We start from the raw sequence: 144,179 nt of genomic DNA on the forward strand, positions 1-144,179 counted from the left end.
CCATGAACATATCACCATGAAGAGATAGGTATGCATGGAACCAAATGTCAACCTTCCTTTAAGAATCTTACCTACTTTATGGCCTCATGTGACATTGCTTCAAATATTGATAATGTAAGCTTAATGATTTTTAAAAGGATATAAAAACATTTTCCCAAATGGTTTCAATGAAATGATTAAAGTGTAAGATAGCCCTTTATCCAAGCAAACAACTTACAATAAATGGGAGTACTCAAAAAGGTTGATTTATTCAACATATCAAAAAATACACATATCAGTATCTGCCTTTGTCAAATCTTCAAGTATAAAAGTAAAATATGCATGGTGATGTCAATATAAATAAATATAGATTAAAAACGGTTATTTCAAATACTGGTGCATCTCCTATGGTGTAGTTATTAATTAGAAAAAAATAATACATCATATATTTCTCAACTGGTTGTGTTAGACTTGAGAAATGCACATCTGCAGCTTTGCTCATTGTATTTTAAGGAATGAAGAACAATGCACAGCGTAATAAAACATCAAACATTAGTCATTATGTTTATTCTTAGACTGTAAAACTGTCATCTTAGTGAGACATGACAATCTGCACCTTGTTGTTGAGATATAAAATAAAAATATATTTTACAATATCATATTAATTCTTAAACTTTATACCAAATTAACTTTCAAAGTAATGGCTACCAATTAGAACTGTTCTAAAATTTGACAGATCAATTAGAAGGCCAGATTCCTCTGCCCAATTCCCGATTGCAAGAGATATAGATAGCACCTCCTTGATCAGATTGCTGTAACAGAAATCTTCTAAACTCATTAATTAATCTGTAATTTGACAGAATGCAATTTTTCTGTTAGCAAAATGCCTCCTGAATTGCTTGATAATTACACCCATGGGACAAGGGAAATTTCTCTTGTTACTGACACAAAAGAAATAATTTGTTTGTTATATACTGCTGTATAGTACAGTGTATATAATGAAGAATGTGTAGTTTCTTGAATTAACATTTTTTAATATGGTTATTGCAATACTATTTCATCTGTTCAGATTTACACAAATGCCCAATCTGCAGCTTTGTTCATTGTATATCTTTTTTCTGAACAATGCCACAGCCATAACAAAACATCAAAATACTAATCATTAAAGTAGGCCTTTATACATATTGCAACCATTTGTTGTCTTAGTGAGAAATGATACTCTGCATATAGGTTGTTGAGAAAAAAAATTAAAAATTATATAGTACAATGTCAAATTAATTTTGAAAATAAAGACTAACCACAACAAACAAATTCACTTTCACAAATAATTTCTGGTATATCTGCAATTAAGAGGCTAAGATCTCTCTGCCCAATTCCCTAGAGATAAAGATAACACCTGCTTGATCATGTTGATCAGAGATGCTCTACACAAAACTCATTAATTAGTCTTGTCAAAATGCCCTTTGCATGCTACTCCCATGGGACAAGTGGAATTTCTCATGTTATTGTTAGAAACAAAGGAAACATTACATAGGCTAAAAAAAAGCTGTACAGTATATCATAAAAAAAATATGTGTTTTCTTGATGTAACATTTTTGAATGAGGTTTTCTACAAAACTCTTATATGAGTAGGGATTGTACCAATTATAACATACTTTTTTCAAAAAATCATTTCAACTTAATGTCACAGTGACCTTAAAGTACAGTGTGACACACCTTCTACCTAAGATGCATAAGATGACCAAGTTTCATGATTCTAGATCAAATAGTTTTCAAGTTATGAGCCGGACAGGGTTTTACCATATTTGGCCATATCTTCTTAATTAAAAGTCACAGCGACCTGGTTTTAATGTGCGACACACCTTCTACCCAAGATGTATCAACTGACAAAGTTTGATTATTCTAGGCCTTATAGTATTTAAGCTATGAGCCGGACACGAAAAAGCTAACAGACGGACGGACAGACGGACAGACAGACAGACGGACAGACGGACATGAAGGCCATAACATAATACGGCCCGTCTTAAGACGGGCGTATAAAAATGTGTAACGTAAATGTCATTATGATCTATTTAAATTATCTTTTTAGAAAGTTGACAAACCACTTGTGCCAGCAGTTCCTTGATCCTAGTGTCTGGTTGGGATATTCCTCTCAGTGTGCTGAGAGCATCCTGTGTTCTGTTCAGACGATATTCACAGTACGCCTTCTCAAATGCTACATAACTGTAAAAGCAAAAATAACTGTTAGATTAAACAACAAACACGTAACATTATCATAAAAAATGAAGAAATGCAAATATCTCATCAATTAAAAACTGTAACACATTTGTTTGCATATTCCTTCTTGATTGTACCTTGACAATTCCTTGGATTTATGAATATGGGTCAGAGCCTCATCAAATTTGTCCAGTTTAATTAAACAAATTATCTTGCACTGAAAGGCTGTGGAATTCTTTCCATTTTCATGCACAACTGAAATGAAAGCAGTACAAGCTTAGCCAACCACATTAATACAGGTACGATATATCTGTGTACTACATTATTGATAATCATTATGAAAGTTATGTCATAGGTACTGTTTTTAGAATAAGACCACCAGAAATTTGTTACTATGTGTATAATTATATTAATGTAGTTATACTTATTTCAAACTGGAATAACTGGGAAATGTAAGATAAAATGTTGAACATTTTCATAAAGAAAAATACACAGACACCATATATCACCGTACTAGACAGAGAATTCCATAATATTTTGTCATTTGAATCAAGGTTTTTTGAGGTGTGTGGGAGTGAGGGTTCTTCTGCTAAATAAGAGATGACCTCATAATTGAGTGTTTATAGCGAGCGCTGGCTCGTACTGCGAGCTCTAATGACTAATTCAAAAGCGCGCGAAATAATCCGAGCTAAATCTAAACCTTACACAAGAATTTTTTTTATGCCAATCCCAGAAGTCTCTTAATTGTCAAAAATGAAGATGATCTCGCAAAGTCACACCTTGGACTGTAATTGTGAACTTACGTGGATTATCATCCTAATATTGTGGTCTCCTAGCTCAAAATTCAGTGCACCATTAGGTGAAATGTTTAACGAAGTGCAATGTTGATGAAAGGCAGGGTAAGATGATGTGTGATATCATGTCTACGTTTTGGCGTACATCATAATAAGACTGACAGTGGCGTATCTAAATACTTGTTCTTTCCATTTGTAAAAGTCATGCTACCGGGACAATTGTTAAACTATGCAAGAGTGCACAGGTTCTGAATTTGACAAATCTGACCAATATAAAGCATCAATCGCAAGATGAACTTTCAATGAAAAAAACCTATGCACATCCAACACAAAGACTTTTCTTTCAAATAATGGGATTCGTATGCTTTTAAAAGTTTTTCTGTCAAACTATGAAGCTATTCTATATTATCATACAATTAGTCTAAGAACAGGTTTATATGACATGGACTTTGTAAGCATACATGTTAACTTCCTCCTTTTCCAATATTTTAAAATAAATATAATCCATCGGTTCAATATTGATGCATTTATGACAATAATTAACTCAAGTAAAGCATATCCAAACTCCATTGATTTAAGCTATTCAATCCTTTGGCTGGATAGAAAACATCCATTATTGAGATTATTAAAATAAATGTGATGGAGTTAGAATTAGTGTTGAATAATCGGAAAAATTTCATAACTGATCATAATCGGAAGAACTGTATCGATCAATGATCGACATAATCGTTATTTACATGTATTTGATAAATGTTTATGCCTCGTTCACACGGATGCGCATTAAATTTTACTTCACATCAAATTTGATGCGAAGTAAAATAATGCGCATTAAATTAATTCGAATTAAATAGCGTTCACACGGCGGTAATATTTAATGCGAAGTAAACTAATGCGCATTAAATTCGTATGCATCTCTATTAAAGGGTGCGCGAAATAAATCAAAGAATAGACTATGTTATTGAAAATTATTTTTATAGATATTTTAATGAATATTGTGTAGATCTATACAGAATTCTTTGTTCAAAACGCTATTTAGGCCTACATGTAGTATACTACATGTTTACAATTTAGGCCTACATACATAATTCTGATCTACACATAAGGAGTTTTTTGTCGTGTTTATTTATATGTTCCCAAGAAATTACTTGTTATTTCCTCCGACAACCAGCATTCAATCTAGACAATCTATTGCTTGTTCATGGGCCCAATTTTAAAACTTCGGAACGTCTTTTTCACCATTCCGCTGACTACTGTTATGACGCAATTTTTAATTACTAATACGTATTATAAGTCTACTGTGACGTCATATGGTATAAAAATTAACAATGAGCGGCATATGTTTTAAAAAAGAAAATCATATTATCACTATTTTAAAACATTGTTGTCATATTTAAAAACAATTCCTTCCACATGTATTACTCAGTATGCCTATGCAGAGCACAGATTTACGTCTGACATTATCTAATGACATGCTGTTTGTACATGTTTTTAGTGATTATTATCATTGTGCTTAGTTTTTCGTACAAAACTAACATTAATATATATAGCTGACCATGGGTATGATGCATGTGACCCAAATTGGCCATTACGCATGCGTCTACATTTAATTCGAATTAGCTTCGCTTAGCGTTCACACGGAGCTAATGCGAAGTAAATTTAATTCGCATTAAATCGCGACGTCAATTTTAATTCGAAGTAAACTAATGCGCATTAAAATCTCCGTGTGAACGCGGTTCAGATTTAATTCGCATTAACTTACGTTTAATGCGAATTAAATTCTTCGTGTGAACGAGGCATTACTATTGTTGGGGTTATTTCATTTTAGTTTTATACCCGGATATGTGCATCATACACACATCTAGATATTAGCCTACTAGGCCTAACGAGGAATGAAATGTGTTTTTTCTAGCCACAAATCCAGATTATTAACAATAGAATGTCAATATGTTAATTTAAACTGTTTCCATACATGCCATCCAGTAGACATTGCCGTTTATAACAGACGTATAAAAGAACTGTATGTACATGAAAGTACTAGCTGGTTGTTGAGTTTATTGTTTAGCATGAAATGTACTTAATTACGAGGTATATCGAAATGTCATTAAAATTGGTTTTACTTTCAAGAAAAAAAAATCCAGACATGTATATATATATATATATACAATTGGAATTGTCAAATTTTCGGGACAACCTGTCCCTTCGTCAGGACGTGAAAGGATTACATTATGGAGAAAACTCCATAATGTAATCCTTTCATGTCCTGACGAAGGGACAGGTTGTCCCGAAAATTTGACAATTCCAATTGTTCATGTCGTTGGTCATTCTAGTGCTTTATATAATTATTTTCCCTGACCATTGTATCTATTTAATATAGATCCGACAGTTTTGGATACTGAATGTTGTTGGTTCTTTAGTGCTTTATATATATATATATATATATATATATATATATATATATATATATATATCTATCAAGTCATCAACTAATCCAAAATTCCTCTGACTGTTAACCCCCCGTTTTTATATCGAGACATTTGCGTGGGAGATTCAGAGCGGACTCCATGTTGAAAAGTGGGAATTCAGCTAATGTCGCTGCTTTGCCTACCTTTTAAAACTTTATTTCATGGATCTTGATAGGGTTCAGTTATCGGATGAGTATTCTTCCAAGTTAATCATGACTACTTTGACGCCGATTGAAAATTTGTGTGCTGACGTCATGCGCAAAGAGCTCGAATGGCGAGGAAGCACCCTAAGTCAAAGTGATGCTTCATTTGTCAGTGTTAAAGCTTTTTATATGGAGATATCATCGTATTAGTCATGATTAACTTGTAGAATAAGCATCTGATAACTGAATCCATGCGTCTTGGAAAGTAAACCTGTGAAATAAAGCTGTAAAAGGTAGGTAAAGCAGCGACAATAGCTGGCGTCGCTGAATCCCCACTTTTCAATATGGAGTCCACGCTGACTCTCCCCCACACGTCACAATATAAAAAACAAGGTTTACAGTCAGAAGAATCTCGAATTAGTTATCAGCTAGTGTATGGGCGACAATCAATTATGAAAAATAAAATCAATAATCGGAATCGAAGAGCCAAAAATGATCGACAATCGATTGTCGACGACAATCATTTCCTCACTAGTTAGATTGATTCAATATAAAACTCTGGGAGAAAACTAAAATAAGCTGTTTCTCCTGCATAATTTCATTCATGTACTGAATATTTGGCAAATAGATATTGTTTAAATTGAACCTGATCAAAGCATGAACATTACAAAATATACATTGTACTTGTAGCTGCACTCGCTCAAACGGTAGCACTGCCAACATATTAGTACACAGTATTTTAGTCAGTGTATCACGTTTTCACAGTGTTACACAAAAGTTAAACTTTTTAAAGTCTACAGTACAGACATGTATACATGCAAGTATCACATGGGTTACAGAGAAAATTCGATCTACAATAACTGTCCGGTCCCCTGTAACACACAGCATGTAAAGATCAGACTTACTTCTATTAGCTACTTTTAGAGCCTTTGTGTACTCTTGATTCTGTGCGAATTTGTTCAACTCAGCGAATCGCGCAGATAAAGAGGGAGCATCTTTTTCTGACTTTTGTGCCATATTGCACAGAATTTTACCGGAAATTGATGGCGATTTGTGAGGCAGCCGGTAAATCTAGTACTGCCGACTCCCTATTTTTATGGCATGTCAAACGTTGCAATATTTGATCTTTTCCATTTGTATTGTATAATTTTCCATTTGTATTCTATATTTTCATTTGCATTGTATAATTTTTCATTTGCATTGTATAATTTTTCATTTGCATTGTATAATTTCCATTTGTATTGTATAATTTTCCATTTGTATTCTATATTTTCCATTTGTATTATATGATTTTCCATTTGTATTCTATATTTTCCATTTGCATTGTATAATTTTTCATTTGTATTGTATCCAGGGAATGTTTATTTTGATTTGTTACGAAGGATTTCATTAGTTAACGTCACTGATGTACCACATCTGTAGACGTGCTTAGCACACAGGGCCGTAGCAATGACTGTTCTTTATCGTGCCAACGCCTGTGCAGCGACACGGGATATCTGTTTTTAAGGTCATTACGGAAAGACTCGCGATTCCCACTTTTAAACGCCGAGTGTATGGCAAAGGAGCAATCACTGTCTTTGTTTATGTCTTAGGTTTGATGCGGCAATGACAGTAACGGTTCTCGAACTCACGACCTCTCGCCCACAAACCAAGCGATAAATTACTGAGGTACCGGGATCAGGTTCATGCAGGACTAGTTATTTTTGAAAATACGTAGCTAGCTCTAGTAATGGCGAATCCCCCACCCCCTGATCCTTTTTTTAAATAGAACTCTCCAGAAAAGCATGCACATTTTTATTTAGCCATGATTTTAACAAACTTGAATCTGCACTATGTCAGGAAGCTTTCATGTAAATCTCAGCTTTTCTGGCTCAGTGGTACTTGAGAAAAATCTTTTAAAAGATTTTCTTATATATTTGTATGTAAAACTTTGATCCCTTATTGTGGCCCCATCCAACCCCCGCGGGCCATGATTTAAACAAACTTGAATCTGCACTATATCAGGAAGCTTTCATATAAATCTCAGCTTTACTGGCTCAGTGATTCTTGAGAAGAAGATTTTTAAAGATTTTTCCTATATACATGTATTTGCATGCCAATCTAATTAAAATTAAATGTTAGATCCGCTCACATACTAACATCTAATTTTAATTAGATTGTTTGCATGCAAAACTTTGATCCCCTATTGTGGCCCCATCATACCCCCAGGGGCCATGATTTGAACAAACTTGAATCTGCACTATGTCAGGAAGCTTTCATGTAAATTGCAGCTCTTCTGGCCCAGTGGTTCTTGAGAAGAATTTTTGTGATTATCTCCCCTTTGAAAAAACATGGCCCTTCATTTGAACAAACTTGAAAGCCCTTTGCCCGAGGATGCTTTTGGCCAAGTTTGGTTGAAATTGGCCCAGTGGTTCTGGAGAAGAATTCGAAAATGTAAAAAGTTTACAGCCGGACGGACGGACGGACAGACGACGGACAACAGGCGATCAGAAAATCTCACTTGAGCTTTCAGCTCAGGTGAGCTAAAAAAACAATGATAATAAGCATAAATTCTTCAAAATTCGCCTACTCAAAAGCGGTAAATCTAGTACTGTGTTGTAAATACAAAAACCGAAAACGGACACCGATACCGGTACGGTTAACAAACATCTAGGAGGGTTGAGAGATATAACACAATATGAGCCAAAGAAAAATACTATTAAAATGGAAAGAAATCATTTTTCAAAATTAATAAAATTTACCATTATTAGGCATTCTTTGTGGTTCCAAATTATGGCAGAATTCTAAGCCACAAAAATTATGTATTTCCCCGATTCTACGACGTGGACGTAGTTCTACCGCAAAATCCTCATTACAGTTAATTTATCTATAAGTCATTGATCGCAATCCAGGACCATCGGGAGTCGGCAGTACATTATATGTGTATATTTTGGAATTATTAAAACTATTCAACATCGTGGGTTTTTTTAAAAACAAGCTAGAGGCCCACAGGCCTTATCGGTCACCTGAGTACTAGTGAAAAGTATCACTACTTCCATGAGCTATGAAATCTAGAAAAAAAAATCCCTGTTCTGAATATCTAAGCTAAATTCTAATGTTCAGAAAAAGTATAAAACAAGATGTGTTCTTAAAACTTCACTGTCCTCAAAAGTGCATACACTGATGAAAGGCTTTAAATAATAGGTATACATGTATTAACATTAAAACACCAAAAGATATGACTAATTTGGACTCATCCTAAAGTCATAACCCTGGGTTATGAAATTCACCATTTTAGTACACCCTTTTCTGCTATTCCTAAGTATGCATTTAGATTTTATACAGTATCAGCAAACTTACACATAAATACTACATACTAAGAAGTAAGTTTGGGTCAAAACCCTTGTAACTCTGGGGATCATCAAATTTATAATTTTGGTAAAAGACTACCTGCTCTATCCATCTAGTTTCAATTTAGTATAAATAGCACAAAAGAAGATGTTATTCAAGTGTTTTACAAATAAACACTATATAACAAGTTCGGCCCCACCCTGGGGTCAGAACTCATGAAGTTTACAACTTTGGAAGAGGCTTTCCTGCTCTACATAACTATATGCATTTAGCTTTTCTTACTGTACATGTGCGGTTCTTGAGAATAAGATTTTTGAAAATTGGTCAATTTTGGGCAGTTTTTGCCTCGGTCTTAAGGCCCCAGGGGTGAAGGAGTCCTGAAATTTACAATTTATGTTCTCCTTGTTCCAAGTATGTTTCATACCAAATTTGAAAAGAATTGGAGTCATAGTTATCAAGAAGTTAACCCCACCCTGATACCAAAAAACGCCTACCCCTGGGATCATCAAATTTACATTTTTGGTAAAGGACTACCTGTTCTTTCTAAATATGTGTATCTATTTACTTTCAATTTAGTATCAATAGCACTAAAGAAGATTTACACATAAACACTATATAACAAGTTTGGCCCCGCCTGGGGTCAGAACCCCTACCCCAGGGATCATGAAACTTACAATTTTGGCAGAGGCATTCCTGCTCTACATCATTATGCATTTAGTTTTTTTCTTTTACGTGTGTGGCTCTTGAGAAGAAGATTTTTGAAAATTTGTCCATTTTGGGCTGTTTTTGCCCCGCCCCTAGGCCCCCAGGAGTCCTGAAATTTACAATTTATGCCCCCCTTGTCCCAATGATGCTTCCTACCGAATATGAAAAGAATTGGAATGGTAGTTATCAAGAAGAAGTTAAAAATGTTCAATTGTTAACGCACGGCGGACGACGACGGACGACAACCGATTGCAATAGGTCACCTGAGTTTACTCAGGTGATCTAAAAGGTATCTTTATAAAATCATACATTCAATTAAAAATGTCCGTTTTCGGTTTTTTGTATTTACAACACAAGTATTAGATTTGCCGCTTTTGGGTAGGCGACATTAAGAATTTATACTTATTATCATATTTTTTAATTGTGTGAATCAATTTAGACACTTTTTTTTCATCGTACAAACGACATTTTAAATCGTACAAACGACGTTTTAAATCGTACAAACGGTTTCCTAAATCGTACAAACGTTTTTTTAAAAATCGTTTCTACGATTTAATAAATCGTACAAACGATTTATTTTTATTTTTTTTAAAAGGTTAAATTGGCACGAATACGCCGTCGTAACAAAGACTGTTCCCGAGAAGTATGAAGTTATTATCTTCGCCGGTTTTAATATTGTCTATAAAACATCGCAATCCGGGATCATCGGGAGTCTTGAGTACTAGATTTACCGCCTGCCCATATTGGATCAACGGTAGATCGTTCCACGAATGGTTTTGAACCAGTTTCAAAATAGTATTAAAGAAAATGTTCCGTTTTTCTATCTAGATAAGTGTTGATTAAAGTCTTAAATAACTCCTTTTCAAATAACACAAAACAATGTGTATCAAAGGCATAAGCTAAGGATAATTAAACAAGAGGCCCAGAGGCCTTAATCTGTCACCTGGGCTGCGTTCAAGATCGTAGCGGCTAGCCTAGATGCTAGTCTAGCTATCTAGGTATATTGAAGGCACTGTATGAATTAACGCTTGTTACCCCTACGTAGGACTAACCTAGCACATCGTTTGTTTTGGCACTGCTCTGGAGTCAGAACCTCTACCCCGGGGATCATGAAATTCACGATTTTGGTAGAGGCCTTCCTGCTCGACATGATTATTCATTTAATTTTTCTTGATGCTGGATGTATATATAGGGCCTACATGTATATGACTATGCATGATCATGACAGACCTATGTTTCCCGGCAATTTCAGTAGTGCTAAATTCCACTCTTTGTCGGGAGGGGGGGGGGGGGGGCTTATATAGAAGAAAGCAATTTGTAAGTTGTAAAATTTAATATATGTTTCTGATATCGATCCTCTTCATTATATCAATTAAATATGTTTAGGCCTAATCAAACTCTTCGAACAAGGCCCAACCTACAAGCCCCCCCCCCCCCCCCCCCCCCGATCCCTTATCAATTTCATGTTCATATCCCTATAGTCTGACTATGTAGAAGATGAATTCCATTTTGTATTTGACTGTATAGAATACCAACACCTAAGAAAACCATTCAAAGAGTCCATGAACATTTTGTGCAAGAATTTTAAAAACCTGCATGATGTGTAATAGAGAAAAAAATATCTGGCTTAGGCCTAAATGAGCCAGGCAACGTAAATTTTATTTCTTTATAGATCTATCTTTTGGATAATCACTATAAATATGATTTATGTATTGGAAATAAATTACTTAAAATTAGGCTTAGGCCTACTTACTGTCTATCCCTAAATAATAATGATAATAAATAAATAAACGAATAAAGAAAAAAATAGATAGAAAAAGCGAAATAACAAAACGTTTTGTTCTATATTTCGTTCCTCTACATTTTGAAATAAAAGGGATACCCCCTTGGTTACCTCTTGACGAGTTCGTTCGAGTTGAATATCAGTCTCGTCCTCTGTGCGCTTCATTCTAAGGTGGGAAACGCTGTAGGAGGGAAAGTGTATAACTGAGTCAGACAACCAAGTGACAGGTTCTTGTAAATATTTAGGCTTTGTTACAATGTAAGTTTTATCGGATTTTTCACCTTTTAAAGATTATATTGTGCATCATGTCTGACTCAGAAGACGAAGCACCAGATAAGCAGCTGAAAATCATCATTATGGGAGATGGCGCTTCAGGAAAGGTGAGAAAAAGTTCTATGTTGGACAGTATCCAACGAGAATCTGCTGATCTCCTTGTCACGATCTCTTGATCGATCCAATTATGTAGAGGTTATCGTTATTTTCATGTTATTCAATTAGCTGAGTGTTTACTAGAGATTGTGATGTCTGTTTGACGTGAAGGAATGTTACAAAATTTTCATTATAATCTGTTATAAGCCTATATATATTAATAGCCATAAGCCAAATGCTGCTAATTTTTTTTTTAGATATTGAATGTATTTAAAAAAAAAAAAAAAAAAAGGAACAGCTGGCTAGCACGTATTTTGTATGTAGTCCAGATATGGTATATCTATATAGCACAATGTTACCACAAGATATATATTTTTTCATAATAGGCATTTTGAAAATTTGATACTAGGCTAGCATAGTTCTGTATGGTGTATACATGATTTCGCTGCTGAGCACTGATAATTCAAGATTTGAATTTTGATGGATCGATCAGACTTGTTTTAAGTGTCTTCATTTATAAATATTTTTAAAACACATGTAAAATAATATTTTAAGCTTAGAATATCAGATTATTTCTCTTCATTAAATTTCAAAGCCAAGAATACCCAGTTTATGATGCATATACATTTCTTAAAAGACAGGTTTTTATCACATATTGAATACATCATCAATAAATCAGTATTTATATGTGAAAGTAAAGTTCTTAATATGCCATATGAAATTGAAAATAAGATGTCATTATGTCTTCTGTTCTATGTGAACTTCCTCTTCATTGTGGTTCAGTGTTTTAATGTCGTTTTGAATCATTGTCATAGTGGTAAATAACCAATCTGTTAAACATTAATTGTGTATATGGAATAGAAATGGCATGGGTATTTTAAGCTTAATAAAATCTTTACGAGCCTGTTGCCCAAGGCTACCATGAAAAATGTTCTGGGTGAGACAGAAAATGTCAAAGAGGAAGCCAGATCAGGTAGTTAAACATTTTATGAAAGTGATACATTGATCAGGATGTCATGTGAATAAGAGAAGAAAAAAAGAATTCTGCACAATTAGGGTCACCTAGAAGATGCTTGAATCATATATAGTAATCACTAGGGTTTATCTGTTCCTTAATATTAAGATTTATCACACATTTGAAAACTTTTCACTCCAATTTATATCTGAAGGAGGACTGAAACATTATCCATTATCATTATTTATCTAGATATATAATATATACCATTATTTATACAGAACAAGATAGCCCTTTGAGGTCATTCATGTTTGAGAATAATAAACTGAATTTTTAAAATTACTTTAATTGAGCCTTAATTTGCCCCTACCTCTAAAATTTCTTTTAACATATTATTTAAGAGATCATTGAAGAAACTTTTTTTGGATTTCAAACCTTTGTAGGTAGTTTATATTATAGCATATTTAAAAGTTGCATTGATATTGAAAAATGACCCCTTTTGTTCAATATAACATATTAAAAGTTATTACCTGCAACTTAATTTAAAATTGTTATTAAAATGTTTCTTTGTGTACTCTTGAATAAAGTTTGAGAATATCCTACCGACCACCCAAATTTTGACTTTATGTTGCGAGAAGGAGAACAATTTATATTTTTTGGCTTGATTGAAGTTATGTATTTGTACATGAATCATGATGGTGTCTTGTAGAAGCTCTTCAAGATGATTGGGTCCGTAGAGGGCATATACACTAGATTGCTAAAAGTAATGCTCTATTTGCACTATTGGAACACTGCTCCATTTCCTTTCTAGAAGTCTCAAAATAGAAAAGAATTTCAAAGGGGATTGTGTTGAACATGTTTCGTTCCTAATGGGTAATAGTAATCTCAACTTTTAAAACATTACTTACTGTTTATTACAAATAAACATTTAAAATATCTGAAATCGATTTTGATAAATTGTCATTATTTATGATGGCTTAATCCAATTTAGACATCCCTGGCAACTCGCTATTCCCAGGAGCAGTTTGGTCGGAATTACAAGCAGACCATTGGTCTGGATTTCTTCCTGAAGAGGATTGTTTTACCTGGTTTGTCATAAATTTAATTTTTTTTTATCTTGAGCTAGAGGTTATCGATATAAAACATTCAGGAATTCAGAATAGAGTATTACAGGTATCATATCTTGACTATATTTTAAAAATTAATCTGACAGTTTGATTCTGCATTCAATGATAATAAATCTGTCTTAAAACCCATGTAAATATTTTGAAATTGATTTCCAGACAAGACCTGCAATTGATATTTTAAGAGTTTAAAAAAGTGTGTATATAAGTGCTTTGATCTTGTGTAGTAAAGCAGTAGATTATTAAGGTAATTCCACCCCTCTAGAAATATAGGTTCAATCTTAACCTTGATTGTTGATTCTTCAAATAATATATCTTAGTAACAAATAAAAATGATGTGCAGCATTATCAAAATTTCACAAAAACTGGTTGAAACGATATGATAGTATTCATAACAATTTCATGAAACTGTTTCTTTAAAAAATATACAAAATGTTTGTGAAAAATAAAGGAAATCTAACATATACAGTAATGGATTTGATAAATAATTTAATGAAAACAGTGTTATTGCCCTTGGAAAGGTTGGATTCAATATTTTGAAACATTATAATTGATTATTCATATATAACTTAGACTTTTGAAATATTTATGGTTAACAAGATTTTTTTCACAATAACTATTGGAAAAGACTCCAACAAAATTTATGTTCCTGTCATGTGTAAATCTTATTAAATAAATAATTGACTTTGCGAAATCTTATGTCGTCACAAGAGGGTGGAACTACGTTAATCTCTGATCAATGATGTACATGGTACATGTTATTTGTTAGAATATAATGATCTGTGTATATATCATAGGAAATATTCACGTGGCACTACAAGTATGGGATATTGGTGGACAAACACTGGGAGGAAAGATGCTGGAAACCTACGTGTTTGGATCAAATGTATGGGTTGTCTTCTCATGTTAGAAATTATGGGACAAATGGTCAGAGATTATATCCAAGGACATAATTTTCTACTTTCAAATTGGTTTTGAAAAGCTCAGGTGACATCTTGATATGAACGACAATTCTCAAATGGGACCTAAAACAATTAACAAGCCATTAAAACCTAACACTACACAGCTTTAACAATAGATGTAATTCTATAAAGATGACCATGTCTGTAATTTTTGCGGTACATAGTCATATTTGATAGTTCAGTATACTGTATTCAGGGTTGGGGGTCGCTGATAATTTGTGTGATATTTTGTACAGGGAATATTGCTTGTGTATGACATTACCAACCTCGCTAGCTTTGAGAATGTTGAAGACTGGTATAACTGTGCAAAAAAAGTATTTGGGAAGGACACCAAGATGCCTCATTTAGCCTTAGTAGGCAATAAAAGTAAGTGCATTATCAGATGGTATTTCTGGGAACCAAAGCAGGCAGTTATTGACCAGTCAGATTTGACTAAGTAATAAAAGAATGTGCATTAAGATACATGCATTCTGATCTTGAGCGACCTGTGAAATGCATTGATTTTTATCTTTTATTGATCCGCATTTAGTGGTTGTTATGAAATGGAAATGTAGTTTGATTATACGAACATATTTTTATGCTTTTCATTTTGTAAAGAAATACTTTGTAGAGAAATAAGAAAATTGATTTTCATGGAAGTTTTAAGCTGTAGGAAATATATTTGTATCTATATGTCTGTATTTTAGTTGATCTGGAGCACATGAGGACAGTGAAAATGGACAAACATCAAAAGTTTGCTCAGGAAAGAGGCATGTCTAGTCATTTTGTATCAGCAAAGACTGGGGACAATGTATGTAAAATATAAATATATTTGTTTTTTTTGTAAAACCTTTTAAACACATTTTAAACAGATTCAAATTGAAAAACAAAATTTGGGGGGGGAATCGTGAATCAGTCCCATTAAGTCATTACAGTGAGAAGGAGAGAAAATGTTGATACTTGACAAATATATAGTTCATTAGTTGATTTATTTAAAATGATACATGTATTACAGTACTTTATAAGCTAGTGATGTTCCAATCATCGATTATAATCGAAAATCAGTCGATTGTTGGCAAATTCTAAACGCTCGATTATGAAAATTTTATTCCAATTAATCAGTTTTTAGATCTTCTTTTCTCAACGGCTGTAGTTTTTCACGAATATTCCTGCCGTGACCTATTTATTAACCTAATTTACCGTAATGGCGGCGCACATGAAAGTGAAAGTATCCATACCCAGGGAATAATGCATGTTTGCATGGTCAGATAGACGTACTTTGATTCAGGCATATAAACGAAGTGACCATCCATCAAAGAGATTCTTGATGTGAGCAAAGACATGTGTGAATTACGTAGATTAAACCGCTTTCGAAGGTTACTGTTACTCGATCTGCACGTGTGTAACGTGTTTTCGATCTGATTTGGTTTTTTTTTTGGGGGGATAAAATATTCTTTCCTTTTTTTTCTTTGCTGAATTTTAATTACATGTATGCCGGATTACCGTAAATTAATGACTTGAAACTTTGATATACGGGGATATTAATAATTTATAACCGAAGCAAACGATATTCATGTTTGGCGCATAAACCCTTCTAAAAATCCTATTGACTTTTATATATGTAATTATAGGATACTAAGATAGTAGAAGAATAACAAACACACACAGAAAATACTCATTTACACTCTCTCAGCAATAGAAACAACAAATACAAATATAGAAAATATTTATTTACACTTTTTCAGTAGATAACTGACTATTATAGAATTTCTCTATGTCTGATTATAATCGATAATTAGTTAGTTACAGTAAACCAATCATAGATTATGAAATTCTCGCCAATTCCCATCACTATTATAAGCACATGTAAGTATACACATATCTTTAATGTACTTTTAAAGTATAAAAAAAACCCACATGGCATGAAAGCAATCTGATTAGAATCATATTCTTTGATCCACTCACATAGATCGCTATTATAGTGAGTGGATTAAAAGATCTGATTCTAATCAGACTGGTATGAAAAAAATTCAGTTCATTTTATGATTTCAAACATGTAAATCACATCATTTTTTCCACAGGTCAGTTTATGTTTTCAAAGAGTAGCAGCAGAAATTCTGGGGATCAGATTGACGAAACCTGAAGTAGAACAACATCAGCGTGTTGTCAAGGCTGAAATTATTGACTCAAAATACGAAGCAGCTGCCAAACCTGTTCCCATGACACCGAAGAGCTCGCTATGCAGTATACAATAGTGTGTCAGACTAAGACAGGGGCAGTAACTCTTATATTCCCCTCTTATCAGAATCTCTTACAATGAACTATGGGGTCTTCCTCTATCTCAGTGAATGGAATGAAGAAAAGCACCATTTTCTGGTTTTTGATACAGTATTTCATATCTTAACATTGTTTTTATGTTATTTGGTTGGTAACTATCTTGTACTTGACAGAGGTGAAAAATACTCTGATCATTCTTGGTAAGGTACATGTATGTTAATTAAAGCAATATTAGCTGTCATTTTGGTGTTGGAAATTTTCATTTTAAAATTGTGATTTACTATTTAAATACAGAAAAAATAATAGTAAAGGTTTTTTAACTTTTTTTTTTTATCAATGTTTATGTTAGAAATCCTATTCAGAGGCTGTAATTGAAGCAAAATTACATTAATGTCTTCCCAAACAAAATTGATTTTTCTGTAATATATATATTTTATAGAACTTTAATCTTTATTTTGATAAAATCTTAGTCAGACTTTAAATTTTATTAATGATTATGGTTAAAGTTACATACAAAACCATCATAATACACTGTAACACATTTTTACAACAAAATAAATTTCAGATTTAGAGCTAATATTGCTTTATAGAAATAGAAGTTACAAATGTTAGATATGATATTATGAGAAGATACGAAAATTAGTCATGAAATTTTAGATTATGGGCTATTGATTTGGGGGGGGGGGGGGGGGGGGGGGAGGGAGTATGTGTATTTCCTTCTCTTTTTTCTTTTTTTTTTAAAAAGTCATTGCTCTAAAGTTATTACAGCTGTTTATCTTGATAGAAACATTCAGTTTATTTTATTTTTAAACATTGATTTTATACTTTATAGCATAATACAATACAATGAATTATGCTGATCTAATATAAGGGGAGTGAAACAGTGTTAGATAGTAGTTTAATGAATTCTACCAAAACATTTTCGGCAGGATGATAGTTAAAACTTTGAGAGAAAAAAAAAAAGTATGTGGCAAATGAATGTAGCAATTGTCTACTGATGTCAAAATAGTTAAACTATTCATATTGCAGGTTGTTTAGGTTCTGGACCTATGTGTCAGTGATTGAAGTTGTGATTTTCCCATGTAATGAAATAGATCATTTCATGCATTTGTACTTGTTCTTAGTCTATCAAAGTCATAATCTACGATAGTGTTCTCATCAGTAAGTATGAAATGGTGAATGAAAACTTTGAATATTTACCAAATTACCTTATAATGTTTTAATTTTGTTTAAAGAAATGCCAAGTATCTCTTTTGTTGGATTATAGAAATTGGTCGTGTGCACTTCTTCCTTGGAAGATAGGGCTATACCTACATATTATCATAAATTGTAGATTTTCTTTTTTATTGGGTCATATTAGAAGGTGAAATGAATTCAGTGTGAAACAGGTACATGTACATGACAAAACAATATTTGTTGGTGTACGAAGAAAACATTTTAAATCATGACAAGATGTGGAGCTTGTTAAGTAAATGAAGGCTATACAGACACTTAAATTTGCTTGAGAGAAGATACTTTCACTTGTATGTTATTTTAAATGGCCTGATGCTAAGTGCTTTGATCTGAAGAATTCTTCATCAGTAGATACACTGTAACACATATGTATGTATAATGTTATTGTACCAAAACTGAGATGCACCTGTGTTTGAATGTACAAAGTTTTAAAAATTGATGTGTTTTGATATACATGATTGTTAAACGTTAGTAACAGGCTATGAGGCTGGAGTATTTTTCTTGAAAAAAAGAAAGAATATTGTTATACAATTGACTGTCATTCTGTTTTGGGGGTTGTTATTAATACCATTATATATTCATATGTATATTTTACGTGGTTGAATTTTGAATCCAATTTCAATTATACATATGTACATGTATATGTTTCATGAATGTTTGGCTTCATTGACTTATATGTTCATTTTTGTCAGGGCTGCAAAGTGATTGTTACTTATGAAATTGCAATGTCTCTTTGTCTTGAATTCTGTGTGTTATAACTTATATTTTGGACAGTTCAGTTTCTGTGGATATCACATACAGATTTCAACAGTTTACAAAAGTAGATGTCAAAAATAGGGAGTGTGAACTCCTGTGAGCTTTAGATAGCTGACCTTAAGACAGGAAAGTAGGATTTGAGCTTTAGATAGCTGACCTTAAGACAAGGAAGTAGGATTTGAGCTTTAGTTAGCTGACCTTAAGACAGGGAAGTAGGATTTGAGCTTTAGATAGCTGACCTTAAGACAGGGAAGGAGGATTTGATCTTTAGATAGCTGACCGTAAGACAGGGAAGTAGGATTTGATGTTTAGTTTCTGTCTAATTTTGCAATAGACAGTGGCAGACTGATTCCTGTAAGAGCTAATTGTATTTATGTAATGCACCTCTTCCGCATGACTTTGAACTTTAACCTTTAGACATGAATTTAGTACTGAGTAGTATTGATTGCTCAATGGTAAATTCAAGTTGTGTATAAAGTGCTTTACCCCTCTATAAAGTTTCTTAACCAGCTTCAGATATGATTGTGCAGTTGCATGTATACAAAGATTGCACAGATGAGCTGCTGATGTTGAAACGCTATTTCTTTGCAATCTGTTTATACGATATGTACCTCCAATCATTCATGGCTTTTTAATTCTATGATTTATCAGATGTGCATTTTACAGGACAATGTATAGATTTAAAAACATATACATGTATATATACAGTGGGATAGCAATATGATTTGCTGCATGACTGTAGAGAAATTGAGATATCGAGTGCATATCATTGAATTAAAGGGTACGCGGATAACAGTATTCAACTTTTCTCAATCAACATTTTTAGGGAGGCTGATCTTGCTCATTGATATCCATTATTCTACCAGATCATCCATGTTTAATCAGTACTTTACATATTTTTAAACTGAATTGAAGATTTAATAGCAATACACACACATGTAGCAGTGTTTATCACGACACTTCAGTTCAGTATGCTGTTTGTATGCATTTATGTTGGATTACCTCTTTTATTTTATTGCATATCTTTTGTTGTATCCAGCTGTTGATTTTTTTCATTCTCTAGTTTAGTGAATTTCTGTACAGATTATTACGTGCCTTCATTTCAGTTTGTAAGGACTGAGCACACACTTTCAAAACAGGTTAAAAAGGTTAGGTAGACTTCAAAAATCAGTACGGTACATATAAGATGGATCCTCTGCACTCTGTCAGAGAGGTCCTTCTCTTGGTGGTGCCTGTCATTCGGATTCAGCACCACCCATCCATCATTATGAAGTGTTTCACCTTAAAGAAAATACACACAGATACCCCCAATGGTGAAAATACACACAGAGATATCCCTAATGGTGAAAATACACACAGAGATACCCCTAATGGTGAAAATACACACAGAAATACCCCTAATGGTGAAAATACACACAGAGATACCCCTAATGGTGAAAATTTTTAAGAAAAAACTGTTAATGAATTGGTTGTGAGTAGTTTTACTTTACATTCGTTTTATTTTTTTTTACATTGGGTTTATTTTAGTTGCTTTTTATATATTGATTTTTTTTTCTGTGAATTGGAGGCACTTTCTAATTACCTCAGTTTGTGGGCACGTTGGATGTGCACATTGAATGTGCAGATGCATTAATCTTGTAAGTATCCAGCCATAATTTCTATATACTGGGTTTTTTTTTTGGTTGGAATTCAATGTTAATTTGATTTAAATTATGGAGACTGGTACACATACTATGGGGGCATTTTTAACATTCGGTTTCTGTACTGAAATTTTGCAATGAAGTGTTAAGATGTTTTTATTTAAGTCTCACCTTGTTAGAGATTTTTGAAATTACAAGCAGGTTATGTAAAAATTGCTCTGTTTTCTGGAGATATTAAATCAAGCACTATGCCAGGTGAATGTTGTACTCAAATAAAATGTTGAATTTTGTTTTGTGTCTGTATTGTGTTAATATACAATATACTATTTTAGGATGATGTGCATTGTAAGAGACACTGTTTTAAAAGAAGTAAAATGTACATTCCTCCTTTCATCGTGAATGGTAAATTATGCTTTCACCAACTGGAATAAATTTGACCTTGACAGGCTTTAAGATAGGACTTTCACTTGTGCAGATATATGACATTTATGATGAAAAATTGCAAAGTTTTGGCCATGATGCATCACCTTTTGCTGATGGTCAAGGTCATAAATACATAAGAGTAATAATAATTATATGTAGAGTTCAACACTATTAGTAGACAGGTGGTCCAGAGTTGGCATCTGACCAAACAGTCTATGATTTAACCTTGAGATCAAGGTCATAGGTATAATATAAACAAATTATTACCACAAATTGCTAGGGTAGAAGTCGGCTAGTATAGGTCACAAATTTTAGTGACTTTGGAGTCGTTTCCCAAAATCAATGATTCACAGTCGGAAAAGGATATTGTAAAAGTTCTGGAAATTTTTCACAGATGCATGAATAAAATTTGTTTAACAAGATTGTGGTATTGTATGACTTGTCAAAATACAATGCATCAGTTTGCTAAAATCTATACATGAAATATAAAGTTAGATCTTTTAAAGTGAATACAAATACATGTATGTGCTCAAAATATAACACTTGGACCTCAGTGTTTGATAGTGTGTTGTGGTTATACTCTGCATTCCAAATAAGATATAATTAAAATGTAATTTAAAAATAAATGAGCAAATTGAGTTAAACATTCATATGTGCAAAGATTATTTGATTAAGGTCAAGGTCATAGGTAGATCATGATAGTATGCACCATATCATCTAATAGCAATATACATGTATTGATAAACTAGACATTTTACTCATTAGTCAAGATAAAAACACTGGCCATTGGCAACAGCTTGCCTGTACAGTTGAATTTTTACATCCCCCCCCCCTGTAAAATACTAAATCCCATTTACAGCTTTCCCTGACCACTCGGAGCGAGGTGTGGACACTTATATCTTACTGTGAAATCCTTTACCCTGACCATTCGGAGCGAGGTGTGGACACATCTCTATGAAATCCTTTACCCTGACACTTATATCTTGCTATGAAATCCTTTACCCTCACCACTCAGACTGAGGTGTGGACACTTGTATCTTACTATGAAATCCTTTACCCTGACCACTCGGAGCGAGGTGTGGACACTTGTATCTTACTATGAAATCCCATACCCTTATGGTAGTTGAGGGTTTTTTTAATACATATTCCAATATATGGAAGACATTGCCCCTCCCCTCCCCCAACTGTGTGACTCCACCTTAAGAAGTTAAGAAAACATGATTTTACACTACATGAGAATATACTTGCATACCGGTATTATTTTGACTAATTGTACCTTTGTGGTTCTTGAGACTAAAAGTTTTGAAGAATTTTCCGATAGAAACCCATATAAAATTATGACCCCCACATAGATCTGGTGGGTGATGTGTACAAACTTGAATGCTGTTGATTCCTCGTTTTAAGTGAATACATGATATAACTCGTATATGTCAAATTGTGTGAAAATGAATCTATGCGTCATCAGTTAATCAAGAGTTCTTGCATGTATTTCAGCAACAGAAAATCAAAAGCCAGTAATATTATTTTGCGAGTGATGCCTCTCACGAAATATTATGCACTAATATATTCCTCTTGTATATTTAGGAATCCACAGTAGTGATTTGACACATTGTACCAATGTGAATCTTGAAAGGATTTTCGATGAATTTTTCAGGATATTCAATACCCATTTAAACGTTTTAAACCCCCTTCTGTGTCTTAATATCCTATATCTATTGGTGTACAGAAAAAAGAAAAAAATTCAAAGAGTTCCAACCTGTACCAGGTAACTGACAAAATATAAAAGTCCATGATTTGCGTAAAAATTTTATTTTTGAATTACAGAATTTTAAAAAATGGTTGTCATTCATGTTAATGTACAATACCTATTTCCCAATTTGAACAAACAAACAAAATGTCACCACTTCATAATGACTAACATTAAATTACATCTACAACATTATACTCTCACATACACACTCACTTAACAATATTTAATTTAAACATGACATTTGTTCAAAATGCACTATGATCAAGGTTCATAAAACATAATATCACAGTTAACACTGAAGAAACAATATCCTGTGTTGGGTGTATTTTTGTTTTGTCTGTTATACGTATCACTAGGACTGAAATTTTAAGCTATCACGAAGATATACAGCAAAACACATCATTAGCAAAGTGCTGGGGACAAACCATTTTTATTCATTAATTCGTTATATCCAAAAAATTAACAATATGTTTTAAAAAACCACAAGGAAGGATAATCACTTCGCTGTAAGTGTGACTTCATTATAAGTTATGTTCACTGTAACCATGTTTTACTGTACATGCATACTGTGTAGAATGATTGAGTCACCTTACATTGCTTCCAAACATAACACCTGGTTAATACAAGAATTCTACAATATGTGTGACTACAAGCCAATTAAGAAACAGTTTTAAATTTTCTCTACCAAACAGCTGTGCAGAGACCGCCTTCAGTTTACATGGATTGCTACACTCCTCTCTATTGAGGTCCAGTCAAGAAATTCAGATCTTTAATTTCATCTTGTGTTCAGACTATTCTGTATTTATTGCTTTTCTTTGGATTAGACATATTTCTTTTTATGAAGACACCGGTGTCCTCATCATCAGGCTTACGGCGGGACAATTTCTTTCCAGATTTCTTTCCACTTTTCTTTGCTCTTGCTAAAGCTGATTCAATTTCGTCATCAGTCTGAGACAGAAAAAATGGTTCAAAGATAAATCAATCGTTTATAAAATAACCTTTCTGCTATTTTATGAAATCCTAGCAAAAGCGATTGTTAATGTATCAATAAAAAGAGTATGCCATATAAGGCAATTAAATGTTTACAAGCACGCCATCTCTTGTGGTAACACTAATTAAAGATTTTGACCTCTAAATTTGCAAAATTCAACGTATGTTAAAATTTTCACAAGAGAATTTTATAGATCTGCAAAATTTAATATTTTGTACACAAATACTTGTTAAATCCATCCATTAAAATTATTCAAAGTGGAGCTTTTCGTTTGCTATTGTATTCAAGTAGTCTAGAACGCATTTTAAGGGAGACAACTCTTTCAAAAGCTGAAAAGATATTAGGCTGTTTACTTACAGTTTCTTCTCCATAAACCCTGGACTGTAGCTGGTACTTCATCTCCGATATTTCTCTTCTGTATTCATCTAGCTGAGCCTCAAGCTTCTCTCTCCTGAGTCTCTCATAGTCAAGCTGTGCTTCCAGCTCAGTGATTGTCCTGCGTACACAGAAATAATTCATCACTCAAAAGACATCTTATAATGTTGTGATGACACTTTGTGAATAGGGAAAAAAATGTTGATTCTACAATAATCCCAATGTTATTAATTACAATTGTTTTAATTAAACAAAAATAAAGCTGAATGAGAATTTACACATCAATAAATCCGAAAACACGATGTATTCATACGTGCCTGAAAACAAGTACCGTAATGTAATGAAACTCAGGGAGGAAAGTATTCAAATTTTTGATACAGGGAACAAATTGGAATTATAAGAATCAAACATTCTATTTGAAAAATTTAGTGTTGTTCAAACCCCTGACAATTTACTCACAAACTTAACATAAATGTTTGGAGTTTACACATTGATAAATTCTTAAAAGAATGTTTAATCCGATACTGTGATAACTGATTACTTTTACTCCATATGACACCGGTGCTTGTATGACGAATGAAGAGAGTTGGACCTACTTGTCTTTGTCCCTGATCTGCTGCATGCGTTTCTTGTCCTCAGCCAGCCTCCCTCCTAACTGAGTGTAGTTCTTTTTGGATATCTCTAGCATCCTCTCCAGCTCACCCACTCTCTTCTTGGCCCGTGCTGTAAACAGGAAGTATAATGCATTTCACAGTTATTTGATAATTTAGACTAGTGCTATTAAATCTGTGTATTAATTTCAATAGATTTCATCTTAAGCAACATACTATTTTAATTTCACGACTAGAACTGTTCAAATGGGACAATAACCCCTTGCTAAGGCCATTTAATAGTCAAAAGTATTTTGACTTAAAGTCCTAATTTTTTAAGTCTGACCTTCTGACCCAGAATCAATAGTGGTCATCATTTAGCTATGCATGATCAAAGCATTGCTTTTGACCTGGAAAAATCCTTTTCCTCACAGATGGACAGATGAATGTTGAGATATCATAAACTTTGTTGGTTGGGAAAAGGGGGAGGGTATGAAAAATTGTCACAGTATTATGCAATATCAAATACAGTTGAACTTCGTTATCTTGAACACTAATGTCTCGAGTACCATGGATATGTCAGTGATTCGGAAGTCCCAACCACTAATTCTGTGAGTATTTTACCCTCGATATCTCAAATCCTAGGATATCTCAAAAGTTTTTTCTTGGGAATGGTCCCATCGAGTTTGAGATAATGAGGTTTGACTGTATGTACTTCCAGAGTGAGTTAAGAGCATGTGTAACATAATAGCATGCTTACATCTTGCCTCCTGTTTCTGCCTCTCTGTCTGGGCCACCCCTCGCCCCTCTGTGCTGGCCTCTACATCCTCTTCCCCATCCTCCTCATCCTCCTGCCCCACCACTACTGATGTTTCCTCCTCTGTCATTATCAAAGGAATTCATTAGAAGCCAGGCAATGCACTTAAAGGATCACTGAAGTATTCAGCTTTTATTTTACAACAGATGAGACTTTAATCAATTTTGTTTATTTGGATCTCATGTACCTGGATCTCCCCCCAGAAGCTTGACACAAGCTAGCTGACCAAATCTCCTGGCCACGTCTCGTGGGGTTTCCCCAGCCTGGTTTGTGATAGTCATATTGGCTCCCATTTCCACTAACCACTGAAGAACATGGAGATGACCATTTCCAGCAGCTAAAATAGAAAGATATATTTTTGGTTTCTTTTAGAATAAATTTGATTATCATTTTATTCCAAGGTTAAGTGATAGGAGCATTTCTCCTCAATTCGTGTTTTACAAAAGAACTTACGACTTTCGACTTTACATACTAGAATTTTCCAGTTTACTGTAAGATCATTCACTTAAAATTCAAATTAAATATTTATTTTCAAAACTGTTGAAAATTAAGCCTCAGAAAAGTTTTACTTCATTTGCTCAAAATAATAACAGCGTCATACAATTTGATAGAATTGCAACTTTGTCGTAAGTTGTTTTGTAAAACAGGCCCCAGGTGTTTATTATAAGAAGTATAAAAAAACAGTTAGTATTGTGGGAAAACCTTGGTTACATTTCTTCCAATCCTTTCTTAAGAAACTTTAAATTGATACCTTTGTGGGTTGGAGTTGATCCTATAGAAACTTTAAATTGATACCTTTGTGGGTTGGAGTTGATCCTATAGAGACTTTAGATTGATACCTTTGTGGGTTGGAGTTGATCCTATAGAGACTTTAGATTGATACCTTTGTGAGCTGGAGTTGATCCTATAGAGACTTTGGATTGATACCTTTGTGGGTTGGAGTTGATCCTATAGAGACTTTAGATTGATACCTTTGTAAGTTGGAGTTGATCCTATAGAGACTTTAGATTGATAACTTTGTGGGTTGGAGTTGATCCTATAGAGACTTTAGATTGATACCTTTGTGAGCTGGAGTTGATCCTATAGATACTTTAGATTGATAACTTTGTGGGCTGGAGTTGATCCTATAGAGACTTTAGATTGATACCTTTGTGGGCTGGAGTTGATCCTATAGAGACTTTAGATTGATACCTTTGTGAGCTGGAGTTGATCCTATAGAGACTTTAGATTGATAACTTTGTGGGCTGGAGTTGATCCTATAGAGACTTTAGATTGATACCTTGTGAGCTGGAGTTGATCCTATAGAGACTTTAGATTGATACCTTTGTGAGCTGGAGTTGATCCTATAGAAACTTTAGATTGATACCTTTGTGAGCTGGAGTTGATCCTATAGAGACTTTAGATTGATACCTTTGTAAGTTGGAGTTGATCCTATAGAGACTTTAGATTGATACCTTTGTGGGTTGGAGTTGATCCTATAGAGACTTTAGATTGATACCTTTGTGGGTTGGAGTTGATCCTATAGATACTTTAGATTGATACCTTTGTGGGTTGGAGTTGATCCTATAGAGACTTTAGATTGATACCTTTGTGGGTTGGAGTTGATCCTATAGAGACTTTAGATTGATACCTTTGTGGGCTGGAGTTGATCCTATAGAGACTTTAGATTGATACCTTTGTGGGTTGGAGTTGATCCTATAGAGACTTTAGATTGATACCTTTGTGGGTTGGAGTTGATCCTATAGAGACTTTAGATTGATACCTTTGTGAGCTGGAGTTGATCCTATAGAAACTTTAGATTGATACCTTTGTGAGCTGGAGTTGATCCTATAGAGACTTTAGATTGATACCTTTGTAAGTTGGAGTTGATCCTATAGAGACTTTAGATTGATACCTTTGTGGGTTGGAGTTGATCCTATAGAGACTTTAGATTGATACCTTTGTGAGCTGGAGTTGATCCTATAGAGACTTTAGATTGATACCTTTGTAAGTTGGAGTTGATCCTATAGAGACTTTAGATTGATACCTTTGTGAGCTGGAGTTGATCCTATAGAGACTTTAGATTGATACCTTTGTGAGCTGGAGTTGATCCTATAGAGACTTTAGATTGATGCCTTTGTGGGCTGGAGTTGATCCTATAGAAACTTTAGATTGATACCTTTGTGAGCTGGAGTTGATCCTATAGAGACTTTAGATTGATACCTTTGTAAGTTGGAGTTGATCCTATAGAGACTTTAGATTGATACCTTTGTGAGCTGGAGTTGATCCTATAGAGACTTTAGATTGATACCTTTGTGAGCTGGAGTTGATCCTTTGTCGTCCCTCTCATTAATGTTGATGACACCATTTTCCACTAACATGCGTAGATGATCTAGGTCCCCGGAGTAGGCTGCAACATGAGCTGGGAAGGCTAGGTCTAAACAAAGACAAATATACAAATGTACATATATCATTTGAACCTATTTTTTAATTCTTCAAAGTCAGTTTTCCCATGCCAACTTGCTTTTACTCTAAATTCATGAAAAGTATGTGGTGTTGCAGAGGAGATTTACAATTCAAGTCAATTGCAAATATCTTTGTTGAAAGCACTATGTAGCACATTCATTTTAAAATCTTTATCATTCACAAATGAAATAAACATTTGACCTGTGTAACTGACAAGGTATGCAGTAGGCATGTATTAGTCTTCTGATGAGAACATCCTTTACTGTTTGATGATTAATAACTTACTCTCAGCTTCTTCTGGGTGGTCTCTTTCCCACTCTATTCCATTAATGTATTCCACAACATGGTCCTTGTAAAACTGCTGGGCTAAGTCTTTTGCGGTCTCCCCCTGGTCATTCCTGGCACCAAGGACATGCATAGGGTTCACACCTGTACTGACTAGATACTTCAGGCAGGGCAGCTGCCCCTCACCACCAGCCAGGTGAGCTAAAGCCATAGAATAGAAATGAACTAATGATACTGCTATCAAATGACATCAACAAACTATCTCAATGTTCACACAATAAAGATGTAATGTTCATGTTTCAAACACATCAATTTATATGAAATAATAATATCATAATCTTAATAAATCTGCTTCTGTTTCTTACATTTTTAGAAAAGATGTTTTTATGTAATAATTTTCATGAAATATACCCTTTTCCATAACAACACCCCCCCCCCCCCCCCCCCCATATCAACCCTTGACCAATATTGGCCCTCAGAATGATATTGGATGTGACACGGAACTGGGTAAGTATCTTTCTCCAGTCGAGGTCTGTAGTCACATATTGAAACACAGGCTTCAGATTGTACCTGGTGTGTTGCCAGCCTTGTCCACTTCATCTATATTTGCACCCCATTTGATCAACAACTGTAGACAGCCTAGACGTCCATGATATGCTGCAGAATGAACCAAACTCCATCCAAAGTTGTCTGTCACGTTCACATCCTGTAGAAATTAATAGAATCCTTCATTATTACGAGTGTGGGATAGGGAAATTCCATCAAGGGGACAAGATTCGTAGTCTAGGACGAGGCTTTGCTGAGTCCTAGACAGCGAATCTTGTTTTAGAGGTGGATTTTCTCCATCCCACATGAGTAAATAATGAAGGATTATTTTTTTCACATTTTACCCACAGTGTAGCGCATAGATTTAGGAACTTTGAGAAAATTTTAGATTATCAAACTCTCATTTGAACCTCGATGCAAAGCTAATTAGATAGGCAGAAAGAGCATACCCAAAAATGGTTTACAAGTGTAAACTAATGCCTCGTTCACATGAAGAATTTGATTTGCATTACAGAGGTTTTAATGCGCATTAGTTTACTTCGAATTAAACTTTACGTCACGATTTAATGCGAAATAAATTTACTTCGCATTAGCTCTGTGTGAACGCAAAACGGAGCTAATTCGCATTAAATATACACGCATGCGTAATGGCAAACATGCATCATACCCGTGGTCAGCTATATATATATCAATGTTAGATTTGTGCGAAAAACTAATCAAAATGATAATAATCACTTAAAAAACCATGTACAAACAGCATGTCATAATAGATAATGTTAAGACGTAAATCTGTGCTCTGCATAGGCATACTGAGTAATATATATGGGAGGAAATTATTTATAAATACGACAAAAATGTTTTAAAATGGTGATAATATGATTTTCTTTTTTTCCATTTTAACAAATATGCCGCTCATTGTTAAATTCTTTTTATACTATATGGCATCATAGTAGACTTATAATACATATTAGTTATTAAAAATTATGTCACAACAATAGTTAGCATAATGGTGAAAAAGACGTTCCGAGGTTTTTTAAACTGGGCTCATGAAGAGGCAATATATTGTTTAGAATGAATGCTGGTCATCAGAGAAAATATCAAGTAATTTCTTGGGAACATATAAAAACAAACACGACAAAACTCCTGGTGTGTAGATCAGTTACATGTTGATTCTACATTGTAAACATGTACTCTATATACATTGTATAGGCCTAGTGTTTTGAACAATGAATTCTGTAGATCTACCTAATATTCATTAAAATATCTATAAAAATAATTTTTAATAATATAGTCTATCCTTTAATTCATTTCTCGCACCCTTTAATTTAGAGATGCATACGAATTTAATGCGCATTAGTTTACCTCGCATTAAATATTACCACCGTACATGTGAACGCTATTTAATTTGAATTAATTTAATGCACATTATTTCACTTTGCATCAAATTTAATGCGAAGTAAAATTTAATGCGTATCTGTGTGAACGAGGCATAAAAAACCCAAGGTTGTTCACCAGAAAGGTATACTACAATGTACATTAGAATTAAAAACAAAACAAAGCAAAATATTTTTACTTCACCATGTAATGTAAATCTTCACTGTGTAACGTAAATCTTCACCGTACGTGTAACGTAAATCATAGAAAATATATACATGTAATGTCACAATCAAATGACGCTGCAGAGTGTGAGACAGAAAAATCTCACATGGGTAAAGTCGATCTCAAACTGGTGATAATGTGAGAATAAAAACATTTTCAATCATCATTCCGTATCAGTAATACTGCCTTTCTTTTTATTTCAATATACTAGTAGTTTTGGTAAGTATTTTTCACCAGGGATGAATACACATGTATACTCACAATTCCAGCTCTTAAGATAGTGTTGAGTGTGAAAGAGTTTCCATGAGCAGCTGCAAGGTGGGCAGGAGTGCTTCCCCTTGAATCTTTTGAGGACATGCTGACCCCATTGTTTACAAGTGCCTTTAAAATAAATAGAGTACAGGTTACTGTATATTCTTGTGTACACAGAAATTGTGAAAACATTCATCAGATGATCTGAGACGGCACTCTTGACCTGTGTCACAGAGAACTGCTGTATCAGATGTGATGTACTAAATTGATAAGTAGAGATTTTCATATTTTAGTGCAACCATAAATTAGCACTCTTGTTTTACTGCTACGTGTACTTAAATATGAATCCACCTAAGATAGATATACATACATTATCTCATTGTCATCTTGAATTTTGAGCACAAAATGTACAGGTGCGTGTGTCAAATTCTAATCTGACACCTTCCTTGTACATATCAAACATTAAGTCTGCAGAATGAAAAGTTCAGAAGAGGAGATATTGTGTCTTAAAAATATTGATAAACATGATTGATTGACAGACAGATAAACAGAGAGGCAGACAGTGGACTGATTGACTGACAGATTGATTGACAAACAAATGAACAAATAGATTGACAAACAAATGAACAAATAGATTGACAAACAAATAAACAAATAGATCGACAAACAAATAAACAAATAGATCAACAAACAAATGAACAAATAGATTGACAGACAAATAAACAAATAGATTGACAGACAAATGAACAAATAGATTGACAAACAAATAAACAAATAGATCACAAACAAATGAACAATAGATTGACAAACAAATGAACAATAGATTGACAAACAAATGAACAAATAGATTGACAGACAAGTGAACAAATAGATTGACAAACAAATGAACAAATAGATTGACAGACAAATGAACAAATAGATTGACAGACAAGTGAACAAATAGATTGACAAACAAATGAACAAATAGATTGACAGACAAATAAACAAATAGATTGACAGACAAGTGAACAAATAGATTGACAAACAAATGAACAAATAGATTGACGAACAAATGAACAAAAGATTGATGAACAAATAAACAAATAGATTGACAGACAAATGAACAATAGATTGACAGACAAATGAACAATAGATTGACAGACAAATGGACTAAGTTATCACCATTGGACTCTAATATTTTCAATACAGAACTATACATTTAAGATATCTTAATTTTAAAAATACCTGCATGCAGGCATCCTGTCCTCTGATTGCTGAAATGTGGGCTGGTGTCCATCCTTTTGTTGTGGCTACTGTGGCATCAGCACCATGCCAAAGCAACCAATGAACACACTGAAAGATAAAAAAAAAACATGCTAAAGCAACCAATGAACACACTGAAAGATAAACAAAACATGCTAAAGCAACAATGAACACACTGGAAGATAAAAAACCATGCCAAAGCAACCAATGAACACACTGAAAGATACTCTTTGCCTGTACATGTGTCAAAAAATGGTGGATGATTTTTTCCCCTCTTAAATATGCATGTACAATAATCAGGGATTTCTATTTATGTATATAATGTATCCTATGTAGAGTAAGCATTCTGAGTCCTTAACAGGATCGCACATCAAAGTGAAGGACTGTCCTGTACTTCACATAAATCCAAGCATGAACTCGTCAATGAAGGTACAATTAAAGTGAACACATTTTTACATCATTTTGCACAGATTGAGTAACACAAGTATCAACCCTATATATCTCAAGACACCCACTGCAGTGAGTGAATTTGCTATGCCTTTAGTGCCCCAGAATTACAGGATTACAGGTAGTGTGTAATTGGTGAATTTGTTCTTAGTGCCCCAGAATTACAGGCAGTGTGTAATTGGTGAATTTGTTGTACCTCTTAAGTGTCCCAGAATTACAGGCAGTGTGTAATTAGTGAATTTGTTGTACCTCTAGTTCCCCAGAATTACAGGCAGTGTGTAATGGGGTGAATTTGTTGTACCTCTAGTGCCCCAGAATTACAGGCAGTGTGCAATGGGGTGAATTTGTTGTACCTCTAGTGTCTCAGAATTACAGGCAGTGTGTAATTAGTGAATTTGTTGTACCTCTAGTGTCTCAGAATTACAGGCAGTGTGTAATTAGTGAATTTGTTGTACCTCTAGTGCCCCAGAATTACAGGCAGTGTGTAATTGGTGGATTTGTTCTTAGTGCTCCAGAATTATAGGCAGTGTGTAATGGGATGAATTTGTTGTACCTCTAATGCCCCAGAATTACTGGCAGTGTGTAATTTGTGGATTTGTTTTTAGTGCCCCAGAATTACAGGCAGTGTGTAATTAGCGAATTTGTTGTACGTCTAGTGCCCCAGAATTACAGGCAGTGTGTAATTGGTGAATTTGTTGTACCTCTAGTGTCCCAGAATTACAGGCAGTGTGCAATTGGTGGATTTGTTCTTAGTGCCCCAGAATTACAGGCAGTGTGTAATTAGCGAATTTGTTGTACCTCTAGTGTCCCAGAATTACAGGCAGTGTGCAATGGGGTGAATTTGTTGTACCTCTAGTGCCCCAGAATTACAGGCAGTGTGTAATTAGTGAATTTGTTGTACGTCTAGTGCCCCAGAATTACAGGCAGTGTGTAATTGGTGAATTTATTGTACCTCTAATGCCCCAGAATTACAGGCAGTGTGTAATTAGTGAATTTGTTGTACGTCTAGTGCCCCAGAATTACAGGCAGTGTGTAAATGGTGAATTCGTTGTACCTCTAGTGCCGACAGAATTACAGGCAGTGTGTAATTGGTGAATTTGTTGTACCTCTAATGCCCCAGAATTACAGGCAGTGTGCAATGGGGTGAATTTATCTGAATCCTCCACTTCATTTATACTGGCACCATTCTTCACCATGGACTCCAGCTCCAATACATCACCATGCCTGACAGCATCATGGATTCCAGCGTATCTCTTTTGGGCTGTTGATATTTATGAACATAATCATTAAATTAATTTGTTACAGATACAGCTGTATTTAATTCAAGCTACAAATGTATATACCCAGTATGCCAAATCAACTGAATATTATAATAGGAATAAATGTATGTGGTTTTTTTTTATCAGCCTACATATATATAATGCCTCGTTTATAAAGATGCAAATTAAATTTTATTCCTTAATTCAATGCGAAGTAAATTAATGTGCATTATTAAAATTCATTCGAATTAAATAGCGTTCACACAGCAGTAATATTCAATGTGAAGTAAATTGATGCACATTAAATTCATATGCATTTCTAAATTAACGGGTGTGCGAAATAGATAAAAGAATAGACTATATCATTGAAAATTATTTTTATAGATATTTTAATGAACATCGTGTAGAAATACCTTAACACTATACATATAGGCCTATATAGTGTACTACATGTACATGTTTGCAATGTACATATATAAGTTGAAATTGATCAACACAAAAGACTTTCATTGTGTTTGTTTCTAAATGTATATGTTCCCAAGAAATTACTTGTCATTTACTCTGATAACCAGCATTCAATCAGGACAAATTGTTTCTTCATGAGGCCAGTTAACACCTTCATCATTCCACTGACTAATGTTGTGACGTAAGTTTTAATTACGAATAAGTTTTACAAGTCTACTCGACATATGGTATGAAATTCAAACAATGAGTGGCATATTAATTTTGTTTTTATAAAAAATGTAAATTTAAAAAAAAATCATCACATCACTGTTTTAAAACATTTTTATCGTATTTAAAAGCAATTCCTTCCATATGTATATTCATAGACATATAGCAGGTATACTGTATTACTCAATATTATGAATATATATGCAGAGCACAGATTTATGTCTGACATTATCTAATGGCATGCTGCTTGTACATGTTTTTTGGTAATTACTATCATTCTGGTTAGTTTTTTGCTCAAAAATGACATTATTGACCCTGGGTATGATGCATGTGACCCAAATTTGCCATTACGCATGCATATATCTACATTTAATACGCATTTAAGCTTCGCTTAACATTCAAACAGAGCTAATGCGAAGTATATTTGATTTGCATTAAATCGTGACATAAATTTTAATTCTAAGTAAAAGTAATGCACATTAAATTCTACGTGTGAACACAGTTCAGATTTAATTCACATTAACTTACGTTTAATGCGAATTAAATTCTTTGTGTGAATGAGGCATTATAAGTTAAACACTTTATGCATGCAAATTACACATTTCACTCGAATGGATTAAAAAGTAATCATTGACAAGTAAATTTTCAATTTATATATATTATTTATCTTCTCTCCGAGTCAGATGAGATCATGAATAAACACCCCATTTATGATCATGTGACATCGCACACTGAACGACGAAAGTAAACAACAATATGGCAGTATGAAAATGTGGATGGCTTGCAGACTGTTGGTGGGTCATGAAGACAGGGAACAGGGTAGGTAGAGCCATTTTGAATGTGTGAAGGGGAGTTTTAAAAATTTCCAAACCAGTCCAATTTCTGTCAGTGGGTCAGTGGCCCAATTTGACCGAATTGAAAGTTCTTTCATTGTTCCCAAGATGCCTCAGAGTAATTTTAAAAATTACCCCAAGACTAAGAATAATATATCAACATGCTTGAGATGTTTCATTCTGTCAGTGTCAACACAAAGATCTATATGTATTGATTGATATTTGTGAAACTGGATTCCGAAAGAAAATTTAAAAAGACCACGAGTACGAATTATAAAACATAAAATGTGTAAATACAGAGGACTATTTTGTAAGTTGTTACTTCAAATTAAAAATACTCTTACCTGGCATTCTGGTTGCCAACAAACTGTTTCACCGGAAATGTAAACTAATAGTTTCGCAGTGAATACAACCAGCTGTTATTTTTTTAGAAACTTAAAATTTCAAACGATAATGAAACACTGCTTTTAAGAATGTATTTTTTTTTTTGCTTAAACGTGATAAATATTATCATTTATATAGAGAACGAACTGTATTTCATGTCCGAAACCGGAAATAGCAAGTGCTCGCTGTAGTCCCGAGGTTACGTATAAATACACGTGAGATGTAAAGGGAATCAAAACATTTCAGATTTCTCTATCCTTATTCCTTATCCTCAAAGGTAATGTCATGTACACTGTGCAATATGTGTGTACAGTAGTATATCTGGTTTATTTGTTGACGAGAATATTTGACGTTTCTCTTTCTTGTCATTAACGAATACTTGTGTAAAACAGTCCTGCACTGCACTACATTCTACACACACTTGATGTAATCTCGGCTGAGATTCGACCTGGCTGAATATTTGTACTGTCGTACGCCTTCACTGTCAGTCCAAGTATTCAGCCAAGCCGAATCTCAGCCGAGATTACACTTGATGATGGGAAGAAGGAGCTATTAAGTATTCTCTTAGGGAAGTGAGCAGGCATGGTTGTAGTTATTCTCTTTAATAGAGAAGTCGAGAGGCAGAGCCTTCGTCGATTAAGGCTATGCCTCTCGACTTCTCTAAAGAGAATAGGTTGTAGTATTCCTGGCTACTTCTCTAGAGATCGAGATCACAGGAACCTGAAGTGTGGATAGCTTGTACAGATATTATATACACATACCCCCTTCTCTCTCCAGAATGATTTTTTTTTTTATACAGAACCAATAATTTATGTATCCAAAATGTATTATTTCCCCACCGATCACCCCTAAAGTTCTGCTTATGTCTTTCATCCAAATCCCATGCCATCTGTCTTATTTGTTTTATTCTGCCATTTATTTCATCGTACCTGACCTTTTACGTTCATTGAGAGCCTTGAAGGAATCCGTCTCGAAGCAGATAGCCCCCTGTTTGTTTACATGATTTGTTGCACACCTTTACATATAATAGTATCTCACAAGTGGTCATCTCAAAAGCTTACAGAAAATAGAAACTGACTATTCAGAACAACTTATGTTGGTGATTCAATGGTGGGGAAATAACATATTTTGGATAAATCATTGGTTCTGTATAAAAATAATTTCACTCTAGAAGGGGGGGTGGGTGTTATGTACATAATATCTATACAAGCTATCCACACTTAAGGTGATGGAGATGGGAGCTAGTGTGTCCATTAAAATTTCTATATTTAGCTATTATTATAAATATCATGTTTAATGGTGTGACCATATTTTTGAGGGCAAAGCAAAAAGTATTCAGGACAGTATTATTATTTATACCCATAACAGGGTTGCTTTCAAGATCTAGTTGCTAGGCTAGATATCTAGGTCTATTGAATGCACTATGAATTAATGATTGTTATCCCTATGTAAGGCTAGCCTAGATGTTCGTTTAATTTCAAAGCACTATCTAGCACTACAGAGATTTTGAACTGGATAAAAAAATTCTGAACTTATCCAGATGCACACGGATATAGCTATCAAAGCATCTTAACATCTTGTGACACAACTTCAGACATTTTATTTGCCTATTCATTGAACGCGGGAAATTTGATACAATTGATGTTAAAAAGTGCATTGTGAAGTCATATTTAGTGTTGTTGTTTAGCAAATTTACAAACATTGACAGCGATTTTTTTCTACCCATTGGTACTGGTACCGGTACCCATTCAATTGGGAAAAATAGCGTCAAATCAAAGAAATTGGGAATTTTCTACCAATGTATCGGCAAATGATTTCAACTAAAGAAAAGAAAAAAGAGTTCTACAAAACAAGAAGTAGTAAATTGGGAATTTTTAGTCTCAAAATTGGGAAAAAATTAATGGTTTTTGGCATTGGGAATGGTACCGTTTATCGGTACCAGTTATATAAGGAAAAAAATCGCTGATTGAAGACCTCCAGTACAACCAAGGATTGATTATATGATTGAAAAAAAATATGATTTAATACATGCTTTTACAGATTTTGTATAACATCTCAGAATGACACGAACCTGGGTAGATGAGATTCAAAATGGTGAATTACTTGTCTTCACTCTTGCATTCTACACCATTTTGACCAAAAATTTTTGAAGTTCCATAGTCCATTATATTTTCCTTTTATGCATGTATATGTGTTACCTATAGGGAGAGTTCTGCCCTCATGGCTCTATGGGTTGTTAGAGTTCGTTTCTATATATAGTTCTATAAAGCTCTTTAAAATAGCTTGATTTAGCTATTTGGAATCGAACCTTTTATTAAATCAATTTTTATAAGCATAAATTAACAATCAAATTTCATTGAGTTAAAAAAAAATTTCATTCATGTACACCTTAAAATACATTCTAAAAAAACAACTTTGTAAACTATGTTCATCAGGAAGAATTTTCATTCAAAATTGTCAAATGTTTAGGATTATTAATCTTCAGCATTGAATAAAAGTTGATAAGGTTCAACAGGTTACACATTGTAAAGTCATCGTATTAATCTATGCCTCAACACACACAGGTTAACAATATTAAGAAAATGATCTTTATATGAATATTCTTATTAATAAAACAATGTAATGTTACTATGATTTCTAATGAGATCAGTATAAACATGTTGGCACCTAAGAAATTCAATTTAATTTAAGCTGAGCTAGCTTAATCAAGCTATTTGAAATAGGTAAGGTTTATAAAGCTATAATAGCTTATTAAAGCTTTAAAGCAAAGTACAGAGTTTATTTGATCTATATATATGGATGATTTAAGACAACCAAGAAGTTTAAACAGTAACAATTAAGCATTATGTATATTGTAAAACATTGATATTTTTTCAGAATGAACAATACTGGAGGGAAAATGCCAGGGTTTGTAAGATTTGCAGGACCTTCTGGATTTCAAAATATCTCTCCAAGGTTTCACCAAAGAGCTCCACCTCCAAATCAGAATTTCTACTCTCCGCCTCCTCTACCAAGACACCAAGTACCATCACCAAGACACCAAGTATCATACTCAGATATGAATGTCTTCAACAGTGGGCCGAGAAGACCACAGGCAAATTTTGGCAAAAACGTTTTTCACTCTCCGCCAAACTTTCATGCACCTTCTCGACAACAGATTTCTTATGCAGAGTCGGACATGTTTACACCAAATTCTGAACCACAGCATAATGTTTTATCCCATCAGCAGTTTCATCCCATGCAAAACCCTCCACCAAGATTTCATTCAATGCCACATCAACAAAATGGAGTTCATATGCAGAATAAAAGAAATCAAAATGGCCAATGGGATAATGCTTTCCCGAGTAGAAATCAGGGGAATTTCTATGGGAATTTCACAGAGAATAATGCAGGTGGTATCAACCAGAGTGGAAATCAGAGGAAGCCCTGGAACAACAGTGTGTGGAACAATCTACCAAAAGGCACCAACAGACACCAGGAGTACACCCATAACAAGGTCTGAGACTTACACCGATATTTCAATAGGTTAATTTCCATTAGGTCATGAAATAAATAGGAACTTTCGATATGAAACCATATACCGATTTGTCAAACATTAAGTGGGAAGAAATGAAATATACAGCATTCATAATTTTCATCCGTTACAGTCCAAAACATTTAATTCGATGCTAAAAAATGTTCCTGCATGTCCATGCGGCGATAAATCTTTTCAATCTGCACTGAGTTAGTATCTACCCATTGCTTTGTGATGTCAAATGTTTTGACAGTAACAGATGAAAATCAGGAATGCTGTACATTTTATTTCTTGCGATTTGATGTTTGTCGGTCTTATGGGTAAACATGTACAATGTTTATTATGTATTGCATATAATAAAATAATGTAACAGTAAAGGTGATTATCATTTATTAACACCGAACGAAGCTTGGACAGGCCAGAGACTCGTCCGCGAAGCAAGGCTCTAAAGGTAACGTGTATAAGAAAAAAATGAGAAAATCAGCAAAGGAATAGAGATAATCTCTACATACGTTCACGGAAAATTTTGTGATCCATATGGGCCCCGCCATATTGTTTTGTTCGTTAGTTGCTTCTATGGTTATTCGTGTTTTAATTTGGAATGCCAAAAATACAAGACTGACGTGCAATTTGTAATTCAAACACTTAGTTTGTTAAAAATGAATGGGATAATTATTACTGTTACAGTTTTTAACCAATCATCAAATAGGAAAAAAGTAATACAACTAAATAGATGAACGAGTTCACGAGTTTCTTTAAATAAAGATATATGATATATTTTTGCTTATGTTTTTACCACTTTGAATTTGTTGGTTAGTGTTATTTAGTTTTTTAAAAACTGCTTTTTAAATTGCAAACGAGATGTATTGTTGTTTAAAATTGTTTGATTTGAAAGAGAGAGAAAAAAGCCGAGATGTGACGTCACAATGCACGCTTTACGTTGCCTGGTTGTGTATTCCCCGCATTAAATGAATAGGCGGATCCTTCATCTATCCTCATATGCCCCCCTTTCATATTTAGATGTTACTGGGCATTTAGCGCAAGGGGAAGTTCATAAATAAAATATATTTTTAAATGAATTATGAATTATGATTTATCGTAGAATTATGATTCTTACTTGGGACACCCTATTTCATGCTTCGCTCGGTCCAACGGTCACGCCGTATACATGTACATACTATGTTTATAGGAATCAATGGGAACTGTTATAAGTTTTTCATTAGTACAAAATCATTTGACTTTCTTATTGAATGTAACAAAGTTTGATAAAGGAAGCAATTTCAATTGTATCCCAAAAGTTTGCTAGATATGACTACAGCTGGAAGATGTATGGCATATAGTATAATTTAATTTGGAAAACACATTATACTTGATTCACATTGTTTGTTGTGATGTTGATGACATACCGTCATGTTTCATTTAATAGCATATTGCAGCCTATGTTGATGTGATTGGATTATCTTAATTTTGGTCTGATGCAGTCCTCTCTATATTGCACACTGATACCACTAGATATGTATAATTAGATATGCATAATTAGATATGTATAATTAGATATGTATAATTAGATATGCATAATTAGATATGTATAATTAGATATGTATAATTAGATATGCATAATTAGATATGCATAATTAGATATGCATAATTAGATATGTATAGTTAGATATGCATAATTAGATATGCATAATTAGATATGTATAATTAGATATGTATAATGTACTGACATTGGTATTTACAGAAGAAGAAGAAGCCCAAACCTGACAAAAGAGATCTGGCAGAAAACAATGTTTATTTCTGTGATACGTGTGACAGAGGATATAAAGTCCAGGAGAAATATCAGGAGCATATTGAGAGTCATGTCAAGGTCAGTTAGCTTTTATCATATTTATTTTTACACTGTTTTAATCACTGGTTTGCAGTCATCATTTTACTTCTCTTAATCTTCTGACAAAGACTGTTTATCCTCCTTGTTCTGAGGAAATGTAGTGATTATCTCCCTCGTTCCGAAGTAAAATGAGTTATATTTTGTAGTAATTATCCCCCTTGTACTGAGGTAACATGACTTATTTTGTAGTGCCGACATGATGGATGTCTGTACACAGCTCACCCTAAACTGGTGCGACTGCATGACAGAACAGTGAGTAGAAGTGTTTACACTGTTCCTATATATACGTGATCCAGTTCTATCCAGAATGAATGTTTTCCCCAATATAACAACATACAACAAAGTTGTGTCACTATTGTATGGATATATATATGGGGTTCAAGAGTTCACAGTTATGCAACTCAGCTGGGTGATATAATCGTTAACCTTTGACATTTTGGAAAATGACATTTCTGTATGATGTACTAAAATTCAGCTTCTAAAAGCAAGATATTGTTTGATATTGGTCAAAAATATAAGAAATAAAGCATCACTTTTTAAGCATCAGTTATGCAATATAAAATATACAGTTAGCACAAGGTCATATCTACACCTTATCAGGTATGGATAGTATAACTATAAGATAAGTTTATTCCAGTGCCCATAGGGCATAACAGCAAGACAGCTTATCAAGAAGGAAATTTCAAAAAAGAAAGTTTACAACATTTAGTTATTTATAACATTTCTTGTTTAAACATTTTAAATTGACAGAATTTATGTTCACTTTCTATAGATATTATGGCTAGCTTACAATAACTGAAATTTGAATTCAGTGGTGACGGTATACAGTAGAAATTTAGAACTTTTAACCCGCAGTGAGAGTATGAGTGTATTAAAGTTATTGTAACATATATTTAGTGCACTCATTATACAGTGTACTAGATACTGAACATAAAAAAGGATAGCATTGTCTTTGCTCTCCAACAACTGATATGATACATGTACAGGTGATATATATTGTAATTTTGATACATGTACAGGTGATATATATTGTAATTTTGATACCTGTACAGGTGTTGATGTATATTGTAATTTTGATACCTGTAGAGGTGTTGATGTATATTGTAATTTTGATACCTGTACAGGTGTTGATGTATATTGTAATTTTGATACATGTACAGGTGTTGATGTATATTGTAATTTTGATACCTGTAGAGGTGTTGATGTATATTGTAATTTTGATACCTGTACAGGTGTTGATGTATATTGTAATTTTGATACCTGTAGAGGTGTTGATGTATATTGTAATTTTGATACCTGTACAGATGTTGATGTATATTGTAATTTTGATACCTGTACAGGTGTTGATGTATATTGTAATTTTGATACATGTACAGGTGTTGATGTATATTGTAATTTTGATACCTGTAGAGGTGTTGATGTAATTTTGATACCTGTACAGGTGTTGATGTATATTGTAATTTTGATACCTGTACAGGTGTTGATGTATATTGTAATTTTGATACCTGTAGAGGTGTTGATGTATATTGTAATTTTGATACCTGTAGAGGTGTTGATGTATATTGTAATTTTGATACCTGTACAGGTGTTGATGTAATTTTGATACCTGTACAGGTGTTGATGTATATTGTAATTTTGATACCTGTACAGGTGTTGATGTATATTGTAACTTTGATACCTGTACGGGTGTTGATGTACATTGTAATTTTGAAACCTGTAGAGGTGTTGATGTATATTGTAATTTTGATACCTGTACAGGTGTTGATGTATATTGTAATTTTGATACCTGTACAGGTGTTGATGTGTATTGTAATTTTGATACCTGTACAGGTGTTGATGTATATTGTAATTTTGATACCTGTACAGGTGTTGATGTATATTGTAATTTTGATACCTGTACAGGTGTTGATGTATATTGTAATTTTGATACCTGTACAGGTGTTGATGTATATTGTAATTTTCATTTTAGCAACATTCTAGTGGACTTGCATCCAAAATATGGAAGCTTGAATCTCCTGAGGAGATAAACAAGTGGAGAGAAGAAAGGAAAAGGTATAATCAGTTCACAGAATTTATCCACAAAATCCTGAAAATGAAAGTCTCTCCCTGAAAATACGCCATTACTGGAAAACAACCATCTTCGCTAAGCCAAGGACGACGCTCCATGGTGAATCATATGAAAAGACAAATACTGTGGAGTATCACCCTTGGCTAGCAAAGATGGAAAACATTCTCACATGAAAATATGCCAACTGTGGCAAATAGTTGCAGCATTATTATGTCAGGGGGAGACATATTGTTTTTGTACTTTCTGTCCGTCCATCACAAAATCTTGTGTGAACACTTCTTCTCCTATATGGCTTATTGGATTGACTTGAAACTTTGTACAATGCTCTACTACCATTTGTAGATGTGCATATTGGTTGGACAGGAGGATCCAATTATTTTGCTAAAAGTTATAGTGGATCTAAGAGGGATAGAGGATGTTAAAATAGCTTGTGAACGCTTCTCTTCCAGTATGGCTTAGATTATCTGATAGACTTGAAATTTTGTACAATACTTCAATGCCATTTGCTGATGTGCATATTAGGAGACAGGAGGATCCAACTATTATCCTTAAAGTTATAGTGGATCTGAGGGGTGGAGGGTGTAAAATAGTTTGTGAACACTTCTATGTGGCTTATCAGAGTTCATAATGTGTATGTTCCTGCTCATGCTTTCTCCTCCATACTATGTAGTACGTTAAGGGGAGGAGGTTTCATTTGGAACACTTCCAATTTGGGTAGCTGGGGAGACATTTGTTTTTCATAAAAACAATCACTAGTATTAATTAGTAACATTACTTGCCTTTTTTCTCTGAAGAAAAAAATGTTGAACAGTACCAGTATATCCATTTTTTTTCATTTATGTTTCAGAAATTTTCCAACAGCTGAAAATATGAAGAGGAAGAAAGTGATATTGGAGGAAAAAATAGCACGGGGTGAAGTCATTGAGACCAAAACATTTGGGTAAGTGAAAGAGTAATGAACATGTAAGTAGCAGTATAGCTAGGTATGAGTAGCAGTATAGCTAGGTATGAGTAGTAGTATAGCTAGGTACGAGTAGCAGTATAGCTATAGGTACGAGTAGCAGTATAGCTAGGTACAAGTATCAGTATAGCTAGGTACGAGTATCAGTATAGTTAGGTACGAGTAGCAGTATAGCTAGGTACGAGTAGCAATATAGCTAGATACAAGTAGCAGTATAGCTAGGTATGAGTAGCAATATAGCTGGATACAAGTAGCAGTATAGCTAGGTACGAGTATCAATATAGCTAGATACAAGTAGTATAGCTAGATACAAGTAGCAGTATAGCTAGGTATGAGTAGCAATATAGCTAGATACAAGTAGCAGTATAGCTAGGTATGAGTAGCAATATAGCTAGGTACGAGTATCAGTATAGCTAGGTACGAGTAGCAGTATAGCTAGGTATGAGTAGCAATATAGCTAGATACAAGTAGCAGTATAGCTAGGTATGAGTAGCAATATAGCTGGATACAAGTAGCAGTATAGCTAGGTACGAGTAGCAATATAGCTGGATACAAGTAGCAGTATAGCTAGGTACGAGTAGCAATATAGCTAGATACAAGTAGCAGTATAGCTATAGCTAGGTACGAGTAGCAGTATAGCTAGGTATGAGTAGCAATATAGCTAGATACAAGTAGCAGTATAGCTAGGTATGAGTAGCAATATAGCTGGATACAAGTAGCAGTATAGCTAGGTACGAGTAGCAATATAGCTAGATACAAGTAGCAGTATAGCTAGGTACGAGTAGCAATATAGCTAGATACAAGTAGCAGTATAGCTAGGTATGAGTAGCAATATAGCTAGGTACGAGTATCAGTATAACTAGGTATGAGTAGCAGTATAGCTAGGTACGAGTAGCAATATAGCTAGATACAAGTAGCAGTATAGCTAGGTACGAGTAGCAATATAGCTGGATACAAGTAGCAGTGTAGCTAGGTACGAGTAGCAATATAGCTAGATACAAGTAGCAGTATAGCTAGGTACAAGTAGCAATATAGCTAGATACAAGTAGCAGTATAGCTAGGTATGAGTAGCAATATAGCTAGATACAAGTAGCAGTATAGCTAGGTATGAGTAGCAATATAGCTAGGTACGAGTAGCAGTATAGCTAGGGATGAGTCACAGTATAGCTAAGTAGGAGTAGCAATCCAGCTTGGAATCACTTGCAATCCATCAAAGAATCATCGGCAATCTAATTAGGAATGAATAGCATTTCAGCTACAATGTAAGGCTCAGTAGTGGCCCAGCTAGGAATCGATAGCAATCCAACTAAGGATCAGTAGAATTAACAGTCCAGGTAGGAATCGGTAGAATTAGTAACAATCCAGCTACGGACAAGGGACAGTCCAGATAGGAATCAGTAGAAATCCAGTTGCAATATGAAAAGTGATTTATAAATGTTTTATACATTGTAGTTCTATAATTATGATAATTTTTTACAATACAGTAAAGTTTTGTAGAAATGTTTTGTTGATGTGCAAGGACCTTACTACAAACCACAGTTTGAGCACATTTATTTCTTTGGTTTCTTATTGGATCATATTTATTGGATCATATCATGGGTTCAGGGTGAGGTCCTAATAACTATGCAAGTTTTTCCTCAAAACTTGTCTTATGAACAAGTGGGCAGTTTATTCCAGTAAAGTGATAGGATCTCTTGCTTTGCAGAGACCACGATTCATTCATTCTATGTAATCAATTGTATTGAGCCAATAACTCATTTTTGTCTTTAACAGTTATTCATATGTAATGGGTGCATTTGATAACTATGACATAAAAAGTCACAATTTCATTGCAGGAAAATGAGAAATAGAGGTGGAAAGAGAGATAAATTTGGAAAAGGGAAGAACAGGCGACAGAACAATGGGAATGACCAGAAAAGTACAAGGGACACACCAAACAGCAGTCTTGTTAAATCAGGAGTCACAAAGGTATACCAAACAGTAGTCCTGTTAAATCAGGAGTCACTGTCACAAAGGTAAACCAAACAGTAGTCACTGTCACAAAGGTATACCAAACAGTAGTCCTGCTAAATCAGGAGTCACTGTCACAAAGGTATACCAAACAGTAGTCACTGTCACAAAGGTATACCAAACAGTAGTCTTGTTAAATCAGGAGTCACAAAGGTATACCAAACAGTAGTCCTGCTAAATCAGGAGTCACTGTCACAAAGGTAAACCAAACAGTAGTCACTGTCACAAAGGTATACCAAACAGTAGTCACTGTCACAAAGGTATACCAAACAGTAGTCCTGTTAAATCAGGAGTCGCTGTCACAAAGGTATACCAAACAGTAGTCACTGTCACAAAGGTATACCAAACAGTAGTCCTGCTAAATCAGGAGTCACAAAGGTATACCAAACAGTAGTCCTGTTAAATCAGGAGTCACTGTCACAAAGGTAAACCAAACAGTAGTCACTGTCACAAAGGTATACCAAACAGTAGTCCTGTTATATCAGGAGTCACAAAGGTATACCAAACAGTAGTCCTGTTATATCAGGAGTCACAAAGGTATACCAAACAGTAGTCCTGTTAAATCAGGAGTCACTGTCACAAAGGTATACCAAACAGTAGTCACTGTCACAAAGGTATACCAAACAGTAGTCCTGGTAAATCAGGAGTCACTGTCACAAAGGTAGCTATGTATTGTGTAATTAAAAAGCCTAATTTGACCCTGGAAAAAGGGGAAAATTTATGTGAAATCTTCATGACTTGAAAATGTTCTCTCAAACTTTGTCTGTCAAAAGCACCAACAACACCACTTATAATCCTTACTTTTATTTCAACTACACCAGATACAGTAAATAATTATTGATTGATATATATAAACAATATAAATTATGTTCTCCATTCTGCTGTATGTTTGTGGAAAGGAAAATGGTCCAAAATCGTGCACTTTTTCATCAAGAGCTAAAATATCCAGGAAAAGTCATACATTTATGATGTCATTATATTGAAAATGATCACCAGCTTCTATTGGTAAACATATGCCAGAAAGCTGTGAATACACTCGCCACCAAAACTGACCTCTAGAAAATTGAAAGTCATTTACCGAGCCAAATTAGGCCTATGCCTACCGGGTAACTGCAAATATGTGGTCCTCCTTGGATTTTAACAATCTGACATTTCTGAGGTCTACATTATTTCAGCAAGCTCAACTCAGACATAGTTCTTTCTTATACCATGTGAAAATACAAATTATATGTAAATAGTTACCAATGACAATATCTTTATTTTCTTAAACTGGATATAGAGATTATAAAGTATGGAGAATTAAATAGAATGAACATGATATAGATGTAGGTGGTGGGTAAAGGTTCAATTTGGGGAAAAAAAACCCAAAAAACAATGATATTTTGTTGTCCATGGATGGATCGATTAACCTGGAGAACATACTCTCTCAGAAATGTTAACATGCTGTCAATAACTGCAAATAGAAACTGACCATCACCAGTTATAAAGGACGGCAACCAATTTACATGTATCTTTTCACTGGTCACTCCTTGATAATTTACTATATCTACTTAGTACTATAAACACTGTCATGAAGCAAGATTGGGAAGTTTAAAAACGTGAGTAGTGGCATACAATGAGGGTAATTATATATTTTTTAAGGAAAAACTTTCCTAACAGAATACTGGTCTGACAATAAAGTACTGGTATGAGGATGAACTGAGAGGATATCATTCAAAATGTGACTTCTTTTTTTTTTGGCAACAGACGAACATTAAATTGAAAATTGCATGTATTTCATGTTCTTTACAGTTAATCTGTGTGTCTTGTCTTGTCTGGTAGGAAAACGCTAATACTACAAAGGAAGATGTGAAGAGTTTTAATGGTGACCCGCTGTCAATGCTGGAGGGATTAGAAGAAAGCGCTCCCAATTCTGTCAATACTGTGACTACGTTTGGAGGACTAGCCACGCTGATGGCTGTGTACAGTGATAGTGATGATGGAAAACAAACACAGACAGACAGACAGGCAGGTTAGTGTGTAAATGCAGGCTGTACAAACAATAAGGAAAAAATGTGAATCCAAGAATCTATATTATCACAAACTCATGTAAGTGTGCATATGAAAAGAAAACTCAGGTAATAGTGTAGAAGGTGTACACGTTTGTTGCCATTGATTTTGAAACAGATTCCTCACACATTTATCCTCTCGTGATGATTTTCAGATGTTATTGAAGATGCTGAAAATAAAGAGCCAAGTACTTCTTGTCCACCGAAGAACAAGAAAATACGGAAGAGAAAGAGACAAAGGAGAAATGGTCATGATGATGACAGCAGTCGAGCCAAAATCAAGAGGAAGTCTACTTTGTTGGAAAAGGTATAAGCATTTTGTGTGTTGGAAAAGGTATAAGCATTTTGTGGACTTTGTTATTACAGTTTCTTCCCTATTTATTACCTGCATTACTGACAAATATAGGTAGACATATAGCATGTCTTAACAAATTTGTGCAAAGGGAATTTGTGTATTTTGTAAATTCTAATTGTTAAGTTTTGCAGCATTGCAGGACTTAGATTTATGCATCATAAGACAAAGTCATTCAGTTTTAGGCCAAATGTGTGTTTCGTTAGAATACAGTACATTCACTCAAGACATTTTTTGTTTTCATAAATAACGAAATGATTTGAAAATATGTGGCTGGAATTTGACTTGTAGACCTTTATAACATCCTTAGCCCTGTGATCTACCACTTAGCCTTTCAAGCTGATAGCTACAGTCCATTATAATGCCATGTAAATTGAGACCTGACTAATATCCTAATTATCTAAATACCAAGGCTGCTAAGTATGATAGATACATCTTTATCAATTATTTATATTTATTATTGATTCCCACTTCTGTTTATTTATATCATTGATTCTCCCTTCTGTTTATTTATATCATTGATTCCCACTTATTTATATCATTGATTCCCACTTCTGTTTATTTATATCATTAATTCCCACTTCTGTTTATTTATATCATTGATTCCCGCTTCTGTTTTTTTTATATCATTGATTCCCGCTTCTGTTTATTTATATCATTAATTCCAACTTCTGTTTTCAGCTCTTGGCTCCCAACATAAGACGAGAGAGGAACCTAATCCTACAGTGTGTTCACCACATTGTGAAGGAAAACTTCTTTGGAGTGGGCAGTTGCAAAGAGTTGAATTCAACATCCAATGATAAGAATGAAAGTTGTTTTACGAACACTGAGATAAATGAGACAACTAATGTTGAATATGTAGAAGACTGTAGAACAAAGCATAAGTTAGAAACGCCAATGAACAAGTCAGGTGTTCAAGGAGTGGAACCCGGAGATGATCAAAACAGTGGCCAGGATACTCAAGAAGAATTGACTGAAAATCTGGTCACTGAGTTTAATATTGATGATCATGCCTGGGAATGAACTGTTGATTGTCTGAATGAAATATAAAACTGTTATGTCTGTACACAGTGTTGGTTTATTTCACAAAAAAGAAATCTCTAATGATGAGGTTCTAGAGAAATCAATGAATGCAAGGAAGTGTTTTAAGTAAATGTGTATTAATACGACTTTAATGAGATTATTAAGGCAAGGACTTTCCCCCCACCATGTTTCAAGATGATGTTGGTTTAGTATCCTTGTAGATATAAATACACTGTAAATGCATACTAGAAGCAAGTTAGTAAGAATATTTTGTAGATCCTTGACATTAGTATCATTATTTTTCTCTACCCATGACTGACCTTTACTAATTAACCTTGGTCATTGTTAATTAATTAACCTTGATCATAATACACTCTTCTATTTTAAACCGTCAGTCATTGTGCGTGATTGAGCGTCTCACTAGTTTTATTCCAGTTTTCTGACCAGACAAAGTTTGTGATGGACTGCCACACAGAATGATTAATATGCATGTACACCCAATACAAAGTGAGGTGAATTTGAAACCAACATGAAGTTAGATAAGCATTTCATAACATCGGGGATCTATGAATTATTGTAAATACCTGATATGTTGAATAATCCCCTGGCATGGGCATCTTGTTTGAATATCATATTTTGGGAGAATACTCATTATATGATGTTATTTGCTAATCATAACTTCATTATGTGTCAGATATATTAGGTAGTAGTTTTGGGAGCCCACCTGCAACATCCTCTTCGGGACAGCATGTACCCCAGTCCCCAGGTACAGAAAAACTTACCACATTCTAATGCTAAACAGCAGCACAGAAAGAACGGAGCTCTAGTGTTTCTTTTGTCCGCTCCTGAAAAGGTGTCAATAGCAAATGGTCAGATATCAGATCTTGTGCTGTCTGGCTTGTCATAAATGAAAGTACTGTAAGGAACAAGAGTGCACCAATGCTGGGACTGGATATAAGACATATTAGCTGTGCAGATTCACATCCCTTTAAAGGATTTGTTGATGGACAGTGCATTGGTTTTTATGACCATGATGGAATTGGCATGTATTCACCGAAATGTGAGTTTAAGAACTGGACACTTTCGAATAACGGTTAACCTTTGCACTTTCCTATACTTAATTAAGTATAGATCAATGACCCTCCTGTATAAAAATTGCACTCACCTTGAGCCATCAGCTTTTACCATCACAGCTCCAAGACCTTCATTACAGTAGGTATTTTTTGCCAATTGACTTTATCAAGATGTAGACTATTGTGTGGCTTGATCAGGATGGACTTTGTCATTGCTGTCAAGATTCCCTTTTGGATTCAACTTGAAACTTCATCAGTGTCTTAATCAGGTGTATGCACCACATAATACATTAATCATCTAGCTACGTCGGGTATTTTTAGTAGATTTTCCATCACATAATTTTTATCAAAGAAGATAATTTTTCCAATTTCAACTGCAAAAAGATGAGCTTCTAATCATTTACTAGTCATGTGAATTTCATCTAGTAATCTGAGTGACGAGAAAACACAGGAATCGGTAATTTTATATGTAATGATAGTTGTAATGGTCTATACCATACCACACATAATAAAAACACAGCTATTTCACTTTCATCATAAACACACTGTTTTACATTTGATAATTGCATACCCTAGCTTGTAAAGTTAATAAATGTTAACAGTTTTAGTTTGCATTTTTACAATATAATTACCCCCAATCATTTGTAACAGAAAAATTAGATTTAAACTCTAAAGCAAATTATTAAGGCTTTAACATACTATATTCACATGTAATTTTGGGCAGGATTCAAATTAAATTCTTTTGGGATTCTATTTTTAAAAATCAGGTATTTTTTCCATAGATTGTATTTTCATATCTACAATTTTAAAATAACATAATGAAATAATTAAAGTTTAAAGAGAGAGGGAGATAAAGATGCATGTCCAGATAGAGTATTTGAGAAAGATATCCAAAGTTTCACGAAACGTACTTCGTACCACCTACTTGTCTCTTGCAATATCAAGCGTCTGTGAGACACTGATTGAAACGGGAAATGCGAGAAAATTCAGGATAAGAACACCAAATGATGGTAAAGCGAAAACTTCCAGAAAAGGGGTATACACTATACTACAGTCTGAAATCTAAATGTGTCATTATTTTAAGAGAAAGTTGAGGGAGTAAAGCATGAACGTCAAGAAAAGGGGAATTTGATATAGGCCTTTAGTCGCAGACAAAAAATGTAATACTATTTAGTATTTTGGCAAAAAAAAATTTGCGCTTTTTCCCCCCTATCTTTTTTTATCTTGATATTTTAATGGGTTATAAGTTAGCTTTCGCAGGACTTTCTTAGTACCGATGTATGTGACAGTCAAAGTATCATAACCAAGCCGAACCTCGCCGATATCATATTTGATAGCTGGAATGGAGAGTTGATTCATCTAGTTGATCCGCACTAGTTTCGTTAAGGAGGTACTCTACATCGTCATGATGGCCGATTTCCTTTTAAAACGTGGATGAAAACATAAATATCAGCAATATTTGCTTATTCTTTTCAAAAACCATCACCTAGCTGAGTAGCTTAGGTTAACACATTGACTACTGAACTATAGATTACGAGTTCGAGTTCAGCAGGGTTTTTAATTTGGGTAATTTCTGGGTGCTATTGCATCATCTCCACAGGTGCTTTTTTGTAGGAGTTGTCATATTCATTCTCTTTATTTTAAAGACTTTACAAGAATGAGTTTGACAACTTTTGTGAAACACATGCCTGTAATAATCGCCCCCACTCCATAGGAATTGAGATTCCCTCATACATTTCTTTTGTTTTTACTGGGCTGCTGTATCTCACTAGCTATAGTGTACATTTTGTGATAAGAAGATGAAAAGGATTGTAGCTCCACTTGTACCATGAGCACATCTAATGTAAAGTATAAAATCAGGTGCTCCATTGCTAAATGCTCAGCAATATTGGAAGGGACAGTCAGGAATCTTTAGGGTGAGAGCTTGGAAATTTAGGTCATGTTTCATGGCAAACATTGGCATTGTGAAAAAAAACACTCGCTGCTACAACAATGAACACCATGCGTAGGTCAAATTTTTGGTGTGTGGCTTACTATTTCATTGAAAATTTGCAGCTACCTTTTCCCTGCACATAACTTTCAAGGCTTTATGTGGATTGATCATGTGCAGAGTTTTCTGACACCCCAGTATTTTAGTAATTTTACCAACCTGAACATTGAAATATACCATCATCAATTTTTGGTCAAAATCTTTGGACTGGTAAATTTTTTTGAAATCATGTTACCAACCTTTATCATGTTTATCTAGATTCCAATGATAATTATGATGCTTAAAATGATTCTTTATTTCTTGAATATTTCCCTGGCTGTTCACAACTACAAAGATATTGCCATTTGAATGAATCAGTCATGAAGAGTATTACAACCTCCTTTTTTTCTAGACTAGTAACAGAGCTGTGGAAATTATTTTTCAGAAGCCTGTCATTCGGACAGACATGTTTAACAACTTTGCCTGTCCGTACAGATTTAAGCCTGTCCGAATATTAAGAGTTTAGATTAACATAATTTATAAAACTGAAGTAACACACAGATCACAGTTTTTATAAGTTTATTAGAACATGTCTTACACTAGTTTTCAAACTCAATTTCTAATTCTCTCACAACCTCTCTCACCATTCTTTCATTCTCATCAAAATCTTGCTCACACTCTGATTCACACTCACTCTCTTCATCATCCATTCTCTCACCTACTCTTCCATCCCTAACACTCTTCTTTTTCTTTTTGATGCTTGGCCTGGTTTTGATCCCGGTGTAAATTTGATCGGCCACGACACCATACTTTCGCACGGTTTAGTTTGCCTGGTTCCCTGTCCCTACTATGCGTTGTTGTTAGTGAGCCAGGGAACCAGACAAAAGTTTCATTTGGAGATCCTCGAGTGGCTTCCACCTCACACATTGTATAGGCCTAAAGCATTGCATAGTGAAGTCATCCGAGGATTACTGATGCATAAGAAACAACAACTCTGGATAAAGACTGTTTACGCGCTGGCATTTTGTGTTTTTGTTAATGTGGGCGGTGCAAACAACATCGGTCATGTGGTCCGACATTTAACCAACTTATGTCAGTCACAGCCAAATTAAGCCAGTCTTGCCGGCATGACCGGCAGTTTTCCACAGCTCTGCTACTAGTAATTAAACGCATGGTGCTGCAGTTGTTGGGCCAAGGTCATGACTAGAAAATTTGTCAATTTTAAAATGTTATATGGAAGAAAAAATATCCAAGGACAAATTCAGCTTTTACAGCTGATCATTTTAACATGCTGATCCACAGTAATCATGAATAGTTACTGCAGGTCCTGTATTGAATTTGACTGTCCTTCTGGAGACGAAAGATGACTTGTAAATTGTATTATGTAACTTAATATCAAAATATATTAAAATGCAAATTTTGTTAATTGATTTTGATTTATTCAGAAATATCAGACAGTGGTAAGTCAAGAGTCATTATCCTTAATTGCTTTCTCTAAATTTACTGTACAACACAACATTGATAAAAACATACTTTTCATCTTAAACATCATCAGGTACAAGATGGGTAACTAGTGGTGAAGTCCTCCTAACTTGTTTGTAAACAATTTTCTAATGAACCTTACACAATTTTTTTATGCCAGCATATAGAACAGACAATATTTTGAATTCATCGATCCTTCTGATTATTTTTCAGTCTTGGACAGGTGTTAAGGTCAAACACTGGATACATGTATTGTTATAAAATTTCAGTACTAAATTGTAAATCTACTTCAGAGGTCTCATTGTTATGTGTTACATGCTGATGTCATATTACCTGCACATTGCTGTGCCTTACTCTCAAAACTGGATTTAAGCATATCCAAGCATATGCATTTATTCTGCAGGGAAACCAGATTTATACAAAATTATTTTAATTCACTGATGTTAAAGATGTGATACATTTGTACTTTTATGAATTTGGGCAGTAAAGAGATGTCTTTATGACAAGAGCTATCCCATATAGGTCAGGGTTCAAAATTAACATATATGCCCGTCAGTCTGTGACTGGTTAAAAGTCTGGCGGCCGGACTGACTGACATTTCTTTTAGTCAGTCCGATGGGACTGGTTAATTTTCTACGGCATCATTTTGGAAAATATACTTAATATGAAATTTTATACACACATTTGGCATGCTTCGATCTGTAGATATCATTTAATAACATTAACGAAATATGTTTCATTATTTCTGGAAAACTCTGTTGGACTGGTATATTTTTCTGCAAACTGGTTGAAATTATACCCCATCAGTCCAGCTGGACTGGTGACATAAAAAGTTAGCTTCAAGTCCTATAGGTAGTACATGTAACTATACTGTAAACAAACTAGTATTTGCAATTTAGCAGCAAAGAACATGTCCACAACTATTATGATTTGTGATGGAAAGAAATTTTGAATACAAACTAGCATGTAATGTTTCATGGTGAGAATTATTCAAGTTTGAGAAAGGGCTGCAAATCTTTCTAGTAACCAAATAAAAACCTGTTTTATTATACGGAGCAAATTTTAAAACCCAACAAAAAATCTGGTAAGGGAATATCTCGAAAGACTAAGAAATCAAACAATTCCTATGTGATTATGATGTTATATATTCTGAGCATATTTGTGTGTGAGAAAGGCTAGACTGACCATATTTAATCCCTGTCTTTAACATCTTTGTTGCTGTGTATCAATCACAGGCTATACAATATTTACTAGTGGAATTTCATGATGCTAAATTACTTTCAATCCATCTTCTCTAGGTTACAGTCAATCACAAAGTTCTTCAAATCGTCAGAGAGCCAGCAAGGTAAGTGAAAAAACTGTTGTAAGTGAGCAAAAGTAAGTTATTGTGCACTCTGTTCAAAACTTGGGCATCACTTTTGGTGAAACCGGTTTGTAGTTTTGTTTGTTTCCTAATGAAGTTTGTCCATGGTCTAGTTATCTGTTTGTTACTGTTAGTTTTCTGCATTTTCTTCTCAAGAACCATATGGTCAATTTATGGATATGGAAAAACTTGAAGAAATTTTTAACTTTTAATCCTTTAGTTCTGTATTTTGTTCTGTGATTGAAAGACTGAAAACATGTTATTCTCTTGTGAAGTGTAAGAATTCTGACTTCTTGATTAAAAAATTTTCTTCAAAATTGAAATCCACAAACCGAAACTATAAAATGAAATAAGAATAGTTGAATATACCAGTAGTCATGAAACTTCCCATATCATGTTGATGTTATGCATTGTCAGGCACTCTTGTAAATGATAGGTAGTGGAACTGTGTACCAGGAAATGTTTGTCGTCATTTTATTTTCACCCATTCCACCATCATCTTGAGTGGGCGATTTACTAATCATAACTTTTAAGTAGGTACGGATGGCTTTGGGAGAATTTAGAACAGAATGAAATAGCTTTTTCACTGCATGTAGGCAAAAATAAAACAGAGCAAAGTTTTCTGCTATGTGGATTTCATGCATTAAGAACAAGCAAGCTTTATAAAGTTTATGCATGGCCAGAAGTGCTGGGTATATGTAGTTGTGTATAGATGGTACAGTAGTATTGTAGACGGCATTCATGCATCACTGGTTATCGTGTCTTAACATCAGTTTTAAATAGCTTTTATAATTTCTCTTTTAGATTCAAGATATTGAACTTTATGGATGCATTTCAGACTTATCTTGCTCAACATTTCAAACTTCTTATAAAGTTTTTTCTTGCTTAAATGAGACACCCAAAACATGAAATGAGGTTTTTGTGTACAATTGATTTTTCTGTTTAAGCAGTGCATGATGAAGGTAAAACTGATATACTTGTAAGAATCGAACAATCTGTGAGATTTAGATGTTGCGTAGTACTAGCACAGACTACGTAGGGATATAAATTGCAATGCATTGTTTTATGCCCTTGACTTTCTTTAAGATGAGAAAGTATTTATGTATATATTTTGTCCTTTTAAATTTCGTTACGTGTCTGGTTAGCTCACTGGATTAATGAGTTAGGCTGTCAATTTCTAGATAGTGCATTCAAATTCTGCAGGGTTTTAATTTATGTTGTTAATGATTTTACACTTGAATTGCAAGTTTTAGTTACATGAGGCAGAATTTTAAAGTTCTAAAACCACAGCATCATTGCACATATCATACCTATAGTTTTCATTCATGACAATTTTGATATATTTGTCAGATCCCTTTAAAATTTCATTCCTTTCGAACATTGAAAATAAAGAATGAAAAATGGTCTTTGGTTAGCCTATGGATGCTTCTTTGCTGAAATGGTTCACCATTTTTTGCAGATGAGTTTATTTATGTTCAAGGATAATTTTAATGCATGTGGTTTTGTGGTGTGTACAGTTTTTGCTTAATAGATTTTATTTACTCTATTTTATTTTTATTTATTTTTATTTGAATTCTTTAGTTCATTGATCTGTATACTGTAGTTGAGAAGCATGAACCCCTACCAACATAGCTATTTCTCGAGAGATGGAGAATATTACGCAGAGGTCCGCAGAGAATATGACAGAGAGTACTATGATCACTCTGACACAAGAGACTGGAATTCATCTCGAAACTTTCCCCCTGAACTTTACCCGTCACACCGGGAATCTGTGTATTATGACAGTAGTTATAGAGGGAGGGGTTACAGTAGAGAATACAACGATAGAGGGGACTATCCATACAGAAATAGACCAACTGCACCAGAATACCACCAAGCACAAAGGGATTCAGTGTATTATGATGACGATCGAAGACAAGGATCGGGACAGTGGAATTTTTACCATGAAAGGCGTTATGACGACAGAGATTCAGAGAGAGGCTACGGAAACCCCTGGAGATCAGAAGGAGGCAGGAATTCGGAGGGACGCTATGGAATTCCAGAAAAGGGCAGTAGTAATTATATGGTTCCTGAAAATGTGAGGGGTAGAGAAAAAAATGATTACTACAATGGAGAAAAACCCAGGGTACCTTACTGGAAAGCAAGTGCTGAAAGAGAGCCAGATTACAATATGTTGGACACAAGAAGTGGACATAAGCATCAAATGAAAGAGGGACAGACTGCCAGAGTTCCCAAGAAAAAGCAATTAAATACTGAACCACACCAGAGTTCTATGAAAGGTTCATGTGATAACAGACAGCCAAAAGAAAAGGGACCGAGGTCTTCAGAGGTGAAAGTTTTGTGTGAACAGGAAATGCCAAGGATAAAAAATGTCAAGGAAACCACAAACACTGCAAGGTCAGGAAACAAAGGAGAAGACCATGAAAGGAAAAATAAGAAGATCACAGGAAACGTACAAAACTTGTCATCAAGTGAAAATACTCCGAGTAATTTCTCTAACACTTTACAAATCAACTGTTCTAGTAAAGTGAAAGGTGATTCAGGGAAGTTAATTTCGTGTCACAGGAAGGACTCCCGTGGCCCCAGCCTTCCTCTTAAAGAACAGAAGCAATCATCAGAATCAACTCAAAGAAACAGCACCAGAGAGAAAGAGGGAGTGAAGTGTACAAAAACTAAGAATACTAATCCAAATGATACACGTCCCAGCAAACCTGGCGGGAAAAAGGGTGATAACAACAAAATTTCAGAGAATGTAAGAAGCAAATCTTTTACAACAGATGGATCAGAGGTAGAAATGGAGCATTTGAAAAGACTCTCTGCTCTGACCTTAGCTTCAAATGATGAACAAGGTTAGTGAGCAGTAATTCTGAGCTCTTTTTGCCTTTAAATCATACAGTGTGTACATTCTCATATAAGTATGTGTACTGTGATTAAAATCTGTCAGTCTGAAGTATTATATATCTCTGAAATGTCATACATGTATACCTTCACGGAAAAACATGTATGTGATAAGTAGTTGTCATTTATCATTACATTTAAAAATCGGTGCTTAGCCTTGAGATGTTGCAAAGGGATGTAGGAATACGATATTATGATCAAAACATATACTGCAGATTTCTTATTCATTAAATCAGTAAGGAGTACCACTCACAAAATAAAATTACTTATCGAGTAGTCTTATTTTTGTGTTGCTGAACTACATGTAAAAACTCTTGATCAACAGTCCACTCGCAAATTCATGTTCTTGCAATTCGATGTCTACAAGTCATTTTACGATATTACTGTAAATTCCTAATTATACGTGAGGAATTCATTATCTCATAATTTTACAAGAGTTGTCACTCGCGAAATAAAATTACTCACTTTTAATTTTCTGTTGATTAAATGCACGTAAGAAGTCTTGATTTAACAAGACGACACGCGGATTCGTGTTCACGCTATTTGACATTAATTTTACTGGTCATTTCGCCATATTAAGTACTCGTGTAAAATAAGGAGTCCACAGTAGTAGAAATTCTGACAGTTCTGAAGTTTATGCTGAAAATTGTTGACATATACATGTATGATGCATTTTTTCAAAGGCAACATGTTTTGTCAGATTCAAACTGTTGCCTGAGGCTGTCATGTTGACGGCAAGTGTTGGGTCAAAGGTTGCAGCAAGACAAACACCCAGAGACGTATCTTTTATTATTCATATTGATGCGTCATTGCACTGCTTTGCATAATGCAGGCATCATGTCAATCTCGTCACACGAAGCATTAAGCGAGTATAGCAATGAAAATCTTATGCTGAGCAGGTATATATATTTATTATATAGCTAATAAATAGTCTATTATAAAATCTGCGTAAAATCTAGAGTATGTTAACGTTCAATATCCTGAGAATTTATTGAACGCTAACTTTGCATTGCGTAAATCGTGTGCGCCCGAAACATTCCGAGTATGAGCATTCAATATTGACCTTACCGTAACGACGTAAACAAGCCAAAATGACAGACGACGGTCCTCCGAATCTGACAGAGCCGGTATTTGATATTTACTTAAAGAAAATGTTTTACTGTACATAAATTATGATGTTCCCATTCACAAAATCAGTTTATTTCATGCATCAATGACAAGTTTAATATTGAACAGTTAAGAAATGCATGCTGATTATTGCACACTTTCACCTTACATATAGATGCCAATATTGAGGAATTCTTGTCTATTTTGGAGTATTTTGAGTGAAAAGGGATATAATTTAACAACTGAATACTTTAGCTATATAATAAAAGGGTTATTGAACTTATATTGGTGAATATTGGCACTCGTTCGCTGTCAAAATGCACTTGCAAGCTCATGCATATTTACAGCCAACTTGTGCCAATATTCACCAATATAAGTTCAATAACCCTATAATATTATTACTACAGTAACTTGATCCGAAGAGTCGGAGTACTTCGAGTTGATAGGTGCGGATCATCAGATCTGATGATCCGCGCCTATCAACTCGACGTGATCTAACTCTTCGGATCAAGTTACTCTAGTAATGAAGAATCTATCATATACCTCCTTACGTATTTTTAAATCTACGTTTATAAGATGATCATTGTAATCCAAATCATCAAAAAATACAGACATAAAGTGAAATTATATTTCGTGTAAGCAATTCTGTTTGTGACGCAGTCGATATTTTTCACAAAAAATGTTGTGTTGATGCAATGTGACATCATCAGTTTCAGAGGATACTGAAATGGAATAAGGAAAGCACAGGGTGGTGATCCGGAAAATCAGAACACGCTCTGTGAAAATTGATGAGTTTATAATAAGAATGCTTATAAGATACGACATCAATCAATCAAAGCTATTTGACCAGTAAATATTTTCAGTTTCTAATACAGGTGACTATTGATGACAAAATGTATGTTTACCGGTCTCTGAGCACAATTTGTTTTATGGAACACAAAAGATTAAACAGTAAAGTTTGGTCTATAGCCTGAAGAAAACATTGTGATCCAACAAAATGTGTTGTCACATACCAAGATTTTGTAAGATTTTAACTGTTCGTTATAGTATTGATTTTCATTATGCTGCATATAGATTAAGAGCTTTGCTTGCGCTTCTTCATTGGATCTTATCACACTGCTAATGTATGGTTGGCAAGGCATGGCTTTCATTTTAATGTATGCATGTTCTACATAAAACCTGGGAAATTTTGTATTTTTTTTTTTTATATAGGTGCAGTATTCCCTGAAAATAGAGTTAACTTTGAATCCAATATCTTTTACATCTGTACATGAGTTACCACATACAGTGTACACATCGCTTTATTCAGCTTTATCTTCATCAGAGCAAACTTTAGATAAACTTGATTGAATACAGTGCAGCAGCAATTCATAATAAAGCTTATAGTTTAGATCACATTTCATATTCCAGGGAAAGACAATGTGCTCAAACTAAAACATCACTTTCTATTTTTAGAATTTTAGGGGTAATGATGTTAGATTCTGGAAAAATACCCCCCCCCCCCCCCCCCCCCCTGGATGGAATTGATGTAGTTTAGATTTCCTCTATATGATGTCATTTATGCAAGCCTTCTTGTTAATCATGGTCATATATATATATATATATATATATATATATTTTATGCTTCACTGACATCAATATCAATAAACCTTTTGCATTGAAAAATATTTAAATTTTCAATGGTTCTTGACTAATCATAAATATGATTATAGCCATGAAGATGCTGCAGATGTAAACAATTGATACATGTATGAATCTTGGTAAATATAGTATGTCTGTTTTAATAGCAGGGAATTCAGACAAAAATGAAAGTAGAATGTAAATATAAGATATAAATTTCATATTTGAAAATACATTCATGTTGGTCTGAAGCATCACAGTTCATACCCTTGTGTATAAGAATTGTCACATATTTGCATTGATTTTCTTTTGATGTTCAGGAATTGTATCTGGTTATCATCAATAGGGTTTTGTTATCGCATATGTGATAATACGAGCTCCTCCCATCTTGTTATCACATGGGTGGTACTAACATCAGAATTACACAATAGAAACAAGACAGGGATAATCGGTTTTCGTGAAGTTACTTTTGCTATTTCATGGGTAATACCGTAAAGCATGTGCCAATTAATTTCTGGGCCGTTGAAGCAGACAGGAAGTGTTATGTAACAGATATACACATACAGTCCCTGAAACGTTCTATTTTCCCACTTGAACAGTGAACGCACGGTGAGCGAACGGTGAATGTACAGTGAGCAAACGGTGAACGCACGCAGAGCGAACGGTGAACGCAATTTGTTGAACGGTGAGCGCACGGTGAACGCAAAATGGTCTATTCATTCGGTATATTTCGGATTTTTCCCTCGGATTGTACTTACTTTATAATCAGGTAGAGAATAATTATGTATATGAATACATCTGTTTGTTTATTTTTGTACAAATACTGGATGTATGCTTCTCATAAAAATGATCGTAAATTTCACATCAATGCACGTAACAATGATGGACAAACAAATTTTATATGTTCATTGTTTACAGTATTGCATATTCTGTACAGATACATGTATACATGAAAACTAGAAACATATGTTTTATAATATTTAGAACTCTTGACGTTTTCATAAATCATGAATATCTCGGTATGCTACATGTAATTATATATTTTGACTTAAGATGCATAGTATTATATTTCTTAATACAAGAGTATAAATGATGCATGTGAATTAAAGATAGTCTAGTAATTAACACCAAGAATTTACAGATGCCCATGCATGACTTCAAAATTTATGAGCGCGGTCATTTGGATTACACACAATAAAAAAAACATCCCCGAAAGGAGTAGAGATAAATGCATTGAACAACCAGCACGGATAGAACAGGTACATCATGTACCTCGTGTTGACACCTGAACGCTTCTAAATAGTATAAAAGGTTTATTCCCACGTAGATTTTGCGTAATTCACTTTACTGTAAATATAGATATACATGTAGTACATCGAACTGAGGAAATGATATCCCAGAATTAATGTACGTACATACAAAATAAATATTGTGACCATGAATTTACGTTTAGATTGTGCAATATTTGTATATTTTTGATGCGTATAAAACTGTTTTTTGCACTGAACTATACGCATATCATATGTGGGGCAGAAATATACGGGAAATATTTCCTCTTTATATTAGAGACAAACGGTTCAAAACTTTAAATTTGGGGAAAGGAGTAAATATATCTATTGACAATGTCTCTCATAAAGATAGGCCTAAAATAATCAGAAATATTTGTCAAATCAATTTGATATTTGAGCACAAATATGCATTGAAACGTAGTGTAGCATAGTTTTTGTAAGTAAGAGAAAGAGAGGGGGGAGGGGGTTAAGAAAAATGATAAACTTATATATAGAATTCTTGTCGAGTGAGGCAAAATAAAATATAATAAATTGTGCTTTTGTCCATACTTGAAAATATTAAAATGATAATTCGGGTGGGGGCGATGTATTTATTAACTGAAACTGCCTCATTTTCGTACACGTACCAGCGATCGTTGCTCTTCTTCGCTATATGCACATGTATAAGGGTTAAATTCATAACTGATGGCTCGTGCATTTTTCCCTCATTCAGAACTTCTCCCACTTTTTACTCAAACAATACTTGTGTTTTGTAATGATAATAACAATGATTTATTCTATTCTTTGATATTGATGAGTGATCCGCAGTTTTCCTTGAATTTTCCCAGTTGATAATCCCAATATTTGTACTTTATAAATTAAATTTCTGATATGATAAGAAGTTTACTTTCACTCTTATGCACAAGTTCCTTTTTATACGCCTGTCGAAGACGGGACATATTATGGTATGGCGTCGTCTGTCTGTCGTCTGTCTGTCCGTCTGTCTGTCTGGACCTTGTGGGCAGGATACAGACTGAACCATAAGCCCTAGGACTTTACAACTTGGTACATTTGATCACCATGATGAGAGGAAGATGCCTATTGTTTTTCAAGGTCAGAGGTAAAAGGTCAAGGTCATAGTATCACTTATTAGGAAAACCTTGTGGGCAGGATACAAACCGAACCGTAAGCTCCAGGATATTATAACTTGGTATATTTGATCATCATGATGAGAGGAAGATGCCTATTGTTTTTCAAGGTCAAAGGTCAAGGTCGTAGTATCACTTATTAGGAAAACCTTGTGGGCAGGATACAAACTGAACCGTTAGCATATTTATGAAGTAGCGCTTTCTAAGGCTATCCCTTTTTATATCTTGATATCCATTTCTACAAGCATAATAATGAATTAGCTCACAGAGGACAGTGCTAACTTCACTAAAATATGAATCCCACTAAAATATGTTTTCCTTGAGCAAAATCTACGGGCATATTATGCCACGTTGGCTTTGCTCTTGTTCCTTTTTGCCTTGCTATGAAAATCGATCCTTTGACTTTGGTGTTCCAAATGACAGTGAACGGTGAACGCACAGTGAGCGCAAAACTGTAAACGGAGAGCAAACAGTGAACGCATGGAGAGTGAACGCATGGTGAGCGAACGGAAAAATGGTAAAGTAGAACGTTTCAGGGACTGTACCTGTGACCGTTTTTTTTCCAGTCATGCAGTAAGTAATGGTTATCTTGTAGCAATCGAGTAATATTCACATTATCAAAGAGATGGGCGGTCCTTCTGTCATGAGTGAGAGAAGGACCGCCCATCTCTTTTTTGATGTGAATTTTACGAAAATGCTAAAAGATGACTAACTTGATACTGACAGGGATAATCAGTTTTCCTGAAGTTACTTTTGCTGTTTTACGGGTAAAGCGTATTTATATGCACATGCATCTTCTGATGATGGTATATGGCAATCTACCCTTATATTGAATGTATGGTTCAATAAAGGTAGAATGAGAAGCTTTCGTAATATGTGACAAGTCGGTTATCTTCTAGCATCCTCGTAAAATTCACATTATCAAAGAGATGGGCGGTCCTTCTCTCACTCTTGCGTTCTGCGCACTCGGGACAGAAGGACCGCCCATCTCTTTGATAATGCCAGTATTACTCGGATGCTAGAAGATAACCATTACTTCTATTGGTCAGAAACAGTAACAATAGAAGAGTATTCTGGAAGTTTTCTTTGTGTGATATGAATGGACTGACCTCAAAAAATAGATTGACAAACAGATGAATGGAACATGTGGACACTTTGTGAGATGTCTACTGAAAATTTTTTAAGTGAATTAATATTAGTAAATTTCAATTTAATCAATAATTAAAAAAAAGTGTATTTGAGTGAGAGAGAGAGGAGAGAGAGAGAGAGAGAGAGAGAGAGAGAGAGAGAGAGAGAGAGAGAATGCACCCTTTTCTTTACTAAAGTATTTAAGGTAATTCCCCATACCACATCTTAGTATTGAAAAACCTACAGATTTCTATCAAAATTTGCATGTATTTTGTTGAGGATGTGTATTGATAAAATTCCCAAAGAAAAATATGTTTAGCAGCCTTTCCCAGAGTACAGCCACTTCTATAAATAGAACACATCACTTTAAAACAAGCAGTGTTAATATACATACATTTTAAGGCACCGTCTTTATTTAAACGATAGAAATATGTTTCTTTCATATGATTTGAAGAAAATGTATTGCATTTGACTGTTTTCAATAATTTTTCATCTACTGAACCATGTTCTTGGTTTCAAGGTGATGAAATGCACGTATAGTAGTCAAATTTTGACTAATCTTAGCCTACCATATCCGGAAAATTGTGTTTTCAAAAACCTTCAGATTTTTTAAACATTTCAATATGTTTTACCTTTACACTCCAGCAATCATTTGACATAAGAAGTAGATAGGGTATCAGATAATTTGAGAGCCCAATGACCCCCCTCTATGTTAAAAACCTTGAAAAAACGCATATTGGAAAATGGTGTCTAAAATTCCTATCTCTGCAAACATGTTGCATTCATCATTTACATCACTAAATTACCATTTTAAGAAATATTGCAAGGTGGTTTTTGAAAAACAGTTTAAAACATTAAAGCTTCAAATAGCTAAAAACCACTTTCATTGATTGCAGTAAGCTTTAGGGATCGGACTTGAAGTTAGAAAAATCCTAACTTTACTATGGAGCTTACTTAAAATCCATAGCCTACGTCACATGAACACTGTCATGACGTCACAATAGATGAAAAAATAAAATTATGTCGCCAGATCTAGTTGGAACAAAGTAATGTAGATCAGAATGATTTTTACATTTTAACGCTCATTCAGAGAATGCTAACCTATGCTCAAGTTACAAATTTTGGGAAATTCGAATATTTTAAAACACCCAAATTCTGCATTCCCCGCCCCCTTAGTAATATTTAGTTCCTGGTAGTTTTTAACAATATGATACAGCCATGCGATACGAGTCTGAATGACATGTAACTACCGCGTACATTCTGAGTTGTTTAAATCAAAATATCAGTAAAGGTCATGTCCAGCCAGAAAAGTGTTTTAGATAAAAGAAAATTACATTACAACACCCATGATCCATACTGTAGTACAAGAACACAAACATACGACACCTAGGCCTACCGTATATACTCGCCTATAAGTCGGATTTTTGGGAGTCAATTTTTGGTCCAAAACTCTATGTCCAACTTATAGGCGCGTCCTAAGAAGATTGGTATTTTTCTAGGTTTTTAAACAACTCTGACGATTATCATGTACTACCACACAAATGATTATTGTTCACAAATATCTAGATATATGGTATTGTTTATGTATTTGAAAATTATGTATAAAGTACAAGTATTTACATATTTTTATATTTTTACATATTTTTATCTAGTTAGAAATTATTTACATATGCCGGTTAACTAATCTATCGTTTATCGGTAAAATTGAATTACGAACCCGATTCAATATTGAAATATTCATATGTATACCGGCTGAAATATATTTCATAAAAGATTGAATATTGTTAACAGATAATTTAGATCATCATTCTTGACTCTTAAAAACTCTATTGTTGATACAATGAATTATACCGGAATCCCACAATAACAGTTTTCGCGAGGCGCGTGCCACTAAGTAAACACGGTGTCAGGAACTGGTAATTAGGAGACCATACTTGCTTAGGTAAACAAGGGATCATTGTCCATAATAGATTAAGGGTTGCGTTTAAACACCAAACAGATATGGCTTGGATATTGCGCACCTCATAATTATTAACTTCTCAAAATATTTTTTGAAACATAGGTAAAAACACTAGAGCATTGACTTGAAATTGTCAACCGATTCTGACAAAAATTTGTACCGACTTATAAGCGAGTCAATGGCAAATTCCTACAAAATAACCTTAAAAAATACAACCGACTTATAGGCGAGTATATACGGTAGTCTAGATGGGGCCTAAATATGTGACAAATCTGTCAGCTTATGATCTAAATTGAACACCCTGAAATCATTAGACACAACAGAGATATACACATACATTGAACATGTATATGCACATTCATTATGAATTCGGAGGGCCTCGAAAGCGATTTTTGTCGTGTAAATAAATATAAAAACTATGATTTGCAAGGGGGGTTACAATGTCAGTATAGCTTTAGATTATGCATATATTTTATTAAGATCATGACAACATTGATCATATTCTTTCAGGTTTAAATAAATTATAGGGAAAACTGTCAGTATATGTAGCACACACAAATTTGCATTTTGTTGAATAGGAGATTCGATATTTCTACCCATCATTAATGATCAGAAATCACACAAAACAAATGGCCTACAATAGATACATTGAAAGTTGGCAACACAATTTTACATCATAATCTGTAATATTTGCAGAAATCTCACGAGAATTACTGAATGACTGTGTGTCATAACGCAATGTGTATGGAGAGTTTAAGACTTCGCGATGTATATAACTATATTAAGCATTTTCTCTCCTGAGCGTTGTCTTGTATAAAACCGGCTTGTTTGTATAATTGCGATTCGTATGTTGTTGTTTTTTTATTCTAAATTTTTGTTGTTTGCTTTCAAACAATCAGTCTTAATATGGTCTACAAAATTCACCAAAAGGCCATCGGGTTCGTTGAATGTGTGATAACGTTCGTGACGCGTGAATAACGTTTAACGTTATTTGACGTGGTCTGGGGAATTACCTTAAATCAAAAGTTGTTTTTTTTTATCTAGAAACACCTGAAATAATGTTTCAAATTTGAGAGAGAGAGAATCTTTTTTTTTTTACTTCAACATGTTAAAGTAATAAAATGTATATTTGAGAGAGAAATATATATAATCAAATTTGACTTTAAAAAAAAACTAGGGAAATAGCTGCAAAAGACACTGAAATCAACTCAGATTTACCTGTAAAAGCAATATACGCTTGAGTAACTTTGTGACCTAAATTCAAACCAAATGTGATTCTTGGCTGACCAAATTGTAAAGTCTATTGATCAATCCAGCAGGCAATTGAAAACTCTACAGGTCTTTTGTAATTCACTGTAACTTGGCTGTCACTTCCTGGATATTACATAAGGGTTAATGAACGAGTATCGCTCCATTGCTTTTAAGGAATGGAGTGATACGACTACATTGACCCACTTAAAATCCCCCTTTGCTGGGCCCCTTGCTACAACTGAATGGATACGTTTTTCGTTCTTTTGTTGCATGCATTTATATCTACTTGTATAAAGGTTGACCTACTTTCCGAACACTCCATTCCTGAAAAATAATGGAGTGTTCGAACAAAAGAATGACATCATAGGTGGATTTTAACTCTCTCAGGTGAGTAAAGTTAACTAGGGAGGGGGCCACCTCCCACAGAATGATATAGAAAGGTTATAACACAAAGTTAACTCGGGAGGGGCTCCCCACAGGATGATATAGAAAGGTTATATCACAAAGTAAAGGGTATCCCAAGGGATGAATTTAGTTTGTATATAAAGTGAAAATTTATTTTAGGATGGAGGAGTGGAATGGCATAATCATGTTATTTGCTCCGCGGAGCAAATGAGTTTGACATGCTTGGTTTATACGTGTTAACTATTGACTTTTTATAATCATGCTATTCCGTTTATAAAAGCAAAAATCATTCATTCACATTTACGGAATAAATGCCATAATTAAGTACGTAGAATACATGCTAATTCGTTCCGCGGAGCGAATAACATGATTATGCCAGTGGAATTGTACTTACTTTTAATTGTAGTGTTATACATTCCATTTTGATTTTTTTTAGATGTTAATTCCAACGCAACTGCAAGGACTATGACAAGGGACAAGGACTCAGGTGGTGACTGTGTGATATTGAATCCTGGTGATAAAATTCATTCTATACAGGAAGTTCCACAATCTCAGACAGCTGCTGTAGCTTCTCAAGTCAGAGCAGTTGCAGCAAACACAACAGCTAAGAAATCAGAAACCAGCAGAGATAAAATCGCAAGTGGTAAAGGGTTTTGTAGTCAAGATAACTCAGATAAGACCTCTGGTCAAGCACTGAAGTGTCAACTGAACACTGCTGTAAATGATGTAGAAATGAAAGATGACAATAGTTGTGGTGAAAGTACACATGATTCTCATATATCAACCACAGTAGAAAGCGCTGTCTCTATTAGAAGTAGTCCCAACGGAAGAAAAGGAAATGGCACATCAGAGATGGAAAATTCTCCTGCAGGGAAGCAGGAGAGTGGTGTAGATAATTTGTGTAAGACTACATCCACAATGTTACAGCAAACTGGATCTTTTCAAACAAAAAATGTTGACAAAGGGAGCAAAGTAGACTATGTACAAGACAAGACATACGATGGACCACACCACAAGTCAGCGGGGAGCTCAGCACAGATCAAGGGTCAGGTGAATGCGTCTGATTCTGCAGAAGGAGGTAAGAGGGCAGAAAAGGTTTCAACAAAGGAAGGGGAGAGTAAACCAGGCCAGAAGGATAGGCAGAGGAAGGGAAGTGGAGAGAGTCAGCGTTTCTCCACAAAGGATAGACTGCACAGGGGAGAGGGGAAGAGACGCCACTCTGAGGCAGCTCCACACAGGAGGGAGAGTACTCAACACAGAAGTAGTACAAGTTCCCCAGGGCAGAGATGTGAAGCATCTAGATCCCAGTCTGACTCTTGTCAGGAGATTACTCCCAAAACTGCGCAAACATACAGGGAATATAAAGAAGCCAAACAGAGGGAGAGAGAGGAACAAGAGAGGAGACAGAATCGAGTGAAACAGCCCGGGACAGAGAGACAAAATAGTCAGTCCTCCACCGCTAAACAAGACTCGGCTCAGAACTTGGGTGACTCGGTGACAGACGGCACAAAGAAAAGCGGACAGACGAGTAGTTCTACATTGTTTGATATTACTGAGTCAAAATTCTGCATTGTTTATGGAGCTGATTTATCAAGTCCTGAAGACACTGGTAAGGAATAAATTTAATACGATAGGATTCTTAAGAGAAATTGTAAATACAGACTTTTGGAAAATTAAAATTCAGTGAAGAGAGATTTGCAGTTTGATTGATAATGAAATAGAGGCATTTGAAATATGTCTTTTTCTGTAGAAGTTAAACATGTGCTTAACATTTGTCAAGGAAACCATGATATAAATTTTGAGTAATACCAGTTACTTGCATTGTAGGTGATAGATTAAGTGACCTTGACATAGATTTAGATGAATCAGATGATGAATTGTTAGAGGCTCCATCCTTCCTAAGAGACATAGAGAATGCAATGTAAGTGGATGTCAAACTTCATGATTTTAGCTTACTTGAGCTGAAAGCTTTAATAAATGAGTTTTTCTGATCACTTTTTGTCCCTGCATCAGTTTGTCAGTCCATCCATAAACTTTTAACATTTTTGACTTATTCTTGAGAAATAGGGCTAATTTCAGTCAAACTTGCCACTAAGCATGCTTGAGTAAAGATGATTCAAGTTTGTTCAAATGAAGTGCCACACCCTTTTTGAAGTGGAGATAATAAGGAATTAATAAAAATTATGTAGCATCTTTTAAATTTTTTGGGGCACAAATCATCCATGGGTAAAGGGGATTCAAGTTCGTTCAAATGAAGGGCTATCCTTCCTCTAATGGGGAGATGATCAAGAAAAGCAAAAATAGGGTGGGGCAATAAAAATCTGAAGAAGGACTGGGCTATAAAGTAGATTCCTTTTGGCAAGAAATTTCATTTGATGCCCTGACATTTGATCTGTGACCTTGGAATTTGACCCAAATTTAAAAATTTTAAATGTTGAGTGATAATCTTTCATATTTCGTGGATACATTCCCTGTTACAAGACCTTTCTTTTGTACTAAAGTTTTTGACCTTGTAACCTTGACCTTGGAGTTTGACCTACTCTGAAGAAAAGTTAAAGGCAGTATCTTCTGAACTATTTAAGGTACGGCTTTCATATTTTGTGTATAGATTCAATCCTAGTGGCAAGACCTTACATTTCATATCATGATTTTTACCTTGTGACCTTGTATCATGGTTTTGTCTTGATCGTTTAGGGCTAGGTTGGGGCCACAATATGGTGTCGAAATGTGTATAGGAATAATCTTAAAAATTCACAACAGCTAAGTAAGAACAGTTTTAAGATGACTCAGGTGAGTGATGTGGTCTATGGGCCTCTTGTGTAAGCATAGTGTACATGTTTTGCTGCCCACAAAATATCTTTTGTAAATAAACTTCATATGTATTTTTTGATCTTTGAGTTTCACTGTTGGAACCATTTATTTTTGTACAGCACACAACCAGTTCCTGGCACCCCACCACGGAAAAATCATGCAGTAAGTCAACATCAGTATTGTTAGATGTCATCAGTAAGTCAACATCAGTATTGTTATATGTCATCAGTAAGTCAACATCAGTATTGTTATATGTCATCAGTAAGTCAGTATCAGTATTGTTAAATGTCATCACTAAGTCAACATCAGTATTGTTATATGTCATCAGTAAGTCAACATCAGTATTGTTATATGTCATCAGTAAGTCAACATCAGTATTGTTAAATGTCATCAGTAAGTCAGTATCAGTATTATTATATGTCATCAGTAAGTCAGTATCAGTATTGTTATATATGTCATCAGTAAGTCAACATCAGTATTGTTAGATGTCATCAGTAAGTCAACATCAGTATTGTTAAATGTCATCAGTAAGTCAACATCAGTATTGTTAGATGTCATCAGTAAGTCAACATCAGTATTGTTAGATGCCATCAGTAAGTCAACATCAGTATTGTTAGATGTCATCAGTAAGTCAACATCAGTATTGTTAGATGCCATCAGTAAGTCAACATTAGTATTTTTATATGTCATCAGTAAGTCAGTATCAGTATTGTTAGATGTCATCAGTAAGTCAACATCAATATTGTTATATTTCATCAGTAAGTCAACACCAGTATTGTTAGATGCCATCAGTAAGTCAGTATCAGTATTGTTAGATGTCATCAGTAAGTCAACATCAGTATTGTTAGATGCCATCAGTAAGTCAGTATCGTATTGTTAGGCATTATAATGGCATCAGTAAAAGAACTTTTTATGAATTTAAGTATTTATGAAACTATTTTTTGAAAAGTCCACAAAATTATGAACTAATCTGTTGTAGATCATAAAAATACTCTATGCTAAAACGTTTATGCTAATAATAATTCAGTATATATTTGTTTAGATAATATTTCAAATTCCTGATGACTTTATAAAAACTGAACTTTTTAGTCTCCAGTTCGAAGCAGCCCTGTGTCGATGACGAGCAACACATTCAATTTCACTGGCAAGTTCTCCCTGGACAGCCTCCTGGCAGAACACACAGATAAAGTACTTTCCTTTAATGTTTTATGTGTAGCAATACATAAAAAAAATGTGCTCACAATCTATTTTTAGACTGAAGCATACTGTAGATTCCTTATTTTACACGAGTACTTCATATCGCAAAATGCCTCTTGGATGTCAAATCACATGATCATGAATTCATAAATGGTCTATTGATCAAGGGTTTTAATAAATATTTCAGCAATATAAAAATAAAAGCAAGTAGTTTTATTTCGCGTGTGGTTCTTCTCACAAAATTACGTGATCGTAAATTCCTCGTATATATTTAGGAATCTGCAGTATATCTGAAAACTGCAGCAAATTTTGTTGGACCTTAATACAGTCTTTTGTTCAATGTAAATGTGTATCTGGTATACTCAGATTGGTCAGATTTTGAGACAATGGTTGATGGCTTTATACTCGTGTAATTTTGGAAAAATGAAGCTGAATGTGATAAAGCTTACACACTATGAGTCAGTACATACACTATTATATCTGAATAGGGAAATCAGTGACTTATACTATATACATGTATATGTAGTCAGAGTGTTAACTTGATGAAAAATGATGGTTGTTGCATCAAAATGAAGTCTTCTTTTCACAACACCATGTTAGTATAAATGCTGATATTTTTTTCAGCCGGAAGAGCAGCGAGAATATGAAGATATGCATGCTGAATTGAAGGTTTGTTCTATTAACACACATTACTCATTAATTAAACACACATCAGCTGAATACACATCAGCTGAACACACATTACACATCAGCTGAACACACATTACACATCAACTGAACATGCATTACACATCAGCTGAACACACATTACATGTCAGTTGAACACACATTACACATCAGCTGAACATGCATTACACATCAGCTGAACACACATTACACATCAGCTCAACACACATTACACAACAACTGAACATGCATTACACATCAACTGAACAAGCATTACACATCAGCTGAACATGCATTACACATCAGCTGAACATGCATTACACATCAACTGAACAAGCATTACACATCAGCTGAACACACATTACACATCAGCTGAACACACATTACACATCAGCTGAACAAGCATTACACATCAACTGAACAAGCATTACACATCAGCTGAACATGCATTACACAAAAGCTGAACATGCATTACACATCAACTGAACAAGCATTACACATCAGCTGAACACACATTACACATCAACTGAACAAGCATTACACATCAGCTGAACACACATTACACATCAGCTGAACACACATTACACATCAGCTGAACAAGCATTACACATCAAGTGAACAAGCATTACACATCAGCTGAACATGCATTACACATCAGCTGAACATGCATTACACATCAGCTGAACATGCATTACACATCAACTGAACAAGCATTACACATCAACTGAACACACATTACACATCAGCTGAACATACATTACACATCAGCTGAACATGCATTACACATCAACTGAACAAGCATTACACATCAACTGAACACACATTACATGTCAGCTGAACACACATTACACATCAACTGAACACACATTACATGTCAGCTGAACACACATTACACATCAGCTGAACACACATTACACATCAGCTGAACACACATTACACATCAGCTGAACATGCATTACACATCAGCTGTACACACATTACACATCAGCTGAACAAGCATTACACATCAGCTGAACAAGCATTACACATCAGCTGAACACACATTACACATCAGCTGAACACACATTACACATCAGCTGAACAAGCATTACACATCAGCTGAACAAGCATTACACATCAGCTGAACATACATTACACATCAGCTGAACACACATTACACATCAGCTGAACACACATTACACATCAGCTGAACACACATTACACATCAGCTGTACACACATTACACATCAGCTGAACACACATTACACATCAGCTGAACAAGCATTACACATCAGCTGAACACACATTACACATCAGCTGAACACACATTACACATCACCTGAACAAGCATTACACATCAGCTGAACACACATTACACATCAGCTGAACAAGCATTACACATCAGCTGAACAAGCATTACACATCAGCTGAACACACATTACACATCAGCTGAACATGCATTACACATCAGCTGAACACACATTACACATCAGCTGAACACACGTTACACATCAGCTGAACACACGTTACACATCAGCTGAACATGCATTACACATCAACTGAACACACGTTACACATCAGATGAACATACCTTACACATCAACTGAACACACGTTACACATCAGCTGAACATGCATTACACATCAGCTGAACACACATTACACATCAGCTGAACATGCATTTTTTTTCTGATTGATAACTGATCAAGCAGCAACAATTCAGTTTGATTACACACCCTATACATGAATTAGAGTAGACTGAGATATATGGTTATGTATTTAGGGCTCACTTTACTAGGTCAAGGTCACAATTAATATTACTATCACTAAAACTTACTAAAGCCAAATAACTGGAGAAAAAGGTCGCATATTTTGGGGGTAATGGTCCAAAGTCAAGGTCAGTTATGAAAAATTTGAAATTCATGGTTTCCCAATTATATCTGAAACGCATGATAAATATAGTCACTTCTGTCCAAGTCTGTGATGGAATGCAAGACCTGTGGCAAATATATTTCATTTCTTTTCTCAATGATTGTGTAGTGAGTGAAAAATTCAATCATTATCGAAAGCAACTTTTAAACTTGCCTGGATGGTGCTAGTCACACACTGCTAGGAAATTTCGTTTCACAAGTCGTGAAGTCAACCCTGGGTATTCACATGCAGTGAATCTCTGTTTGCTTTAACTTCAATATTTCTTTACTTAGGGTAGTTATGTTTATTCAAGAGTTAGTTGCTATCTCTTTGATTGAAATTAAGTGAAAAATGTTTATGCCAAATAACTTTTTTATCGTCAAAGATCAAATTGTCAATATCTTGCGGAATTAGACATAAATTTGTGTGTGTGGTGGGGGAATAAGTTTCCAATGTCAACTTCAACACTTTTTTAAATCTAATTTGTACATTTAATATTTTGTGTACAACTAGAGAAACTACATTCAAATGAATAACCAACTGTGGTAGATTTTATGTCCTTTTGAATTCAAATAAATGAGAGACAAGTGTGGTAGATTTTATTATGCCCTTTGGAATTACAGTTGCACTCTGACAGCTAGTTCTCTTCGGATGCTGTATATTGTTTCAGTTTTTCTGTTTGTGGACTTACTGTAGCATGATTTATACATAATATTACACTGACTCGAGAGTGCAAATTTATTATTTGCCCAAAATTATGAAATACTTTGATATTAATGCATTTATGCAGTGGTACTGTTATTAATTTATAGTTATGGTGAATAGTGCATTTGCTCCAATTGCTCTCACTTTAAAATATATACACATACAGTATTGTGCCTCATAAAATTTCCAAATGAATAATTTGCATTTCAGGAGTCTGTACGACTAGGAGGATTTGTGAAAGATACTCTGGAAAAACAGGATGATCATACTGAACAAAGTAAGCACGGCTGGCATCATTAAACATAATTATGTCTCCTTTGTGTGTGTGTGTCAAAAGCAACTGAACTGAGGCTTATAAGTTTCAAATTCCAGACAACTCTAGTCGCTACTTGAAAATATTGATAAAGTTAATGTGTTTCTACAGACTTTATAAAAATCCACATTTTTAAAGCCATTTGTAAAACTGAGTATTATTATACCCCCCGCAACAAGTTGTGGGGGGGGTATACTGGAATCGGGTTGTCCGTCTGTCTGTCCGTCCGTCCGTCCGTCTGTAGACGCAATGGTTTCCGGACTCTAAAGCATTATCCTTTCCACCTACCGTCACCATATCATACATATGGACTACCCATGGGATGAAGATGTTCCCTATCGATTTTGGGGTCAAAAGGTCAAAGGTCAAGCGCACTGGACATTGAAGAAGCAATATGGTTTCCGGGCTCTAAAGTGTTATCCTTTCCACCTACAGTCACCATATCATACATATGGACTACCCATGGGATGAAGATGTTCCCTATCGATTTTGGGGTCAAAAGGTCAAAGGTCAAGCGCACTGGACATCGAAGTAGCAATATGGTTTCCGGGCTCTAAAGCGTTATCCTTTCCACCTACAGTCACCATATCATACATATGGACTACCCATGGGATGAAGATGTTCCCTATCGATTTTGGGGTCAAAAGGTCAAAGGTCAAGCGCACTGGACATCGAAGTAGCAATATGGTTTCCGGGCTCTAAAGCGTTATCCTTTCCACCTACAGTCACCATATCATACATATGGACTACCCATGGGATGAAGATGTTCCCTATCGATTTTGGGGTCAAAAGGTCAAAGGTCACGCGCACTGGACATCGAAGTAGCAATATGGTTCGGTTTGTCATGCCATTTGTTTTTTACACTCAGAAAAGAGGTAGTTTATACCTATTACCAACACCCTTTGGGAGATTGGGGTAAGCGGGGGGTATTCTTAGTGAGCATTGCTCACAGTACCTCTTGTTATTATTTTTTTCTCCTTAGATTTCCTTATAAGATATGCAAGGAAAATCATAATTAATGCCTATGTCTAATTTTATTAGAAAATTATCTGAAAATTGAATTTATTTTGTAATCATACAACAGTTAATTTAATTTTTTTTTGATTTGGTTCATCCATAAATATCTTATATGAAATATGAGTGAAAATTTCTCAACAGGATGTTAAACAAACAATTATTTATCTGAACGATTCTGCTTGGAACCAAACAGTCTGGATTAATGAGGCCCCACTGTACATGTAGGATTAATGAGGCCTCACTGTACATGTAGGATTAATGAGGCCCCACTGTACATGTAGGATTAATGAGGCCCCACTGTATATGTAGGATTAATGAGGCCCCACTGTACATGTAGGATTAATGAGGCCCCGCTGTACATGTAGGATTAATGAGGCCCCACTGTACATGTAAATTGATAACAGGATAAGAGTAAAAGCAGCTCACTATGACAAGATGAAGTGTTGATCAGGTTTTAAATAGTAGGTTTTAGTTTTCTTTTTATGTTTATTCAGATTTACTGCCAGAACACCAAGAACAGATAGAGCATGTAAGTTTTACTGTAAATACAATCATAATCTTTCGTTTTATCGACATGATAAATGCCTCAGATTTTTTTTCATAGCATTATATTAAACATTCCTTCAATTTTAAATTATGCTGTGTGACCTTGCTTTTTATTGTGCAGCTTGAATTGAAGAAAAGCGTAATTTCAACGACTTACCCAGGAGAGACAATATTTAGTGCTAGCCATTACAAGCAGCTGTTCACATCACAGATTTCTCCCGCCATGTGTGGGTTTACTCCAGGGGAGTCATTCATTGACAAGTTTCTGTCCACTGTACAACCAAGTAGGTGACTGCAAGTGTGAAATATACTAATTAAACCAAATGAATTTTTAGATATTGAATGCTCTGTACATGGAAAGATTGTAGTGTGAATTTAATTTTTCACGATCTGTTTGTCTGTGAATGGTGTTATACATAAGCATCAAAACTCATCATGAGGAGTTTAAAATTGCTCACAGGATTCTAATCACTCAAAAATTATGCTTGATAATGAAATTTTGATGAATAAATCTGATCTATAATATCTATATGGGTAGGTGTATTTAAAAATAAAATATTTATGATCATTTGGAGATGTGATTGTCAGTAAACATTACTCCAATCTAATTAAAATGAGATCTTCTCTAACCGTTACACTGGAGAAGGAGATGACAGCATCAGGCAGGGAACTTTGATTTGTTATTGGTGTAATTCATTATACTCACTAATCATTTTCATGCTCCTTCTTAAAAAAGGGGGGATATTGGTTTGCACTTGTTGGTCAGTCAGTATGTTAATGTCAGGTATTTGATCTGTAGACCAAATGTTGTTCACTGAATATCTTAAGAACACATTGCTTGACAGTCACAACTTTTTATACTGGTTTTCCCTCAAAAGTAAATGACTCCTATTAATATAAAGATCACAAGGTCAAAGGTCAATCTACTGTGGAAATAGGAAAATATTGTCTGATCAATGTCTTGAGAACCCTTTGCTTAACGGATATCAAACGTGGTACACTGGTTTTACCAAGGGAGTAGATGACCCATATTGATTTTGAGATCACAAGGTCAAAGGTAAACACTGCACATAGTAAGATATTGTCTGCTCAAAATCTTGAAAACTTTTTGTTTGACAGACATAATACTTGGTACACTGGTTTTCCTAAGACATAGATGCCTCCTATTGATTTTAAGGTAACAAGGTCAAGGTTCAAACTGGGTATTGTAAGATATTGTCTGTTTGATGTTTTTAGAATCCTTTGCTTGACAGACATCAAACTTTGTACACTTGATCTACCTAATAGTAGACGACTCCTATTGATTCTGAGATCACAAGGTCAAGAGTCAGTGGTCAAACTACTTGGGACATAGGAAGATATTGTCTGCGCAATATCCTAAGAATCCTTTGCTTGACAGACATCAAATTTGATACACTGGTTTCCTCTAAAGAATAGATGGCCCCAACTGGTTTTCAAGTCACAAGGTCAAAGATCATGTCTCAAGTGACTGGTTGTTTGGAAATGTCTTCTCAGTATCTTTAAGAAAAAATTTAGTATTTTGGTTGTCCCTGACATGTAGATAACACATATTTTTCACTATCAATACATACATTCTAATAATTAATATAAAGTTGATCATTTTTCAATATTGCCATATGGGGGTCATTTATGTTTCTAAAACATTCTTGTTTTGATATTTTTTAAGCATGGTGAATGAACAAACATAATTCATTTTCAGCATGTTCATTACATGTATAAACGTGTTTTACTGTATATAAAAAAATTTTAAAAAAAGGAATATTCTTATTGATTTGTCTTCCTTTCCCAGAAGGGGGACATTTTGTTTTAGTGTGAATTCGTCTTCTTCTTTCACTTCTCGTACAAAGTCTGCACGAGCCATAACTTTTTTGTCTTTTGACATAGGACTTTGATAATATGGTATGTGTGTGTACCATAATAAGACAGTGTGCCATGTACCATTATGAAATTTGACTTTGAACTTCTATGTAAAGGTCAAATAATGTTTGGAGGTCCAAACCATAACTTTTTTTTTGTTTTTTTGACATAGGCCTTTAATATTAGGTATGTGAGTATACCATAAGACAGTGCCGTTTTTGATAACCTTCGACCTTTATGTAAAGGTCAAATAATAGAATCAGGGATGGGGGGAATGGAAGGGGAGACATCAGTTTTAATGTGCTAAAACAATTCTTCCTGGTTACTTTTTCCTTTCAGTGTGATCATTATAACAGTGTCATACTGTATGAATAAGAATAGTTTTATAGCTTGTTACTTTCAGCATGTTTGTTATCAAGTGTGTTGTACTTGCATTGTGTTTGTTTTACAGTATCAAAAAGAATATTCTTTAGTTTTTTACTTTCAGTTTGATTTTTAATATCTGTTTTTCTTTATAAATAAGAATTTTTTTAATACTTATTTCTTTTAGTTTGTTCATTATAAATGTGTTATACGGTATATAAAAAAAACATTCTTTAACTTTTCACTCTCAGTTTGTTTTAATTATCAATGTGTTTTACTGTATAAACAAGAATATTCTTACTCCTTTCAGAGGATTATGGAACACTGCTGTCATCAGAAGTTCTAGTCAACAGCCTAGAGAAGGTTTCCTGTCCAGAGATTCTTCTGAGATGGCTTATTTTTCTGAGTAGGTACAATACATGTGTGTGTGTTTCTTCCTCATGAAAGAGCAACATTGTGTGAAAATTAATACCCTTTTCTCTTTTTGTCCTGCCACCAAAGCTTGGCAGATGTAGTGATCACTTTTGTCATCTCTCCTTATCAATGGATGTAGTGATCACTTTTGTCATCTCTCCTTATCAATGGATGGAGTGATACTTTTACAATGAAGTTCTCACAGGTTACACACATTACTCTTCATTTACTTCAAATATCAGTAGATATTAGTAGTTATATCTCCCCTCTTCCACGGGGAGACATATTGTTTTCGTGCTTTCTGTCTGTCTGTCTGTCACAAAATCTTGTGAACGCTTCTCCTCCAATATATTTGAAACTTTGTACAATGCTTCATTGCCATTTGTAGATGTGCATATTGTCAGGACAGGGGGATCCAATAATTTTTCTAAAAGTTATAGTGGATTTAAGAGAGATGGAAGACGTTAAAATAGCTTATGAATACTTCTCCTTGTATATGGCTTATCCAATAGACTTGAAAGTTCGTACAATACTTTGAACAATGCCATTTGCAGATGTGCATATTGTAGGTACAGGAGGATCCAATTGTTATCTTTAAAGTTATAGTGGATCTGAGGGGTGGAGGGTGTAAAATAATTTGTAAACACTACTCATACATGTATATGGCTTATCGGAATTCATAACATTTATGTTCCTGTTCATGCTTTCTCCTCCATACTGTGCAGTCCATTAAGGGAAGGAGGTCGCATTTGAAGCACTTCCAATTTGGAGAGCTGGGGAGACATTTGTTTTCCATAAAAACAATGCAGTCCATTAAGGGAAGGAGGTCGCATTTGAAGCACTTCCAATTTGGAGAGCTGGGGAGACATTTGTTTTCCATAAAAACAATCTCTAGTTACATCTAACAATTATACCATGCTTTGGGAGGGGGGATATATCAGTGGATAAGTTTGTTTGTTGATTTCAGTGTCGGTGGACGACAGTCACCTGGTAATGGATGGGTGTTACAAGGTGGTAGAGGAGTATCTTTACTGTCAGAAGGTGTTTCGTGGCGATCAGGACAACCCTTGGGCACCCCGTATAGAGGACATGCTTTCTGTGTTCATCAACTGTGGTAATTGATTATATCTATTAGAGATTTACTCTACTTAAAAACTTATAATGTGTGAAATTTTAGAATTGTCTTAGTAGTCTGAATACAAATATGAACAATTTATGGGGGGGGAAAATGAATTTAGAATGATTTGGAAGAATATATGCTACACTTTGAAGAAGTTGCTAGTTTTTATATAGGAGACTTGTTCTAAAATATTTGTTTTTATTTAGGAGATTTGTAATGAAATATTTGTTTTTATATTATAGGAGATTTGTAATAAAATATTGGCTTTTATATAGGAAATTTGTAATGAATTATGGGTTTCGTATTGAAATATTGATTTTTAGGTAGGAGATTTGTAATGAAATGTTGCTTTTTATATAGGAGCATCTAAAGAGACTCTTTTATCTGACAAAGCATTCAGAGACGATGATGAAGTACGGTAAGTTTCTAACACAGATTGTAACTTTTCAAATGGAGATGTATAAAATGCCTACATCTGTACAGTTCATAGAAAATGTTTTTGAGGAGATGAATCAATAGTTACAACCCTTCACTCATTTTTAATGGAATGGTAAGGACATACATGTGTATATTGTTTCTTCTCTATCAAAGTGTGTGCATGTTTGTCCATAACTTTAACAGATAATTTTTTTAAAATATCCAAGTCATAGACTTCCTAAATAATCTATTGAAAAAGCCAATTCAGAACTTTGTTGGATCAAGGTTGTTTGTCAAGGTCAAATTTTTGACATTAGGACTTGGCCATGTTTAAAGCAATGATGTTTTACAGACATGACATTTGAGGGGCTGAGTGGTTAGAGCATCGTGCTCAAAATTACAAGGCCTCTCACTTCTTTCGGCGCGGGTTCAAATCCTGCTCACGCCGGTAAGTGAGAAAGTTTCCCAGTTTACTTTCGGAAGGTCGGTGGTCTCTTCCCAGGTACATTGTATCTGGGTTCTCTCTTCCACCAATAAAAACTGGGCGCCACCAGATAACTGAAAAATTATTGAGTGTGGCGGAAAACAGCAAAACAATCAATCAATCAACCAATCTTTACTTTGATGACTTTATTTGTAGTGCCCTCGGTGACAAGGTGACAAGGGAAACCAGCCAGCCCCTCCCTCCCCCTAATGCTGGCAGTCTTAACAGGGAGAATCTCAGAATGGTGATGCAGGTCCTAGCTCTCTCTCTACAGAGGAGGTCAGATTGTGTATTTATATAATTATGTACGACAGAATTTTACTATGACTGTAGCAATGCAAATGTACACATAGGGAATATTAATGAGTTAGACAGCAAGACTGGCTTTCCATGTAAATCTCTCTTACTTGGAATGCATGCATCTTTTATTACTGCTAACAAATATAAATGTTTTAGCACCAAGAAATTGTTGAATGAGCTCTCATACTTTAGAGAATGAAACTTTTTCAAAATGACAGTAAATTTGTGAAACTGATTATAGGTATCATGTTATTCTTTCCTGAAGCAGTAAATGTTCTCTATACCACTCAGTCTTATTACAACTATTTCATGTGGAGTCTGCGGGCTGCTGCGATCCCAAACCTGCATTAGGTATCACTAGTTCTGGTTCACTGTGTTTTAACAATGTACCGGTCCAGTTTACTAAGACAGCTGTGAAGACTACTGTGGGTTAATTTGACTATATTTACTGAAACAGCTGTGAAGACTACTGTGGGTTAATTTGACTATATTTACTGAGACAGTTGTGAAGACTACTGTTTTTGCTAAGACAGCTGTGATGACTACTGTGGGTTAATTTGACTATATTTACTAAAACAGCTGTGAAGACTTCTGTGGGTTAATTTGACTATATTTACTAAGACAGCGGTGAAGACTACTGTGGGTTAATTTGACTATATTTACTAAGACAGCTGTGAAGACTACTGTGGGTTAATTTGACTATATTTACTGAGACAGCTGTGAAGACTACTGTGGGTTAATTTGACTATATTTACTAAGACAGCGGTGAAGACTACTGTCTGTTAATTTGACTATATTTACTAAGACAGCTGTGAAGACTATTGTCTGTTAATTTGACTATATTTGCTAAGACAGCTGTGAAGACTACTGTGGGTTAATTTGACTATATTTACTAAGACAGCTGTGAAGACTATTGTCTGTTAATTTGACTATATTTACTAAGACAGCTGTGAAGACTACTGTGGGTTAATTTGACTCTATTTACTAAGACAGCTGTGAAGACTATTGTCTGTTAATTTGACTATATTTACTAAGACAGCTGTGAAGACTACTGTGGGTTAATTTGACTCTATTTACTAAGACAGCTGTGAAGACTTGTGGGTTAATTTGACTATATTTACTAAGACAGTTGTGAAGACTACTGTGGGTTAATTTGACTATATTTACTAAGACAGCTGTGAAGACTTGTGGGTTAATTTGACTATATTTACTGAGACAGCTGTGAAGACTACTGTGGGTTAATTTGTCTATATTTACTAAGACAGCTTTGAAGACTACTGTGGGTTAATTTGACTATATTTACTAAGACAGCTGTGAAGACTACTGTGGGTTAATTTGACTATATATACTAATACAGCTGTGAAGACTACTGTGGGTTAATTTGACTATATTTACTAAGACAGCTATGAAGACTACTGTGGGTTAATTTGACTATATTTACTAAGACAGCTGTGAAGACTATTGTGGGTTAATTTGACTATATTTACTAAGACAGCTGTGAAGACTTGTGGGTTAATTTGACTATATTTACTAAGACAGCGGTGAAGACTACTGTGGGTTAATTTGACTATATTTACTAAGACAGCTGTGAAGACTACTGTGGGTTAATTTGACTATATTTACTGAGACAGTTGTGAAGACTACTGTGGGTTAATTTGACTATATTTACTAAGATGGCTGTGATGACTACTGTGGGTTAATTTGACTCTATTTACTAAGACAGCTGTGAAGACTTGTGGGTTAATTTGACTATATTTACTAAGACAGTTGTGAAGACTACTGTGGGTTAATTTGACTATATTTACTAAGACAGCTGTGAAGACTTGTGGGTTAATTTGACTATATTTACTGAGACAGCTGTGAAGACTACTGTGGGTTAATTTGTCTATATTTACTAAGACAGCTTTGAAGACTACTGTGGGTTAATTTGACTATATTTACTAAGACAGCTGTGAAGACTACTGTGGGTTAATTTGACTATATATACTAATACAGCTGTGAAGACTACTGTGGGTTAATTTGACTATATTTACTAAGACAGCTATGAAGACTACTGTGGGTTAATTTGACTATATTTACTAAGACAGCTGTGAAGACTATTGTGGGTTAATTTGACTATATTTACTAAGACAGCTGTGAAGACTTGTGGGTTAATTTGACTATATTTACTAAGACAGCGGTGAAGACTACTGTGGGTTAATTTGACTATATTTACTAAGACAGCTGTGAAGACTACTGTGGGTTAATTTGACTATATTTACTGAGACAGTTGTGAAGACTACTGTGGGTTAATTTGACTATATTTACTAAGATGGCTGTGATGACTACTGTGGGTTAATTTGACTCTATTTACTAAGACAGCTGTGAAGACTACTGTGGGTTAATTTGACTATATTTACTAAGACGGCTGTGATGACTACTGTGGGTTAATTTGACTATATTTACTAAGACAGCTGTGAAGACTTGTGGGTTAATTTGACTATATTTACTAAGACAGCTGTGAAGACTACTGTGGGTTAATTTGACTATATTTACTAAGACAGCTGTGAAGACTACTGTGGGTTAATTTGACTATATTTACTAAGACGGCTGTGATGACTACTGTGGGTTAATTTGACTATATTTACTAAGACAGCTGTGAAGACTACTTGTGGGTTAATTTGACTATATTTACTGAGACAGCCGTGAAGACTACTGTGGGTTAATTTGACTATATTTACTAATACAGCTGTGAAGACTACTGTGGGTTAATTTGACTATATATACTAAGACAGCTGTGAAGACTACTGTGGGTTAATTTGACTATATTTACTAAGACAGCTGTGAAGACTATTGTCTGTTAATTTGACTATATTTACTAAGACAGCTGTGAAGACTACTGTGGGTTAATTTGACTATATTTACTAAGACAGCTGTGAAGACTACTGTGGGTTAATTTGACTATATATACTAAGACAGCTGTGAAGACTACTGTGGGTTAATTTGACTATATTTACTGAGACAGCTGTGAAGACTACTGTGAGTTAATTTGACTATATTTGATATTTTTTATTCTTTAGACCAAAGTACCCTACAACACACCTGATGGTGCTGTATGTAATGTTATGTAGAGTAGCCCTGGACAAATCTCTTAACTGGTAAGCAGAATCTGTAGATTTTTTCTAGAGATTTTGACACTTTACACTCAGTAAGGAAGGGTGTTAAAATTTTAATTATTTTATTTTTAGTGGCCTTATAGATATAGAGATCAAGGCTTGTTTAGGCAGCATTTTGAACTGTTGGACAGAATCTGAATGGAAGACATGTGTAAGTACTTCTCTAATACATGTACATTGATGAATTTTATGGAGGGGGTATTGGTTTGCACCTGTTAGTCGAGCGTTCGGTAGACCAAGTATTGCCTGCTTATCGTGAAAAATCTTTGTTTAATAAATATCTAATTTTGTGTATTGGTAGCCCCTGAAGACCAGATAACCATTATCAATTCAGAGGTCAGGGGTTAAACTACTCCAGGAATAAAATGATTTTTTCCTTTCAATATAAAAAAAATCCTTTGCTTGATAGACATCAAACTTGGCATACTGGTGCTCCCTAAGGAGTAGATGACTCCTACTGATTTTGAGGTCACAAGGTCAAAGGTTAGGGTCATACTACTCTGGACATAAGAAAATATTGTCCTCTCAATATCGTTCAGACCCTTTGCTTGATAGACATTAAACTTTGTACACTGTGTCCTCTTTTAACACTTTCATTATAGACATTTTAAATCAAACGTGACCCTTTTCATTATTGACACATTTTGGGGGGGGGGGGGCATATATGTTTATAAAACATTTTTTGTTATATACTTAATATAGTAAATGCAATAGGCACATATGGAATGTTTTCATTGTTTCGCCTGAGATGGATAGCAGCACTTGGGGATCATTTTGTCTGTTATTTGTCTATGGCACGCAAGAACCTAGTCACTTTGAGAGATAGGACTCTTAATTTTTAGCATGACTGTTGTATTCTTTGTGTGAAGGTTGTTTTGATATATGTATTACTATACCTCAGTATGAAAATTCTATACATCGCGTAATTTGATTGGTCTAGACAGTCACGTGCAAGGGAGGATAAAACTTCATATGACCTCTTCGGCAACCTTGTGCATTTTCCATAGATTTTATGGTAAACAGTTTATTGTAACGTCACAATAAGTCCGAGTCATTACTTTCATAGTTCGTAAGGCACAAAAGGAATTTGGTTATATGCAGGTTTCTAATACACAGTTAAATCACCTAATTTTGGTTGATACAAAAACAAGCAAGTAAATCAGTATTCAAGGAGAATGGAACTACAGAAACTGGTTATCATATCACTGTGTTTCGCTGTTTGTACCTTCTATATATTCGTTGACGATGCGGCGTTACTGTTAGGGCGATCTCAGCTACATACATGTACGATGTATAGATAAGTGGACTCCAATTTGAAATGCTATTTTTGTAGCCTTGCTTTGTTTTGGTATAATAAACAATTTATTGCATGAATTTTCGGAAGATATGAAGATCTATTCACCCAAGAGAAATCATTCACTGAATGACCTCACATACTTATGCCATTACGGGGGACAGGTACCTCGGAACATTCTACTGTTTTCTAATGTACATTGTAGTTCCCATGATTGTTGAATACAATGCAAGATGCATATTATTTTAGAAGCATCATCTTTGATCTTCACTAGGTATTACGGCTGTGTTCAGTGGTACCCAGTCTGACGGAACACCACCACAACAAGGCCTACCTGGCGTCCCTGTGTCCCTATGGTAAGAGAGGACAATTCCTACAGAGGAGAATGTCGTACGTCATTCTCAGACAGCTGTTTGATATGGAGCCGAGTTCTACAGAAAACATAGAAAACTTCAAGGTGAGAAACCTGACCATTTATTGAGACTTGTTTGTACTCGTCCGTTTGCCCTTCTTTCATCAGGGAAGATGCTGTTTTCACATAATGTATTTTTCATAAACAGTACTGTAACTAGTGCATTAGGATTTGCATGTAAAAGATCCAAGAGATTTCTCAAGAGCTTCCAGTTTTGAATGTTGAAATGTACATTATGTCTTTTCAATATTTCATATCACAAATGATGCAGTCTGATTCATGATATGAATAATGTGAACAATGAAGTTTGTTGCTGCTGTAGATATGAGCTTTTATATGAATGATAAAGTTTTTACCATTGTAGATACGGTATGTTGATATTGTAGATACGGTATGTTGCTATTGTAGCTATGAAATACTTGGATATGATGATAGATTTTGTTGCTATTGCAGATACGAGACCTTCACCAGTTTCTGCCACATCTCCAGAGTCTGGTGAATGCCGACATGTACAAATTGTACAGCTGTATTACTCTAGTAGACCACAGTGTGGGAAATAGTCCTATTACGACCATACAAAAGGTATTACTTTCTTTAAGTGTAATCTTGTGTGGAAAACAGGTTTTAAGAAATGTATTAGGTGGTTAGACTTTGTATATAGGTATCCTAAACAGTTTCACCAAATTCACAAGTATAAATAATTTGTTTTCCAATGTAATACAGCATTTGTCATTCTAACATGCACATATGACAATACAGCCAAAGGAATTGGCAAGTGATACCTTTTTGTAGAGAAAACATTACAAATGTAGATGTATATAGAAGACATCCACAATACAGTAAAACACGGTTGCAGTGAACATGTTTATAATGAATTCATGCTTACAGTGAAGTGATATTCATTTCCTATAGTTTTGAATTATATTATACAGTTATTGGCTATATAGAATTACGTTTATAACAAATCAAAATTTCTCCTCATCAGTGCTTTTGTAGAAGTGTGTTTTACTGTAATAACATCAGCTGTGATGTGTCTTTTGTTTCTGTAGGAGAGCCTTCAGTATTTGTCTGATCAGATAAAGAAGATCTGTGGAGACGCAAGGGATGATGTTCGCATACTGGACAGAAGCAGGGTAGACAATTTATTATTTCAGGGGGGGGGGGGGTCACAATAAGGGATGATGTTCGCATGCTGGACAGAGGCAGGGTAGACAATTTATTATTGGGGGGGGGGGGCAGTTGTAACAACAAAACTCAATCTCTTTGTGTTAAGTCTTGAAAAATGATGGATGGATAGCACCATGAATAATACAAAAAATTTCTGTAGGGAATGGACATATCATTGTGTAACTGGTAAAAGATAGGAGGAAGGTCCATTTTCAAAGGTCAATGGCAAAGGTCAGCAACACCATGATCTTTTGATGCCACCTTCATTTTGCATTTTCTACATACTTTCTTCCTGGGACTGAATGTACTGATAGATTTTCAAGGACAAAACTCAAATCTCAAGGTCACTCTGAAAATAAAGGTCAAACCAGTAATGAATGTGCAGTAGGATGATTGTATTTCATGTGGACTTTAATTTTGTGGATTTTGAAGGTATCCTTGGGCCACAAATTTGAAAGCTTTATCAAAATACACAAAATAAATTAAGTTTCAATGCTCACAGAATTGCATTCCAATGAATCTTTGAACTCTGAGTTATCCACCAAATTTGGCCTTCAAGAATTAAAGTGATTCCATACTATTGGATTTCCTCATAGTATGATTGAGTACTTTTTGAATTAAATCTTATTATCATTAGTTATTTCATGTACTTGGAGTTTGAAAATACAGTGTACCTTGATCTGATTTGAGTTCCAATATCATCAAGAATGTGTTATTGCCTTTAATTAATGTGTGTTTAACAACGTCAGATTTCATAATCCATATGAAAGTTGATGAGGTCAGAGAAAGATGTCTATAGATTTGTTGGTCACCACAGGATTATGACTTTGTGTAATGTAATGAATTTGATTATTCAACTGACAGACTCCATATTCATTGTTTAAGTGGCTGATTATCAGAAATTTGGAGGCCACAAGGTCAAAGGTCAATGTCATAGTGAAGTCAGGATTGTATAACCCTACTGAAGGAACGTACATGTACAGTGCATTTTCTGGATGACTGTCAGGTCTTCTTGCTAGTTTATGTTGCTCATGTTGGTTGAGTATCTTTGAAAATTTTACCTGTAATGTTGTCTTTATTTCTGGTGATGCTACATCTATGTAGTCCTTTAAAAACTGCAAGTTGTATTTGAAACTTTTGTGTTGATTTTAAAGGTAAAAAACCAAATGGTGATGTTGACAAGCAAATGGACATTAATGTTACTCACAGTGGGAAGCAAACAGGTGAGAATTTGTCCTAAAAATTAAAGACGAATATAATGGCTTTGTTTATCCTTCATTGAAAATGTGTAAACGGAAGCTTTGTGGTGTGAGTGCACCCTGTGATATAAGCCGTCTAATATTCGAGATGATCCTTCACTGCTAATGATGCTTGTGGGTTTAAAGATGTACCATTATATATGTTTTGTATGAATAGATATGATTCAAATCCACACTTTTCCATAAGCATGTTATATACATACAATGTATACCTAAAAAATCGCAGATTCCAGGGCTGCTGCTGCGTTGTGGCTAGATAGTGCTATGAAATTGAAGGAACATCTAGGCTAGCCCTACATGGGACCATTCTCACAAGTCAAGGTTTTACATATCTTCACACAAACACTTGATGAATGTAGGTTTAAATTTTGGGCTCAAGCTTTGCAATGCATAATATGCTAAATATAAACTGTCCAATGAAATGACTCTTTTCAAAACAAATTTTGGACTAAGCACAAAGATGGCTGATCTGAATTGTCTAGAGAAAGAAAACGGTGGTATTTGCTTAAGTTGATATCATTGCGTATACGACAAGAAGTTGAAAAAGTTAAAGAATTTGTCATCTTCTGTTTGCAGCCATTATCATTTACGTCTACTTCACGTTTAGAATGAGAACCGCATTTTGATTGGCTCCAGTGTACGACTTGGACCCAATGAAATGGGGACTCCTGAGTCAGAAATTTGAATAGCTATACATTCGTCAAGGGTTTGTGTGGAGGGTACATAATCGCAAAACCTTGACTTGTGAGAATGGTCCTATGCAGGGATAACAAGCATTAATTCATACAGTGCGTTCAATAGACCTAGATTTCTATCTAGCAGCTAGGCTAGCCGCTACGATCTTAAATGCAGCCCTTGTCTTCATCTTGTAAGGAATCTGTGCTGCAGTAGATATGTTTTTATGATATTAATATATGTATGGTTGTGGTTGTATTTTTCATTGTAGAGAAGTATGTTTTCCTATGCAAACCGCAAAGCTCCACAAACACTAAAGATAGAAACAGTTCAAACGATCCAGTCAGACGAGAGCCAGTCGGATCAGGAGTCGGATGTAGAAATGGAACCCCAGGAAGAGGCGGATGTACTAATGGATCCTCTGGAGGAGGACAATACAGTCTCCACAGTCAGTCATTTGTGACTGACACAGCAATAAGGAGATGTTTTCTTGCCCAGTGTATTATTCTAATTAACTTTGTTGACACTGTTTAGACAATATCTAAATGAGATTCATAGTCTACCCATTATAAAATGTCATAAATGTGCCACCTCATGATTCTCGTCATCTAAAGCATGTACTGTCCATTCTTTATTGTATACGAGTGATTCATAATTGTATTCATGTGTCATTTGTCAGAGGCATCTCTTGCAAAATTGAAAGTCCTACTTTATATAGGATTCGATTCTTCAAAGGATATAACAAATTAAAATTTAAATTGATGTTGAAATTGTGATTTTGGTCAAGGAAGAACACATATGATATAAGAAATATTGGGTATTCTGTAAAAGAAGTAAGTGCTCTAAGGACCATTTTTGGCCCCAGATTTTTCAAGAAATTTACAATTGTTAGTGCAAGAGTTTCTTAAATGATGGACGGAAATTAAACATCTTGTATTTGATGGTGTTATAGGGCAATTCATAACGGGGTCACTTATTGAAATTGACAAAAATTTGCCCATGTTTGTTACGAAAATTTGCTAGAATTTAATGAATACACCATGCAAGCTCCAGAATGGAATGAAGATACCTTGGTGCTACATATTTTAATGAAATATCACTTTGATACTATATTGGTGTGGTTGATGATTTGCCAAAATAATTATAATATCAGTTTATGCAAAATGAAAGTTTACATTTAGATTTGACAAAAATGAGTTTTGCACTGATAGCAAGGGGCACAAAGGTGACGATCAAACAACCGGATAACGACGATGTTGTTACATTTATGAAAAGTCTGGGTATAGAGTTGAATTTGTCCCTTAAAGAAACTACTTCTATTAGGGGGTGCCCTATTGTAACTAATCTGTTCGTCAGTATTAGGGCCAGCGATATGGAGGTTCCCTATTGTAACTAATCTGTTCATCCGTCCACATCTGCACTTCTTATGGCATGCTATAACTTAAGTTTTCTGGCAAGAATTTTATATATACTTGGATTCTGCAGAGAAAGACCTCTTTATTGGCTTTGTCATTAGGAGTTATGGAACTTAGAATTTTTATATTGAAATATTCATTGCGGGGCCCTTTCTGACTTGCCAATTATTCTGATGGTTTCTAATCAACATGGCAGATACAAGGAAAGAAATTTGAAGTTTTTATTCTTAATTAAACAATTACCTGACACATGAACAACGCAGGATTAGCAGAAAATGTTTTTGTACTGCTATTGAGTAGATTTAATTTTAATAAGATATGTTTTTCCATATGAACTTTTAGAATAATGTGTGTCTTTAGGATATTGCTCAATTTTTGGGATGAAAAAAACTTTTAACAAGTTCTTGCCACATAAAGTTAATTTGAACATAACTCCATACTCGAATTTTTATCTGATAAAAGTGTAGGAAGTGTATTTATTTCCATTTATTAGAGTTAAAACTAATAAATTATCAAATAAAATACATAGGTCATCACACTTTTTAAGATGTGAGGCATACTTACTTAAACAATCTTATCTCAATGTTGGGAAATTGTATTTTTCCTTAAACAGCGTTATCAAAATTTCACAAAATCTGGTTAAAACGCTATAATAGTATTCTTAGCAATCTTATGAAACTGTTTCTTTACAAAACAACACAAAATGTCTGAAAAATAAAGGAAATCTATCGCATAATGGACTTGATAAAGAAATCAATAAAAACAGAGTGAATGCCCTTGGATTCAGTATTTTAAAACACATCATTGATTATTCATGTATTGGAAAAGATTCTAACAAAATTTACGTTCCTATCATGGATAAATCTAAATAAATCAATGATTTTGTAAAATTTAATGACATCATAGGAGGGTGGAATAACTTTTAACAGCAAACACATGTCCCTCTATCAAACAACAAATATTGAAGAGTAATATATTAAAGTATTTTAAGAACACTACTTCTGAAGCTCCAGATCGAACATATACAGAGCCAGTCCTGCAGAGTGGGACTTCTTCATCAACTCCAGGTGGGTCAGAAAGTTTCCTAGTTGTTTGATCAGTTCGACCTGACTGTCTACTAAGTTCTCATCCAAAAACAGCTTCATCTGCATTCCAAATGGAAAAATAAAATTTGAATTTTTTTTTAGCTCAAATCGTGTCCATGTCCCTTTAATTAAGGGAAGCAACCATCTTTTTTACTGACATGTATGAACAATTCTAGTAAATGGGATATTACAATGATGCTTTCAAAACCAGGCATTTAAATCAGGTTGAATGTTTTATACTTTTTAAAATTTTATTTTTATATCTACGTGTGGATGCATGCAACAGAGTGCAGACAAATTTTCATAACACGAGTCGTTCAATTTTTTCCCCTGGCCATTGTGTTTTATCAGCAAATCAGACGTTGAAAGCTATTAATTATATGTGTTGAGTATTATAAACCATTATATACAAAGCTAAGAGTGCAAAAAACCGAATTTCTTTGACCTTTTATAATAAGATGATACATACGCTTGGATCTTTGTATTTCATAGCTATTTTGTTCTGTAGGAGGATCTTGATGTTTAGTTGGCGGGCCTGTTTTAGAGCTAGCTCTAGGGCAGCCTTTCCTTGGCTAAAGTTGAACATTACAGGTGCCTGGAAAAATAATAATAGCAACGAGCTGAAACTAAATAACAATGTGAGTGACATCACAGTGCACGTATATCCAAATATTAAAACGTGTATATATATCTTGGTAATTCATGATATCTGACACATAATATGTAGAGGAATGTTATAAATTTTAGATCAGTGGTAAATAAATTGTTAATCTGTATTTCAATAATTCATATCATTCAACTTGATACAAGTTGTCGGAGATGGTTTTAAGAGTTACCTCCCTTCCTTGCTCAAAGGTACATGTACGTCCTTCGAGAAATTTTTCACTCATATCGATACGTCACCAGCTATAGATCGAGACGTCACCAGCTATAGATCGAGACGTCACCAGCTATAGATCGATACGTCACCAGCTATAGATCGAGACGTCACCAGCTATAGATCGAGACGTCACCAGCTATAGATCGAGACGTCACCAGCTATAGATCGATACGTCACCAGCTATAGATCGAGACGTCACCAGCTATAGATCGAGACGTCACCAGCTATAGGTGAAGTGCCAGAAATTTAGATCTATGCTTAATGCTTTGGGCCTAACAGTGAGGGTTCTTTATCGTGCCAACCTCCGTCGTGACTTTGATTTGTGGGTCTCATCCGATAGACCCGCGACTCTCGATTTTAAATGCCGATCCTGTCCGTCTTGGGTTTGACACGGGTGAGACTCAAATCCACAAGCAGGACGGTTAAGATGTCTAACTCTCTCACTAGTGAGGCACGGTTTGCACAAAATTTGGCAAAAAAGACAAAGATGGCAGATTATGAAAATCAATAATTTTATAACACTTTTCACCGAGAGCTCTCATGAGAAATTGTCTTTGGCTTTAATTTAAATGCCCATTAAAACATGCATTTTTCATAGGGTTCAGTGTTAAAAATAGGGTATAATCTTAAAAGTACATCATTATTTTAAAAACAAATATCCTGAGGACAACTTATGTTGATGCCTTTAAAGTAAAACCAGGGTTAATAATGTATAGTTTTCCTTCAAATGATCTAGAATTAGAATAGTGTAAAATTAAATAATGACATTATTAAATGCCACTTAAAAATATCATGATATAGTTTTTTGGGTTTTTGAAAAAAGTAATTCGTGTATGAAAATCAATGTCGGATAACATAAACTTACAGGGACTTTAACACCCCCCTTCCCACTTAATTATTTGAATTTAGATTTTTATTCGACATTGATCATTTCAGCTCTCCTCTTTAAAACCTTTCAAACTCATGACCAAGGTAGAAAGCATCTGGACTGCATGCATGTTTCTCATTGACTCCGTTACAGATTCCTAAAACTATACGCACATTACAGACATGTTTCGCATTGACTCAGTAGAGATTCCTAAAACTATACGCACATTACAGACATGTTTCTCATTGACTCAGTAAAGATTCCTAAAACTATACGCACATTACAGACATGTTTCTCATGGACTCAGTAGAGATTCCTTATACGCACATTACACAAATATTTTAGTGAGCAGAGTAGAAAACTTACTCTAACAGAGTCTTTGCTGCCCATGTAATGTGGCCCTGGTTGAGTTATCGATCACAACAATGATATAGAATTTATTCTCTCTGATATTCCTCCATTGCCAAACAACGATATTTCCTATCTAAATGAACTAATCTAATAACTGATTTCCATACACACACCAGTAACTCAGTTCATGCATTCAGCTTAATTAATATAACAAAGCAATCCCATATTTTGGTGCCATTTCTTGTTAAAACTAGACATCACTGAGATGCAATACACCTCCTTGCCCCCCCCCCCCCCCCCCCCCCCCCCCCGTAGTAATTGATGTTGAGGTCAAAGTTCAACGTTAAAGGTCATCAATGAAAAGTCATCAACCATGAATCATCGGCTTGAATCGTGCACATGAGCTATTATGTCGTGCGCACGATATTTTCAGACATATGGAGCGCCAAATTAACATAAACTCAAATAATTGAAGATATCTTCAATTATTTGAAGATATCATCAATTCATTTGATGCGCGCAACAATTTAATCAAAGATCTCTTCAAATAATTAATGATATCTTCAATTCTGAATTATTGCGCGCATTAAATGAATTGATGATAGCATCAATTCTTCTGCTGAATTGATGCGCGCTTTAATTGAATTAATGATCTCTTCAAATGAATTGATGCGCGCTACAATTCAATTGAAGAGAGCAATAATTGATATAATGCGCGCATTAAATCAATTGATGAGAGCAATAATTGAATTGATGCGCGCATTAATTCATTTGATGAGAGCAATAATGGATTTAATGCGCGCATTAATTCAATTATTGCTCTCTTCAATTGAATTAATATCTTTAATTCATTTGAAGAGAGCAATAATTCTTTTAGAGAGAGCAAATAAATAATTAAAGATATCTTCAATTCAACATATCCACAATTGAATTAATGATCTCTTTAATTGAATTGTTGCTCTCTTTAAAAGAATTGATGCGAGCATTAATTCCTTATACAAAAGCATTGTAAATAATTAAAGATATCTTCAATTGAATTAAAGAGATCATCAAATTATTTATACCGAGCTCTAAATCAATTATTGCGAGCAATATTTCTACGAAATTAATGCTCTCATCAATTGAATTGAAGAGAGCAATAATTGAATGAATGCGCGCATCAAATCTATTATTGCTCTCATTAATTCAATTGATGCTCTCATCAATTGAATTGAAGAGAGCAATAATTGAATTAATGCGCGCATTAAATCAATTATTGCTCTCATTAATTCAATTGATGCGCGCATTAATTCAATTAATGAGAGCAATAATTGAATTGAAGCACTCATTAATTCATTTGATGAGAGCAATAAATGATTTAATGTGCGCATTAATTCAATTAAAGAGAGCAATAATTGAATTGATGATATCTTCAAATAATTGAAGATATCTTCAATTATTTGAGTTTATGTTAATTTGGCGCTCCATACAGACAAGCTACGAGATATTACGTCGATTGTGCACACTAGATTAAAAGACATGCGTACGAGATAATAATCGCATGTTTTAGAAATACCATTGTAGTTATGTACATCAAAGTGAATATATGTAATTCAAACCAGGTCTGCCAAAAAGAGAGAGAGATGGGGGGGGGGGGGATTCAGTGAGGCGCGTAGCTGCCTATACGCAAGTACGCAACTGCATACATATCATTTGAGAGAGAAAAAAGAAATTCTGCCATTAAATATCTGAGAAAAAAGAAATTCTGCCATTAAATATCTGTACCTCAAAATATAGTTCCGATTCATAATTTAAACAACATCATTATCTCCATTCAATCAAATTTATAAAGTCCTTTTGAATTTCAAATCATCAATATCATATCGAATATCACTTTAATGTACAGCTGTATATATCTCAGTGTACATAAAGTAGACGGATTTAGGATATTCTTTGTTATCACTGGAGAGGGACGTTAAACAATATCAATCAATCAATATCACTCAACTTACCAGTAACATTTACCATACCAGTCGAAAACAAAAAGTAGACATCACAATGTAAATCAGTTCAAGTACACCCGGTGAGTTGGCATGATAAAACACTATAGAAAATGATTTTGTGAATTCTTTGTTTTTGGAAACTGACTAAAAACCTTGTTTCTGTGCACAAAAATTGGTGATTTTAAGCTTCTGGGGGCTTTGCCCCCGGGTCCTCACCAAGGCTTTCCCATACTTTGCGTATACTTCGTTTTCTTTCTGGCTGTACGCGCATGATTCCGGTTAAAGGGTTTCCGGTTTGTTGGGCGCGGGAAGGCGGATAGAAAAAATCGGAACAATGGTGAATTTTGGTTTCATGCATGGTGTTCAACTTTATGTAATTTGTAGGTAGTGAGGTTTTGTGAGATTCTGGATTCGCTATGATCCCCGGGAGATAATCGCAGTGGTGGATTCAATTATAAGGACGCAAATTTTAAGGGCTTTTGAAAAAAAAAAAATTAAGTTCTCCCAATAAAAGTAATTTAATAAATCAAAAGATTTGGTCATTTATTTCTCCGAAAGTGGAAGAAATTATTGCTTCTTTTATCGTTTACATTTTCCTAAACAAGATGCCACTATTTACCTTAAATTTGAAATTTTTAGTGGGGGCGCGCGCCGGCTGTGCCACCCATAATTTCACCCTATCAAAAAATGACAAAAATTAGTGAAAAGGACTACATATGAGACATATTTCAAGTCTCATAGAAACTGTATTTTTATCTAGGAGCTCGCCCCCTGAGCTTCCAACGAGGCCTTCGCCCTAGACCCATTAGGGGCCTCAAGGCGGCCCCACACCCCCTGTCTAAAAAAAAGTGCGACCTCTAACCGCGATTTCTGGATCTGCCCCTGAAACGATTTGTGTAGTGTAAACCCTGTACCTTCATTCTCATCAGACTCAGAGTGCCTCCTCGTTTGTTCATGTATTCCATCATTAGTTTGGCCCGATTGTATTCTCGTTCTGCACTGGCAGCAAAATATTTACGAAAACCCGGCAGTGCCATGTCTGCACGGTCAAAATAATTAGCCTGTAATACATAACAATTGTAATCATCAACATTTAATTTATAACTACGAAAATAAGGAACCCTTTCTAGATGAAGTTGCTAAAATTGTTCAGAAAATTATCTTTAAACTCACCATAGCCAAATATTGGTAGTGTTGGTTTAAGCATTCTGTGATTAATTTATTGAGTCCTTTTCTGCTGATTTTGGCAAAATTCTGTTGCACTTGTGTCACATGTCCTGCAACCGAAATCTTCAGTATTATGTTGCGAACAATTTTTAACAGTTCGTTTTTTTTATGGTCAGAATAACGCAATCAGAAGACTAACGGGGATCTAAAGTTCGAATTTCGACAAATTTTTCACCACTTGTACATGTATATCTTTCCGTACAAATCATAATCGAAAAGTATTTAGTGTACTTCAAAGAAGGAAGCGTGTCAATCTCTGTAAGACAATCTATTCTATTCCCAAACCCTTCAACACGTGTTTGTCATTACATTATACTCATAGAGCTTTAATAAACAAAATTATATTTCTTTGTTCATTCAGAGAAAAAAAACCCCAATCATGTTATATCTGTTTACAGTATGTGATTAACAAAATAACAGATGGTGGCGGATGGAAAGTTTTTAAATAAATAAAAAAACAAACTAATATAACCATCTCTAATAGATCAAGTACCATCACACATTGGTAAAAAATTTCCCTAAATTTTGTAATTCTTTTATATTATTGTATACGTTTGAAAGTTGAGGGTCTGAACTAATGATATTTTTTAAATAAGTTGCTTTCTCACATCTGAATACAGAGAGCACTTCAAAACAAAGTACACCAAGTACACCTCGTCTTTTGCTTCATTACAGTGTGTGTACTATTTTGATTCACGGGGACAAAATAACTGGCTGGCCTCATTAATTAGCTGAGAAGTCATTTTACGAAGTGCCCTACAATATCAATTTAAATGCCGTAACTGACGACTTACCCAATTTGAGTGGCCTTTTAGCGGATACCTTCGCGGCTGTGGCCCCTCCCAACCAGTCCGTGCCATGGTATCCAAGTAAGGCGATAACAAGTCCGAACAGTGCAGTTACAAACACGCGCATTCTGTGTTCTCCATTAACGTTCAGTAAATCTTATAGGGTGCAAAGGGTACTTCCGGTTATTCAACAGCCTGACCCCATCTTTACAGTAAAAGAGCAAAAACATTATAATTAAGATATTGTATAAATGATGAAATCATAAATCTGAATTATATGCATACTTTAATGTTTGTATTATAATTATCGACCTTTCACTTTCTCATATAATAGTGAACCCCCGTTCAAATTGATATTAATATTTATATATTGTAGTATATATTAATATATCTAATACTAAACAACTTGATGTTCCTCGCATTTAGTATTTATTAAAAACTTATATTTGTAATAATAAATGAGGATGTTTAACGTGAATTGTACATTGATAGCATTTTCCCTTGATAACAGAAGATTATACAATGGTGTGAACTTTGCGTCCACTCTATTTTGATGATACATATCCTTGATAATTCATGGTATGTGCGTGTACACTGTATACATTGGGATAAGATAATGCATAACTACAAGCCTCGGCCCCCAAAAGATGTAGATCGACATCATAAATGTGACTAAGCATAGCTAACATTACCGATGACTAATAAAACGCATCATATATAATGACTACAAGATAGTTTCATAAAAGTCAAGTTATTGATACATACACTTGTTCATATTATGTTTCTGCTTGATAAATTAAAGACTAAGCATTTTGAGATCGTAGATAGATGCTTCTTCAATAAAAATGAGACTCGAAAATATTCATATCATGTGACCAGTCATCCAAAACAAAGTTGTTAGAATTATTCTCATTCTACGCATTTGTACTGTAAAGTTGATAACAAACGGATGCTGGAGTTCTTCATTGACAATATTTATGCTGTCTTTGGAGATCAGGTCCTCCCAAAGTCTAATGGAATTCACCATGGGCACAAAGTATGCTCCTTTACTAGCTGACCTGTTTTTGTATTCTTATGAGGCAAACTTTATTCAAAAACTTCTACACCAGTTGCTATGGCCCTTATTTCGACGTTTGAAACACCGACGAGGTTCTGTCAATTGACAATATCAATTTCATTCATATGTCAGTTCAATATATCTCAGTGAACTCAAAATAAAATACACCACCGAGAATTTCTAATCTTTATCATATTTGTATGTTTTACTGAACATGGAACTTTTTAAAGAGATCGTTTTAAAAATTCGTAAAACTTTACCAATATAAAAATTCAAGAAAAACTTCTCACAGACAGAATTGTATCTTGTGAAAATAAAATCATATCTTTCTCCAAGATACTGGTAAAAGAACAGGGGTTTTGGGCTGTATATTTGACACAGGGTACTGCAGGGAGTGACAGTCCGTATTCTTCACTGTATCAGAAAATGACGAGCGATAATGATAGTGTCATGTGTTACCGAATTCTTCCGATGTTCCAAACCGAAACTCCTGTTTTGAAAACGTTAATTCTCCATGCGCAGTTAGTTGTGTGTTTGTCTGTGTGGGTTATTTGTCTATTTGGTGACCCCCACTTTTTTCGGAGTTTGACGTATGGGACAAAATAAAACATCTGTGAAAGTTTGGTATTTGGCTTGTCGACAATATTAGTCAACTCGCCCCCCCCCCCTCCCCCCCCCCTCCACACACACACACACACACACACACACACGAACGATGCCACGTGCCTCTATGGTAAATTGTAAGCATCCTAAATAAGTTTTTATTCTAAACTAAAATCAAATTATTTAATTCGTTATGGTTACACGTAATATATACATAATTTTTAATACTTTAAATGGCGATATTAATCAGTGTTTAATCATGTTAAGTACAAACAATATAACACCTTTAAGATCCTTCACATAAAAAAACTTCCACTAAATAATCATTAACTGCACCATCATTATTTGACCTCAAATTAAATTGAAATTCCGACAACCTTCCCCATCCTTGAATCATATGATAATGTATATCAATAGATGATCTTCTAACAATAGTGAATGTAACTACACATTTTATCTCGGCAGGTGACGTATGTTCTAGATGTTGACCAGGGGATCAGTTTCCGATGTTCTAGATATTTTTGACGTGAAATTTTGAATTCTACACTAAAAAATCTATTTTGATACGAGTTGCGATTTTTCTTTCATATTTCTCCAAAGGACCCTGAGCGATTTCTATAAGCTTTGTGTTGCTTGCGACATGAAATATTATTTTCATTTGATATAGGACCTTTGCCATTGTATCAGATTATTCTAGAAATATAACTGTAATTTTATCACATTTTTATTTCAAGGTGATATCAGTTTATTTTTGTTTGCGGGTGTACTAAAAGCGTACGCACGGTAACGAAAATAAAGAACATCTAAAATAAAATATCTCGCGCCGAAAACTGTGAGTGACACTTGCAAATTTGACAATGACAAACAGGACAGCGCCCTCTAAAGCACACATATCAGTATCTTTGGCCTGATTTGTATAGCCTGTTCATGTACTTTGTTCGGGTCTTTTCACTCATATCTCACATTGCTTTAACGTAGTTGTACTTAATGACAGACAGTTTAGCTATGAAGTTTCTCGTCGCTGTAGCGTTGTTCGCCGTGGTGTATGCTGGTAAGTAAAATTACAGTAAGGATAATTTTCATTAATTGAAGAATATTTTCCACGTCCAAACGTACTTTTTGAAATTCTGCTCAATAACTAGTTCATTTCAGTTAAACATACAAATTGAAAGGGGTGTCTTAAAAGTTAGCAAAACAAATTAAAACAATTAAACATCAGAAGTGGCGAATAACTCAGAAAAATAGATTACTTAAAAATTTATAGTTTGTGTCTTGTATTTCAGATGTAAAAAATGTTCGCCAGAAGTTTAAGGGAGCAGCCATAACGGCGATTAATGATCAAATCACACGAGAGTTACAAGCCAGTTATTTCTACCAAGCATACGTAAGTATCGTATTGCTAGTACAAAAATGTAGGTCTAAAGTTCAACAGCACACTGACGCAAGGGTTCTTCCATTAACATCAACGTACAACATTTAACCCTGAAATAAATAGAATTGTATGTATTCTAGCAAAGTACCATTTTTTGAAAGTTTGGAAAAAATCAGGTAAGCAGTTTAGGCTATACTTCGTATTTAGGGGACGCTTACCCCATGCCACTTCAGGTATTTCCAAGGGTGCGTGTTTGCCATGCGCTCATTTTTGTATTCGTTATAGGATTTATGAAATTGTCGCCCTTTGTTATTTTCACCCCTTTTCATTGAAAATAAATCTCTTTCATTGACCTTCATCTTATAATGCAATCTTTAGAAGATGAACCAAGTCCTTGTGCAAGGTGCCCTTCCACAGGTTTGATAGACGAGAAAGGGAAATTTCGAAATTGCTCTTGAGCAAGGTTTGAGTGTATTCAGTGTGTGGGTCCAAATTTTACATAGATATATGTTTTCCTATTGTATTTCAATGTCAAATACAAAAGGTCACCGTAACTGTAAGTGAAACTTACAGGGATTCTACATGTATCTTGTGAGGGGGGGGGGGATACATGAGCCACCCTTCCTCGTCCCTGATGTTGTAGGAGGTATTGTACCCCTATTTTAGCTATGCCCTTGTTACATTTGATGAACTAATTCTGTTTCATACAAGAGCCAAACTATGTCCCAAATACATAATAACATTTCATGTTATTTCATCAATTGATTGCAAACTCTATCCTTTCTTGAGTACAATATGATTTTAGGTGGTGCAATATTAGAAATCAAGGAAAGAATTGATGTACAGTTCTATTGCAAGATCCAATAAACACTTGACTGTTTTAGGTCTCTTGTCGATCTAATTGATATCACGAACAATTTTGTGAAGAGATATCCTCGGGGTTCACAAACAACGATGCCATTAATATTAGTTTTTCAAATGATTCTGCTGCCTATCAGTTGCCATTCATTTTTTGTCTCCTAAATTTCGTTTGTAATGCCGCTATCAAAAGTGTACATTTGTGCACTGGTCTCTAAGTTTTAAACTTGTTATGGTTTTGTTACACCTGTACACAGACAGGGAACATGCTTTGAAAATACTAGTACATGTACATCTAATAATTACGAAGAGGTCAGTTTTACAGATTCACAAATGCTATTATACATGTCATCTTTATGAGTTTTATTATTTCATAAAAGTAAACTGAAATGATATTATACATATAATCAAAATGATATCATAATACAATATATTTCCTTACGAGCACAAGAATGAAAATGAGATATGGTCTTGGTGATGTCCAGCGTGAAACACACGCAGGGAGGTCGCTTTTCTGGACGATGAATTTTCATCTTCGTACACCGTGTACTTACCATCGTCTCAAGCCACGGTCCGGAGTCCGCATATAGTTCTCTCCCAGATAGGAGAAGATTGTACATATTGGTCGTGGTCTGCGACGATGTGTACTTACTGACAATGTGTACTTACTGACAATGTGTACTTACTGACAATGCGTACTTACTGACAATGTGTACTTACTGACAATGTGTACGTACTGACAATGTGTACTTACTGACAATGTGTACTTACTGACGATATTAATCTATGCAAGGAAAACGACAAACTACGCATAGCTTACCTAGTTTAAGATTTTTTAGGCATTTGAAGCGAGTGGTTAGTTTTTTAACTGTGTCAGAGTTAGACCCCTTTCTATATTTATGGTATCACAGAGTTCGGACCCAAAACGGGCTTAGCCCCTGTGTATAAAATCTAAAGCAGGGTCCAGTTTCATAAAACTTTCCTAAGATATATCTTAAGATATGTCGTTAGATATTCTTAAGTTCTAACTTACGAATTTCCTAAGAATATCCACAACTGTTTCACGAAACGTTCATAAGAAATCTCTTTTCCTAAGATATATCTTAAATATGTGTAAATCAAAACAGGTGATCAGTGTTTTCAGATTTTGCATTAACAGTTTAAATACCGGTAGTGAATAAATGGCTTGTGTAAATTAATCATTAAAAAATGATAATTGATAGGAAACCTTATTAGATACACACTATACAAGCAATTAAGTTTGACATTGGTACATAGTTTCAGAGAGGGGGAGGGGGGCTGTCACCTGTTTCAGCCCGATATTGCAACTACATGTAGAAATTCAACACATTTCCAATAATTGACGGTCTGTCATGTTTCAATGATTTTATTATTCAACTCACTATCCAATTCAACGAATAAATCGAGCCCCACAACCCATGCCGTGCTCGAAATGTAAACATGTCGCAGTCAAAAAGAAATCAAAATATCTCAACGGCAGAAATATAAATCTTAACTGAGGAGGTAGAAAAAAGAAAAGAAGTGTTGTATCCAAACAGTACTCCAGCGTGATAAATTCAGCTAAAAAAAGACAATGGGAAGAAATTACAGCAAAGGTAAACGTAGTTAATACCTCCCAAGAAAGGACAGTTGATAAGCTAAAAAAAAAAAATGGAGCTGCTTAACGAGCGATACGAAAAGAGAGATGGCGTTGAATAGACGAGAACAGCGAAAAACTGGCGGTGGCCCCCTGCCCAGAGAAGTAGAAATCACTCAAATAGAGGATAAAATCCAAACTATAATTGGAAACACGTGCGTTTCTGGGATTTCGGGTGGGGTTGATACTTTCGATAAGGAACCTTCAAGTTCCACTAAGCCCTCTGCATCTCCTTCAGACATCTTGACGTAGTTAGGGCTCATGTTTGAAAGCAAAGAAGAAACATCTCTAACTATTCTGGAAACGTTGGACTTACTGATGCCGTGGAGATCAGCAGTCACCAATTGGAAATTCCCCGTGGCATAAAACCTGAGGGCAGCCATGACTTTTAACGATGTTGGCAATGATTGGGACCTACGAGTGTGTCTTTTCAAATCGTTTTCCATCATTTGGCATAAGTCGATGATCAAATGAAGTGGTAGTTTAAATTTTGAAACAATCTCCATGTCGTTCATATAATCTAAAGGATTCTTTCCATATCTGAATTGTCTTTCTCGTCGAAGTTGACGATGACACAGCAAAATAAAGGCCGCCGCCATATTTAGTTTGGACTTAAGACACCTACTTACCTGTCGTAAAGTTACGAAAGAACTTATGAAAATCCTAAGATACGACATTTTTTGAGAAACGGATAAGGAATGAACTTAGGAAAAATTTATGTCTTAAGTTAGATCTTAGTCGTAAGTTAGTTTTGTGAAACTGGTCCCAGGTCATTAAAGTTTTTCTACAATGCTTGCAAACCCCCCTCCCCATAATGACAACAAAACCATATTTCAATTTCATTGTATATATTTACCTCAACACCAGCTGAACTGACTGTTAAATACATTTAGTAGTATACGTCTTTACAACCACGTTGAACACCAATAAGAACGAGCTATAACTGTGTTGGGATGCCAACACAAATGTCTCCGAACACCTCCCCATGTCAGAAATGGTTTTTGATACCAGATATGCACTCAGGATCCTCTAAAAACCCTAGAAACTAAATTTGGTTGAAATCCGACGGACTTGTAATTTGGCCGCCATTTTCTTCAATGGCGGCCATTTTGAAACATTTGAAAATAGATTGGAAGGAAATACTGATGCTAGAAATGAATTGTGGACCCTCAATTTACCCCAGAACCCAAATGTTGTAGATATTTTAACACTTTGAAATATTTCGGTATATGGCGGCCATTTTGAAAATGGCGGCTCAAAAAAAAATTTTGATGGTGGAAATGAACTCGGGGTCACTAAATTACCCTAGAAATCGAATTTGGTTGAAATCCGACAACCTTGAGTTTTTGACGTTTTTTGGCCGCCATCTTGAAACGGCGGCCATTTTGAAAATTTGAAAAGTTGAATGCACCCCTCCTAGTGACCCCCTATCAGCTCACAAAGTTTGAAGTGGATCTGTCGAAGCACTTTCACAAAATCGGTCGGACAAATTTCTCACTAAAGAAGAGGAATAATAATAATAAGAAGAAAATAATAAGAATAATAAGAAACGGAGCAAAAACAATATGTCTCCGACTTCGGAGACATAATAACCACAGGGGCTAAGCCCGTTTTGGTATATTTATGGTATCACATAGTTCGGGCCCAAAACGGGCTTAGCCCCTGTGGTTATTCTTATTGGTGTTCATGAAATACAGAAATTTTTAGTAAAGTTACACTACACACTCACTCGTAAATCAATTCAAACTTTCCGGATATAGATACAAGTCTGCTCAACTTTTTGATAATACTTATACATGAAGTAAAATCTTCAACAAAGCAAAACTTTGATACTTTATCAATAAAACTTTTATTTTTAAAGCAGTTAAAACATTGATCATTGATTCACTATTACATATGTATATAGTAAGACTGTTTATGACTTTGCTTCATAATTGTGGGAAGAACTTTGATACCTTTAGAATAGTAACCATGGTGATGCTTTGATTTACCTTATTAAAAACGATGATCATTTGATTGACTATATGTTAATTATCGTCTAGACTAGTATTCATTGTTAGGGTAGAATTACTTAGACTTCCTCTTATGATGTTGCGTGATACTTCCAGGCCCAGTACTTTGCCAGGTCTGATGTGGCGCTGCCTGGTTTCGCCAAATTTTTCTCCGAGGCTTCGAAAGAGGAACGGAACCATGCCGAAAAATTGATGGAATACGTCAACAAAAGGGGCGGGGACATTCAGCTGAAAGAACTGAAGGTACACCTATTGTTTACTATCACAAGTCACATACACGTTTGATAAAACAAAACACGGTGCATATGTGAAGATATATTTCATAGTAGGATGCATACCAATTGACTCATCACTTTTGAGCAGCTACTTTTAAAGTTGTGTAATTTATAAACACGTGATGAACGATCGTGGACTTTCCCGCTGTTTACCGAGTAGAACATGGCGCATAGATACGATATATAGTTTATCATTTCACTTGAGAACACCTGATAACCATTAACTTGTTATTCAAGCCCATCTACTTATAATAATACAGTTTACGAGACCCTTAAAGTTTGGAATTCGGTTATAATCTAAAGTGCATTATTAATAATACAGCAACATCTGAAATTATTACAAAGAATTGTAAGCTTTGTATATCTAACAAAACAACTACATGTAGGTTGATATCCATTGTTTACTATCTTTGTTTATCAAAACAATCTGTTTACTTTTAGTTGCAAGATGTTTGCAATCTCGTCACCAAAGGCTTGGAAGACGCCACTTTTAGTTTCACGAAAACCAAGTCCTGCGTAAGTCGACCTTTCTGTACTAAGTTGAAGACAATACTTTCTAGAAACATTCTACTGAGGTATTCTACTTTATCTTGTGCCTAATTGTAGATTTGTAACTTCATCACCGCCAACAATGCTGTAACGTCCAGTTTGGAATGTGACGTAAGTTTATTACGTATTGCATACTAGCATTGTATCATATGTAAAATATGTGTTATAACGAACAAATTTACACATGTTGATATTTTTCCTATGTGTTAGTAAACAAACAAAACAATAATATTACTCATGAATTTGGCTGTATGAATTTGATGAGACGAATAATTAGTTAATGGCAAACCCTTCTTTTACCCAGAATTCCGTGAGAGACGATTGGTTCAATGGACTGATGGCTCTAGAGGATACCTTGGTGCTGGAGAGAGCTGTTAATGATTTCCTTTTAAAACTGCACCAGGCCCATGACGATGACGCACACGTAAGCAATCCTTTGTGATTGTCGCAAAATTTGTTGTCCATCGTAGAGAAAGTAGTAAATTTTGCACGTTATGTTGTACTTTATTTTCTAGAATCCTGAAATTGCCAAGTTAACTTTAAATTCTCCTGCACTTTTAACTTTGCAAACTCACTTAAACAATAATGATTCTGAATACTGTTAAAGTAAATGATTATAAGTATGGAATTTAATATCATCATAAGGAACGATACTATTTTCGTACAACCATTTTCCCACGAATTATTGAGCAAGAGTTGCTTCCCATTACACACTAAAGAAACGAACGGTGGAGCTTTGTTGCATAAGTGGTACTTGGTGTTGCAAAAAAGTGTTATATATGTACTAGCTATTCCAGATGTGTAAGTCAAGCAATAGAGAATTTATTTTGAAAGACGTTCATGGAAAGATGTTTTAAAATCTACTTTATATTTATTATTTTTATTTGCAGTTGTCGCATGTCCTTGAACATGAGTATTTGGATGAACAAGTGAATGCCATTAAAGAATTAGGTGATAAAATCAGTCAGCTGAAGAGAGCGGGCAAGGGGCTGGGAGAGTACTTGTTTGATCAGAAAATGTAGAGGACGGTGATTCCTAAAGTGATATTTATTAGAAATACTATTGTACTAAATGGATTCTAATGCAATAAAGTGATTTAATTATTGTCATAATTACGTTTTGCCAGCATTACAATATTTGTATATTATTTACACTGTCGTATATCACACGTTCATGTACAAATAGCCTCATGTGAAACATGTCAGTTTTGGAGATTTTAGAGGTAGAAAAATCATAGTGAATACTAAATTGGATTTATTAATTCTAAAGGGCAGATGAACTTCAAAAGCGAAAATATTCGGTACTTTTGCTTTGTGGTAAGCTACCAATCTGAAATTGAAGTGATTCGTTATACATGTATTGGGAATTTTTTTTGGATAATTTGGTTGATAGCCATGACCGAATCAAAGCACTCAGAAAATGAGTCTAGAAGTAAGAAATGATTAGAAAATCATCTTACGAAAAATCCATTCAAAGACTGATATTTCTATAAATATATATTTCTCACAAACGTCTTCGATCTTTTCTAATTACTTCCTGACAGTTTGATGGTTTTGTAGCATTAACCGCGGCACCGTCCGTGTTGTCTCCAATTATTGCAATATAGCGGGAACATGCTCTCAACCAGTCTGTTGATAACAGATAACACGTAGGTCTTGACCTTGGAAACAAAAAAGACACTTGCTCTTACGGCTCCGGTGTTATAGAGTGAGCCTTTCCCCGGCTCTAGAGTGAGCCTTCCCCCCGGAAGCCTGGCTCTAGAGTGGCTCACTCTAGAGCAGGAGGACTCCCGGGGAAGTCTCGCTCTAGAACCAGGTTTCCCCGTGGGAAGACCTGCTCTATCACTAGTTGTAGAGTCAGACTTCCCCCCATAGCAAGACTTCCCCCTTCATTATTCCTGGTAAACTACTATCACTTTATGGAGATTGTTAAGATACCAAAACCGTTTTCAGCAGAGCATTAAATGATTTTGCTTAAGTCGTTCATTAAATTCAAGAGAAGAAAAAGGTGAATAAAACACATTGGAATTAATGTCATTTTAACTCACCAACTGAGTGATAGAGAGAGGGAGAGTAAGAGAGAGAGAGAACATTGTATCATGTGGTGCAATATTTGTTTGACATTGCATTGTATGACATCGATGTGATGTTGTATCATGAAATTGCTAAAAACGCTCATAACTCCTACTGAAAATAAAAATCAGTGAATTGGGAGAACACGGACCCCTGGATAAACCAGGGTGGAATCAAACATATGATGTTTATGCATGATGTAGTGTTATATTGCATATTAATATTTGATATTGCGTTGGTGAATTAGTTAGCTCTTTAGCATATAATTTAAGTCATTTTTGAAATCAAGCACTTCAGATTTTCGTAATTTTGATTTCCTCCATTTCCGGGGGGGGGGGGGGGGGGGGAGGGGACGTCTCACTCTAGAGCCAGGCTTCCGGGGGGAAGGCTCACTCTACAACACCGGAGCCGTTAGAGCAAGTGTCTTATTTGTTTCCAAGGTCAAGGTCTAAGTACTATCTATAATCAACAGATTTGTTTAAGCCCAGTTTCCAGTTCTATCAAATGTTATACATAAATCAATCAATATTTACAAATGTATTTTCGTGATGAAATTACGGCGATTTTGATTGGCTGAAAAATTTGTTTCATTTCTACATCAAAGAAAAACGACAAGTCGCATTCCTCTGTTCCACCGGTACAACCAGTGTTCAACGTCTCCTCCAACACATTGCAGCATAATCGAGTCACCGATTGTCCTCTTCCTTCATATCTAACTCATCTTTTAACCATTGCACCTTTAATTTGGCGTCCAGTCCGTTTAATTCTGCATGCTCAGTAACTCTACCTGACCCGAACGCACAGTGTACAGCCATTTTGAATTTAGTGCGTGTTGGTGTCTTAATTGTTACGTACATATATTCCTACGCCGTAAATTAAAGCGGTATCATGGGGGAAAATTGGACAGAAAACTTTCATCAGTGCGCCACGCGTCCAAATTCAGGCGCGTAGCTACGTTTACGTCAAAACGCCCGGGAGTACACATAAAAAAAACACAACAAAAAACAAAACATTAAATGCTACAAACATAGGTGAAGAATAAGTGTCTGCAGTATCTGCGGTACATTAGTCTTCCCCGGACCCCCTACCAGGACCCGACCCCTCGCCGTACAATAGGCGTACACATTAATTAACTCAGGCTACGCCACTGAAATTCACCCATGATACTGCAATCAAGAACAGAATTATAAGATTAATTTTTTAAATGAGACAAGAGTAAAGTGACTTAATTTTTTTATTCACTTAAAACCAGATCACTGTTATGAGGTAGAAAGAAAGGTTACAGACAAGGGTTGAAAATAAAACAAATATGTCTTTAAAATGAATATCCGTACAGTTGGGTGTAGATACACTAACCAGGAAGACTCGAAATCATTGCCGCAGCTTGCAATTACAAATGTATAAACAATGCTCGAATTTTCAAGAAATGGAACGATTGGGGGATTTTTCACACAGTGTTTGGAAATATTGAGATCTAATATATTGTGTGCAACAACCGTCCAGAACAATCAATAAAATGCTTTCTTTATTGTTTTATCGGGAGATGAAGGTAGCACGCATTGCAGAAATAAATCATAAAGGGTTCCGCAATGATTGCTACCTTCGTCGCCCGATAAAACAACAAAGAAAGCATTTTCTTGTTTTTAAATTGTTCTTGACAGTTGTAAAATGTTCTTCAGTCCATTATAAATTTGTTTTGCAACATATATTGATTAAGTTTATTATCATAAAACTGAATTATCAGTGTTGTATTAGCAAAACACGAAGTGGAAGGGAGATGTGTATATATTTTTTCATAATCAGTCATTATGTAAGAAGGTATATCGCAGAATAATTACCGCGGTATCCCTTCGATCTTTGTAATAACCGTGGTAGAATAGTATATACAAATGGCACAACTTATTTACAGAAACTTTCATATGAGCATATATATTCACGTCATGCATGGGAAACTTTCATTCTGATTCAAAAGCTAACAAATGTCTTGTTCATTAAATCTGCAAGTAAACTTACTACTATTTATCAAAACATGAAACCGTGTTCCTGAGATTTGCCACAATACATGTATATAAATTGTGGCACATTTTACCGAGACAAATGACCTTGACAAAACAATTCACGTGTGTTAGTTTAAAGTATGTATTTCCATAAACAAAAACATGATAAGTTACATCATAATTGTTGAGATTAGAAAACAAGTGCATATGCACGTATATCAATTCCTCTCTCATTATCATATGTTAACAAAAGGCGATCACGTTTTGACAAGTAAAGAAACAAGCAAAGGTGATACTGAAGAACAGAAAAAAGTTCAACTGGAATGATTAAAATTACATTGGATCACACACGTTAAGACATGATATATGAGAATGCATAAATCACACAAAATTTAAACAATATGAGTATTTACACATGCATGTAGACAAACAGCTGATTGACATTATGAATGATATAAGCAAAAACAAAAAGCGCAAGTTACAAGAATACAGTTTTCAGTATGACTATTATAAACAGGAAGCAAACTATTAAATGATGACAATATGGAGTATTTAATACCAAACAAGGGGTGAAGATAGCAATAAGAACGATATGAAGTTTTTATGATTATGGGAGAACCAGATGGGCTTGATCGAAGCGTTTAGACTAATGATATATTTCTGAACATTTAGGAATATTCTTTCGTTTAAGTTTTCATTACCAAACAAAAGAAGAGCTGTATTTAATGGGAAATTGAGAGTTTATATATATTCATTTCTGACGTGCGTATATTGATTACAACAAATTAATGTTAATGAGATTCTACTGCTCCGTGTGTACAATACGGATCGGGTTCTAGATTCTACTGCTCCGTATGTACAGTACGGATCGGGTTCTAGATTTTAATGCTCCGTATGTACAATATATGCAATACGGATCGGGTTCTAGATTACAAAGGAATAAATGTTGTTAAATAAAATAAATAAGTAAATATTTATTCGGCATATACACATACATACAAACATACATACATAATTACCCAGGATAACCCATGAAATCTCGAAAGCTTATTTCCAATGGTTTCCTTTTTGATGCACGGGTGTTTGCGTTAGGGGGTCATTTATGTGGGAGGAAACCGGAGTACCCGGAGGAAACCCACGTGTCCGAGCGGGCGACCGCCATACCCTCTCACATACAACCACTGCCGATCACGGGGATCGAACTCGGGTCGCAGCGGTGAGAAGCGAGAGCGCTATCTCTGAGCTACCCGGACACCGGACACAGTTAAGAAACTGCAGTGTTTGAAGGACTAAGCTTCGTCTGGAACCTATGAGATAATATTTAAGGATGACAGTTTTTGGAGAAATGAGTGTTTTGAATATTAAAAGAGTACTAACTTCCTTAATCATGTTTGGGAGGATGTTCCGAAGGCGTGTTGTGGATGGAATGACGCTGTTTGCGTAATAAGTTGTTCTAACATTTACATAATGGTGTGAATATCTAGTATTGTACGTATGTAGGTCCTGATTTTGTGGGGAAATAATAGATTGTGAATATTACGATGTTAATCCATTTATCATTCTATACATCTGTATTAACTTGATGTTAATCCATTTATCATTCTATACATCTGTATTAACTTGATGTTAATCCATTTATCATTCTATACATCTGTATTAACTTGATGTTAATCCATTTATCATTCTATACATCTGTATTAACTTGATGTTAATCCATTTATCATTCTATACATCTGTATTAACTTGATGTTAATCCATTTATCATTCTATACACCTGTATTAACTTGATGTTAATCCATTTATCATTCTATACACCTGTATTAACTTGATGTTAATCCATTTATCATTCTATACATCTGTATTAACTTGATGTTAATCCATTTATCATTCTATACATCTGTATTAACTTGATGTTAATCCATTTATCATTCTATACATCTGTATTAACTTGATGTTAATCCATTTATCATTCTATACATCTGTATTAACTTGATGTTAATCCATTTATCATTCTATACATCTGTATTAACTTGATGTTAATCCATTTATCATTCTATACATCTGTATCAACTTGATGTTAATCCATTTATCATTCTATACATCTGTATTAATATGATGTTAATCCATTTATCATTCTATACATCTGTATTAACTTATGTTTTTGTCCTCAAGTTTCTAATTCTAATCCTATATCATTTTAAATTGATTGTGAACTGCAATATATTATTGAGCCTGTAATTATACGGCCAATCTTACCAAAGTACAGACCTATATTATTATTATATTATATATATATATATATATATATATATATATATATATATATATATATATATAATATAGGTCTGTACTTTAGTCAGATTGATTATACGGCCTGCTTCGAGATTAAGTTTTCCTAGTTTTTCTTTATACATGTAGTAGATTGAGCAATTGTCCCATTCGATATCTGAATATTCCATGAGTGGACGGACGAAAGAGATACATTGTTCGAAGCGTTTGGAGTTTTAATCTTTTAAAATGTGTTCTTAATGGCTTTTTTAATCATCTTGTCTATATGTTCATTGAAATTTGAAACCATGGGATCATACCGCGACATTAGTAGCATACATCTGAACTTATATTGTTCTGTATTTTTTTCTGAACTCAAAGGGAGGCTGATTGAACACTGAAAAGTAATGCCTACGTCCATAGAAGCTACTTTGATTGGAAGTCTAGAGAATTGAAGTATACAATTTCCACTCAGAGAAAAACAGACTCATGTACAGAACACGTTTCTTTCGTGTATTTGGACTCTTCCTTGCGTAACAACATGTGTTAATTAAGTTGAATATGACACCTGCGATTACTTTGGTTCTCAGGAAGCCTTAACTGAACTGAGTTTTTTTGGTATATACAGGCATGGTACAAAACATATACTAAAATACACAAGAGGCCCACAGGCCTTATAGGTCACCTGAGAACTAATGAAAAAGTATCGCTACTCCCACAGGCCTTATCGGTCACCTGAGTACTAGTGAAAAAGTATCACTACGTCCACAGGCCTTATCAGTCACCTGAGTACTAGTGAAAAAGTATCACTACTCCCACAGGCCTTATCAGTCACCTGACTACTAGTGAAAAAGTATCACTACGTCCACAGGCCTTATCACTCAGTCACCTGACTACCAGTGAAAAAATATCACTACTCCCAAGGGCTATGAAACCTAGAAAAAAATTCTTGTTTTGAATAAGCTAAATTATAATGTTCAGCAACAGTATAAAACAAGAAGTGTTCTTAAAACTTCACTGCCCTCAAAAGTGTATACACTGATGAAAGGCTTTACATAATATAATAAGTTTATTAACATTAAAGCATCAAAAGATATGACTAATTTGGACCCATCCTAGAGCCAAAACTCTGGGTTGTGAAAGTCACCTATTTTGCGTGTATCCTTTTCTACTATTCCTAAGTGCATGTATACATTTAGATTTTATACAGTATCAGCAAACGTGCACACAAGTATAACATAACTAATGCACGCAGTTATTAAAAAAATTGTTCTTGAATTCATTTGAATTAAAGATATCGTTCATTCAATTCATGTGCGCAACAATTCAAACAGGTAATAAAAAGTCTTTCCTCTATGCAATATTAGATGTATGTATTCAATTGTTATTTCCCGCGCTTGCGCGGAGTCTCATATAGTAACATACCACATAAATGTCACACCATTAAAATCCCATACCATATCATAAAATTAGTATAAACAAGAAACGACTGCTTCTAGTAACGCTTGGATATAGGTCTCCTCGCTAGGTACATATGTTTTGTAAAGTCAGCTAACCTCTCTTGATAACAATATAAACATATTTGCTATCGGAATCACCTAACTAATTGAAATTTTTTCTAGATTGCGTCGAATATAGAATTTTAATAACTTTCTGTAACAGTACCTGTAGATCATTTTAGCTTCAATTTCAATATTTTTCATTCAATTCATATTTATCCTTCTTTCTAATGATAAAAGTCTTATAATAGTACGACTGTATGGTGATTCCTGTTCTTATCATCACGAAATGTGTCAATGTGGGAAATATAGTACCAATTGTTATTAAATCTATCCTAGATTGTAAAAGTGCGTCTAAAAAGAAATTTCGTGACACTTAATGATTTTTCTTTGAACTACCAGGTGATGCTCTATCGAGAGTTGCGACACAGACAACGCTAGTAGAAAGACGAAGATAACGAACAGTGATCAATATCATAACTCCTATAAGCAATACAAAATAGAGAGTTGGGCAAACACGGACCCCTGAATATACCAGAGGTGGGATCATGTGCCTAGGAAGAGTAAACATCCTTTGTCGACCGGTCACGCCTACCGTGAGCCCTATATCTTGCTCAGGTAAACGGAGTTATCCGTAGCCAAAATCAGTGTACCAAGAACGGCCAAACAATCGGTATGAAACAAGTCAGATAGCATATGACCCTCGATTTAAAAACTGATCATACACAGAACAAACTCATGTGTATCGAATCAGTTGAGATGATATAATCACCATATGCAGGTGATAATGGAATATTGCTACATAAATGTGGAAAGTTGACGATGGAGAAGCTAAGATCATCCAGTTTGTCGTAAAGTTGAATTATTAGTTTGTCGTTGATATCTATTTCCAATAATATATCTAAGTATGAAGCAGAAGTGGATGACTCTGTGGTGTCTTTTATTTTGAGTTCACTGGGAGATATCGAATCGATATATGAATGAAAATTAGTATTGTTAATAGATAATAAGTCGTCGATATATCTAAATGTCGAGTTGAAGGCCACAGCAAGAGATTTTTTCTTCTCACGTATAGAAGTTCTTTAATAGATTCTGCTCATAAGAATACAAAAAAACAGGTCACCTAACAAAGGATCACAATTCGTGCCCATGGGAATTCCAACAGACTGTTGTAAGAACTACGAAGATATTGTCAATGAGGAATCTCGAAAATTCCCGCTTCAGTACAACACCGTTTTACATTCTACTTTCCGTGAGGATCCGGATTAGAATGGATCTTCAGAACCCCCTTGCTTGTCGTAAGAGGCGACTAAATGGGGGCGGTCCTTCGGATGAGACTGCAAAAACCGAGGTCCTGTGTCACAGCAGGTGTGGCACGATAAAGATGCCTCCCTGCTCTTGGTCATAATCGCCGAGCATAGGCCTAAATTTTGCAGCCCTTCACCCGCAGTGGTAACGTCTCTATATGAGTGAAAACTTCTCGAGAGGGACGTTAAACAATATTTAATCATTAATACATTCTACTTTCAATTCCGTCTAAATTCCTAACCGTCAAATTTTACTCACTGATTTTATTTATGTTTTCATTGTGCTATTTTTCAAACTTAAAACTTCAAATTTTACAAAGTTTTCAAGTGTTACCCCCAATTCACATAGACGGCGCTTCTACTGCAGTCAAGGCATGGCTGAAATCGTGAGAAAAATCAAAACTCATTGAGTGTTTATTACCACAGCAAAAATTCTCGTGTGGATCTGGGTTAGAATAGGTCCTCAATACCCCTTGATTGTCGCAAGAGGCGACTATCTGGGGCGGCCCCTCGGATGAGACTACGAAACTCGAGGCCCCGTGTCACAGCAGGTGTGGCACGATAAAGTTCCTCCCGCTGCTCAAAGACCATAAGCGCCGAACTTAAGCTCAAACTATGCAGCCCTTCACCGACAATGGTGACGTCTCCATATGAGTGAAAAATTCTCGAGAGGGATGTTAAACAATATTAAATCAACCACAGCAAAAATTCTACTGGAAAACATTGACAATGATTGACGCGCGGACGCATCGAATACATCTAGCCTAAAAAGAAAACTACCACAGTACCCGTGCGCATGTTTAAAGAAAGGTGAAGATAACGAACAGTGATCAATCTCATAACTCCTATAAGCAATACAAAATAGATAGGTGGGCACACCATGGGTGGGGTCAGGTGCCTAAAAGGAGTAAGCATCCCCTGTCAACCGGTCACACCCGTCGTGAGCCCTATATCCTGATCAGGAGGAGTAAGCATCCCCTGTCAACTGGTCACACCCGCCGTGAGCCCTCTATCCTGATCAGGAGGAGTAAGCATCCCCTGTCAACCGGTCACACCCGCCGTGAGCCCTATATCCTGATCAGGTATCATGGGCGACTTACTATGTCTAATGGTTTATATGTAAAGACATCCTTCTGTCACAATTCAGTCGTGCTGGTGTTAATTCTCCTCCTTACATATGTATGAGCAATTGGATGAATTTTTTGTTTGTTTGTTGATTCACCATCCATTTGAGAATTTCTCACTCATATACATAGAGATGTTGGTGAAATACCACACATTTTGACATTGTGCCGACCTATCATGACCTCCGTTTTCAAGGTCATATCCGAAAGACCCGTGACGTGGCAGAGCGCGTGCCGAAGGAACACTCTCTACGGTTGACTTCGCGTATAAATATAGTCTAGTGCGGAGGTTTAGTTTACGCAAGTGTAAGTTCTAAATACGGCGTCTATGTGAATTGGGGGTGACATTTAGAAGCTTAGAGTACATGAGTAGTGCATTAAAACGAAAAGTGAATTAATGTCTGTCTATAATAGATCAACAGTGGCGGATTTAGAGGGGGGCGCAGCCGGTGCCCCCCCCCCTTAAAATTTTCAAATTTAAGGTAAATCGCGGTATCTTGTTTCGAAAAATGTACTAAACGATAAAAGAACAATAATTTCTTCCAGTCCCGGAGAAATAAACGACAAAATCTTTTGATTTCTTGAATTACTTTATTGGGAGAACTTAATATTTTCCCCAAAACCCTTAAAATTTGGGTCATTTTATTAATTTCACCTTATTAAAATGATAGAATTCAAAATAGAACAAATGACTAAATAAGAGAAATATTTCAAGTCCCATAAAATCTGTTCGCCCTGGACCCACTGCCTCATTAAGAGGCGCCCTCCGTAACCGCAATTCCTGGATCCGCCCCTGATCAAGGATGTAAATTTTGTCACCTCTGCAATGTCATCTATGGAACTACTAAAGCTTGTTTATCGATAACCGTGTCCCTGTGGGAATATTTCATCAATTATATAATTTTGAAATAGTTGCCTCGCTTTCCTGGTGGTTGCGTTTTAATACGCTTTTGGCGATCGTTAATCGTAAATCAAAGGCCTAAATGAGTGTAATCGACATGTATTAACTATTTTGCTTAGAGAATTGAAAACATGCATCTCTGTTATTTCTGCCATATAGTCTTCAAAACGTGCAGAACCTACCGTTCACACTTCGTCCGCCATCTTTAAACTAGACCACAAGTAACGCGGGAGAATAGGCAGTAATTTTCGATTAGACTCTTTCACTTCCGGCAAATTAAACTAGAGCACACTAGTGCAAACTATATGCTTTTGTGACTATATTTGGCGAGTGAAGTCAACTTCTATCCGTTAAACGTCTTAAGTGAAGATAACGAAGGGTAATCGACCTCATAACTCCTATAAAGAATACAAAATTAAAAGTTAGATTAACACGGACCCCTGGATATACCAGATGTGAGATCAAGTGCCTAGAAGGAGTAAGCATCCCCTGTCGAACTGTCACACCCGCCCTGAGCCCTATATCTTGATCAGGTAAACGTAGTAATCCGTAGTCAAAATCAGTGTGTAAAGAAGGGCTAACAATTGGTATGAAACACATCAGACAACATATGACCCAATGACAGGTTTTACTGGGAAACTAGATCGTTATAACGACCATAGAATTTACCAAATGCTGACTTTAAACGAGACTGCTGAAACCCCTGTAACATCAACTTGTTTGTCAGTAGCCTGCCTTGCTTTAATAGCGGATCGTACATAGAACAAGCTCTTGCGTATCGAATCAGTTGAGAGACATTAACACCAATGTAGGTGATAATGGACTATTGCTACTTAAATATGGGAAGGTGACCAAAGAGAAGCTGAAAGCTGAATATAACGAACAGTGATCAATCTCATAAATCCCATAAGCAATGCAAAATAGAGAGTTGGGCAAACACGGACCCCTGGACACACCAGAGGTGGGATCAGGTGCCCAAGAAGAGTAAGCATCCCTTGTCGACCGGTCACACCCGCCTCGAGCCCTATATCTAGCTCAGGTAAACGGAGTTATTCGTAGTCAAAGTCAGTGTGCCACGAACGGTCCAACAATCGATATGGACACGTCAGACAGCATTTGACCCAATGATAGGTTGTATTAACAAACTAGATCGTTATAACGACCATAGAATTTGCAAAATGCTGACTTTAAAGGATACCGTTGAAACCCCTGTACTATAAACTTGTTTTCTCGAATTAAAAACGAACCATACGCAGAACAAGCTCTTGCGTATCGAATCAGTTGAGAGATATAAACTCCATATGCAGGTGATAATGGAATATTGCTACATAGGTATGGGAAGTTGACGATGGAGAAGCTGGAATCATCCCGTTTGTCATAAAGGTGAGTTGTTAGTTTGTCGTTAACGTCTATGTTCAATAAAATATCCGAATACGGAGCAGATGTGGAAGACTCCATGGTGTCTTATAACACGATTATTGGGATACTTGGTACATCGAATTGACATATGAATGAAAATAGTTATTTTTGATAAATAAAACGTCGTCGGCATATGTAAATGCCACAGCAAATGCTTTTTGTCTTCTGATGTAGAAGCTTTTGAATAAACTCCGACTCAATAGAATATTAAAACAGGTCAGCTAACAAAGATGCACATTTTGTTTCCATGGACATTTTGATAGACTGTTGGAAGACCTGATCACCAAATACTACGGAGATATTGTCAATGAGGAACTCTAGCATCTTTTTACTATCAATTTCAGAGTACTTCTGCTTAGAATCAGAGTAGTGTTTAATAGAGTAATTATTTGATTGGTTGATCACTAGATACGAATATTTCCTTTTTCCATTTTTGTTGAAGAAGCAACTGTCAATGATGCCAAAAGTATAGTCTTTGATGCGACATGGGAATCGAGAATTGAACCTGGGCTCCCAGTTGCAAAGCTAGGCTATCGTGATCGAAATATTTACTAACGACTTGACGAATGGTCAGCGATTTACATTGGCTGACAAAACGGTCGCTCTGACATGATGCTGGGTGGGATGTTAGATTCGTGTGTAACGAACTATACGCGAGTGCACCAAAGGATCTTTCAACAATAAGAATGGCATCCACGAGGTTTCAACCGTGATTTGATGGTGTTTCTGGGAACGCCTGGATACATGTACGTTCCATGCTAAGTACGCGTTTTAAAGTCAGCTACCCTTTCTTGATATGGCTATCAGAAATACCAAGAAATTAACTTGTCAAAAGCCGCAGAAGATTTTTTTCCACCTTTTTAAAAGATCGGACCACAATGACGATATGCATTTTGTATATCTCTTCAGGAGGACGAGTTAATTTTGAGACGTCATACTTACCATAGTACGCAAACGTAGTTAGTAGAAACAATTGTACGCAGAAGGGTAATGACTATAAGAGGGACATAATGTACATTTATATTTGTTCTATATAGACTAGTTTTTCACTTGTCTAGAATTAACACCCCTTATCACCTCAAGGCCACTTGACACTATTACTAGTTGTGTGGATCCGCCAAAATAGTCCTGAATCTATAAAACACTGCACACTGTTATTGTATTTCGAATATATAATTGATAAAAAAATAAATAGAACCCGAAACCTACACAGTACAAATTTAGAACTAAAGTGTTTATTACATTTTTTATGTTGATACACTTGATTTATTTCAAGAAATTTTAGAACACGAAGCCTAATGTTAACAATTAAGTACCTACATGTACATATGTATTATATTTATTTTGGAGATTAAAAAAATACATTCACATCAATCCCGCAGAAACGCGTGCAGTTTGAAAACTCAGAACAGATCGCGCTCTTACGCGGTGTATATTGATAAGGATATCAGAAATAATTGCTCTTTGAATCCCCAAACTGATTAATTTTTTTGTTGAAAAAGACTGAATTTCTAAATTGTGCTCTTAATGTCGCCATTCTTATCTTTGCGTCTAATTTAGAATGTCATTGATACCTATTTTGCGTAACAGTTCCTAGATTATCCTGGTTTTAATTTGACTATTCTTCATCCGCTTCGTAATTATCCCCGACTCTAATCACGAAATCGTTGGAATGGTACAACTTTATTATGATTCCTTTTCGTACCATCACAAACTGTGTTCATGTGGGAAATATACCACGTGCTATAAAACGTATCCTAGATTGTAAAAGTGCGTCTGAATAGAAATTTCGTGTCACTTAACATGATTTCTGTCTTAACTGGACAGGTGATGCTCGAGACAGTCAGTGTGTTGACAAGATAAATTTTTTACCCAAGTCTAGATGCATGTACATGTGCGAAAAGTCAAACAATAGATTGATTTAAGGAATCACTGTCTAGTTTGTAAGGTAATTAACTACAACTACATGGAAAATATGAGCTTCAACGTTACGCACAATGGTAATCGCCTCGCATACAATATATATATATATATATATATATATATATATATATATATTATACTGGCTAGTAGAAATTGATTGACACATGACATTCCATGTTATTTTCATAGTCCCCACCACCTAACGTCACGACAAGCTGCTGAAAAAAATACATGCTGCTGTAGTATTGGAAACTACAGTAGAATACGTGGAAATTCAAAGGGTTATCCCAGAGAAAACAGTTTGGAATGTCATTAGTTATACATGTGGATATAAACATCACGGGACTGTGGCTATCGAAACTAACGTTAAGGGTAGATTTTGGGATACATAACAAATATGTTCAATGGATAAATCTTTAACATTGATCTTGAGAGCCCGCCAATATACGTTTCATAGTGTAGACCGATTGATTCACGAGTATCTATTGAGTACACGCCTTCCAAATGGTAATCCGCTTCAGATGCCGTTGTGAAGCATCGCAGTTCATACCCTCATGTATTTTCAAAACTCTTGATTATTTTTATACACTTTCGTATTTACATTACTTTCATTTCTGTCGGAATTCTCAGCCGTTAAAATAAACGCACTATATTTATCAAAATGCACGCGCGCACTGTTCACTACTGCAAAGAATTCTTTAGGAAGTAGCTATCACTACAATTTCTAAAGACATCAAAGACAAAAATATTGTAAATGAAAATATTAGAAGGTCTTTCGGATATGACCTTGAAAACAGAAATCCTTCGTTATGGTTGGCAAGTAAATGTGGATGTTGCAGGCACTTATTTATGCTGTTCTGTTGAGATTGATTGCTCCGGTTTTTGTTCACCTTTTTTCCCCGAAACGTCGCGTTGACGTGATATCCTTAGATAAATTCTGTGAACAGCAGAGTAACATTGATCGACTTCAAATTCTTAAAACACGATGTTTCCATTGAGAGGTTTGCAAAAGAGGTGATTACTACAGTTCTAAACTATAGATCAGAGTAACTCGGGATTGGTAGTGGAAACAGAATGGCTGATTTAAGCAAACCTACGCTTAAGCTAATTAGATTTTTTTTTACCATTGCCTATATGACGAAAGCTTCCAAAAGGAAAATGAGACACTAACGCACTTTGGAAATGACCAGACTTATTTTTTATTTGATGCAGAAACACACCCCTTTCCTGGGAATATCGATGGCATCTTTCGGGTCGTGTATTTTGTGATATTTACGTTCACTGAACCTTTTATATTTCTTTCCAAATTGACATTGTGTTTGTCATGACGATGAATGTTGGTTGCAAACTAGTTCGATCCGGTTTTTAGTACCACTTGTCTGCGTAATCATTATCAAATGAGGAGTGTCGTCAAGGTCGAAGGGTGTATTGGCTGTTCCGTTTAAACGAATGGGCCATGGGTATGGTATTCTAGATCTTAAATCTATAAGTTTCAAAATAAAATTATAAACAAATTTTCTCTGTTGTTTTATCGGGTGATGAAGGTAGCAAAATTTGCATAAAGGAAAATTTTTCAAGTCCACTTCTACAAAAGAAACAAACATACCTCTTGCAAAACCCTAAAAAGTTAATTCTCCATGACACCCCCTTAAAGTGAAAGGAAACCCTTTCAGCACATGTGTAATAAAGCCGAAACAAATTTTACGTGTGCTATTAATTATACCATACTATTACCATTTACAACTGATACTATTACCATACTAATATACCATACTATTAGTTAATGGGAACATTCTATTTTATATAGCAAATATGTCAAACCAAATGGAAATTATAAGTTTCAAACAAGTATTATGAAAATTGCATTCCTTTAATTACAGCTTTAGAAAATGATATATTTACTTTAATGAATTTTAAATAATTTGATGTTGTGATGGAGAGAGATGATAATTCAAAGGTATCCACCTTCCATACAGCTACGTCTGCCCTCCCAAAAAAGTGAAATTTTTCCACATCTTCATTTTCAGTGATACAAATTGTATACGAAGAAAATGCATCCATATATTTGCGTCTGATACATAGCAATGAAAACATATACAAATATTTACACATCAATATAGCTATTTTTATTTCATCTCACGTGTAAAATCTTGGAAATTCTTTTAAAAGCATTTTCAGAAACTGATGAAAAAATTTGGACAGGGATTCACCTACATGTATATATCAAAGTTTCATTCAGAAATGTGACGTATTTTTGGTTACCATTTTCAAAATTTTGAGATCACCATTTCATTAGCTGTGATAGCAACTGTTTTTCTCTCAAAATCTCTCAATGGCATAGGAATATATATTTAACAAGATGTGTTTGTGAAACACAAATGCCCCCGATAATGGCCAATTCCGAAGATGGCCAAGGTCACAAGGGCAAATATCTTGGTACCAGTAGAAATATCTTGTCAAAAGAAATGCTCATGTACAATGTGAAAGCTCTAATATTTACCATTTAGAAGTTATGACCAATGTAATACTCATGTGAAATATCAAAGCTCTGTCACTTACTGTTCAAAAGTTATTAGCAAGGTTAAAGTTTCCAAAAAGTAGGTCAAACTCCAAGGGCAACGTCACAGGGTCAAAAATGTTGGTACCCACGAAAAGGTCTTGTCACAAGGAATACTCATGTGAAATATCAAAGCTCTATCACTTACTGTTCAAAAGTTATTAGTAAGGTTAAAGTTTCAGACAGAATGGCAGACAGGACAAAAACAATATGCCCCCCGATCTTCGATCTCGGGGGCATAAAAATGACTAATAAAACATTTATTTTGTACAAAAACAAGAGAAACCTAATAAAACTACGTTAGATAACCGCTTTTGGTGAAAAGAAATACAGTAGCTAAGTACTTCGTTACTAACTTGAAAATACGGATGTATATTTAATTGCTGTTATAAAATTTAAAAAATCATTTCAAAATTTAGGATTATCTCCCTCATGCATAGCTCTTATCCTTGGCGATTTGGCTCCACTTTTTTGGCACGCTGTTTTTGGCTATATTTAGCTCTAAAACTTCATAGTTATTTCGGATTTCAAACATTTCGGTTGAGCATCACTGAAGAGACATTATTTGGTGCATCAAAATTGGTACCGTATAAGTTTTACATGTATATAAGGAAGAGCTATCGGCTTCCAGCCAATAGTTATTAGATCGTCAAAGTTACATATTCGTGTACCTGCTTTGAGGTTAAAAGGTGTTTGAAATAATTAAATACTGGTGTTATTACTGGAATATATATTATAGAGCAATTTTCATAGAATTCAATTTATAGTGGCAAAATTACAGTTAATGCTCTTTTAAATACCACTACAAACCAAATTTTGTTGAGAAATTTGAATAAAAAATTTCCGCCATTTCGTTGAGATCGGAAAATGTTGAAATTTTTACGCACATTTGGTGCCTATTTTGAAAATTGCAGCCGTTTTCAAACTTTTCGAATTCACCATTTTATGAACCATTCTCAACTACCCCTACATACCAAAATTTTGTTTACAACAAATTGACCCATTGAGCATAGGTTCCCCATTAAAGCAAAGTTTCTTTGTATTCTCAACGGCAAGTGAAATTCTAAAATTGCCTTTTAAAACATTTTCAGATCTCCTTGGAAAAAAATAGGCAGGAAGTCCCCATACATTTGGTGGCCATCTTAAAAATCCTGAGTTAACCATTTTATTCGCCATCCTACTGAACTACCCTTCCCGTGGGGATCTGGGTTAGAATGGGTCCTCAGTACCCTTTGCTTGTCGTACGTGGCGACTAAATGGGACGGTCCTTCGGAAAATCCGAGGCCCCGTGTCACAGCAGGTGTAGCACGATAAACACCCCTCCCTGCTCAAAGGCCCTAAGCGCCAAGCATAGTCCTAAATTTTGCAGCCCTTCACCGGCGATGGTGACGTCTCCATATGAGAGAGAAATTCTCGAGAGGGACATTAAAGAGGTATGGCCACGATTTGAGCTGATAATTTCCAAGTTTTATTTTTCCATCTGTGCTGTTTACAATGCTTAACTAAAGTATTTCTAATGGTCAACCAAAATTTGAATACCAGTTGTTGAGTTACAAGTGAGATACAGTCCTCACAATTCTTTGTTATGTAGACAACGCCCATGCCATGTTTTTTTTTACACATAGATTGCTTAATAGAAAATGGCATGTTTAAAACAAAATGAGATGTGCCAAACACTAGAACTATTTAATTGTGTTCAGAATTAACTTGTAAATTGAAAACGTCTGCTTTAAACGAAACTTTTACTAGTATATTTAACTTATGTAAACAAAAACATGGCACGAGCCTTATTTATCACAAAAAATTGTGAGCTCTATATTCCCCACGTACCTTGACAACTGACACTCAAATTTTTGTTGAGCATTAGAAATACCTTAGTTAAGTATTCTAAACATTAAAAATGAAAAAAATCAAAGAGGGTGTTGCACCGAAGCGAGAATTTTCCCTAATCGTAGCTCCGTGCCAGCACTTGTGACGTAGAACTGACCTTCATCCATATTTATACTCTTTGCGTATTTGCCATTTAAATACCTGTAGGATTCCCCAGTACTAAGGGCAAGCTTAATACATTTTATGTGTCAATGCATTATACATGTAGTCAAAACAATTTTTGAAATCGTGAAAATTAAATTGGTTTTCCCCCCTAAGTATCAGATACAATGTATACGGTGACATGTTACGAGTGTATCAATTATTTGATATTCTATACTACTAAAAGCTCTTATACTCGTATGTATTATTTTCTTCAACCAGCAGTTGGCAACTGTACATGACTGACCACAAAACAAAATATGAGAAGTTTAATACGCATTAATAAAGTTCAACATAATTCAAAGTACATGCATCTGAAAACATTGATTCACCATTACAGCAATTTGCTACTGGAATACACATCATCTTATCCACTTAAACTGTTTAACGGTTATTTCCCTGTTTGGCCTTAAAGTTTTTCTTTCAAAGCTTTGCAACGTTTACAACGTTTTTCGTAAAAGGCACCATGCCTTTGTCAATGCTTTCACTCAGAAAAACATACATGTACAACCTTGACTATTTAAACACAGGTATTGTATGCTGTATTGTGTATTCGGTGTTTTTGTTGGGAGTCCTATTCACAAAATAAACAATGTCCAGGTTGGAAGCATATTTTAAACTCGGCACATTGTAATAAAGAAAGATTTGACAAGAAACATTTATAAATACTAGAAGTGTGTTTCAATTAAGAAAAAAACCCCACCTAAATTGAAAACGTATGTTCGTGAGGGATTCGAACCCGGGCGTTTCAAAAAAGAAGTAATCGTTACCTATAAAAGTCGAGTTGCTTACCCATTGAACCACGCAGTAGTCCATACATTATAAAGGAAAATAAACGTACAAGTGAAGTTGAAAATAATATTAGTGAAGTCGTTTCGGTTTTTTGAAATTTACAAAAAAATGCCCTCGTGAAACAAAATTTCAAAGCGACAGTTTTTTAGTGAAAAACTTGAAGAACATGTTCATGCTAAATTCATTTTGTTTCACGGAGGCAGTTTTTCTGAAATTCGGGGATACCCCTCCATTTTAACGCTAAAAATCATATAAATCGCTTATTGCTTGATTTAAACTCGAATCGATTGGTTAATTTTTGTCAATACACGTCTTTTAAACTTATTTTCACAAATTTTTGAATCAACACATAAGTTCCAATTGGTTTTATCATAGAATAACTTGATTTTATCGATTTTTCATGCAACAGCTTTAGGGAAATTAACATGAGACGTGCAACACCTTCTTTGAAAAATTTCAGCTCAAATCGTGTCCATGTCCCTTTAAACAGTACCCAATCAATACTAAATTATAACTTTATACCAAATTGTGTTGAGATCGGAAAACGTTGAAAATAGTGGACATTTTTTAAAAAGCCGAACATTTTGAAACTTTCGAGTTCACGTTTATTTTATCACCCGTGGGAATTCGGGTTAGAATAGGTCCTCAGCACCCCTTGCTTGTTGTAACAAGCAACTAAATGGGGCGGTATTTTGGAATGGACCGCAAAATCAGAGGTCTCGTGTTACAGCAGGTGATCCCTCCCAGCTCAAAGGCCGTAGTCGCCGAGCATAGGTGAAAGGTGAAGATAACGAACAGTGATTAATCTCATAACTCCTATAAAGGTGAAGATAACGAACAGTGATCAATCTCATAATTCCTATAAAGGTGAAGATAACGAACAGTGATCAATCTCATAACTCCTATAAAGGTGAAGATAACGAACAGTGATCAATATCATAACTCCTATAAAGGTGAAGATAACGAACAGTGATCAATGCAAGGTGAAGATAACGAACAGTGATCAATCTCATAACTCCTACAAGCAATACAAAATAGATAGTTGGGCAAACACGGACCCCTGGACACACCAGAGGTGGGGTCAGGTGCCTAGGAGGAGTAAGCATCCCCTGTTGACCGGTCACACCCGCCGTGAGCCCCATATCCTGATCAGGTAAACGGAGTTATCCGCAGTCAAAATCAGTGTGCCAAGAACGGCTTAACAATCGGTATGACACACATCAGACAGCATTTGACCCAATGCGAGGTTGTATTGACGAACTAGATCGTTATAACGACCATAGAATTTGCGAAATCCTGACTTCAATCGAGACTGTTGAAATCCCTGTACCATCAACTTGTTTGTCAGTAGCTTACCTCGATTTAAAAACTGACTATACCCAGAACAAGCTCATGCATATTGAATCAGTTGAGATATATAAACACCATATGCAGGTGATAATGGAATATTGCTACATAAATATGGGAAGTTGACGATGGAGAAGCTAAAATCATCCCGTTTGTCATACAGTTGAGTTGTCAGTTTGCCGTTAATGTCTACTTTCAATAAAATATCTAACTTAGGGTATGAAGCAGAAATGGACGACTCTGTGATGTCCTTTATTTCGAGCTCACAGGGATATATCAAATCGACATATGAATGAAAGTTATTATTGTTAATAGACAAAACGTCATCGATATATCGAAATGTCGAATTGAAGGCCACAGCGAGAGATTTGTTCTTCTCACGTAGAAGTTTTTGAATAAATTCTGCTTCATATGAATATAGAAACAGGTCAGCTAACAAAGGAGCACAATTCGTGCCCATGGGAATTCCAACAGACTGTTGGAAGACCTGATCACCAAAGACTAAGAAGATATTGTCAATTAGGAACTCTAGTATATTTCTTATTTCAACTTCAGAGTACTTGTGCGTGGAATCAGAGTGGTGTTTAACAAAGCAAGTTTTTGAATGACCGATCACTAGATATGAATATTTCCATTTTCCATTTTTGTTGAAGAAGCAACTGTCTATGATGTCAAAAAGTCTAGTCTTTAATTTATCGTGAGGAATGATTGTGTATTGTGTTGAAAAGTCATAGGTTTTAATGTTATTGATTTGGGAAAAATTCTGCGATTTCAAGTTTACTAAAAGTTCTTTAGAATTTTTTAGAATCCACATTTGATTAGGTCTAATTTTGCAGCCCTTCACCAGCAGTGGTGATGTCTTCATATGACTGAACAATTCTCGAGAGGGACGTTCAACAATATATTACCAACCAATCAATTTACCACCAGCAACTACCCCTGTATACCAAATTTCATTGACAAAAAATAATGCAAAAGGTTGAGGCATTATAATTTTGTGTTTTACATTTTCCCTTAGACTAAAAATTTTTAAACCCCACCCCATTTTGATCCCTCAAAATATTCTTTCCCAGCCACATATTGTACAAATTGAATGCTTAGGATCATCAGGTGAATATAGACCTACCATGCCATGAAAGGTGAAGATAGCGAACAGTGATCAATCTCATGATTCCTATAAGCAATACAACCATACGATTTTGTTAAGTTGCACCTAAGTATTTCCGAGATCCGTTTCGCGTTTAGCTGCGAGAAAGATGAAGGAAAAAATAAGAAGAAGAACTGAGTAAAACAATAAGTCTCCAAACTTCGTTGGTGAACCTAAATTACCTGACAAGTCTGACGTGGAAAACCATTATGGCTAATGATAGACCGGAAGGCGGAAATATATCTCACGAGGCAAAGGTTATCGACATGGAATATTGGATTATTTAATTAAAAAAAAGAAGAAATATTCTTACCGCACGAATTGTTGATACTCTCGCGACTTAACTCGGTTATTATGGTAAAAATTGAAAGGAAAACACACTCGTATTGGGTAGTATGCAATGCAGTGTTTAAAATGCAGCTGGTAATGAGTCGAAAGAAATCAATGAATGCGTAGGGAATAATTGCTCTTTAACTACACAATATTCAAAGTCCACGATAGCTCAGTGGTTAGAAAGTTCGCTACGTGACCGCGGGTTCGAGCACCGTCCGTTCCTTGACCTCATGCGACCTGTGATGTAAAAAGATATAGTCACCAAACGTTCGGCATTCTGAAGTGAGTCGCGGATCTTGTAAATGAGACCTTTACAACCGATCCCAAATGTCGCGACAGGCATTGGCATAAGAGCCTGCACTTGAACTCCGACCTTGAGAGGCATGCATGGGTCTAAAGTGGTACTTCACCTAGGGCTGGTGACGTCTCAATGAAAGGTGAAGATAACGAACAGTGATCAATCTCACGACTCCAGTCCTATAAGTAATACAGAATAGAGAGTTGGACAAACACGGACCCCTGGATATACCAGAGGTGGAATCAGGTGCCTAGGAGGAGTAAGCATCTCCTGTCGACCGGTCACACCCGCCGTGAGCCATATATCTTGATCGGGTAAACTGAGTTATCCGTAGTCAAAATTGGTGTTTCAAGAACGGCGTAACAATCGGTATGAAAGAAGTCAGACAGCATTTGGCCCAGTGATATGTTGTATTGGCAAACTAGATCGTTATAACGACTATAGAATTTGCGCAATGCTGACTTTAAACGAGACTGTTGAACCCCCTGCACCATCAACTTGTTTGTCAGTAGCCTGCCTCGATTTAAAAACTGATTATACGCAGAACAAACTCTTGCGTATCGAATCAGTTGAGAGGTATAAACACTCTATATGCAGATGGATAATGGAATATTGCTACATATATATGGGAAGTTGACGATGAAGAAGCTGAACTAATCAAATATGGAAGGAAGCTAAAACAATATACAGATAAATAAAAATCTTCCAGATGATCATGTAAGTATGGAAAAGAGAAGATCGGAGACTGGCTTTGTCGATAGAATAAAGTTGAATGAACTTTGCTAATGCCGATGGTTGGGGGAATTATGGGACTTGATTTTGTGGCGAAAAAACACATGTTACATGAACTTGCAAAAATTCTTTACCTGACAGCACAATCGGTTTGGCATTCAGAACGCGGACAGTTTAGAAGCAGGTAGGTTTTAGTTTAAGGGGAGGTAATCGTATCAGATAGTGAACTACACTTACCGTATAGCGTTTTTTTCCACGGGGTGACAAATTTGGCATATTTTCGTGGTTAGATAGCTTTGTGCCAAAATTTCACTCCCGAAATATGCACCCAATTGCGTCTTCAGTTTTTGCAAGAGAATAACTCTTTCTTATCCACCAAAATTTATTCCGCTAAAATTATTACCATACCTTTAGCCAGAAAATCGCCAAATTTTAGACCCGCGGAAAATACCCGTTGTACGATATGCTATGAGAATGTTAAAGAGCACATGTTAACACATTGCGGGGCTTAATGTCCATATTGACGCAAATTGTGGCTGTGCGCATGCTCAACATCGCTGGTTAACTTTTATACGTAAACACATGAGTCTGACAGCACTATTCAGTCGAGTTTTTTCTAATGACAATGTCTGTCTCCAAACCCTTCCTTCTCCACAAATGCATAAGCAATTGGAAGACTACTGAAAAATTGAAGATAACCAACAGTGATCTATTTCACAAATACCACACGAAAGGAATAGGAAAGGGGATAGGGCAAACACACACCCCTGGAAACACCATACTAGGTCCTAGGAGGAGTAAGCCCCTCCCCCTGTTGAAGGGCCACATCCGAAACACTTTCATTTAAGAAGTGGACTGTTTTCCTATTTTCAAGTTTTTTATCTGCATGCATCACAAAAACTCCCTTATTGAATGAATGAGATCGTCCAATGTTTGACCAAATTATTTCTCATCTGTTACGTAATTCTTTTGGACTGGTTCATTGTTTACGATGTACATACGATTGTTTAATTATTTTTGGAAGTTATCAACACACGAAACTGAATTTTTTAATGTACATAAGAATATTATGCATAAATAGAATAAACTTTCATTTTAGGAATGGACCGTTTTCCTCCTTGAACAATATTTACAAGCATCATAAAACACCCTTATTAAATGAGTGGGATAGACCACATTGATTCCCTTCTGATCTTGTGACGTCAGACAATATTTATGCCCCCCCCCCCCTTCGAAGAAGAGGGACATATTCGTTTGTACCTGTCGGTCGGTAGACCATATGTTGTCCGCTCAATATCTTGAGAACCATTCACTTGATCCTAATGATATTTCATATGTGGGTTGGTTATGAAAAGAAGAGGACCCCTATTGTTTTTCAGGTCAAAAGGTCAAGGGTCAATCTACTCTGGACATAGGAATATACTGTCCGCTCAATATCTTGAGAACCCTTTGCTTGACAGACATCAGACTTGGTACACTGGTACATCTTAAGGAGCAAATGACCCCTATTGAATTTGAGGTCACATGGTCAAAGGTCAAGGGTCAAACTGGACATAGGAATATACTGTCTGTTCAATATCTTGAGAACCCTTTGCTTGACAGACATCAAACTTAGTACACTGGTACATCATCAGGAGAAGATGACACCTATTGATGTTGAGGTCACATAGTTGAAGGTCAAGGGTCAAACGGGACAAAGGAATATACTGTCTGTTCAATATCTTGAGAACCCTCTGCTTTACATACAGACATCAAACTTGGTACACTGGTACATCATCAGGAGAAGATGACATCTATTGATTTTGAGGTCACATAGTCAAAGGTCAAGGGTCAAACTGGACATAGGAATATACTGTCCGCTCAATATCTTGAGAACCCTTTGCTCGAAAGACATCAAACTTGTTACATTAGTACATCTTCAGGAGAAGACGACCCCTATGGATTTTCAGATCACATTGTCAAAGTTTAAGGGTCAAACTGGACATTGTAATATACTGTCTGCTCTATATCTTGAGAACCCTTTGCTTGACAGACATTAAACTTGGTACATCATCAGAAGAAGATGACCCCTATTGATTTTGAGGTCGCGTGGTCAAGGGTCAAACTGGACATAGGAATATACTGTCCGTTCAATATCTTGAGAACCCTCTGCTTGACAGACATCAAACTTGGTACATCTTCAGGAATTGATGACCCCTATTGATTTTTAGGTCACATGGTAAATCCACTCTTGACATAGGAAGATATTGTCTGCTCAATATTTTGAATTGATGATACTACTCTCAATTAAATGATGTGTGTGTGTATAACCCTTTTCCATTTTGCCCCATGGGGGGCATATGTGTTTTACAAACAACTCTTGTTATGTATTATCTACAATGTACTCGCCAGATTGTTTAATAATTTTTCCTCGTTAGAAACACTAATAAATATAAACACTAATAAATATATTAGATTTCTTTTCCATGCAAGGTGCTTGTAGCGTTAGCTTTTATTGTTCATGTTGTTCGCACGGTACTTTATGTGGGAGACAGAACAATATCAAAGCTTAGTTATGACACCGTGACGTCAGGCAATAATTGTTCGCTAGAGGACTCTGACCGGACGACTTCCGTTATCTGGATCACCCCTAATAAGTGCTCGCGCATGCGCTTAAAAAGCAATTGTAAATCAAACAGACAATACAGCTGTCCTCATGAGCAGCAGAAAGTACAGATCATACATGTACTTTGATTTCAACATCCTTTCAAGAAAAAATGTCTCTGGATCATAGTGGGAAGACATCTGCACGACAGCCCTGTTCCAGGAATGCTTGACGAATCACCTGAGAGAAATATAATTGGTTGTACAAACGACTGCAACCCATCAAAACAGACAGCATTGTTCAATGAATTCGTTAAGGAAAATTATTTTGGATCTGGAACAAGATATTTCATTTATCATTTATGGGGAATTGCTTCATATTAGATGGTCTCATGTTTATCACTGCTAAGGATTCTCAGTTTAACAAATTACGGGAAAAAAATTGAAACCATTGTCATGGCAAACAGAAAAAATAGAGATTAAGCCAACTAACATGTCCTTGTATTTCATTCTAAATTTAGGTTTATATTGAGAAATCTGTGTTCTGTTTGGGAAAATATAGTAATGAATTTATAACGTTTGAATTCGTTCGAAGTCTACTATTTATATCACAAACTACAAAATAAGATACATGTCTAGATTTACATATGTACATATACTGATGACATAGAAATGGTAAAATTATGAATATTTATAGATTTTTATTTAAGAATCCTTCCGCAACGAAATGTCATTTCCAAATTCTGTCTTAACTTTGAATTGACATACCAAATTTTATATGGATAAGATTGAGTAACAAATATACAATATATCTAGGTCAATACAATACGTATTGAAATAGTACCTACAAATGTCTGGCATGTTGCGCGGCTGTGCTCAAAAGTTAATGAGCTAAACTCTTTAGAGGATATATTGGCCCCTGAGATTCAATTATTCAATCACAGAAAGAAATGAATCGAACTAATCCGGATAATGTTGGTTCTACTGAAATATAACAGAGACTGCGGGAGGAACAATGAAAACACTTTATAAAAGGCAATCCATTTTAATCTTTAAGGCAATCCATTTTAATCTTTAGATTAGAACAAAGATGTCGTGGGAAGACTGTTGTAAAAGATATATATTACGACACAGGGAACACCGGATTTTTCTCGGGGCCAGACAAAATGTACAGATGCGTCAGAAATGACGGAAAGTATGTCATCAACAAGTTAAGAATTGGGAAAGTGCTCTAAGGTTAAGCGTGGTCTGCAACAATCCGACGCTTGCAAAAAGACACTTTTAAAAAGAGAAATCCAGATTTGACGATATATGGATATCATAGAACGCAGATATGAAGGACAAATCCAGATTGACCAAGGATAATGGTTATGCAGTTGTATTGATTATAATTCACATTTTCTCCAAATACCTCATCATTCGACAGTTGTAGAGACCATGTCACGGAATGATATTGCAAACCTTGTTCAAGTGAAAGTTAACAATGGAACAGATTTGTTCATAATGAATGACAACGTTTTATTTCCCGTATTACTGGCATTATATCTACGAGGTTCAGGTAGTCACTGTTCACATTATAACGAGGCTCTTTCAGTCTAATACTTTTGTAATCACATGAATCGTATCCATAGTGATTCTTTACTATTAATGTAATGGCATGTGGAAGGGATCGCAATGATTTTTTTGTTTCCAGGAATTTAAAACAATTTAATGGTCATTTAAAAAAGATAGTGAAATTCGTTTTCCACAAAGACGTATATCTCTTCGTTGACATCCAATAATGGCAAAACTTTCAAGAACAAGTTTTCATATTGTTCTAAATTTTAGTGTATAATCGGCGGCCCGGAAAAATGATGCAAGAAGCTTTGTCTGACAGCAGTCTTTGAATTGAATAAGGGGCCACTGAACGATTTACTGTTAATTCTTTAGATTGAGGCCGGATCTATAGAACAGTGAACTATGCATGTGATTTATAAGCAATGTTCTTTAGAAGTGTTACATTAGTTGTCCTAGGTTCATTGTCCAATGAAAATGTTGAGTAATGGAATTTAAAGTGCAAAAAAATACCTTGTAAGTCATTTACCAGATGTAAAGATAGCCACATTACTTAAAAAAATAAACAAAAAATTGTTATATTACACCGAACATCAGAATTATTTTGAAAATTGTGTGTAATTTTAAGGAACCTTTGAGCACTTCACATTAAATCGACAATTATTCATATCAAACTGAAAAATATAGGGAATCGCTGAAATTACTATCACAGAAGACATTTGCGCTTAGAGTAATCTTCCCTTGGACAGTTGATTGGTTGGTTGTGTGTTGTTTAACGTCCCTCTCGAGAATTTTTCAATCATATGGAGACGTCACAATGCCAGTGAAGGGCTGCAAAATTTAAGCCTATGCTCGGCGCTTAGGATCTTTGAGCAGGGGGATCTTTATCGCGCCACACCTGATGTGACACGGGGACTCGGTTTTTGTGGTCTCATCCGAACGACAGCCCCATTTAGTCGCCTCTTAGACATGCAAGGGGGTACTGAAGATCTATAAATCTAACCCGGATCCTACGGGACTGGACAGTAAAATAAATTGACTTTCAATATTTGCAACTGAAATCTGTACATGGTATTGCACCAAGTGAAAAGTAAATCTATGATTTGTCTCACATGGTCGTCTTTGTAATGGTAACATTCGCCTTTCTGGCTGAACAAGAGCATGCCATTAAACAAGTGTTTGGGAAGAGTATTCATTCGATCAAAAGATGTAGAGGGTAGTGATTCGTTAAAGATGGTATAATTACCAATGCAATGAAAAGTGAAGATAACGAACAGTGATCAATCTCATAACTCCTATAAGCAATACAAAACAGAGAGTTGGGCAAACACGGACCCCTGGATAGACCAGATGAAATCGTGAAATTACGTCTCGTCTGAGATATCAGGTACATGTATCGATTGTCCAATGAAACAACAAGGAATATTGTATTGAATTGACACCGATAACTTTAATTTTGTAGACAAAATGATTCATCGATTTGAGTAGTGAAGCAATATACATGTATCAGTTTTCTTTCATTTTTGTATTTCTAGTCTATAATGTTAATTACCAGTACAATACTAAATTTACAAACTGGCTGGGCATAAATCCCAGAAAGGCACAATTAGCACGCAATTGGAAAATTATTTTGAAAGGACGTGATTCAGAGCAAAATTGCACCCCAAAACCCCACCCAACTCTGCATGCCCAGCTGTTCATCTGTTTGAATTATTTCTCTACGCAGGGTTTTTGTTTCGAATTCGTCAAGACAGAATCAATATTGAATTTGAAAAATGAGTTTCCTAAGAAAGAAAAGTCTTGACAACTATTGTCCTCCTTTATAAAATTATTGAACGCATTCGTAAATTGGATATGAATTATTAGTATATTTCAAAATGATTATCCATCGATTAACATGTCATAGTACTAGGATATGTATATTATAGAAGTCCGCTGTTTGAGAGAGAGAGAGAGCGAGTCCATTGCTTGCCTTATATTATGAGTTCGAATCAAGAACTTTAAAATTACTTTTGCATATCAACTGCTTGCAAAAAAAAAAAAATCAAAAAAAAAAAAACCTAACAAAATATATTTTATTGATCACCACTGGACCCGTTACGGAAGACCTGCAATAGGTGTATAAATTAAAAACTTCTGAGGGAACATGTTGTAATTTTAAAATATTGTCAGTTTAAATCAAATGTGGTTAAGAACATGCAAATATTATATTTTTATAGCTCCTGAAGGATGACAACTATCTACTTTTCCCCAAATTCTAAATATAATCAATTGGAACTTGTTTTTTTTAATCCTTGACCTTTTCGTGTATATCAGTTTTCTATTGATATATATATGCTTTTGATCAGTGTCTTGGTCAAAGGCCTTTCTAAGATATCCTGGAAATCGACAAAGGAGTGAAAAATCATCAAAAGAACGTTTCCATAAAAACTCGCGTAACTCAGAAACCTTTTCAATATTTTCTACTTATTTCCTGACAGTCTGGATATTTCTGTTGCATAAATCATGATATTGTCAATGCTCTCTCCAATTACTGCTGTAGATGGAAGAAGCATACTTTCCGTGAACCAGTTGTCGGTAACTGTTTCGTCCGTGTACCATCATCAAGCTACAAAGTGTATATCAAGAGACAATATTTACATTAACTGAATCTTTTCTCTCATATTTCTTTTGAAATTGACATTGTTTTCATCATAGACAATGAATAGATGTTGGTTGGATACTACAGTACCTGGCCATAAATGAGTCATCATTTCAATTTTTCACTTTATATATTCATTGAAAAATGCCGTCTTAAAAAAATATTGCAATGTTATTAGTAGTTCATTCTTAAGGATGTAATATCTTTAAATGCAGAATTGTTTTGTAGTTTCGTCACATAATTTCAAAATAAATTTATCTGTATGCGTTGTGGTGATAATCACCCATCAAATGCAAAATTGAAATTTTACGGCACACATTTGGTAAGAAAGTGTAGTATTTTGAGGTTAGAAAATATGCCTTGATGATTTCATAAATTATTCCCAATGATCAATGTATCACAGCTTGCTTAGCTTAGCACCCCCAGAAAAGAAAATTCGAACAATTTTCCATGATTGAGGGGGGAAATTATGGGAATCGGATTGATATTGACCTCACAATATGTATTAATAAAAAGACATTTTTTCAATGAAATATATAGTGAAAAAATGAAATGATGACTTACTTATGGCCACATATTGTAGTTCGATCCGATGTTTTAATAACTCTTGTCCGTGTAATCATTGCCGAATATGAAGCGTTGTCAAGGTCAACGGGTGTATCGGATGTCCGGTTTGTTTCAGTACTTGAATATAGTTTATATTTTAAAAAATTACACACAAGAAAATGCTTTTGTTGTTTTATCCGGTGATGAAGGTAGCAATCAATGCACACAAAAAATATATATTAAACCCGCGTCTGCAATAATAGCTACCTTCACCCAATAAAACAACAAAGAAATTATTTTATTGTTCAAATAACGCTGTCAGTTATTTTCCATTTAAAAAACCAACAACATTCATCAAGAACTACAGTCTTTTCATACATGTAAATCGAGTGGTGTTGCAGTGTGCTTTCTCACCCCTTTTTACGTTACTTAAATAAGGGGCCCATAGGGCATAACGGTCACCAGACTGTGCACACGAGTACTATAATGGCTTGTATTTCTGGTGAGCTCTAAGACCTCAATGGTGTACATGTTTCTTCAGTCTTTTTTACGATATTCAAACAAGAGGCTCATGGGCCTTGATGGTACTTGAGCATGCATGTTTTTGGTCTTTAGAGATCATTGTGTTATTTGTGTGCTTTTCGTGCCAGCGTCAATAGAAAATTGATATTTCACATATAGATGCCTCATGACAAGGATTTGCATATGGTACAAAGAATGGGTTGACCTAGTGACCTTGAACTTTGAATTTTCAAAAATATTTTGCGTTGAACTATGGAAGATAGAGCTTTGATATTTCACAGCTAGATGTCACATGAAGAGAGCTTTCGTTTGGTACTAAGACCTTTGACCTAGACCTACCACTTATTCAGGGTATTTCATATGGGCTCTATCATTTGAACCAAAGGGAGAGAGTGCTTCGATATTTCACATATAGATGTATCTAGACCAGACCGTTTTCATTTGGTACCGAGACTTTTGACCTTTATTTTCACTCTTGACCTGCTTTTCAAAAAAAATTAACTATAGCTGATATTTTTATCCATTAGGCTATAATATTTCAATTATTCAACATTAATCATAAGGCATTATCAACACTAAATTCTGAGTTAACACTTAAATTTAACAACTTGTCAGAATTGTCTGGATTTATATTGTCATTTCAAAGAGTGTTTACCAATCACCTGAATAAATTGGCATTAACTCTACTTTTGGTAATCGTACTTATACTCCAACTGCCCTTTCAAAAGATGAAATTCTTTAAAACCATGCTTCGGTTTTAGGCACATTTGGTATCCCAGTCGGTGGGTCGAATGAATATGAGTTACCGTACCTATACTAGATTCCTAAACGACATAAAACCCTTACAAAGATACATCGTAAGTGCTCTACCAAGCCCCTATCTGTGCTCCTCACGAAAATATTAACAGCTGTGAAGGAGAAACTTTAAACTTACTGTGCGGCTGCATATGCCGGAAGTGGTGTAAATCAAGTGTGGATTCTAAAAAATTCTAAAGAACTTTTAGTAAACTTGAAATCGCAAAACTTTTCTCAGATCAACAACATCAAAACCTATTACTTTTCAACAATTTACACGACCATTCCTCACGATAAATTAAAGACTAGACTTTTTGACATCATAGACAGTTGCTTCTTCAACAAAAATGGAAAACGGAAATATTCGTATCTAGTGATCAGTCATCCTAAAATTAGTTAAACACCACTCTGATTCCACGCACAAGTATTCTGAAGTTGAAATAAAAAATATACTACAGTTCCTCATTAACAATATCTTTGTGGTCTTTGGTGATCAGGTCTTCCAACAGTCTATTGGAATTCCCATGGGCACGAATTGTGCTCCTTTGTTAGCTGACCTGTTTCTATATTCAGAAACTTGTACGTGAGAAGAAAATATCTCTTGCTGTGGCCTTCAATTCGATATTTAGATATATTGACGACGCTTTATCTATTAACAATAATAACTTTCATTCATATGTCGATTCGATCTCTGCGAGCTCGAAATAAAAGACATCACAGAGTGGTCCACTTCTGCTTTATACTTAGATATTTTATTGAAAGTAGATATTAACGGCCAACTAACAACTCAACTTTATGACAAACGGGATGATTTCAGTTTCTCCATCGTCAACTTCCCATATTTATGTAGCAATATTTCATTATAACCTGCAAATGATGTTTACATCTCTCAACTGATTCGATACGCAAGAGCTCGTTCTGCGTATGGTAAGTTTTTGAATCGAAGCAGTCGGCTGACAAACAAGTTGATGGTGCAGGGGTTACAACGGTCTCGTTTGAAATCAGCATTTCGCAAATTCTATGGTCGTTATAACGATCTAGTTTGGCAATACAGCCTATCATTGGGTCAGATGCTGTCTGACGTGTTTCATGCCGATTGTTAGACCGTTCTTGACACACTGATTGTGACTACGGATAATTCCGTTTACCTGATCAAGATATAGGGTTCACGGCGGGTGTGGCCGGTCGACAGGGGTCCTTACTTCTCCTAAGCACCTGATCCTACCTCTGGTGTGTCCAGGGATCCGTGTTTGCCCAACTATATATTTTGTATTGTTTATGGGATTTATGAGATTGATCACTATTCGTTATCTTCACCTTTCATTTTGAACCTACATTTTCTTCCCCGTTCTTTTTTCCTTTAAGTTCTTGTATTTTTTGTATGCCCCCGCCCACCCCAACCTCTAATTCAACATGCTTGGTATAACATTTACAAAAACAAAAGATTTCTTCAGTAGAATCCAAATAAAGTTAAGAACTATAATTTAATTTTAGATATTTCCTTTTTGTGAATGTAATTAATGATTATTGAAAAGACAGCATTTTATATTGAATTCCTAGAAAATCAGAGAGCAAAATAACGGGAAAATCTGTGTTTTGTCGTCTTTTCGTTATTTTGAGGCGAAAAGTTGTTATTATCGTTTTGTCGACTTTTCGTTTTGTCGAAAGGACGACAAATTAGGTCGCTAATTTGCCGGTTTTGTTTGTCGTATTTCCGCCTACATTTTGTCATCTTTTCGCTCTGTCGTCTTTTCGTTATTTCGAGGCGAAAAATCGCTACTTATTGTTTTGTCATATTTTCGTTTTGTTGTCTTTTCGACAAATTGAAAAGTGGCACAAATCAGCCACCATACAATGGGCTGAGTGAATAGCCCCCCCCCCCCCCCCCCCCAGAAGCTATCGACATTTTAACAACGTAAAAGGTGTTGTTGTTTTTTTTACCGAGGCAGCTGCCTCGGTTGCCTCAATGGAAGCTACGCCACTGCATATGAGTGAAAATTTTTCGAGAGGGACGTTAAACAAGATATATATTCAATACAATCAAAATAAAATATTTAGTTCCTCAGAAAGTGAACTAGGGGTGCTCATCTGGTTCTTGTTGTCACCCCCCCCCCCCCCCGCAACGCGGACGGGGACATAGAAATACCGTGTCCGTGCGTCCGTCCGTCCCACTTCACTTTGTGGACGCAACTCCTCAGAAACCGCTCAACGGATTATGTTCATATTTTGTAGGATAGATAATCGCCATGTGTAGTTGATCATATTGCGCCGTCATTTTGATTCGCCATTTTGTACAGGAGTTATGGGACTTTGTTGAATTTGTACATGCTACACTATAGAAACACTTTGTGGACGCAACACCTCAGAAACCGCGAAACGAATTTTGTTAAAATTTTACAGGATTGCTAGTCACCATATGTAGTTGATCATATTGCGCCGTCATTCTGATTCGACAAATTTTTCCGGAGTTATGGGACTTTTGTGCTTCACCTTTTTTTGCCGAGGTGGGGGACATGGCTACGTGTAGCAATCTTGATCTAAATAGATTTATTGGCTTGCACGCTACCAGATTATTCAGGTACTTGTGTCACCTGTAGGTACTTAATGCACCCTCAACTAAAATATCTGCTCCACAAACTCACGTGGTTCAAATATACATCAGTATGCAGTATCATATAAATTTCAGAGAGGTGTTTCCAGGAAATGATGGAATCCTTATTTTACAGTGTATGAACCGAGTTTATAAGCCAGACAGTTTCAATTATAAAATAAGATTCCAAAATCCTATTTGTGAACATAAAAAACGAACTTCTAAGATCCATGATTCACTTTGATGACAGGTGTCTATCTTAAATAACGAAGTTGAATATGAGGTATTTGCTTGCAGCATTGTTTATTATTTCTTGCATATTATCTTAGTAATTGTAATGGAGTAATTTCTCTGTGGGGGACTCATTATGGAGTTTTATATTGGATGCAAAAGTTCACCCTCCTCATCTTTTTTCGCATGATTAGAGTTTAAAGCAACAGAAAATATTCTCAAAGTTATAAAAAAAAAACCCCCCCCCAAAACCCCCTGAGATCTCTGAATTCGGTTTCGAACAATCTATTCAATCAACATCTCAGAATGACACTTTGGAGATCATATTTTTTTCTGGTTGGTAATATATTTTTCTCACCATTCTGTAGAAACTCACGTCATTAGCATTTTTCTTTCTTTTTTTTATTTTGATGTTCTTAACTTGATGATATAGACATCCAAAGGAAACGAGTGAACATTTTAATTTTCTTTACGAACACTTCGTTTTTACCTCAGTAAACTCAGTTGACCTATTGGAATTGAACAGCGCCCCCTGTCGTCCGTTAACAATAAACCATTTTAAACTTCTTCTTGATAACTATCACCCCAATAAAGTATAGTAAATCATCTTTGGGATAAGGGAGACATCAGTTGGACATTTCAGGACTCCTGGGACCTTAGGGGTGGGGCAAATACTGCCTAAAGTTGACCAATTAAAAAAAAGTCTTCTATATAACTAGCACATGTGTAAGAAAAACTAAATAAATAGTGTTGTATAGCAGGAGGACCTCTACCAAAACTGTAAATTTCACGATCCCTGGGGTAGAGATTCTGAATCCGACCCTGGGTTTCTCGAAACAAAAGGCCCATCTAGAAAAAAAATCTTGTTCTGAATATCTAAGCTAAAATTCTAATGTTCAACAACAGTATAAAACAAGATGTGTTCTTAAAACTTCACTGCCTTCAAAAGTGCATACACTGATGAAAGGCTTTAAATGATAGGTGTATTAACATTAAAACATCAAAAGATATGACTAATTTGGACTCATCCTAAAGTCCTAACCCTGGGTTTTGATTGAAATTCACCATTTTTTTGTACATCCTTTTCTGCTATTCCTAAGTATGCATTTAGATTTTATACAGTATCAACAAACTTACACATAAATACTATATACAAAGTTTGGCCCCACCCTGGGGTCAGAACCCTTACTCTGGTGATCATCAAATTTACAATTTTGGTAAAAGACTACCTGCTCTATCCATTTAGTATCAACAGCACTAAAGAAGATGTTATTTAAGTGTTTACACTTAAACACTATATAACAAGTTTGGCCCCACCCTGGGGTCAGAAGCTCTACCCTGGGGATCATGAAATTTACAATGTTGGTAGAGGCTTTCCCGCTCCACATCACTATGCATGAGTATTTCGTACATGTGTGCGGTTCTTGCGAAGAAGATTTACAATGTTGGTAGAGGTTTTCCCGCTCCACATCACTATGCATGAGTTTTTCGTACATGTGTGCGGTTCTTGTGAAGAAGATTTTTGAAAATTGGTCAATTTTGGGCAGTTTTTGTCCCGCCCCTAAGACCCCAGGGGTGAAGGAATCCTGAAATTTACAATTTAATTTCCCTTGTTCCAAATATGTTTCATTCTAAATTTGAAAAGAATTGGAATGATAAATGTCAAGAAGAAGTTAAAAATGTTTATTGTTCACACATTTAATAACTGACCATTTTGGCCCCACCCTGATACCAAAACCCCTACCTCTGGGATAA

General features: G+C 35.2%; 7 protein-coding genes across 7 annotated transcripts in view; 4 read left to right on the forward strand and 3 right to left on the reverse strand.

Annotated features, from left to right (window-relative positions):
• The window catches only part of LOC125658876 (signal recognition particle subunit SRP72-like), a 20,421-nt gene extending 13,759 nt beyond the window's left edge, over nucleotides 1-6,662 (reverse strand). The window contains exons 1-3 of the mRNA XM_048890313.2: nucleotides 6,501-6,662; nucleotides 2,334-2,451; nucleotides 2,082-2,202 (exon numbers count right to left, since the gene is read on the reverse strand). Coding sequence (XP_048746270.2) covers nucleotides 2,082-2,202; nucleotides 2,334-2,451; nucleotides 6,501-6,612 — 351 coding nt within the window. The 5' untranslated portion in view covers nucleotides 6,613-6,662. The remainder of the gene's footprint in view (nucleotides 1-2,081; nucleotides 2,203-2,333; nucleotides 2,452-6,500) is intronic.
• A 4,925-nt stretch (nucleotides 6,663-11,587) lies between these two features.
• Nucleotides 11,588-20,998, forward strand: LOC125659065 (ras-related protein Rab-28-like). Its single transcript, XM_048890607.2, has 6 exons — nucleotides 11,588-11,793; nucleotides 13,729-13,825; nucleotides 14,659-14,747; nucleotides 15,060-15,189; nucleotides 15,510-15,613; nucleotides 16,884-20,998. Exons 1-6 carry the CDS (start codon nucleotides 11,719-11,721, stop codon nucleotides 17,055-17,057), a joined length of 669 nt encoding a protein of 222 aa, XP_048746564.2. The 5' UTR covers nucleotides 11,588-11,718; the 3' UTR covers nucleotides 17,058-20,998.
• A 1,923-nt stretch (nucleotides 20,999-22,921) lies between these two features.
• LOC125660463 (ankyrin repeat domain-containing protein 42-like) lies at nucleotides 22,922-35,651 on the reverse strand. The gene is made up of 12 exons (XM_048892299.2): nucleotides 35,579-35,651; nucleotides 33,577-33,731; nucleotides 32,006-32,113; nucleotides 30,791-30,910; nucleotides 28,955-29,090; nucleotides 28,385-28,585; nucleotides 27,945-28,070; nucleotides 25,842-25,991; nucleotides 25,598-25,717; nucleotides 24,844-24,970; nucleotides 24,230-24,368; nucleotides 22,922-23,829 (listed from the first exon to the last, which is right to left on the reverse strand). Exons 1-12 carry the CDS (start codon nucleotides 35,583-35,585, stop codon nucleotides 23,668-23,670), a joined length of 1,551 nt encoding a protein of 516 aa, XP_048748256.1. The 5' UTR covers nucleotides 35,586-35,651; the 3' UTR covers nucleotides 22,922-23,667.
• Nucleotides 35,652-35,773: 122 nt separating this feature from the next.
• On the forward strand, nucleotides 35,774-49,525 carry LOC125660462 (FMR1-interacting protein NUFIP1-like). The gene is made up of 10 exons (XM_056148490.1): nucleotides 35,774-35,895; nucleotides 38,496-39,114; nucleotides 40,874-40,999; nucleotides 41,210-41,272; nucleotides 42,990-43,072; nucleotides 43,936-44,028; nucleotides 45,885-46,017; nucleotides 47,881-48,070; nucleotides 48,263-48,414; nucleotides 49,141-49,525. The coding sequence occupies exons 2-10, from the start codon at nucleotides 38,497-38,499 to the stop codon at nucleotides 49,480-49,482; spliced, it is 1,800 nt and encodes a 599-aa protein (XP_056004465.1). The 5' UTR covers nucleotides 35,774-35,895; nucleotide 38,496; the 3' UTR covers nucleotides 49,483-49,525.
• A 1,975-nt stretch (nucleotides 49,526-51,500) lies between these two features.
• LOC125660461 (uncharacterized) lies at nucleotides 51,501-90,998 on the forward strand. The gene is made up of 22 exons (XM_048892297.2): nucleotides 51,501-51,565; nucleotides 55,305-55,351; nucleotides 56,973-58,218; nucleotides 68,591-69,763; nucleotides 69,982-70,075; nucleotides 71,085-71,127; nucleotides 72,055-72,153; nucleotides 72,787-72,831; nucleotides 75,633-75,699; nucleotides 77,247-77,281; nucleotides 77,420-77,582; nucleotides 79,850-79,945; nucleotides 80,921-81,067; nucleotides 81,434-81,491; nucleotides 82,131-82,253; nucleotides 85,334-85,411; nucleotides 85,502-85,580; nucleotides 86,998-87,180; nucleotides 87,589-87,717; nucleotides 88,185-88,268; nucleotides 89,457-89,525; nucleotides 90,508-90,998. The coding sequence occupies exons 3-22, from the start codon at nucleotides 56,982-56,984 to the stop codon at nucleotides 90,697-90,699; spliced, it is 4,194 nt and encodes a 1,397-aa protein (XP_048748254.2). The 5' UTR covers nucleotides 51,501-51,565; nucleotides 55,305-55,351; nucleotides 56,973-56,981; the 3' UTR covers nucleotides 90,700-90,998.
• Nucleotides 90,999-92,527: 1,529 nt separating this feature from the next.
• On the reverse strand, nucleotides 92,528-99,374 carry LOC125660465 (soma ferritin-like). The gene is made up of 6 exons (XM_056148492.1): nucleotides 99,317-99,374; nucleotides 98,839-99,037; nucleotides 97,991-98,094; nucleotides 97,732-97,878; nucleotides 93,206-93,331; nucleotides 92,528-92,796 (listed from the first exon to the last, which is right to left on the reverse strand). Exons 2-6 carry the CDS (start codon nucleotides 98,957-98,959, stop codon nucleotides 92,647-92,649), a joined length of 648 nt encoding a protein of 215 aa, XP_056004467.1. The 5' UTR covers nucleotides 98,960-99,037; nucleotides 99,317-99,374; the 3' UTR covers nucleotides 92,528-92,646.
• Nucleotides 99,375-100,952: 1,578 nt separating this feature from the next.
• Nucleotides 100,953-108,327, forward strand: LOC125660464 (soma ferritin-like). The gene is made up of 7 exons (XM_056148491.1): nucleotides 100,953-101,543; nucleotides 101,776-101,876; nucleotides 106,488-106,634; nucleotides 107,108-107,182; nucleotides 107,273-107,326; nucleotides 107,520-107,639; nucleotides 108,106-108,327. The coding sequence occupies exons 1-7, from the start codon at nucleotides 101,480-101,482 to the stop codon at nucleotides 108,235-108,237; spliced, it is 693 nt and encodes a 230-aa protein (XP_056004466.1). The 5' UTR covers nucleotides 100,953-101,479; the 3' UTR covers nucleotides 108,238-108,327.
• Nucleotides 108,328-144,179: the final 35,852 nt, after the last annotated feature.

Source organism: Ostrea edulis, chromosome 9 (genome assembly GCF_947568905.1).
Source record: "Ostrea edulis chromosome 9, xbOstEdul1.1, whole genome shotgun sequence".
NCBI lineage: Eukaryota > Metazoa > Mollusca > Bivalvia > Ostreida > Ostreidae > Ostrea > Ostrea edulis.

What these genes read in the sequence shown, in the direction of transcription:
- LOC125660464 (XM_056148491.1), top strand. Translation starts at nt 101,480, where the DNA reads ATGACAGACAGTTTAGCTATGAAGTTTCTCGTCGCTGTAGCGTTGTTC. An exon ending in GTTATTTCTACCAAGCATAC is followed by an intron (nt 101,877 to 106,487) that starts GTAAGTATCGTA and finishes TGATACTTCCAG; the next exon opens with GCCCAGTACTTTGCCAGGTC. An exon ending in CGTCCAGTTTGGAATGTGAC is followed by an intron (nt 107,327 to 107,519) that starts GTAAGTTTATTA and finishes TCTTTTACCCAG; the next exon opens with AATTCCGTGAGAGACGATTG.
- LOC125660461 (XM_048892297.2), top strand. Translation starts at nt 56,982, where the DNA reads ATGAACCCCTACCAACATAGCTATTTCTCGAGAGATGGAGAATATTAC. An exon ending in AGAGACATAGAGAATGCAAT is followed by an intron (nt 70,076 to 71,084) that starts GTAAGTGGATGT and finishes ATTTTTGTACAG; the next exon opens with CACACAACCAGTTCCTGGCA. An exon ending in TTCTGTGTTCATCAACTGTG is followed by an intron (nt 81,068 to 81,433) that starts GTAATTGATTAT and finishes CTTTTTATATAG; the next exon opens with GAGCATCTAAAGAGACTCTT.
- LOC125660462 (XM_056148490.1), top strand. Translation starts at nt 38,497, where the DNA reads ATGAACAATACTGGAGGGAAAATGCCAGGGTTTGTAAGATTTGCAGGA. An exon ending in AGGAGTACACCCATAACAAG is followed by an intron (nt 39,115 to 40,873) that starts GTCTGAGACTTA and finishes TGGTATTTACAG; the next exon opens with AAGAAGAAGAAGCCCAAACC. An exon ending in TTAAATCAGGAGTCACAAAG is followed by an intron (nt 46,018 to 47,880) that starts GTATACCAAACA and finishes CTTGTCTGGTAG; the next exon opens with GAAAACGCTAATACTACAAA.
- LOC125660463 (XM_048892299.2), bottom strand. An exon ending in ATCAACTCCAGCTCACAAAG is followed by an intron (nt 25,992 to 27,944) that starts GTATCAATCTAA and finishes TTTCTATTTTAG; the next exon opens with CTGCTGGAAATGGTCATCTC. An exon ending in GCTTCTGGGGGGAGATCCAG is followed by an intron (nt 25,718 to 25,841) that starts GTACATGAGATC and finishes TGATAATGACAG; the next exon opens with AGGAGGAAACATCAGTAGTG.
- LOC125659065 (XM_048890607.2), top strand. Translation starts at nt 11,719, where the DNA reads ATGTCTGACTCAGAAGACGAAGCACCAGATAAGCAGCTGAAAATCATC. An exon ending in GAGATGGCGCTTCAGGAAAG is followed by an intron (nt 11,794 to 13,728) that starts GTGAGAAAAAGT and finishes AATCCAATTTAG; the next exon opens with ACATCCCTGGCAACTCGCTA. An exon ending in CCTACGTGTTTGGATCAAAT is followed by an intron (nt 14,748 to 15,059) that starts GTATGGGTTGTC and finishes TATTTTGTACAG; the next exon opens with GGAATATTGCTTGTGTATGA.
- LOC125660465 (XM_056148492.1), bottom strand. Translation starts at nt 98,959, where the DNA reads ATGCGCGTGTTTGTAACTGCACTGTTCGGACTTGTTATCGCCTTACTT. An exon ending in TAAAAGGCCACTCAAATTGG is followed by an intron (nt 98,095 to 98,838) that starts GTAAGTCGTCAG and finishes TTTCGGTTGCAG; the next exon opens with GACATGTGACACAAGTGCAA. An exon ending in TGAGTCTGATGAGAATGAAG is followed by an intron (nt 93,332 to 97,731) that starts GTACAGGGTTTA and finishes TTATTTTTCCAG; the next exon opens with GCACCTGTAATGTTCAACTT.